At 39.1% G+C, this 144179-nt stretch overlaps 8 protein-coding genes and 1 long non-coding RNA gene across 15 annotated transcripts; 5 read left to right on the top strand and 4 right to left on the bottom strand.

The window, feature by feature from the left end:
• Window positions 1-3588: 3588 nt before the first annotated feature.
• On the top strand, window positions 3589-20492 carry LOC112556545. Of its 2 annotated transcripts, XR_003097759.1 has the most exons (4): window positions 3589-4817; window positions 17901-18307; window positions 18685-18863; window positions 20172-20492. It is a non-coding gene; the product is annotated as an uncharacterized LOC112556545 (long non-coding RNA). The 2 variants fall into 2 exon arrangements; XR_003097758.1 differs by lacking the exon at window positions 3589-4817 and having other exon boundaries at window positions 17387-18307.
• A 33359-nt stretch (window positions 20493-53851) lies between these two features.
• Window positions 53852-56669, top strand: LOC112556544. Its single transcript, XM_025225642.1, has 3 exons — window positions 53852-54205; window positions 54773-54931; window positions 55397-56669. Exons 1-3 carry the CDS (start codon window positions 54079-54081, stop codon window positions 55810-55812), a joined length of 702 nt encoding a protein of 233 aa, XP_025081427.1. The 5' UTR covers window positions 53852-54078; the 3' UTR covers window positions 55813-56669.
• A 318-nt stretch (window positions 56670-56987) lies between these two features.
• On the bottom strand, window positions 56988-67129 carry LOC112556543 (cyclin-L1-like). The gene is made up of 11 exons (XM_025225641.1): window positions 66898-67129; window positions 66243-66317; window positions 65579-65688; window positions 60125-60245; window positions 59921-59985; window positions 58720-58819; window positions 58425-58529; window positions 58163-58286; window positions 57880-57973; window positions 57666-57758; window positions 56988-57509 (listed from the first exon to the last, which is right to left on the bottom strand). The coding sequence occupies exons 1-11, from the start codon at window positions 67123-67125 to the stop codon at window positions 57152-57154; spliced, it is 1473 nt and encodes a 490-aa protein (XP_025081426.1). The 5' UTR covers window positions 67126-67129; the 3' UTR covers window positions 56988-57151.
• A 1512-nt stretch (window positions 67130-68641) lies between these two features.
• LOC112556208 (myeloid leukemia factor 1-like) lies at window positions 68642-76864 on the top strand. Its single transcript, XM_025224999.1, has 5 exons — window positions 68642-68799; window positions 70094-70295; window positions 71937-72222; window positions 72535-72705; window positions 73724-76864. The coding sequence occupies exons 1-4, from the start codon at window positions 68759-68761 to the stop codon at window positions 72687-72689; spliced, it is 684 nt and encodes a 227-aa protein (XP_025080784.1). The 5' UTR covers window positions 68642-68758; the 3' UTR covers window positions 72690-72705; window positions 73724-76864.
• A 1276-nt stretch (window positions 76865-78140) lies between these two features.
• LOC112556206 (dynamin-like 120 kDa protein, mitochondrial) lies at window positions 78141-98658 on the bottom strand. 4 transcript variants are annotated; one of them, XM_025224993.1, is made up of 31 exons: window positions 98304-98658; window positions 97327-97702; window positions 96420-96557; window positions 95681-95759; window positions 94495-94545; window positions 93934-93978; window positions 93155-93240; window positions 92592-92645; window positions 92374-92478; window positions 91259-91345; window positions 90918-90994; window positions 89502-89619; window positions 88804-88878; window positions 87972-88043; window positions 87513-87612; window positions 86912-87042; window positions 86552-86624; window positions 86173-86245; window positions 85819-85934; window positions 85303-85367; window positions 84345-84421; window positions 83811-83903; window positions 83607-83679; window positions 83000-83158; window positions 82548-82656; window positions 81979-82112; window positions 81783-81866; window positions 81390-81506; window positions 81082-81175; window positions 80457-80567; window positions 78141-80247 (listed from the first exon to the last, which is right to left on the bottom strand). In XM_025224993.1, the coding sequence occupies exons 1-31, from the start codon at window positions 98333-98335 to the stop codon at window positions 80183-80185; spliced, it is 3069 nt and encodes a 1022-aa protein (XP_025080778.1). In that variant the 5' UTR covers window positions 98336-98658; the 3' UTR covers window positions 78141-80182. The 4 variants fall into 4 exon arrangements, with proteins under 4 accessions (XP_025080778.1, XP_025080779.1, XP_025080780.1 ...); XM_025224994.1 differs by lacking the exon at window positions 93934-93978; XM_025224995.1 differs by lacking the exon at window positions 94495-94545.
• Window positions 98659-98779: 121 nt separating this feature from the next.
• On the top strand, window positions 98780-106092 carry LOC112556207 (general transcription factor IIH subunit 2-like). The gene is given in 16 exon segments (XM_025224998.1): window positions 98780-98847; window positions 99313-99399; window positions 99524-99638; window positions 100242-100328; window positions 100708-100813; window positions 100922-101027; window positions 101409-101428; window positions 101431-101498; window positions 101593-101680; window positions 102278-102354; window positions 102633-102663; window positions 103467-103530; window positions 104125-104228; window positions 105043-105151; window positions 105434-105473; window positions 105731-106092. Coding segments are annotated over 15 exon segments (1206 nt in total). The 5' UTR covers window positions 98780-98847; window positions 99313-99343; the 3' UTR covers window positions 105866-106092.
• Window positions 106093-108031: 1939 nt separating this feature from the next.
• LOC112557154 lies at window positions 108032-113379 on the top strand. The gene is made up of 9 exons (XM_025226811.1): window positions 108032-108135; window positions 108269-108361; window positions 109151-109325; window positions 109923-110008; window positions 110740-110837; window positions 111269-111345; window positions 111630-111716; window positions 111990-112064; window positions 112285-113379. Exons 2-9 carry the CDS (start codon window positions 108285-108287, stop codon window positions 112336-112338), a joined length of 729 nt encoding a protein of 242 aa, XP_025082596.1. The 5' UTR covers window positions 108032-108135; window positions 108269-108284; the 3' UTR covers window positions 112339-113379.
• Window positions 113380-113929: 550 nt separating this feature from the next.
• Window positions 113930-122732, bottom strand: LOC112557152 (D-2-hydroxyglutarate dehydrogenase, mitochondrial-like). Its single transcript, XM_025226810.1, has 7 exons — window positions 122366-122732; window positions 121736-121933; window positions 119922-120115; window positions 117664-117832; window positions 117132-117418; window positions 115000-115171; window positions 113930-114620 (listed from the first exon to the last, which is right to left on the bottom strand). The coding sequence occupies exons 1-7, from the start codon at window positions 122652-122654 to the stop codon at window positions 114370-114372; spliced, it is 1560 nt and encodes a 519-aa protein (XP_025082595.1). The 5' UTR covers window positions 122655-122732; the 3' UTR covers window positions 113930-114369.
• Window positions 122733-127470: 4738 nt separating this feature from the next.
• LOC112558101 (ceramide-1-phosphate transfer protein-like) lies at window positions 127471-132641 on the bottom strand. Of its 3 annotated transcripts, none has more exons than XM_025228305.1 (5): window positions 132521-132641; window positions 131475-131613; window positions 130743-130928; window positions 129632-129920; window positions 127471-128420 (listed from the first exon to the last, which is right to left on the bottom strand). In XM_025228305.1, exons 3-5 carry the CDS (start codon window positions 130919-130921, stop codon window positions 128022-128024), a joined length of 867 nt encoding a protein of 288 aa, XP_025084090.1. In that variant the 5' UTR covers window positions 130922-130928; window positions 131475-131613; window positions 132521-132641; the 3' UTR covers window positions 127471-128021. The 3 variants fall into 3 exon arrangements, with proteins under 3 accessions (XP_025084090.1, XP_025084092.1, XP_025084091.1); XM_025228307.1 differs by having other exon boundaries at window positions 130743-130901; XM_025228306.1 differs by having other exon boundaries at window positions 132544-132634.
• Window positions 132642-144179: the final 11538 nt, after the last annotated feature.

Below are 144179 nucleotides of genomic sequence, written 5' to 3'. Positions count from 1 at the left end.
TTCGTTGCAGACTGTGTGGGTTATGGTTTTGTTCGCCTTACAGCTGAGGTGAGTGAGTAGTGTTGAGTATGGAGATGAAAAACATGTTTAATTTTCTTCAGCTATCAGAAGAACAGCAACATTATCCTCACTGCGACATTAAAGCCCAGCATGACCCACTCATTCAATCACGTGAGTGTATTTGCATACATGCACAGGTATGCAGAGTGAGTCATTAATTTAAGGGCCATAACTTCGCAGAAGGGGAGACAACATACCAGCGGTGGGAAAAAAAAGTATGGCTGTAGACAATATCCACAATACACAATGACAGTGGACAGAGAGTAGAACGTGGAGATATTTTTAAAGCTTTAGAAGGTGGAGAGAGAGAAGGAGACAATTTATATGTAATGTCCAGCCAGCAATTACGACTTTCTCACGGAAAAGAAGCTAGTCTAGAAAGTAAGTCCCACATGCAGAAGGGGTAAAAAAAAAAACCCACACACACACCAAAAAACCTCAGCATTCCCAAAATATGAACAAACGACAGTGGATCCTCACTGAAATGGCCAAAAAAAGCTTAAACATCTCTCTTTCGGACCTGATGGGGGAAAGGGAAGGTGAGAGAGAGAAACGCGAAGGAAGAAGGGAGAAGTAATCCCAGAACACCGAATGCGCCTCTTTTATTTTTAAGTTTTGATTTAATGTATTATTACGAATGCAGAAATATCTTGAGAAACCGATTTCTCGCCTTTTACCTACCCGTTCAGGGTGCATTGGGTGACCATCCGGGTCTTCAAGGGCAGAAGGGTGGGAGTGATTGCAGGTGAGGATGTCAGCGCTTGCACTAGAGGCGTGTTATCCATTGCAAAATACGGCGTAGAAAGACGATAAATTTGAGGAAAAAGTACAACAATAAATAAAATTAAAAAAAAAAAAAAGAACTAGAGAAACCTTGAAGTTACCGCAGGACAGCGGACATCCGGTCTGAAACGGTGGAAATCTCAACAGCCATTCTGTCAGCAAGAAGATCACTCTGCTTCTTCAAAAAGTTCACACCGTTCTTACATTTGAACCTTGTAATTAAGTTTTTTTTCTCACGAATTTTCCTTTATTCTTGGGATAAGAGGTATGGGATGGGAGAGAAAGATGATCCACGGGACAGAAAGATGATCCTCTTCAAGTCGAGTCGTCCACGCCCGCAACTGCACTCTAACCACCAACCGAGGGAGACGACCTTACAGAGTTTTCCATCAAGCGCGTGAGCTTGCAAGCTTCGTGCTCATCACGTGCACAATTGGTGATTAAAAGCCATCGTCAGTATGGACTCCAACATGCACCTAATAAGGTCAAGGTGAGGATGAAACCACCTAGGCAAGCCAATTTATATGTACTGCTCTGCGCAACAAAAACCTACATAAGCACGTGATCCTTTTTCGATAATTTGACATTAAGTTTTTTTTCCCGCGTGAACAATTTTGCTGGGTGAAGGACTTTGGTAAGAAGTTCACGATATAAACCTTTTTTTTTTTTTTTTTTAGGAAGGGGGGAAGGTAGGAGGGTGGCGGTGGGCTTGTCACGTGGTCTTTCGTGTTGAGGTCAGGTAAAAGGATGAAGTCGTTTGCACGTGAGTGGTCCTCATCAATGACTGCTCTCATCTACACGGATGAGCGCCCTTCCTGGGACGAAGATGCAGACATAATTTGTTTTTTGCTTGTTTGTTTGTTTGTTTGTTTGTTTGTTTGTTTGCTTGTTTGTTTGTTTGTTTACTTGTTGTGTGGATTTTATGACAGGAAAGAAAAATCAGTCTTGGGCAAAGGGGGCCTCGTTTGATCTGTCGGCTTAGACAACAATTCAAGTGTTTGACATATGTTACCTACAAATTTTAAAGATAAATTTTTCTTTAGAAAGCGGTTCGTGAATTCCTTCTACCTCTGTCCGTCTTCTAAGTGGTCTGTTAAGTTTTAATTCATCTTAAAAGACCTTTTCCTTTGCTTTGTTTAATTTTTGTTTGTTTGTTTGTTTGTTTGTTCGTTCGGAAACGAATCAAATTTTATATTTCTCGCTTTAAAACTATTTTCAATTTTAATTCATTCGTTAATGAATAGCCTCGACATGAATTCTAGCCCTCACACACCACACATATCACACATACCATTAACCACACACACACAAAGACAGTCGCCATACTTTAGTTCAACCCTCCCAACTATACATCACCCAGCATTTCCTCTTGTAGTGCAGTGTGTGTGATGTATGATGGTCGCTCGACAAGGTGAGTCACCGACACATTGTTGTACACCTGTCTTCTGTGAGTACAGTCGTCATCTGTCTCATTGCACAGTTGACTGATGTGGAGGAAACATCATCAGCTCCTCTGGACAACACACCTTCATCCTCCAACCACAGACTTGCCAGGAATGAGTACAGAAAAGCTACGATACCTAAGTGTCCGCACCTCTCAGCTGTTTTTGAACAACTACTGGATGTACTTTTATCCCCTTCCCCTCTAAAACATTGTCATTGTACTTACTGACTAACACTTCAGGTTAACAATGAAAACAATGCTAAGGAGATTGGTATCAGTGCTCGGAGGTGAAGGAAGCAAGACGAGAATTTCAGAAGAAACAACAACAATGTCTGCAGCAGGCCATATGGTGTATCGAAAGTACATCTCATAAAAATCCTCCCGCTTTCCCGTCTGACAACTGCAAAGGAAGGTTTAGCATAAATTATACAGCATGCCAGGTCTGTTTGTCCCGAAAAACAATGCTTTGCTCCCAGAATCGTAAAAGAGAAACAAGTTATCGGGTGCAAAAAAGTATTTCTGGAGAAGCGGGTAGGAGCAGTCAGGAATGAGGTGGAAGGTTTGAACACTCAGGTGTATGTCTTGTCTACCTCCCGAGTACAATTATTTATTTTTGTACGTTTGTCTATTTTCAGAATAGAAGGTTTCTTTTGTTATTCTACCCACTCGTGGAGGTAAGCAATGAGCTGACACCGATACCACTGAAGCAGTTTCGTGACCCGACTTGGTGTTAAATGACTGCAAAAAAATTCTCAAAGAAAAATGGTGAAAGACACGAAGTGAACATTAAACAGTAGTGTCTGTCACTTGCCTTCAGCAGAGTGACAGAAAGGAGTTTATTTTAAGACCCACAACTAACAATGGGTATTAGCATCCCCAGGTATGTAACCACCTGTAACTTCAGAATTCATTGATTGATGACAGAGGAGATGACAGACACCCAGTGGTGTGTCCTCAGTGCTTGTAAAGTGGAGGCGGGTGTTAGAGAAGAAAAAGTTGAAGAAGGTGGAGTGGTAAACAAAAAAGCATTAGTAATACAAGTAGCAGAGAAATTATAGAGTAGTAGCAACAACAAAAACAGTAGAAAAAATTGTGGTAAAATACTCCATTTAAACTAGAAGACTTGTTGACACTAACTTAACAACGATGTTTGCTTATAATGAGGTCCTTCAGACACACTCTCCAGTCTAGAACAATTTTAATATTCATCCTGTGAGTGTGTATGTGTGTGTGTGTGTCCGGAAACTAGTCATCTTTACCACGTGGATACAAATGATTGTCGGGGTTAGAATGCCCCATGGTGGTGCCTGGGTTGTCTACAAGTGATACTTTGAAGTCAGCCACAAATACACTGCTGACGTCAGTGGACGGAAGGTTCAAAGGCGCTTGTGTCAAACGGGTGTCACCGGGTGGAAAGAGCCTCAAGATGAGCACAGGTCGTCAGATTAGAGCTACAGGGTCGAAAGGGGTCTGATCAGGACGAAGCAAAAATGAGACTTTGACAAGATAGATATTTTTTTTTCCTTTAATTTCGCACTATGGAGTAAAGAGTGATGAGGAAGCAAGTAATCAGTGTTACAGGAGATAACCCACCCATGTATGCCCCGAGAGGAGACACGAACCCAGACATTTCAATCATTACTGAAAAGCAAATGGTGTACCCAATGTGCTGCTGGACATCCCTCATCTGCCATCCACCCTTCTCCAGTTAAATAATGATTTTTTTTTTAATCCTGCGTGAGGTGTCATCTCGTGAGTCCTGATGGTTTTGGAGGATGTAGATAGCGGGGCATTGCTCCCACCTGTCTGACCTACAGCAGTCGATGGGAAAGCCATTGCATCATCCTCTCCCAGCACAGGCCCTCCCTCCCACCTGCTGATGGAGCCCTTCACGCGCTGAGTGTCGTTTAACCTTCGACCCTCCTCCCTCCCACCAGCCCTTCCTCCGCTCTCCTCGCGGGCAAAGAGACATCCTCCGTGCACGGCCTACCTTTGAACCCCTCCTTCCATCTTCCCTCCTCCTCCCACTCCTCCTGTCGCACTTCCGGTGACGCAGCTGCTATCTGCAGCAGATCGATCACAGGCTGCGCGCGTCACATAAATATAGTCCACCCCACTTCCACACCCCACCCCACACACACACCAACATCTACCCACTTTTTCTCTCTGCGCAGTGCTTGTCAAAGATAACCCTATGGACGACGACTGCCTACCCCGTCTACCCCACCTTGCCACCCAGGCCGACCTTTCTCTCCTTCGTCCATCTTTAATTAACATCGGGGGACGGTTCGTCCTGGGGGTAGGGTGAGCCGGGTGGGGGACGGAGGTGAGATGCAGCGCACGTTTCAACGAGTCTCTCACTTAGGATGTGACATGCGTGGCAAGTGGCCATAGGACTGAGCACACGACATGCAGCAGACAGAGAGAAAAAGGGAGGAGCAAGCCGCCCCACCCCGGTCCCACCCTACCCTACCCCAGCAGATCACCCAGCGATCCTATCAGCCAATGCCAAGATCAATAGAAGCAACGGGTGAGTGCAGGGCTGGCGGAGCGACTCTTGAAAGCTGTACTGTGCCAGCATTACAATGGGTTACAACTGCTTGCATTACATCATTACTTCTTCATTTTAAAGTAAACAGTGCGTTGAAAATAATTTCAAGAGTAACAAATCAACAATAATCAAAATTCAATGATAATATATCGATAGTAATAATTAACATTAGTCATTTAGAGGGTCTCTAGTAATAATTAACACTGATCACCTGTCCTTTCTTCAGTATTGTATATGTAATAATGTTGCGTATCCGTAGCAACCAACAAGTCAAAGAGAACTCCACCTTTTACTATTATACAGTAGTTGGCGAGGGGTGGGTTGCGGTACCCAGTAACTTTGTCTCCTTTTTGTGAAGGTGGTGGACATCTCCTCTCTCACTCACTTCCACTTACTCTCTAATGACTGAGGAAATCTGTTCTTACAAGAAATATATTCATACTTCTGTTCCATCAGCCTTTTGTTTGTCTTTAGTTATTAGCTAATATCATTAACATTACATCTTAAAGATTTAGAGGTTAGTGATTTTAATTAGTGGTTTGCTGGTTAACACAGTTTGCTTAATCTTTATTTTCCCTGATTATTTATGAACTGTTGTGTTAGTGAAGAAAATTCCATAGATTAAAAATTCCAAATTCTGTGGGTTTATTTTTTCTTTCTGTTCTCTTTGTCTTTCTCTTGTACACATGCACTCTTCCGTAAAATATTTTGATTCTCTGTACCATCCTCTTTTGTTTCGCTTTTCTCTCTTCCTGTTCCACCATCTATAAATTCTCTCGACTTCTTGTGTTCGTCTTGTCTTCACACACGCTTTGTCTCCAGAGAATACAGTCTGGACATGTCCGCCTTCCGGACTTTGGCGAACTGTGGACATCCTGTGGTCTCAATCACGATGATGAGTTCATCATGTCGGTTGGGCTTATAACCATTCTATTTTTACCTCATCACGCTTATAAAAGATCAAAAAGGAGAGAGGCCATTAACTTGCCCCTCCTACCAAAGGCCAGACATGACGTCCATTGTTATCTCAACCACTCCGCCCACCCCGCGCCTCCTCCACCACCAGTAACCGTGTACACAACCGTTGACGTAGGTACAGACCTATCGCTTGTCTTCTGTAGTTCGTGGGACAACGTGACCTGGCATCACAGGAAAGAAATGTTTGATGTTAGAATACAAGATGTCACACAATACAGTATGTGACGTATGGACAGGGTTAGGGTGTGACGTATGATCAGTTAACCGATAGTGGAGGTCTCAAGTCCGCTGAACTTTCTTTTCGCAATGAGTTTAGAAAAAAAAATTCCATATTGTTTTTATATCTTTTATTGTAGATAGTGTTGATAGTGTTGCCGTTTACTTGTCTATTTCCAGACAGTGGAAGATCACGTGTCCTAGGTTCAGATCTTGTCTCGGGCATGCTGTTCTTTAAGTGCATGTGGCACTTGGCGTGAGACACAAGTTCCCTCCATTCCTTCCCTCAAGGTAATATGGGATGGGAGGATCTGCACTTTCTGATTTCGATCGGACTGTTAAAATCAACTTATTACCTGACAGGTGTTTTGCCCGACAACCTGACAGACAGTAAATGTTTTCCGCTCAAACAGTCTTGTCTTGAGTTTTTAAAAAAAAAAAGCAACAGCCTTGGATAAGGTTGGAGGACGATGACCCATTCTGACCCTATCAGGACCTCTCCCATCTTGTTGTAGAAAGCCTCAGACACGACAAATGGACTTTTTATGTTCGTCACCGCGACCGTTAGTTAGTCCCGCCCTCTGTTGCAGCAGCCGCTGGCAGCGCGCCAAGGATTCGACCCGCGGACCCAGACACCTCACCACCCGCCATCGGTCCTCAGACTCCCAGACAAATCGAACAGGTGAGGGCATGGCAAGCACTTCGGGATTTCAATGCTTCCTGTCGGACCTTCCCTCGTCTGTCCTTGGAAGGTGTTAGGGAATTTGTTTTGGAGGGGAGGTAGAAAGTCCCTGAAGACCAGTTTATTCATCTGTCTCCACCGCGTCAGAGGAATCAACAATCAAGGGCATTTTATTTATTTTATTTTATCGCTGACACGATAGGATGACCATGAGAACTTAAGAAACGAAAAACCGATTTTAGGAAGTATAATCTCCCTCTAGTTTTTAATGTGAGAGAGATGTAGAGAGGGAGAGACCGATGGATTCCAGATCGCACGCCAAATATGTCTCCCAGCCGTCAGAACAGTCCGACCCGTTCGCCCGAAGATCGACCAGATGGAGGCTGAGGAGAGAGGAGGGAGAGAGGAGAAGGAATAAACTGTAGCTAATGTCTCCCCGCTCAGTCCTGCACCAGACGCCAGGCTGGACCATTGCCAGCCACCAAAAGTGCGGCCAAACATTTCGTAGGAGCCAGTGACTCAAGACAAACCTTTGTCGATGCCCTGGAGCTGCCCTCCACACCTCGGCTCCCCCTACCCTCCAGCTCTCTGATCGTCTGCTGAACTCATTAAACATTTGTCGTATTAAAAAAAGAAAAAAACAACAACTGCAGACCTTGCCTGCAAAAACAGCATCCCCTAGAAATTGTACACACCTTCCGCAACCCCCTCGTCTCCTCCCAAGGTGGTCTTTCTGCTTGTAGTCGGCGGTGGGGCAAGATAAAGATTTATCGATTGTGTCGGGAGTTTTTAAGCCCATTTCCCCTCCACTCCTCCTCCCGTCACACAGTTTCGGTCGCTGGGTGCACGCCATGCAGGTCGGAGACATATTGGTATCGACCACTGGAGGCAATTAATTTATTTGTAACAACGCCAAGACCCATTCCACCCCGCCCATGCCCTCTCCGTCCTGGCCTCGTGACCCAACAAGTTACTAGGGTGCAGAGGATCTCAAAGGTAAGGTGTACAGGTACACCAAGGAAAAAAGATGGCGTCTCGTGCTGTCTCGGCTACTGTTTACTTCCTAGTCTCGGTAAACAAACACTACGAGAGGATGAGGGTTTGGATGCTACACAACGCGAGCTACACAGTAGATAATCTTCACATGCCACATGGTGAATGTGTGAAAACCACGGTCATGTGATGTCATTGTTTGTACAGACATAATCCAGCAACTACGTACACGCGCGCACGCACACACACGTGACCAGCATGGCAGATGGCCAACATACTCTGAATTTCCTCCTCACCCACGCTTTCTCTTCTTTCTGCGCTTGCGTTGGCGTGCATGTACGGCTGAATCGGTGAAACACAAAACTCGGAGATCAGTTAGGGAACCATTCCACCCCCCGAGGTCTTCCGGTTCTCTTTTTATTTCTCAGCCTACTCGCATGCGCCCTTAATGATGATAAATCTGTCATCATCTGTGTCCGTCTGGTCCACACTTTGAGTCTCACCGCTCCTGTTGCTGCTGTTGTTGTTATGGTTGATGCCGATGTTAGTGGAGGTGGTGTCTGCACGTCTGCCTGTCCCCAAACATCCCCAAGGGAGGGCACAACATTGTTGCCAACACTCCCATCCCTTTTTTTGAGTCGTGGTCATCTGATGAAATGGGGGAGGGGTTGTCCCTCCCATAACGCCTTTCCCCACTCCTTGTCCTCCCTGCATCGTTTCCTCCTCAACTGCAACCGCCAGCCTCGCTTATCACACAATTCGTAGTCGATGTCACGGTCATCCTCGCCTACGCCGGCAGCTTGATGTGGCGATGGACCTCGTGACGCCAACGCCGCGCCCTCGGCTTCTGAAACCTGACGGCTGTTAGGAGCTCGATGGCTTTATTTTCTCTCCTTACAGCAAAACCATTGGCGGGAGGGAGCTATTTTCTCTGTGATGATAAGCACGCTGGCACGTCGTCTCCCTCTTTTCTAGTTTTTATTGCTTTGTTTTGTTTATTTGCTTTGTGTGTTGGGGGGTGTGTGTAGGGGTGTGTGTGATGAAGACGTTTAAAGGACAAGATTTATGGGCGTTATTCCCATCCTAGATAATGGTGAGCTGAAGACACTGCTGAAATTAGTGAAAAATATTTAAAGGTTACTGTAGTTCCTTTAAGAAACAAGCTCTGCATAGGTTGTAACTACTTGCTGAAAGACAACACGAACGAAAACACACACATACACAGAGGTGAGAGAGAGAATATGGAGCGCTGCACAATAAGATTTATAACAGGTTAGAGTGACACAGGTTTGAGAAGAGGTGTTAGGGGAAGTATTTTCGAGAACTCTTCCTCTGCATCAGATACCAGAGCACCATCTACCCTACATACGGACATGCGCCATTAGACAATCGTTAAGAATCCGCATCTTTGTTTTTGAACGAGATGGAAAAACATTCATGAAGGGAACGGTAGAAGGTAGAAGAAGAGGCAGACAAAAGAAGAAATGGACAAACAACTCCCATTTGTGAACCGGTCTGTCGGTCAGGTCGTCCCAGAGAAGGGCAGATAACCCACAGCTAAAGTTGTTTGTACTATCTCTCAAGTTTGTCCTCTCCACCCCTGTCTATCAGGAATAAAGGACTCGCGATGACTGATTGAATGTTAAGGACAATGTACTTTCCTTCATTTCAGACGGTTCACACAGCACATGCCTTTAAGTACAGTGGAATATGAGCAAGCGCGAAACCCAAACCAGAAAACTTTGAACGAAAGGAGTTCGTGACAACCTTCTTCCGTCAAGATTTAGTTTCGGTAGTGTCGTGTGCAAAAATAAAAATCTGAATGCCCTGTTTTCCCCGAAATTGAATTTGTGGTTCATTTCCGTACAATGATGCAATAACCTTTTTGCACCGATATTTCTTCCTTAAAAGTTTTGTTTTCAGATTTATCAAACGCATTACCCACCCACCTCTTTGGAGGAGTAGGGGACCCCCAGCCCACCCTTCCCAAAGAAATAAGTGAGGCGGAAAACACCAGTCCCCATCCTCCGATCCCTAAGCAAATAATTTATTTGTCCACAGGGCAGAGAAAAGCATGACCGACAGGTGGCGGTGCAAACTTTAATTTAGGACGAGCTGCGCATGTCCAGCAGAGGTCTGACCGGATGAGGATTGACTGAGGATTGATGGCGACTAACCTTCTCGACAGGTCGAGCTAACACCGACGCCTGCTCCGAAGACACCGATGTTGGTGGTGAGACTGGTGTGGTGGGTAACGGCGTCGGTCAATGACAGTCTCTCCTTCCTCGCCAAGCATCTCCACCAGCCAACCTGCATCCTATTGACCAACAGTTCACCAGCCAACCTGCCTCCTATTGACCAACAGTTCATCGACAGCGACAGGTGACCTGACCGGGTCCAGACGTACGGCAGACGTCCTTGCAGTCTTGTTGCCCCTCCCTCTCCAATCCCCTACCTGTGCAGCCAGCTATTTCTAACCTACGGATCGATGCTGCTCAGGTTCAAAAAAAGAAAAAAAAAAAAACCCAGTGTGTTCATGTCTTCCGTCATGTCCGCCTGGCTTTTCTCTGTCAACTCGTGGACGGCCCCTGCACAGTCGCCATCGCGTGGGAGGTTTACGGTGAAAAGGGACAATCTTCAGGCTCCTTTTTTTTGAATTCTTTTCCTGTCTCCCTTCCTCGAAGGCACAAGGAAAAGACGTGCGATCGAATCCTAAAATAATCCGGGGCTGTTTGAGCATGCAGTGACGTCACAGCGCCATCAGGTCTGAGGTTTGAAAACTGGTCGTTACCGCCAGGGGGCCGCCTGATCAATGATGAAAATATTCAGGCATCATGCAGCTGAGTGCGATCGTCTATAACTCTTTTTTTTTTTCTTTTTTTTTCTTTTTTTTTTTGAGATGGGAGTTTAGGAAGAAGACAATTCCTTAGACTGGACAGGAAATGAGTTTTACGTGGAGATTACGTGACGCTCGTAGTGTGCGGACTGCGGACAGCAAACAGGTTGACGTGGCGACAGTCAGGTAGTGGCAAGACCTGAGACACACGTGCCTTCTACCCTGCACATGTACCTGTCACATGACCGCTTATAATGTAATTATGAGATTATTATTTTTATTTATTTTTGTATTCCATCTTTTCTGATTTGGCGCCTGCGCTTGTGTTCAGTGACGTATCAAACTTCCGGAAGTTAAAGACGATAGATATTTCACTTATTTCTTTATTATTTTTAGATTGGAAAACAGTTTCTTGTTCTTCCTGTGTTCATGTATCCATCCGAAACATTTTAGTAGTGCGGGTGAGGTGTGCGTGTATGGGTGAGGGTCAGGAGGATGTAATTATGTTTACAAACAACCTCACGAGAGCACGTGACTACAACCACAGAGGAAATCCAAGCACAACACATTGTTGTTAATCACGCGCGGTGTATTTATTTCAGGGACCAGCTCACACACCACAATAACTTCCATCTTTACACCGACCCCCTCTCTCTGTGTTTCTATATCGAGAGCAGGAGGACCTAACGGGTCTTTCCCTTGTACGTCACAGCTGCGGCAAACAGCGCGTGCGACGGTTGTAATCAATGACCTGGTGTGTGACGATGTCATCACAGTGGCGACACACTTTTATCAAGGAAAAGATGAGTTCTAAATATATATTAATGGGATTTTTCAATTTTCTATTCATGATTAGAATGTTCCACAAAATTAGGAAATCGAGTTACATCATGTCGACATTGGGAGACGTTGACGATGCAGCAGAAGGAATAGCATCGGATGTATTACCTGATTAAAAAAAAAAGGTTGTGCGAAAAAAATTTTTTTGCTGTGGTAATGATCGACTGACTGACTGACTGACTTAGCACAAAGGATTTATGTTTCCTCTTGTTTCTGACGGTCGTATTGGGAGGCACTCTTCTTTCTTCTTCACGGTGTGTGTCGATCTGTCGATCTGCTTCGTCCTCCACCTTCCTCTGTGTGTGTATGCGTGTCTATGTGTGTGTGCGTGTATGTGTGTGTGTGTGAGAGAGAGAGATATTGTCCCATCTTATAGATAAGAATGACGCACAATCATGACACTTTTCTCAACCATAGCCATCCGTTAAGATTTTGTTCAAAATTCTATTTTTGGGCTGGGTTAGTAGGGTTAGGTTTTATAGCTAGTTAAAGTGAGGATGTTCACATACACGCACGCACACACACTAGGGCATGTACGCGAGCACACACACACACACATGCACGCACAAACGCACACTCACACACACATTTAGTATTTACTCAGTGAAAATAATGCAATTTTACACTTCAACAGAGATGGAAAAAATAAACTGCCAAACTTTCTGTTGTTATTATTAGTCTTTTCTTCTATTTTATTTACACCACTGGCAAAAATGACAATACATTATGAATGTTTCCTTCACAAAAAACTGCATTTTTCTAAAACTTAATTATTAACACTTTATTTCCCCAACAATAAATATAATGAATAACACTCGCTGGTATTTAAATACAGCATTTGATTACCACAGTTTGTGGTACTGACCGACCTTTGCAGACCTGCCACCCGGTTACAAGTCATTGTGTAGGAGTCCTGGAGTTCAGACTTCCCGTCTGTGGGCAATGGAGCATCAACGGGTAATTATAATTATGTCATCGTTTTGCCCGTTTCATGTTTAACTAACCCCAGAAATAACACAACACAGCATGCAGCTTGGTCATAAATGGCTTATCAAAATAGCCTTTTATTTTCTTTAATTTTTTAAAAATAACCAGTCTCCTTATCTGTGTAAAAACAAATAGCTTTAACTCCGTAATATTTTCATAACAGACTGTTTGAATTTCTCCTCGTCCTTCACTTTTTGCAACGGTTTTACCACGGACGTGTATAGGTGGACTGCTGTCTGCCGAGACCAACTTTAGTCTCGGTGAGCCTAAACAATAAATGTGACTAAACCGGAAGCTGTGTATACACCAGCCTCGTTTTAATAGTTAACTGGAAAAAAAAATCGTCTGCCACCAGTCCAGTGATACAAGTTGGTGGTTTTACTGACATCGTGTTACATCAACCACGTCACTCGAAGCAAGGAAGGGTGGACCTGGTAGATATGATGGCTTCATTTTAACGACATTTATTTTATTTTATATGCGCGTGCTTGATTGCAATGACTTAGAAAACAACGCTGTATCATCAAGCCAATGGTGTCATGGTGAGAGAGACGAAATTTTGTGTATTTAAATATATAAACGTATATCAAAGCTTAATTAAAAGAAAGGTTATAGAACGCCTCTCACTCTCTCTCACACAATAACAGTTACTAGGGAGGAGCTACTGGAACTACACTAGTGTTGGGGCCGTAGCCTTGAGATAAGCTGTCACATGACGACTTGACTTGCAGGCGATGACTAGTGGACCACTCCCAGTCTGTGGGACACATTGTCATGCGGCGGGTCTGGCAGTAAGCTGTGGGGGGATGATTCATTGGGTTGTTGTAAGAAAACCAAATGCCAGATCCAACGAAGTGGGTTGACACCCAGGTCAAAACGATGATCGCGAAGTCACGTCGATAACAACGACGACGACGATGATGATGATGGAGCAAATTCAAGATCAAAATCAAACGTGTGACCTGCCAGCCAGGACAATAATAATAATACATCGACCTGTACTGCTTCACCCTCTACTACGACACAAACTTATTATTATTGTTTTATTGATGATGTTGTTAATGTCGGAATAGAAGAAAAGCTCCTCAACGCCGATAGTTCGTGGAACTGTCGTCTCTTTAAACCGATTTAACGTGGAGGGGGAAGCAGCAGGGAGGGAGGGATGGAATAAATGAGGAAGGGAGGGAAGGGGTGGAGGCAACGGGGAGGTTAGATCGAATCAGGTGCAGTGCGCATGCGCAGGACGTGGTACAAGTCCGCCCACGCCTGAGTTGACAATGCGTCGCATGAATGAATGAACTGGTTGGGTGTTGAGTACTCGGGGTGGATGTGGGAGGTTCACGCCGCATGTGTTTGGCAACACAAGACGCAGAATGTGTGTGTGGGGGGGAGGGTAGAGACAGGGGCGGGAGGTTGACCTGAATGTAGAAGTGAAATGTGAAAGTGCATGTCGATTGTTTCGTCACATCTGGTTATCACAAGGAAGGGGTGGAGGAGCGGGTGGGAAAGATGACGACTTGGTGTATAACAGTAATAAGTAATCTACATCACGGACGCCAGTGTCTGGATTCCCTTGTGTTGTTGTTGTTTTGTTTTTTGTTTGTTTGTTTGTTGTTTTTTTTGTTGTTTGTTTTGCTGCTGTTTGTTTTTTTTTTGTTTTTTTTCTTGCTTTCCATCTCACTGATCCGTGCAGGCTCTAGCTCGACACACACTCAAGAGTAGGGAGAAATAGATACAGATAGATGCATAGACTGATAGATGAAGAGAATGGATGAGATGGCTGGAGAAAAAAAAAAGTCCAGGACGAATTGTCCTCGGAGAAAAGGACACAATCAATGATATTAATATCCGGTGAGATGAATAAATGCATGTGCCACGAACCTGATCCGTCGCTTTTCTTCGGGCTTATGCTGTGTTGAAAAGACAAATAGTTTATGTCTCTCTCACTCACTCACACCACACACATACACACTTCTCTTCCGTGACATCCCGCTTAGGTTCGTTGATCTGACTTTGTTACATGTGAAGGTGTGACGAACGTGTCCAATGTTCCAAGCGGCACATAGACTCGACATGCTTGCTGACGTCTTCGTCTCTAAGATCCAGGATATAATCAACCTTTTCTAAACGACCAAAGTCACCCCGTTGTCCTCCATTATATTTACCGGATACGTATGTCCCTCTCGAGACTAATGTGTGGGTATTGTGAAGTGTCCCGTCTATAGGGCTGTCAAAGACAGAACACAAACATGTCTGAGTGTGCCGGACAGACACTCAATCATATCTGACGCACACCTACCGCTCTGACGTCAGAAGCTCTAGTCACGAGTGGGAGGGTGTGGGGTGGATGGGTCGGGGTGCAAAGCTTTCATGCTTCAGTAAGCAAACAGTAAAGGTTGACCTCCGCCCTCCACACTGCAGTGAGTGGAGCTAAGTACAGTGGTACCTCGCCACTCGTGCCAGTCCGGGTTTGAACATTTCGCTCCTTTGTCAATATTTCTGAGAAAATTGTGTTTCAGTGCTCGACTACTTGCTCGCCACTGCCTGTCCTCCCCTCACCACCCCATCGTGCCTAGAATCTGCTCTGATAATGCCTTCACAATCTCACTTTTTTAAATACACACGCGGTTATCTTGACAACATTGACAATGAAACCACAGAAGGCCATTAAAAAGCTGATAAGAACAAAAAATAAAAGCAGTAAAAAATTTTAAATTTAAGATTAATGTATTTTACAATGAAACACAGTTAAAAAAATCCCTTTCTTTTACATATTCCGTACTTTATAAATCATCTGATTAAAATAAGTTGTTAGCTTTTGGTAGGGTGCTGGCACCAATTAAAAATATTTACATTATATTTCTTACTCAGGGGGTAAGGGTAGGGTGGTCAACACTCGAACTGATGGGGCTCGACTAGTCTTTCAGATTTGTGGTTGAGTGCCGAGGTACTCTTGTCAACCCTAATCTGTTGAAGCAATAATGTATCAGTTTACACACCTTTACAAAACAAAAACAATGCGTGACTGACATGATTTTTCAACGGGCACCATGGGATCTAACATAGGTCACAGGTCAAAGGTCTCAGGTCTACAGGCAGTGCGCTTTTTAACGTGGAGTGCATTTGCTTAGTTTGTACTCGAGCGCACACGCGAGCAGACCTTTCAATCCAATTCTTGATATTATATATCCGTTGAGAATAATGAACAGTGTTCACGACTGCCACCCCCTCCAAAAAAAAAAAAAAAAAAATAAAAAGGAATGCTTTCCACATGTGTCCTTAGAGGATCACGTGACGAAGTGAAGCACGATTTAAGTGCACAACTGATCAGTGTCCTCCCAGGGGCTGCGGCTTTGGATCAGAGTAGGGCTCAGAAGCTATTCTGAGCATCCCTACTTCCCTTCATCCCCTTTGTTAAAATAGCTGACATGGAGAGGATAGTTGTGTACTTCTAATCGCAACATTTTTTTTTGTATTTAATTTCTGTATTTGAAAATATCGTAAACAAGTCACGTTGGCTATTCAAAACTAAACAAAAAAAAGAAGGTACACACAAATTTATGTTACGTTTACGATTTCTTTGAGAGAAAATACTGTCGGAGACCGATTTTAAAACAGTTATTTTTGTCTAATGCCCAAGTACTACTCCCTGCGGGTTTGTTTTTGTTTTTGTTTTTCGGAGGGGGAGATAATTTAACACCCTCCACCTTCAGTATCTTCAGAGCGAACAAAGCAGAGGCAAAAAGCTATAGTCTGACCATCCGCATCAAGTTTCAGGTGAAAACTTTACAAGGCTGTCAGACTGGTTCTTGAACACCTGTTGTAGAATAACTTTATCGGATTGTGAGCAGCCGATCTCCATGATGTCCTACCGTGTGAAGACGGCCTTAGGATGTCGGGCCATGTGAAGCGGCTTTATCGTGTTCGGACCATGTGAAGTCAGTTTTAGAATTCTCCAAAATAGTTCCAGAAGGTCTAAGCAAGGTTTTGGATGTTTCAGTGTGCAGAAGAACTAAAGTACATGTGTTTTTGAACTCTCCCTGAGCCCAGCCCGAGTTTGGGGGAGTGAGTGTCGACACCGCGCGTGACGCCAAGGTACTCGCCGTGTTCCTCCACCTGCAGCTTACCTGTGTGTGAACTGACAGTTGCTGAATAGCCTCCTGACTACAACACCTACATGCGTGCCGTGGTTGTCAAGCTGACATTTAGAGACCTCTTAGCGAGGTCTGCTCGTGCCAAGTGCCTCAAGTCTGTGGGAGGAGCTACCTGTGGGAGGGAGCGGGCAGGAGGTGGTCAAACACAAGACACAACCTTCCACACGATAACCGACTTTCGCAAAGTGACTTTCATTACTTTTACTTCGTTAGTCTGTTCGTCTACGATGTTAGCGACGTCTGTCCCACATGATTTACAAACACAGAGGCTATTTTCGGTAATATTTAAACACACCCACCTACCTTGTATATGAGAGAGTACTTGGCAACGAGAGTTCTGTGACTTGTCATATATATATAATGTAATATACATCATCACAAACATTTAAATTCCGTCAGAGATATATATATATATATGTAATATACATCATCACAAACATCTATGTATTATGCAGTGTCCCTATTCCACTTTTCTATGCTATTATCCCAAGTTACACATCTATATAGTACAGAATGTTGTATACAATATTACAAGTCCACACCCTATGTCGGTACTCTCATTTATGAACTGAACCTAGTGTTTTCACATCCTGCCAAACCTCTCCCAGGCCATTTTTTGTTCCCTCCCTTTTTTCATTTCACCTGTTAGCCAGCTTTCTTTATTTTCATACAAAGCTATTCCCACGATCAAGGAGTGGTTTACCCTTTAGACTCCATTTTGGGTACTTCCCTTCCTTTTATACTCGTTTCTTTCTGACTTTTTCTTCCTCTTTAAAACACATCGTGACCTTACAGTGTCAAAAGCTTAGCAGAGGAGGTTCTCGAACGAGAAGGTAGGGTGCTACAGGTGTATCAAGGCTGTCACCTGAGATACAACATCTCCCCTGTGATGCAACTTGCCGAACCAGGGTTGGGGGGGTCAACAGGGAAGATAACGGGTACAAATGTCAGAAAATTTGCTGATTCACCGTTACGAGGGGACGACGAAGACCAGAAACAGACCCTCGACAACGTGAAGGACAACAACAGAATACTGCATTCTATTATATTGTAGACAGTGTTGTGTACAGATTTAAAAATAAACAAACAAACAAAACTAACTAGTGGTCATTGTTGAGGTTTGGCACTCAAAGGAAAGGTGAGGACAGATATAAGTTGTGTTTTACTCAGCATGGTACCCAGTGTTGATCTGGGCAGGACTCCATGGCTTCCAATTGTGCGACTGCCAGCCATTGTTGATAAAAGAATCGGTGGGGAAAAAAAAACTTGTGACTTATGTCTCGTGTCTAGGTGGTGTACACACCGTTCGGATAATAATAAAAAAAATGTCCAACCTCCTCGGATTATAGATTTGTGTTATCTTCTTATCTTGTCAGGTCCACCATGGCTCAATCTCCCAGCTCAGGAATTTCTCACAGTAAGGCGTGAATAGCACACATCCCAGGTCTCCATGGCCACGACGGGATGTGGGAGGCGGTGGGGGGAGGTGGAGGAGCGACCCTCACCGGGAGGTCAGACGCGGCTCTAAAGAAAACTTTCCATTGACCTTCAACCCCCAGGCTAGACAAGCCAGAGCAACCCCCCGGCGTCTGTGGTCGGTCCCAGGTTCACACAGGTACGTCGACCTCCTCCGACTGCAAACAGTGGCGGACCCTCGTCAAAGATTTCACCGTCTCGGTCACGCAGACAAGAGTGCAGACGCTGGGGAGGGAGGACAAGAGTTCGAGCCTTTGCGTGGGGCTGGATGGTGTGAAGGTGTCAGTGGGACAGGAGAGGCTGAGAGGTTTGTTTACTCACGGACATGGGGAGATGATGTAGACCATTTGTTTAGCAACACCAGGGAGGGCAGTAGTTGTGTGTGTAGGCAAGAGTCAAATAACCACCTGAAATCGTCTTCTTCAAGAGATTTCACTTTAAAGACCGAAAATAGAGACAGGGTGGGGCAATTTTTGAAAAAGAAGCAGATATGTGGGATTAGCAAATTGGACACCAACACCCACCCTACTCTCGCCACACTCATTCCTAAAGATTTGGTATAAATATGTGTGTGGACTCGTATATTGAAAACATTTTGTCTTGTATCTTCAGTTTTCGAGTCCTCAATTCCAATAGTACATCAGTAACACAAAATTCTACAAAATATATAATCATTGGTTGCAGGACGCATGTACTTTTCGTGTGAACAGGTAGCTGGGTCCCCACTTCACGACTGAACGGGTAGCGAGGTCAGAAGTCACGCCAACGTTGGCACTGATCTGAGCGCAAAAGTGCACACTACCTCGAGATGAACGAAGGAGGGTGATGGAGGATGAGATGAACGAGAACATCGTGAGGGAGATGTAAGTGTGGTCTCGATGAGTTTCGATGAATTATCGTCAGCTAGAGTTGTCTGTTGAAATCTGCGAAATGAAAATAAATATGAGAAGATAAGTTATAAAAGTAATAGCTATGAAATCTTTATTTATATAACAACAGCTACTCTAGCACTGTAGAATTCGGTTGTGAGGTTCACAAGAAATATTCCTGTGGGACTGTGCCAGTGGAGAAAAGGAAAAAAGTGGACATTTTTAGTGTTGGCAATTTGTTGACCTGTTGATGAACCCAGCATGAGCGAGAAAGCAAATAATGTAGAAAACACACGCGCGCAAACACACACACACACAAACAGTGTTACAAAGAATACAACCTTCAATATCTCAATAAGATGTCAGACGACCTAACGATTCTTACCAGGTTTCCCAGTGATCTATATACAGTATATCTACATATATTGTCTTGGTGCATTAAAGCCTTGGCAATAAAAACTCATCTGCAATTCTCTTCCTCATCTCTTTAACATTCACCGCGACTGCTTTGCATCCTACTCGCGGCTTTATCGTCCTTCTTCTCCAAAGAGCAGAAATAAAAACATTCAGTTTCTGTGGTTTGTAGCAAAACAAATCCTCGCGGTTCCCTTTGAAGCCAGTGATTATGGGAATTCCGTTTGAAGGCATCTGCAACAAAAATCCTAGCAGCAAAAAATAGGTGATATCACAGTTCAATCTTTTTAAGGAAGCTTGGTTTGAATAACATTAATATTTTTTTGCGCAAGAAAACAATTGTTGGGAAGAAAAGAATAAAGGACGAATGAAACTGAGGTCGGGTAGAAGCATGCAGACAGATTAAAGCAGAGGAATGAACAACAGTTTATCCCGAGAAGAAGGCCGATGTAATGACTTTAAGTTTATAAAATAAAAATGTGGTGGGTGGGATCCTCCGGGCACAAATAGCCCGCAGGTCGTTATATTTATCTGATCCTCCCTTTCAACCGTCTGTCGTCCGCGTTCTCCCTGAAGTGTCTGCGTTGCCGTGGCGACGGTCCTTTCTGCGGCCTTGGATGCTTCCTAGTCGTTAACATTAACGGCCTTTCATCGCCTCGACCAGCCTGAACATTACATGACTTGAAAGCACTTTATATATATATACACTCGTCGATGCGTATAGCGTATGTGTGCGCGTGTGTGTGAATACTTGTGAGCGCGTGAGTGTGTGTGAGTGAGAGAGGTTTGTGGTAGGTCACATGACTCATACATATGTATATAAAATAATATCGTTTCATCTACACACACATGTAGTCTGTCCTTGTTGTGGTGTGGGGCGTGTCCCAGGTGTCCCAGCGGGAGGGCCACCAGCCGCACCTGCAGTCACAGTCAAGCGCCTGCCTGTCCACGCTCGTGTGGCGTGCATGGCACGTGACCTGGCGAGGGCAAAGTCCTGGATTTCATCATCCTACCCGTTTCCTGACCGCCACGCTTCGATGACCTCGTGGTCGCGAAACGCGACATGGCCGGAAGTAGCCGAACAACGCGAGATGCTGACGTCACAACGATTGCCTTGGGTCAAAACAAAGGAAATCATCAATCAAACCATTTTTATTTAAAAAAAAAAATTCAAAAGGATGTGCCTTCATTCTATGAATAAACCTATTCCTCATCTTGATTCCTCCGGGTACAGACAAAGGAAACATAAGTACACAAAGCACGCACCTTGCAGGTACGACAAGTACAGTTCAGGTGTAGGGGCTGCAGGGTGCGCCCTAGTGGTTCATCCACCTCTGTCCTCACGATTTCTCTTCACTGCTGGGTAAAGGGTTTTATCTTCACTGCCCTAGGCGGTTTGAAAAACCTTTGTACTCCTCATTCATAATTGTATCCACACACACACACCATCGCACACCCGGTAACCTGTTTCCCTCTCTCTCTCTCCATCTTTCGTTCTTCTCTCACAAACTTTCACGTTCACTACTGTCTTCCATGTACTGGTAGAAAAATAGTAATTTTATCCACGGGGTTAATTAACTCATGCATACACACATCCATACTTACAGGGTGTACTTTCTTGGTACCACGTGCAACAAACACTTGGCTATTCATCCGTGAAAACTACAAACTATAAACCATGTAGATGTTAAGTATAATGAGGTCTGAGAGGCACCTCGAGGCAGCCATGTTAATGAAGGAAGAAGAATTTGTCACACAAACGTCTCGTCACGATGACAAGCGAGGCTTGAGGAATGCGAGTGCCAGGCGCGGTGAGTCACAGACGCCGGGGTGACTGACCTTTCATCCTCCGCCGTCACAGCCCCACGTGACGGTCGCGTACGGCGTGTGAGGAACCCCCTCTGTCTCGTTGCTATGACGATGACATCACCTGCCGGCGCGAGAAGCTGATGGAGTCCGTGGTGAATAAAGGTTCTGTGACTGGAGTCTAGCCACGCTGGAAGTTGGGCTTGGGCAAAGATAATTAGATAATTAATTAATGTTCATGCAAATTTGTAATTTTGTAATGCACTAATGAAATTATAATCAAGTGTAAAAGAAGATAATTAAAATAATTATTCAAATAGAGCATGAGTGTTAGCAGGACATTATTCTAACTGACATTGCACACGCACATAAGGTTGAGAGATTCTAGTTTATGTATCCAACATTTTGACACAGGCATGAGTGAGAGACGAAGTTTGCTTCCAAACTCATCATTTGCATAATGAAAATATTAATAAATAAGATTCATCATAAAAATATAGACGTTGGTCTGCATCTTGCTCGAAGGCCTGTCTCTATGTCTGTCCACTTGCCTGCTTGTCTTGTTAGTCTGCTAACCCTAACCCTCTTCGCAATTCATCAGCTAATGTCATATTAACTATATTTGCTTTCTCTCCGTCAAACATTCTCTCTCGAGTTTTTAATATCGAACCAGTCCATGGAATCAGTGACCTTTAACCCGGGAGACATTCATATTTGTATACATAACAACCACCCACTGCATCCTAGAGAAACAGACTAGGTATTAAAGAAAACAAACAAACCACCGTGAGGACAGATACATTCATTACTACATAATTCTTCAGGACGTGAATAAAAGACCGCTTGGTGGTAAAATGTACAGAGAGTGAGTGTTGATAAAAAACATCGTGATGTTTGTTTGTAAATACATAGAGACATACACAAAAATTCTTATTCTCTCTCGGTGTTACTCGGCTTGTATGAACACTACACATATTTAGCGCCAGTCATTATGAACACATCAACACTACAACATTTAGCAGCAATTTCAGGGATATTAGCTTAGTTTTCTTCACATCAAGACATCGATAATAGAGGAAGAAACAGAGAGAAGAGATGCAAGCAAACATCTACTTAATTAACAGCTTAATTAGTTTAACCTTTCATCGTGTGACACACTACCCTCATTCTCACAGGCTCGCACGACACGTACCCCACTTCCTTCACCCGTTGCCGACTAATAGTTTCAGAAATTTATAGAGAGGAAAGGGCTTGTGACTATAATTATTGTCAACTTTTCTGCAGTAGTACAGAGAAAAGTTTATTGAAGTTTCGTTTGAGATACGACAGTATAATCACTTTCTCTCCCACAAAGAGACCTACCCGACATAGATAAGCTAGTGTGTTATCTGTGTACACACCCGTAACCAGGAGTCGTGGAGGGCGCAAAGCCAAGGGAGAGCAAAGTCCTTTACTGTGGCGACACCCGGTTTGTAAACAAACAACAAAAACAATCTGTTTGGGAATGTGGGGTTGTCACTACTGCGTGCTAATCACAGGATGTTTGAGTTGTGAGAAATGTGTTTGGAAACTGTCGGACACGTGTTAATGAGTGGAATTTCCTTTAACGTATATCACATGATCATGTGTCACAAGCTGTATGAGACATCCGTTGTGGCGACGAAAGGGGTGATGATGGTGGTTGAGGGTAGGTGGGTGATGTCATGTGGTCTCCTCAATGAGTCGGCGTTTCTTCTAATGATTCTAGCCTCGCTACCCGTGACTGTCTAAAACTGTAAATGATTTAAACAAAAATCCTGCGTATCACAGCAGTGTGTTTGTTTACACAAGATAAACTCCTTCATGATCCGCTTTCAGGGTATTGAGAAATCGTCCTCATTTATTCTGTCTGTGGTGGACCCTGTAGGTGTACGTGAACCTAAGGCTCACTCTTAAAGATTACAGAAGAAACACCCACACAGTTTGTCACACACTGTGACACACACATATATTTGAAGATGTGTACATAGCAATATTGACAATAACACTATTCTGAAAGTATTGTCAGCCAACCATCATGTCACTCAAGTCAGTGATTGAGACAACGTCGAACGGGAGAACTGATTTGAGGGTTTCAGTTTGTGTACATCCGGCCCTCGACAATGCTCCCCTCCCACCTAGCTTGACCTGTTAACCCGAGAGTCGTGCACTGAAGTCACGGTGTACATCTATGGCACCCCACTACTGACAGGATCTCAGAGACCGCGACACTATGGTGTCCCATCCTGACTGGATTTTTAAATACAAATTGCGCAACTTTCTATGACATTATTTTAGTGAGAACGAAGCTGAGCTGTCAGACATAGAATGAAAGGTGTAGTGGGATGCAATTCTTTTCCAACGACTGGGTGAGTCACAGAGCTAGATACAATATCCCCAAAACTTGGCTCCGCCATCAGAGAGACGGCATTGAAAAACCTCCCTAAGCATATTTCTGATGTTTGTATACAAGAGTGACGTCACAAGAAGTTAAATAGGCAAATTTATGTACAAACGTGACGTCACGATAGTTACCTTTGTCTGTTCATGATGATTTTTTTGTAAGTTCATTTTTCGAGAACGGAAGGGAACACTCAACCCAAATTTCGAAATAGTGTCTTGCAGTGAGCTTTATACGTTCACTGGTTCTTTGAGGAGACCACGCAACTGTTTGGTACCCGTTCTATGGAAGAATAGTAGAGACCGCAAAACGTATTCATGAAAAGATCCTAGCGATGAAGAAAACCTGTGGTAGCCCTTCCATGAAAGCCACTCCTTTGTCAGGGAGACCCCGGGTGAGCGTCTGCCGCGCGGAGCGTCGAGCGTCAAATATCTGAAAAATGTCGATGCCGCACCCGAAGACACTTCTCGGAGGTCAGGTGCTCCCTCCAAAATTCAAATACAGATACTGAAGACCTTTTGAAGTTCTTGATAATGCGCAGGGATTTCTGGGAAATTTGCAACAAAGCGAGCGCGCAGGGGAAGGTAAGTAAGGTACTGGAGATGGGAGGGACGTGAGAGGCGGGTGGGTTGAAGCGGGTAGGGTTTCTTCTTTGCACACTGACTTCTTCCTTTTTTTGTCATTTGTTTGTGTCCCTTTCACCCTCTTGTAGTGGGAGCAGAACAACTTGATGTGAGAGTTGTGAGCCCCTATATGAGATGAATACCCATTCCAACTGGTTTGCAATTCAGACAGAAGAGCGTTCATCAGCGAGGAAACCAGGGTGATGAGTACGGAAATTCTAATGGGCAATATGATTGGCTAATAAACATTAATTTTTTTTTTAAAAAAAGGAGGAAGATTTGAACGCGGAAGACTAACTGGGACACAATGGGAACTGGGGACCTTTCCATGGGGGTGCAGGAGGTCAAAAAGTCAAACAGGAAGTGTGTAGCAGAGGAAGAGGAAGTCGGCCTGGTGCCAGTGCAGTCCTTGCACCCTATTGAACGCCAGTGTGTTGGGATAAGACGATAAGAGGATGAGAGGAGGTAGGAGAGGAGGAAGAAGAGGAATCCCTGATCTACTGACCTACTCAGCGCACGAGGAAGTTGATATCCATCCATCATGTCATGTGCGATGCAATCAATCAAGTCTTCGGCGACAGCGAAATGTTTCAGCTCCATCATCCTCCCGCCAGTGCAGTCGAGAGAATGGAGCAGTCACAAGCACATCTTATTGTCAAGGTGGTTGATTCACTTTCAAGTTAATCGTGGTGATGGAGAAGATGGTGGCCAGGTGGTTAGTACGGTCGATGGTTCGAGTCCTGGTCGAGATAAACTTATCTTTCAACCACCTTCTGCAGGATTGAGTATATATATATAGAGAGAAAGAAGGTAAAAGACTCATGTTGGTAGGCGTGTAAGTCGAGAGATGTATGTACACAGATTGGCAGGGGGAAAAAACGTCTTGTACTACATCATTAGGAATAAATTTACCACACTACATCTCACTTTATTTACCCTGACATGTATCCTGCTGGGCTTGTATCATGTGGATACAATAACTGTCATTTCTGCTCTTTTCACTTTACCCGCTTTAGTTCCTTGTTTGTGTGTGTGTTTCTGCATTCTGAGATGTTACTAGTGGCTCGAAATGAAAATTTTAAAAAGAAATGTCGACGTATGGCGATCACGCATGGAAAAAAAAAACCCGAATCATGAAAGTCGTTATACGAGTTGTGCCAGGATTGAGGTTCAGTAGACAAATAATCTGAATAACCTAATCTGCTGACGGTGGCAATATAACCAAAAAAAAAAAACAAAAAAAAAATTCTGACCAACTGACGACAGTAAGTATTGGATCACATCATCAGTCTTCTCTAACTGTCTCTCACTAAAACTTTTTAAACAGTTTAAATAAATTGATACAGGTGTCTAGAGAAATCAATTTTCCTTCTTGTTCGTTGAAGTTCTAGTCAAACGCAGGTGGATGTCAGCACATTTTAATGTAGGTAAATCGTCTGGAAAAGGAAGAAAATGTGTAAAACTATTCAGAAATTTAAAAAAATTATATATGACAGAAGTAACAAGATTCCGAGGAGTAGGCTTAAAAAACCCCAAACCAACAAAGTAAAATGAAGATTAAGAGAACTTTAAATGTCTACTATAGTGTAAAAATTATTTAAAGACGGGACAAAGATCATTACAAGACACCAATTCCCCAAGTCTAGGTGAGTTCCGCCTCCCGAGATACAGGCAAACATTACCATATACAGAAAAAAAGTCAGCAGTATACGTCACGATTGTACATTGATACATCTACATTGCTAATCCCATAGCTGGGACCATCTGTTGAATGGAATATTCTTGTACAATCGTGACATAAAGCCTTTGGCATCGTTGTATGCATGGTGCACCTCGAGGACAGTCAGGAGTTAGTTCACTCACCTTAGAGAAAAAGTCCCTTTGTGCTGAGTTCAATCCAGTGATTACAAAACGTTTGACACCTTACTAGGTCTTTAAAGATTTTTTAAAACTGAACATTCTAGAAAAAAGCTTGTTTGAAGAAATTCGAAACTGCAGCTGGAGGACATTGGAGTTTGAAATGATGCTGGTACAGTCTGAAGACCGCGATACCTGAGCTGTCAGCTGCAAAACCATCTTTAGAAGTAATAAAGGTTTTTGGAAACAACACACAGTCACCAGTTGCAAGGGATGTTTCTGGAGCAAAAGTGAGTCTGACAACAGGTAAGTGAAATGACTGAGAATGTCAGTTTGTTAAGATGATCTTGGTCACTTTTCAGTGATTGACTCACTAGTTCATTTACTCTTCTTTGAAGAAAAGAAAGAAATAGGAGAAAAGCCACAATGACCTAGAGAAACGTGCAATGATGATAAAGCATTTTGCAACTTGACAGATTGTTAATTAAATACAGGAAATCTTTAGCTAGTATAAAGGAGTCTTCCTTCCTACTCAGCATGTGAGGTTAGCACACAGCTTTAACTTTTCTGCAAACCAACAGTTTTCTGATGTTTGAAAGCTTTTAGTCTAGAGGTTTTTTTTTTCAACCAGAAATATTCATCCTAAAAATATTTGCGAATGCATGAAAGCATCGTGTTTAAGGGACTAAAAGTGAGATTGCATGCTAACACAGAAGTGACGATTATGTGCTTGCAGATAGTGAACCATGGGTGGTTAGTCACGTGACTGTTATCATGGCCTGATAAGGCGTGTTACATATGCGACACACGTGTGTGCTCACTACAGTGCTCACTGCTCGGGTTGAGGCCATCATCACAACCCTGCAACTCGCCTCCAGATATCTGATGCAAGGGACAAGGCCGATTGTAGTTCTCAGTGTTCCAGAAACTTCTCTCAATCTTTTTCAACTTTTAAATGCAGGAAGAAATGCAGGACAAGGTTGATATGCAATCCTCCGTTGACCTCGGTCACAGGGATGTTGCACAGAACAAAAATAACTCGTGAGACCACCACCAGCATCCACTTTCTCCTCCATCCATCCTCTGTTGTCCTCTGCTTCCTCATCTAGCGAAAGTTCTCTTGCTCTTGCGAGACCCAGGCAGGGTAATAGAAGACATATCAAACCTAACATGTCATTAAGAAGGATTTATACAGGAAATGGGGATTGATGTGCTGGATAAACTATTTTAGCTTTGCTGTTTTTTAATAACTTTTTTATATGCAAGTGTAATGTGGTGGAAATATCAAATTTAAAAGCTTACATTAAACATCTAAATGAAATATATATTCAGTCAGATTTAATGCAGCTAGAAGTATGAAACTGAACATTTTTATAACTCAAGGGATCACTACATGTCCTCATATCAATATAAAAACCTTTAAACGTTCAGGATTTATTCACCTTGACACCATTTAAAATTCTCTATCTTGTTTCCTTTTAACCTACTTGAAATTGTGTATGTTTCCCCTTTATTTAACATTGCTATATAGTATTCTAGAAGATATGTAGGTGTATGCCTATGACTATTGACATTATACGTTATAAACTAGTATATGTCAAGCACATGTTTGAAATGTGCAAAGTGCCTGAAATAAGTTTTTTTTTTATTAATTGCCATATGCTTAAAGCTTTCTCTGCTTGTTTAAGTTACAACTATAAGGTTAGGGACAAACCACTTGGTCTGGTGCTTCTTACTGCATAGGTAGGGTTTGATGAGAGGATGATAACAGTTTTGTGTACACTTCCAGGGATGTGCTTTTTCGGTGTACATGTTGTTTTTATGTAAATTGTTTTATGTGGTAGTATTTTATGTTTTGTGTATGTGTTGTTTAATAAAAAAAAACCAAGTCCTTGGCCAGTGCAGTTTGACCAGATGTTTTCAAATAATGTACTTCTATAGAAAGTATAAGGTTATTTGATTAAAACAATTGTTGAAAGACACTTTGCCCTTCAAACTAATAACACCTGCACCAGTCTCTCCAAATGTTGATACATTGAAAATGTGATTAGAGGCAAAGTCTTGTCTCTTTTATTTGCTGACATCAAGCGGGGAAAAAATATATGTCAAAATGGAAATGTCCTTAGTTGGTAAATGCCTGAAAGTATTTTGTTTTAGTCATTTAAAATTAAATGTTCAATCCATTGGGGCAAATTCCTCCTCCCCTCTCAACAATTTTTTTTTTATTTCTCAAACTTTACAGCTTTCACCCATACATATTTGTCACCATTGCTGGCATGGCTTAAAACAATAATAAACACCCAAGCACATAGCTTTATATCTAGTATACTAGATATATCAATGCTTGCATAGAGTATGTTACAGAGGAATGTTAGTGTGATGTTGCTCAAAGATGTAATCTCTCCTGTAAAGTGTAACTGTTGTTTGTGTGCATAATTGTGGTGAAATAAAAGATTAACAAGATATTGGGATGATTGTTACAAAAACTAAAAGGCGCTTCACTCTCAGGAAGATATCTATATATCTATAGACTAGACTCACTAGAGTAATGCAAAGAGAGATCAGGGACATGAAAGATGAGAAAGTGTCCCTGGGATGTAGCATCAGTTGCTAACACAGCAGTAATCTCTGTTTTGTTGAAGTCAGGAGCTGTTAGCTGTGGGCAGGACCCGGTGTGTCCCTGACAGACATATTTTGCTTGATAAACACTTGTACTGCTAGAGATAAGTGGTCATATCTATATCTTGTCACTTGTCGTGGACACAGAAGCTTTTGGAGGAAGCCACGTGGGAGCTAAAGCACGTGTGTGTGTGAATGTTGATTCTTGTGTACATGTGTGTCTGTGCCTCCTGGAGCTGGAAGAGCTATCACTGAACCTATAGGTATTAGGACAATTGGAATCTGGAAAGTGAAGATGGATTAAAGAAAATGTTAGCACATTTTGAGAAGTATGATAGATAAGAGAACATTAAAATTCTGAAGTTCAATGACACTTACTGGTCTTGGTTCATCTGCTACTAGACTGTCTCGTTGAACAAGGACCAGATATTTACATTTGGCTAATAAATATTTACACTGGGGTTCTAAATATTTACACGATTGCCACATATTTATCCATGAATACCATACCCTTAACTTGATTAATTACCTTCAGTCATAAAAAGTTAATTTACGTGAAGGTTGAATCCAATCTTCCATAGATGTGTCCATTCTCCATTGTTTTCGTCTAAACCTTAAACTTCCTCCTGTACTACTTTGTCTGAGGTACCGTGTTATCTAAGTTCACAGACGATGATGATGATGATGATGATTAAATAAGGGGTAAAAGATGGAATGAAAGAACAGGTGAATTAGAATGTAGCTGTGCTTTTCTGCGCAAAACTAACGAACAGCGGGCCACACCGGACGGGCAAAAGTTCAGAAGCGAAGGTCAGGATGGCTGTGTCCTGTATTTACAGAAAATTGCAACATTTCCCACGCCATGCCGATCACTCACTGTCCTTTCCCGAGATGTGTCGCCACCTGTAATTCTCAGCCTTTTATTTTTCTTTCCTTTGTTTTTTTCTTTGCTGCAGTCTGAATTCGGTGGGAAAGTTGGCCATTCTAGACCCGAGCGTGGGTACTAACTATATGCGTATATGCGAATTTACCTACATGCAAGTGTGAAGATTGTGAATTCGATTGATTAAGAGAAAGATTTTAATTTTTCTTTTGTGGTGTCTTCGACAGAATTTCCGACATTATGTTTTGTATATATATATACAAGACCTCTTTCTTTGCCGGTATAGTGACACATGTACTGGAAGTAATGCAGGCAAGGAACAGTACAGGGATAATTCACTAACATAAACGTCGATGTCAACATCTTCTCTCTCTCTCTGTCTTGGGACGAAGTTAGACATTGGTGGGAAAAGGCGATAAGTGACAGAAGTTCAGACCGACCATACTGGCTACAGCTTAGCATCTCAAAGGGTTTATTTTTTTTAAGGTATTTATTTTATTTGTTGATTTATTGGTGGGGGTTGTAATTATCACCCCTACAAAGGCAATGCTGCCATCTGATATAGGTGATGCTTTCTTATAAATTTTTTTTTAAGGTACAGCATCCTCTTCAGGCATTTTAGGTTACATTTCCCAGGCATGTTCTGTAAATTCGGACTCACATTCGAAGTAGATATAAGGCTGAGGTCCACATTCGATCAAGGGTACAGGTGACGACGACGACAACGAACAGGCCTACCATGAACAGGGTATTTGAAAAGGTCGGACAGACATCTGTCCATGAACGTGTAAAGATGCGTCATGACGTTTCCACAGTGTGTCGCGCGCTCAGTACGTTAAGTACATCGATTAACCCTTTGCCTTCCGGCCCACGCGCAGAGAGCGAGCTCTCCCTCCCCTTCCCCCCAACGGAACCGCTGGAAGGATCGAGAAGGCGCCGATAAGAGCGAGGTGGCCGACAATGGAGCGGAGTAGCAGTGTGGGTCAGTGTGTCACTAGGCCATGTAGGCGGCGGTGGCACTGTGACCCTGGGGTAGGAGGGATTCGTTTCTTTGGCGGGACTGGCCCCCGCCACTCTTTTCCTTGTATCTCCTCCTTCACCTGCCAACACCCCTCTTCACTCTTTCCTTCTCATTCTGTGAAGCGAGGGCGCGAAACTCCAACGTCTGTTCTATAGAATTATGTTCAAACTCCTTCTTTCATCAACCCACGATTTGATGAAAGGTGTGTGTCAGTAAGAGAGAGTGAGTAATGAATATAAAGAAATGAATGGCCAGAAAACAGTGTTGGAGATGGAACAGATTTAAATGTATAGCTTCCGGCAATAAATTTTATTTTATTTTAAATGCATGGGGAGGAGGGTCAGGCAGGAGAAGGAGAAAGAGTGTACCTGCTTACATAGGCGCAGGAATGCTTTGGTATCACCGCCTACACAGTGGAGATGTTCAGCCATTAAACACTGCATCCTGCCAGGGGAAGAAGGGTTTGTGGGTCCCACTGATGTGGAGGTTAAGTAATCTGATTACCGGCGGTTAAAGGGCTAAGACCTGCTGCGTATGCGCCGCACGGAAACTGGCGGATCAGAGCCGATCGTTCAACGAGATTCGATTCCTCACACTTCACACAGCTTCCAAAAATTAGAACATTTATTTGACTTTTTGTTTTTTGCTTGCTTTGGTGGCAGATGATTTGTTTGAAATCGGTCGTGCTTGGCATAAAAGCTCTACAATGTTTCATGACCTTTAACCTCTTCTGGGAAAGCAGGAAGGAGTTTGGGGAGGAATGAACGTAGAAAAGGGAGGGAGGAGATCAGAGCAAATCCTAAGTATAGTAAGGGAAGAAATCGCTGTCCTCGTTATTGACAACTCTTCACTCCTGGGGTTGGTTTCATGTGAGGTTTTAAGTCGGACTTGACATTAAACCCGACTTGTAACGGCTTTAAAATTTATTCCTAAGTCTTAGTGTGGTCTGAAAGGTCAACCTGCCGCTTAAGACCGGCGACTTATGACTCATTTTCAAGATTTGAAATGCTAACGGAGATTTTTGGAAGTTAAGCTGACAAACCTGGACTTAACGGCTAAGCCGACTTAAGACTTCACACGAATCCAACCTCTGATGCTAACATCGTGCAAGTGAAATGGACTCACTGAAGAATCCTCTGTATCTTAATGAAAAGACCCTCAAACACTTGACAACGCTGAACATAAAAGCGCAGAAAAGTGACTGGCAGTTACATCTACCTGTCCAATGACGTCATTAGACGTTGTGACGTCACATTAGCGTTCCCAAGATGTCGGTTTAACTCGCGCACGGTCACGCAACGATGGCACCACGCGAGCTCACGTGGTCCGTGTTATTGTCTGATAAAAATGAACACATGATTCCTCGACAACCTACCTGCATGTGTGGCTGTCAGCGTGACTGCTCTCACCGTTAGACAGGTGTGGGGGGAGGAGTTGGGTGGAGGGGAGTGCGAGGAACCTAGAGAGGTGATGATGATATGAAGGAGTCAATGAGGCTGGCGTGAGATGGAACGGTCCTGTGTGGAACAACTTGGCGTTCAGGAGACTTTCTTCTCCTTGCTTGTTCGTTTGTTTGTTTGTTTTTCCCTTATTTGTTTGGTTACTTGCTCTCTTGTTTGTTTGTTTGTTTCTTTTGTCATTTATTGCTTACTTGTTCTCTTGTTTGTTTGATGATTTGTTTGTACAGTCTTTTTGTTTTTGTTTTTCTTTGTTTGTTACCTTTCTTCTTCTACACGAGGAACCCGTTTATAAATAATATGTGTGTGTATATTATATATATGTATATTATAGAATATATAATGTAGACCCTTATATCACAAACAATTATGTGTCGCATGTGTTGTCTACTGTGTCAGCAGGTGCAGCGCTCTTGACAAACTGTGGGGCTTCTACGAGACAGACATTTATGTGACTGTAGCCCCTCGGGAATAATTTTTTTAAATTATTATTTTGTCTGCATTTATTCTGTATATACAGCATTATAAATAATTCTTCATATAATCGTTCCATTTCTTTATTTTGTTTGTTTCAAAATGTCTTCATGGGATTATGAATTATGAATAAACGTTTTTGACTTTGAAAACCAGAAATGTATACGCTACAGTGACTTTATCATTTAGACATAAAATCATTCGATTTTAACCATCACTGACATCAGACACGCGCCTTCTTATCAGCCATAAGAAGTAAGGTAAACCAAAGAAAGATAGACTAAAATACAATAATAAATTATTTTGGTTCAAAAGTCTTGTAATATTCACTCGTTCCTTGGCAACTCTCACTACCTGCCTACGACCCTTAAAATATCAGTTTATTCCCTGACTATATAAATATTCTGGGTTGACTGTCTTGCAACGGTCATGCACGTTCAAACCAAAAAAAATGAAGGCAAGCGATTCCGTCCATGACCCAGGCCCGAAATAGTCTCTAATTGTCCATATGAGCCTGAAGGCAGTGATGTTAAAAGGCAATCTGATCAATCATTCCTTGCATGAAGCAACTGTATTTAAATCAATCAGTTGTCACAGAGTTTATCTTGAATGTCTGGTCATGTCCGCTTTGTAGTTCAAACCTAAGCACTCGCAAAAAAAAAAAAAAAAAAAAAGGAAAAGAAAAAAAAGCAAAAACGCAGAAGCAGATATGTTTACATAAGCACTCACGCTTCTGAACACACTGAATGGATTAGAATACCATAGAATAGTGTTCTCTCTCACACACATACCAGAAATACAGAGAGAGAGAGAAAGAGGAAAAGAAAGATGAGAGGCAAGCTCAAGGAGAAGACTCCAACATTTTCCTTTTTATTCGCGCGTGGAGAACTCCGACTTTGGTCTGCTACATATACACATCAACAATGTTTTTAAAAGTAATTTCAATATAAAGATCAACAATGGATTTGGCGGTATCATTATATAATTTAAATAGAAAGATCAACAACGTGCGAGGGTGGCGACATAAAGAGGGCATAAGGTCCAGAACTAGGGCTAACTTTTGGGGAGATAATCCACTGCAGGATAATCCGCGTTAAGAGGTGAGATTGGCGAGCAGCAGACGATTTCACTAATTGATCACTAGTCTACTCATTGCTGTTTGTTGCTATCTATACCCTCCACAAACATTTCCAGAATGTCCTGCTTTCGTTTTCTGCTTTATTTACAAACAAACAAGTCACACGCAGTTGTTCAATGTATGACATTAAAAAAAATTGAAGTAAAGAAACAATATTTTTTATATTTTTATATTATTACAGATGCTGATGACACATACTAGTTTAGAGATAAATATTTCATTAATCTATGTATCGTATACAGTTAATATTATATTTTATTTAAATATTGCAACTGTTCACCTGTGTACCTGTTCTGTATACCGGTTTCTATTTGTGTTACTGTCTCCTGTTCCCACGCCTCCATGGTCACGAGGCTGTCCAAACAAACAAACAAAATGTCGTTAAACACTTGGTTGTTTCAGTCTCTAAAGAGCTCCAACCCCACTTCACGAGATCGATGTCATCGACCTTCTCCTCCCTCAAGTGTTGAAATCATCTTTGTAATGGCGCTGGTCCTGCCCCAGCTCGCTTACTCACCACGTGTACTTTTAGTCCCAAAGATGTGACAGCCAGGCTCATCACACACACTCAGTGTTCGTCGATTGTGTGGAAAGTGTGTAGGCACGTGCACAGTACACGATGGCTAACATATGGCGCGTGTCCATGACAGGGGAATTAATTAGGTTACTAAGTGGAGGTAATGATCAATATAAGCTTTAGCAGGGTTACCATAGTAATGAAATTTTGGGTCAAAACCGCCTGTTTCATGGATGCCAGCAAAGACGCCCAAAATGGTCTTTTTTAGGACAGAAATTTTTTAAAAAACTATCACATGATGTGCACACAGAGACTGAAAACATAAAGTTGATTGTAGACGATTGAGTTGCAAGATGAAAGGTTGGAAGCAGACGAGCAGGGGATTGGTTGTAGGGAGGAGGATGTGGAGGAGGAGGAGGGATGAAGTGCTGGCTGTCGCATCATCGATTGTTGGCTGGCGGCGCAGTACGCATGCGCGAGGTGCAGAAACGTTCGGCCATTGCATGACCTGCCCGTCAGCGCGCCTGACCTTTAACCTCCTGCCCTTCTGCCCCCAACTGTCGGCGTGTGATGACGTGGCGGGCGTCTCTCTAACAGTGCAGAGTGGCAGCTGCGTTTATGGGTGCAGGCAGGATCCAGGTTTTTATGTGTCTCTTATTAAGTCCTGAAACACGCTTTTGATGAACATTAACCCCCCCTGGCGGGATATGTAGGTCATTGGGTCAGCAGACTCCCCACTCTCCTCCTGAAGGTTCATGAATGGGCTACAGAAATAAAGACGGAGGGATGGAGTGTGTCGGGGGAGGGGAGTGCAAGAGGAACATGTGTTCATCATCAAAGCGCGTCATGGCAACGGCAGTGTGTGTGCGCGCGCGAGGGCGCATTCCTCTGTGACTGCACTTACGTCAGTGACTGCAGCCAGGGATGTTGCCCTCACAACCAGATACAGCCCTGCGTCTGGCCAAGATGAGAAGATAAAAAACACAGCAAGAAATAGAATCCTCCTTCTCCCTCCCCGCTCTCTCTCTCTTACCTTCTCGGTTTCAAGAAAATGATACACGTGTATGAGCGCTGGAATGTCTTAAAACAAAACTAAACAACGTATAGTCCGTTCACCTATTAAAATTTAAAAATAAGGCAAGAACTCGTATGTAAAGCAACCCAACTCGGCCATCTGAGCAATGATCTCCCAGGGATTGTGATTTCTACCAGACACAGCGAGGTTGTTAGTGTACCTGTCATCCTACCTGCCAGGTGAAAATAAATACATGTAGGCCATGTGTTCCTCACAACACGAACATTGTAATCCAGCAACACAGACTTTGTCTTCACTACAGAATAAATTTATCTTTTTTTCCCTAGAATACAGATTTTTCTCTCATAGGTTTTAAAATACTTGAAAAAAAGTCCCAGAAGGAACCTACCCTTTACTCTTACTGCAGCATTGTAATTGATGGCATGGCACTTCAACACACCTGGACTGGGATCCAAAAAATCAAAAGATGGTTATGTTTTGCTAGATAATGAATCACCTGTTACAGAGGTTATAGATGTAATGGCTGTAGGTGGTACAGGGCATTTGAAGGTGTCATTGGCTTATTTTTTAGTTAATGTATATCTGGTGAGGTACAAGCACAGTTGTTGCTATCATGTATGTGTGTGATGATAGGAACTGTATCATTATCAGCCTTGTTGAAGAAAGGATGAGATACAAATTACTTTAGACTGTATTATTTAAACACCAGCAATGGATGTTATTTATTGTATTTATTGTTCTGGGAATAGACTGTCAATAATTAAATTTTAGCAAAAAGCAGCTTCTTTGTGGACGAAACATTCATAATGTATAATCAATTTTTCCAATGGTGTGAATAAAATAGAAGATAGAGGTAAAGATGACAATGCAAAGCTCGACCGTTTGTTTTATTTTGTTTTACTTGGCTTTGTAAAATTTCATTAACTTCATTCACATTTCCTCTTTTTTTTTCATTGATGAAGAAGATTTAAGTTTGAAAGAACGTTTTGGAAGGACCTCTTTGGATCAGTATGATGAACATGCTTTTAAAATATAAAACTTGATACCTTCTGTCTGAGTGATTATGACATGCATGGTAGAAACGCCACATATTAAGGAAATATATGAAAACATAAGCAAAGTTTAATATTTGCAAGTTTCTGTTTCCGTTTATCAAACAAGGTGGAGGAACCAGAAATGTCCAAGTCTGTGCGAACGTGTGGTGTGTGGGTGTGTTAAAAAAGAACTAAGCTGAAAAGAACTTTTTGTTCAGACCATTGGTCGGCATAAAAGTACAGCAAAGTAAAACATAATATCAACAGTATTTATAATATAAAATAAATGTTTCTTTGCCGTCAGTCTAAAGCAGAAATAATTTGAGAGTGGGAGAAAGAATGCATGAACATTCATAGTTCAGACGACTGGTTTGTTGCTGACATACGAACATAAGACCAAACTTATGGACTGGCTTTCTGGCTGGACCGATGTCTGGGAGCGTGTGCACGTGTAACGGAGGGGCGAACGGATGGAAAGCCAGCGACTGTTCTGTCAACTCCTAACTCACTATGCCTTGTAACACCTGCACTAAAATAACTGACATTTGAAATTGTTTCATGTTTTTGCAGGTGCTGTCCTACTGTTCTCGTGCCGCCAAAGTGACATACATACACTGAATATAGACTCGATTGTAACCTTTCAAGGTAAACAAATTCTCGACCGCGTACAAGTGCAGTGTGGCCTACATCGTTGACAATATGCCGACAGATGTCCTGCCATTATTTTCACAGTCCTACGCATCTAATTTGTTTTGTCTTTTTATTTTACAAGTGATGCTATTCCTCCATTTTTTTTTTTTTTTTTTTTTTTTTTTGTTGGTACCTACTCAATAGTTGGGTCAAATTCTGTGATAATGGTTGCGGGGGGAGGGAGAAGTACGCTGGGTCACTAGGGTATCAGACCACCCTAACTGGGGCTCCTTGGGTTTGGACGTCACTAGGCTCCCCCACATCTCAAAGGACCGAGGAACTGAACTATCAATGTCCACACCTGCACACACCTTGTCTTCATTGCCTTCAGAACGGAACTATTGATTATCGGGATTTTGTCTTTGAAGTCACCGCCATTCATCTGCGTCTCTGTGGAAACAACAACAACAAAAAAAAACTATTACCACACTACTAGAGAGTGACTGAGCTTGCGTAAGTGGGACAGAGAGAGAGAACGACTGAGAGATGTGCCACTCCAGACAAGCAAATTCATCAAAGATGCAGTTCTTCAAGCAAGAAAAATCACAGCTGTGAAAGTGTTGTACAAACCTGCATTGGCAGTAACCTGCTGCTTAAATACAGACAGAAGAAATTAAGGAAGAAAGAAAAAAAAAACGAAAGAGAGAGAGAAAGGGAAAATGTTTCTTAGTCTTGAAGGCAAGAAGAACACAAAACCGAAAAAATGGCTTCCTGCCCTACTATTAAGGTCAAAATTGGATGAGGGGGGACAGTCTGAGAAACAGGCGGTGGTAGGATCCAGAAAGACCCTTTGTGACCCAGAGCGAGGCTGAGAGATGGAGCCTGACTTCTTGGGGAGCGGGGCAACACATCAGCCACCTCTGCTCTCCTCGTTATCATATTACCCAACACAATATTTAATCTCCCTCGAAGTGTCCGCCTTCAAAAATCTAATTAAAATGTTTCTCTTTATCTCATTCCTTATCATTTATTTTTTGTTTACATTTTCTGTATGTCTTGGATGTTTGTTGTTGATCAGATTCATTGTGTGCTAGGCTGTTATGTAAACACTACGTTGCACGTGCACACGGCATCATGACCCCAAGTACAAACATATTCAAGATAGAAGTATTGTCGTAGAAAGGCTGAACCCCTTTTCTTTGTTTGTTTGTTGTTTTTTTTTCTCAGAGTCTGTATTGTTCTAACCCTGTTTCGCATTTCCACACCTGCTGTCGATGTGTGGCTGCGATGAAAGCCACATTTTGTGTTGGGGTCGGACGAACATCATCTCGCTAAGCTAGGTGGCTAACTGTCAGCAGTCTACATGCTTCATTTTTAACTTCATTTTAACCTGGAGGCTTCGTACTAGCCAACATCTTAGCCAACAAACTAGCGATTTAAAACGATTTGTGCAGCTGGTACAGTCCTCGACAACCAAAGGCTCTTCTTGTCCTGCCCCCCTGTGACGTCACACTACGGTGAACGTGTGTCACGTGACTCATGATCACGTGTGGCGCATAGGGTTGTGTGCATCGTGTATAGCAAAAATACCTAAAAGTCGACTACTTCGTCCTCTAAAGTTACTTCGGGAGAAAGGGACGAGGAAGGTCATCAAAACTTTCTCTGATTTTGCTGTGGGATGTAGAGTAGGATTTTATTTTCCTAAGAATGCCACAAAAAGAAAGAAAAAAAATACTGAGCCACTAGTATAGAAAATACCAAGGTTAATCAAATATTCACACAAACGTTCCTTAAATACTAAGTTTATCAATAAACAAGTTTATCAATTATTGTTTCATCTTGGCGGAACAGGCAAAACACACGGGCATGAGTGTGTACGTGTTTTCGAGAAAGGAGAGGATAGGTGAATATGTAGAGAGAGAGAGAGAAAGAAAAAGGGTGGAGAGAAGTTTGGGAGGGATACAGAATAATATGTCCGCATTCCTTTCTGCGTCTTGAGGCGGTCTAATGGCGCACAATCCAGTCCCATTCATACTTTCAACGAATGACACACACGCACAACACCCGGGTACCCACCTATCAACATGTTCCATCAAGAACAATTGTCCCGAATGCATGGTACGCACATGATAACATCATCAACAACCTCCTAATAATAATAATAATACAATAATTCTACTACAACAATAGCAGCCTGCTGGTGATGGTGCTCAGTGTCAGGGTCAAAACCTACGTCATATCGTCACGGGGTCGATGTCCCCTCCTTCTGTGTCACGTGGTGTGTCAATGGCGAAAGTATGGCGAAAAAAATTGTTTGTAATACTTTCTATTAGATAAACACAGTGTAATCTATCCTTTAATGGATGCACTCCTGTAAAATGCTGATTGCGTACTATCAGATATCTGTCAATAACGCTTTAGTTGCAATATATATATATGTGTAGATATCTTGCAAATATTTATATATATATAGGAGCAGAACATAAGAAATGACGATAATAGACATTTGAAATAAGGTTCTTTCTCGTTGAAATGACTTCATCGACCACAAAGGATATATGCCATCTGACAAAGCCTCATTCTGAGATTTTGTTGTTTTAAAGGAAGATGTTATTGTCCTGTTATTGTCGAGATATGTAGAATGGGATGTCACAGATGTGGTAGCGCTTACGTAAATAGAAATGTGAAGGTCTGACTGTATTTATTTGTTTCACCCATTGATGACGTGTGTGTCACATGTTACAGGACATGATGTGTGAAGACCATGTGTGGGGTAGGAGGTGGATTGGCTGAGCGTCTGATGGATGGGTGAACAGTCACGACCCTCGAACACAGGGGCGATGACATGCTCCCCTACTACCCTGGGAATACTGGGAAATTTGGCAAAAGAAAACAGAGAGGAAAAACTGTGACGTAGTGGAGAGATAAGTTGGGGTGTAGGTCGTTGCCCCTCTGCCTTATCCTTTCTGTCTCTCTACATGTGGCGCCTGTTTACAAGCCTGTGTGCTTTCCAAGGAAATAGCTGGTGTAGCAAATAAATCTTTCTCTCTCAATCTGTGTGTGTGGCTGAGGGTGGTGGGTGAGCTCAGTCGAGAATGTCTAATCAGAGGAGACCTTGTCTGGAACTTCTAGTTCGTGAATCCTAGTCTGGAACTAATAGTTTAAGCTTATTATTATTACTGGAACTCTTCCTCGGTTATTAGTGCTGGTACCGGTGTACACTAAGAAATGTACTTTCTTGACGCACATGACATCTGGCACAACACAAATCCTCTTCCTCCTCCTCTTCATCGACATCTATGAACGAGACATTGCGCAACCATCATTGTCCTCTGCACCTGACCCTCCATGTCCTCAAACATATCATTCAAATCATTCAGCAACAAATCTTAAGAACCCTGCAACTGCTTGATTCCAAACAGGGTAAATCGGTCAGACGCCTTACGTGCGAAGTCTTGCAGGAGCTTAGCAAGGTGGCATTGGCGGGGAAGGGAGTGGGTGCTCATTGTTTTGCTGGCAGGTCTTCAGCCCTCCTCTGGTCGACATGCAGCCCATGTGCTTTAGCTTGGGTTTGCAGTCTCGTCTCAATCACACACACACAACGAATCCACAAAAAGAAAAAAAAAATCGGCTAGAAGGGCAGACAGGCGGCGTGTGGGCGTGAAGACAGAAAGAAGGAAAACGAGCAACAGGTTGCCTGCCCCTGCTTCTTGTTTCCGATCAACAGCGGGGTCGCGGTGTTGTGTCTGGGACGTGGACTATGCACCATGGCGTGAGTGCACCTCACTGACTGCTGGGTTATAGGACCAGTAGTCATCAGCACCATGTGACGACCACGTGCTGCGTGTGTCAGACCTCACAGACGTTCAGTGGGTGGTTCACTGGTGCAGCGAGGTTTTGTATTGGCACGGGATGGAGGGACAAGGCATGTTCTTGCTCGGGATGATAAACACTTTGCGGGGTCTTACCATTTTTCTTTCTTTTCTGTTAACAGCTCCGTCCTGCAGTTTAGAAACAAAATCCTTGGTAGTGGGCGGGGTTGGACATTTGCAAAATGTAATGTCGTTGGCGAAGGCGTGGTCGGCTGATGGCTATCTGTAGATTATTTGCGCACTGTTCTAGGTACATCGGGTAAACAACTACTTGAGATTTTTATTTTTTTTTCCCCAGCTATTATATTAGCAGTTAGACTGCCTTCAAATAAATTAATCCTTGGCTGATGGTGGCCTGCATACCTTACTACTATTTACGTACTAACAAAGACAAAGAACGTGCTACATATTTTTACCACACAGAAACAGTTTCAGTCTAAAGAGCAGTATCAAAACCCCTCCCTTTCTTCTCCTTCTCATCATGACACATTGTATCAAAAAAGCAAAAAACAAAAAAAAAAAAAAACAAACACACAAAAAAAACAACCAGCAAACAAACAAAAAACAAACAGAAACAAAACTAGTGGTAGTTTTTTTCCGGAGAATAAATTTTGCTTTCAAACGTCTTGTTATTATTATGCGAAGATTCATTACAAAAGATACAAAAAAGTACACATGTAATAAATAAACATACAAATATCTAGTAACAGCGTCACAAGATAATGAAATAATTTTAAGCTGTAGCTTGTAGGGCCTGACTAATTTTTAGTTCGTGATTAATGCGTCTGTAGGGGATGTTACTTGAGGGAAGAAAAGTCAAGGTACAGGGCTTAACAGCTGCGCATGTTGAAGTCTCACCAGTGGGTTAGGTTAAGTTATTCAAAATTATTCACAAGAATTAATCACAGAACTTTATTACAAGAAAATAGTACTTTTTCCTATCAAGAACTGCTGTTTTCTGATTTTCTTTCGAACTTATTGCCGTGTGGTCTTGAACCTTTCGTCACCCTTGTGCCTATGATGAGCCATGGCACGTGCATACGGAGGGAAAGATTTCTCGCGGTTTGTGGGCAAGTTGACAGAGAGTTGGAAGCACAAGGAACACGCAGACATTGCCTGTGCGACGGAGAAGGAGTGAGGGAGGGAGAAAAACATGTAGGGCAAGTGGTGTCCCTTTTTCACACCCTGACACCACAGCTAATTGCCCTCTTCCCAGTTTTTACCTGATGCTGACAAGAACATCACCAACATGTGGTTCATGGTTTGTACCTGACATCGTTCCCAGTTGCGGTCCTCGTTCTCCTGAGTGGGAGGAGGTGAGGATATGGGAAGTGAGGGGAGAGAACAGTTTTGAACCTCCGTCCAGTGTAATACGTGCAGCACTGCATCAGTCTGTGATTATGTGTGAGTCATGCAGTCAGCTGGGTGGTATCAGGTCAGGAAGTAGTTGGAGATTACATAGCATCTCTCTCTCTTACACAAAGAAAACACTTAAAGAACACACACACACATATTGCTCACATATACAGAGACAATACGCACACACACACACATGCAAGCATACACATACAGACGTGCACGCACTCACGTTCGTTCTCAAATACATTCCACCCCCACACAATGTTCTTTGACTCCAAAAAAATAAAAAATACAGAAACTGCACATAATGAAACATTTTCTTCTGTATAGATATGTGATTTTCATGTACTAGTGGAAATTAAATTGCAATTTCTTCTCTAAGCTCTTCAATTTTGTCTACTGCCTAATATTGAGTGCAAATTAAAGAAGCATTGCATTTGATTTCATAATCTGTTTGAATTAACAGAACTGGTGGTGCTATGGGTTACATGGATATAGTTATAGGAAGTTGAGATATAGCTAACATGTAGGGAGGGAGAGGGACACATTCACATACTGTGTGCATTGCATTTCTCATCAGCTCATCACTTTACATGAATACCTGTCACATCACATCAATTTGTATCACATCACACGTATAAAAAAGACACGCATAATCACTGGCTTTCTCCTCTTCCTGTCTGTCTTTATCCCTCCCTCTCTTCTATCTTTCTTTCTCTCCTTGTCCCTCAACCACCGACTGTTTATGGGTTTTTTAAAATTATCGCGATACCTCACAGTTACCCCTCCTCCCGTTTAGGTGCTGCACCCAAGATCAGCTGAAACTGTGGAAACTGATAAAATATTTCTCTGATAATCGTGCAGGGCCATGCCCGGACATTTCCTCACGAAATCTCGTGATGCGTTTCTGTGCCTTGCGTCATCGTCTAAAAATTGAACCTGACCTCTGCCCTCTACTTCCCGCCTTACAGCACGCCTTCACCACACGGGGGTCCAAATGTATCTCACATTTAACAGATAAGGAATGGTTGTTACAAAAAGAAAACATGCCGGTTGTCGGTGAGCTTAGAGTCTGATAAGATACGGGTACATCTTTATTCTTCCTACCTTCCCTACCTTCTTTCCTTTCTCTATTTGTTTGTCTGGCTGGCTGGGTCTTCCGGTGCCAGCTCTCATCACCCACAATATTTTTGTTTTTATGATGGCTAGCAGCAATACATTTTATCCTTTTTTAATGTAATGATAAGCTGTTAATCAGTGGTACAATTTTTCACCTTGCAGCATGTAGACGAGTGTTTCTTGTGATGGGCCGATAACCTCAGAATAAAGTTTAGCTCAGTTCAGTCCCCTCCCTAAAATCTCTGCTCTCTCTCTACAAGACGTCTCAAATACAAAACTTAAACCTATTCTCAAATACTCTAAGAGCGCTTTTCTCCCTATATGCAGCAAAGGAAATTCATCTCGACATTTCTTGAAAGTATGTGATCATTTGCCAGTGTTTGCTAAAACAAGTTGGAATGGTGCCGTCTGTGGAAGACACATGTCAGGTGCATATCTCTGCCCATTCCTGTTTGTTTGTTTTTTGGTTTTTTTTTACCACCACAGTAGGAGGAAAGGTAAGTGAAAAGTTGTATGCAATATCATTGCATGAAGTAACCATCTTTTGATAGGTTTATCCAAATTTTTTTTTAAAAAAAGGAACCCCGATCGCGGATCAACACGAAGCCAGTTGGTGGAGGATCAGCATCATGTGAGAAGGAACATTTGACTGAGTGAACCAGGCTCAGATTTTGCAGGATCGCCGAATTAAGACAAAGCTGTGTAGTTATCAAAATCTTCTTGTGGGCTGGATTTAACAAACACACTGGTTTGCTTACTTCATCATCCTTGTAAAATAAAGAATTTTCATTTTTAACTCTCTTTCTAAAAAGAAAAATTGTCATTAGCTTGAAAAATTCACAAGGAACTTCACGTGGCTGGTTTTTGGTAACCCAAAGTATACCCCATCTCATATTATTTCCGAATTTGTTTTTTGGAAATACTTTGATGATTGACGTAAAACGTTAATGTAAAGTAAATTCCTCTTTTTCACAACGGAAAACATATAACAACCGCCTACAACCTCTAGCCTCATACGATTGTCTTAATATTTAAAAAAATTAATTTACAGGTTTCGTGAGAGCATGGAGTGACAGCTGACACAATTCCCTTTATATTCAGCTGGAAAGAAAGGCACAGGTCACAGTCAGCCACTCTTCCGTCTTGTGAAGCCTGGGAAACTGACACACCTTAGACATTGAAACTGACATGGGAAACTGACACACCTTAGGCACTGAAACTGACATGGGAAACTGACACACCTTAGACATTGAAACTGACATGGGAAACTGACACACCTTAAGCACTGAAACTGACAAGACCACTTCTAGAGAGGGAGAGAGAGAGAGAAAAACAAGACAACGAGTTATTGTTTATGCGCTGCATTCCGGGCCAGAATGAAAGGACATCAATGCCAAAGGTTACGAGAACAAAGAAAAAAAAAATCATCAAAATTTAGGAATGGACACAAATGAGGGAAAAAAGTGAGAAAGCGATGATGATGATGATGACATGACGACCGCCACCAGCAACAACAATAACAACAGTCTTACACATTTCCCACTGACGTAAATAGAAGTTGAAAAAAAAATAAATAAATACAAATAGAATTAAAATTTAACACAAGTACATGTATGCTACAAGGGCTGCACCTCAAAGATGAAGACGCAAAGAATATGTTCGAGTAAAAGGTAGTCTCCAAATTTTTCTTGTCAAAAGGTTTGTTTCCTAATTTAGTCGGCAGTGAAGTATTGTAACAGCTGCAAAACCGATAAAATAGCAAGTTTCCAGAATGATGTTTGTTAGGTAAAGAACTGTAGGTAACTGTTATCTGATCGGTCTTACAGTTGGAGAAAACAGATGAGGCCAACGACCTTGTGGAGTCGTGCAAAACAGCATCTGCAGTTCCACAAGTAGAGAAAAAAAAAAATAAAACAATATGTGGTATGACTGAAGGAATTTCTAGTGCTGATAGCAATTTGCTGACTTTGCTTGGTGTTTACTTGTGTTCTCCGTGTTATTGTGCTACTGTTATTTCTCTCTCACAGTCTCAAGTACTTTTACTTCCTGTGTAGGCTCTATTTTCACTGTTTAAAACTTTACAAAACGGACTTTTAGAAGCTGGATGGACATACAGAAGCTACGGCAAGAAATATGCAAGTCAGGAGCAAAATTAAACACTGGACTTAAAGCTATGAATAAAGTTTAAAAGAGCGTTTAAGCAAGGAAAATAACTTGAGGAGGTGCAGATGTCGGGTGGGGGAAGGTCCGGGTATTCATATCGTCGAGCATCTTGTGCCGCCGACGGAGCGGACAGGCTATTTTTAGCTACGTGTATCTAAATTTGGCACACCTGCAAGACACACCAAAGAGTGATGCTCCCTTACCCAAAACAGACTTGTTCACCAAGTTTATGTGTGTCAGGTATGGCAGCAACAGCTTAGTTTTGGGAAGTTTTTTTTTAAATATCATCATCTGCCAGACTTCATATGTAAGCCTACTTGCTCTCTGCAGGAATGTGTAAAAAAAAAAAAAAAAGGAGAAGAAAGAAGCATAAATAAACCCTGGCAGTGCCTCCAGTGAGGGAGTCTTAGGATTCCATCGACCAAAGGCTTCACGCGCGTGCAGCGAGACCGCCGCGGAGATAAAACACGTGCTGACGCGCGGGGTGTACAGCATGACGTCAGAGCACAAGGTATGCAACTCGCTAGTGAAGCAGCAGCGCTTGACTCACCCTCGTTTCTGGCGCATATACCCAGTTTCAGAGTGGAATGCCTGGGTGAGCAGTGCTTGGCGTGCGAGCCCTCGTTTGATATTGTCAGATATTGTCCCCTTCCCTCTCTCTCTCTGAGATTGAGATCGCCAGGTGTTTTGGTCTCAATTATGTCGCTGGGCTCAAGATTTCGGAAACGAGACTTAACAGGTACCACATCTGGTTTGATGAGGATGTAAAGGGCACAGAGGTCGGGGTAAATAAATGATTCACCGAACACTACTTTTGTACACTGTGAAGTAACTCAAGCTTCCCCACTTGGGTGTGGAATGGAGCACGACGCAGATGATGATATGATGATGTTGTTGTTGTTGTTGTTGTTGTTGTTGTTGTTGTTGTTGTTTGCCTTGGTTGGAAAGAAGATAACCCTAGCAGTTATTTGCAGAGGTCCGATTCCTTCACATCAAGAAACTTACCTTATCCGTATCAGGAATGAAAAAATGAATCAGGCTTATGAAGAATAACTACAATAATTACAACCTTTGTCTTTCAGAATGAATTTTGTATCTCAATAACAATTAAAATAGTTTGAACTGAGAAAAAGATTATCAGAAATTTTGGAAGCTATGTGAATGTTATTTGTTTAAAAGAAAAACAAAATAATTTTAAGTGTCTGAGAATTTCTGTCGTCCTCAACTTACCCTACACCATAACACAGACATTTAGCAATCTTAGTGTAAACAGACTTCTTGTTAATCTTATTGTTAGAATTCGTATTGCTAATTTTTTCCAGTACAAGCCACCGTCTAGAACGATCGAAGTAACATAAGTAACCTAAGTAAGGGAGGGAAGGAGGCAGAGTGAGGAAACACTAGTGAATGCAATGTTAAATGAATGAAGTAATCTTATCTTTAAAATAGGATACAGGGGAGGCCACTGGGCTTTTATATGATGTGGAAAATGATAAGACACAAGTGGTCCTAGTGCTAAGTTTTTCTTCCGAACAGAACATGCAGACAGAGCTGAAAGAGTCTACGAGTGCGACATCTTATACAAGTTATAAGAACAAAGCTACCGGTGCTACATCCAGACGAGTCCCTTCTGTCTAAAGCGTTGTTTGTTATTGTTATTATTATTGCTACTGGTGAAGGTGGTAGTTGACAGCCAATGACCTTGACTGTTGAAGTCTGCGTGGAAAACTACTGTACATGTACTATCAATGTAAGTCATCGCTTATCTCGACACGTGACGTCAAGAGAATAAAATACACTCGGCATAAATCAGCGCTTATCGCATTAACAAACACTGCATGCCTGCCTTGTCACGCTCAACAGCTACTTCATTCTTCTGCTATCTGGGTGCTTTACTCTGATATAGGCACTGACTGTAATAATATAATTATTTATAAAGTTGCTAAAATAGTAACCAAACGGCATTTGAGTGTTCTCACACTCTTCATCCACTAGTTATCCTATTTTGTTGTGCTATTCTTATTAAGTATTTCCTTTTTTAACTTTTAATACGTCAGTTAATATGGTTATACATTATTTATTCGCAGTTTACTATGTGTGTTTGAAAATATATTATTAAATATAAGCAGCCGTTCTTTTTCGTGGTGTTTGCAAAGGGCAGTAACTATGTTTAACTCTACATTACGCGATGGAGAGTTGTAGGACGTGCGGAGCATTATATATTACATGCTCTAGTCTAGCATGTCACTGCTGTACAGATGTAATTGGTACATTAACTTATTCTTAGATGCAAGATGTGCTAAAACCTTTGTGTTGAAATAAGTCCGAAACGTTGCACGAATCCCTTGGCTTTTACTACACCGTAATTGATGAAAATTACCAACAGAAGTATTTCAGATTTTTGAAGAAAATATTTTTTAATTTTTAAACAAAGCGCAGTCCTGCCAGTAAAGTACATATAAAGAAGGGAGAAATCGCTATAAAATGCATAATTAATTGTAAAAGTATTAAAGGGAATCGGTAAGAATAAGTGTTAAACTCAAGAAAAAAATATTGCATTTGAAATAATGGCATAACCTTGTTCTTGTCATATGCAGCTGTCACCAGTTCGCAGTAAAATGATTGCAATACGAACAACCGAACTATGAATTGTTGAACTGAGGTCGAACCCTGGTGTGGCTGGCTGCAATTTAGTTGAGGGTGACCAGGGTAACTCTCTACCTGCCTGCTTACGACCTTTGCACTCACCCACCCCTCCACGCCTCTCTCTGGTCCCCCCACACAGAGAGATAGATTCATCATATCCACTACTGTGCGTTCACATAAGCCTATTTCTGAGAAGCTTCTGGAAAGCGTTAACCCTGCAAGTGAATGTACGAGCGTAATGTAGCGTGTCCTCGATATGAGCAAAGTCCGGATAATAGCTCTTGATAACTGACGCATGCGCAGAGGCCTTGGTCTAGGCATGCAGTCTGTTGATTAATTGTTTGCATTCTCATAAACCGCTGTGCATGCAAACATCGTGAGATCACGGTAAGGACTTTGCCCCAGTTAAAAAAAAAATCTTCGAGGTGTACTGAGCAAACAGCGTCCAGAAAGAGTTGTGACAGTGAATACAAAGGTTATTAATGAGATTAATTGTTAATTGCCAGAATTTTCTTACGAGATCATTAAGAAATAAGTCCATCTCGTGTGTTTGGCAGACAGAGATAGATCACTTTCAAAAACCAGCCTAAACATTTCAGAAAATCATCTGTTTTGTGTATGTGGTGTCATGGGGCAGACAACCGCCTTGACACCTTCTATGTTACCGTGGGTGAAAGCCATCGCTTGCAAGTGCTGTATCAAGAGTTGTCTACCCAGCACGTGCACACAGCTCAGAGGCTCGCTGTTGACATGCCTTCGATCAGCCTCGATGTATCTTTTATTAAAACAGTTCTTATAAGAACCTTTCTGACAGCACGACCTGGGTACCTGGGTTACCGTTCTTTGAGGCGCCTTCAGTCAACGACTTGAGCACTTGTATCGATTAATCGATTTCCACGCGAAGGTCGCGATCCGGATCGAAGCGCGTTTTGAGACAGATCAACAAATAGACACAAGATAACTTGGCACAATGTCCGTGTCTTCCTGTTCTTGTCACACATTTTATCAGGCAAAGATCGAGATATGAAATCTCTTTGGGGGTTAGTTGACTTAACGTCCATGTTTACTTACATGTCACAACGTGCTCGTCAGAAAAAAAGCAATTACAGTGCTCATGCAGGGTAGCAGCTGCTTTCTTACTGAGGGATATGCATGTTTCAGTAAGTAATTTTATTAAATACACATTGTTGTTTCCCCTGTGTGCGTGTGTGGTGGTGGTGGCGGTTGGGGGGCGAGATGGTCACCCTAACCCTGACAAAGAAAGACGGTTTCCGGGATGCGTGATTTAAGCTTAAAATAGGTTTATTTCTGACACAAAAAAAATTGCAACCTTTCTCAATTTAAAGAATCGATTAATAAATAGCTTGATCATGCACTGCACGTGTTCGGAGGTGAATGTGAAGGGGGGGGGGGAAGGAAAGCAATAAAACACCAGAAGCAAAAATAGAAATGGTTAATTTTACCGATGCTTGTCATTCGTTTCTCGCTTGTCACTCCACTGGGATTTTGTGAGCAGCTTTCATTATCCCTTACGCTCTCTTCAATAGCAGATTTATAAATGGCTCATTTGGTATCTAAATATTGCTTTTCCTCTCGTTTTACACCTGGTGCAAACTGACAGAACCAATTACTGATGATTACATTATCTAATCGGTGCATGCCAACCTCTTATCCTCATGTGAACTTGACAGTTATAGGCGACATTCGAAGGCGAATCTATTGATAATGTAGGCTGGACAGGCAGGACTTCCTTCTGCTGACGTCACTGTTGCCACGTGACGAGCTGCAACCGTTGCCGAACAAAGTTTCTTTGGTGAGGTCCACGATTAATAACAATAACCAGAGAGAGAGAGAGAGCAGGGAAAGGGTTATTAAGTACATCTTTTTAAAAAGAAAATATTATTGCATTAGTTTTTATTTTATCTTTTCCTCCTACATGCTCTGTATATTAATTCTCGTTTCCCGGGTCAGAAATACCTTTAAGCCACTGGGAGATTATCTGCTGAAGCCATTTCTACAGGCTAAAAAACAATTATAGCTGACCTAAGTATTTGTAAAACGCAGAGAGAAAGGAGAAAACAGGGGAGAGAGATAGGTGGGAGGTTGTGAGTTAAAAGGTATGAAGCAAAAGTCATTAAATTTGGCTTAAAAGAATTAAACAGCATCTTAGTTACAAGACAAGCCACGGAAAACCTAGTTCACCATCATGTATCAGATGACTTTTGTCTGCCAGCGTCACCTGTGGAGTCAAGCAATCGCCGTCCATCATCCCGAGCGGATTAACGGTTGCGCTCTGCCTCCTACTCTTCCTCACAATGCTCCTATCATCCTTTCCAAGGCCGAAAAAATGTCGGCCCTGAAACGAACAGCTCATAGTTCCCTTCCAAGGAGCTCGAGTTTCGACGACCTGTGACAACAACTTGTTGACAGCCTTCTCGAAGGACAGACCTGCAGGTAAAAAAACCCACAGAGCGTGGAGACCAATGGAACCCGAGAGAAACTCGGCTTGTACTCGTGTCCGATACCCCAGTAATAGCAGAAAAAAAAACTTCTCATAGCAACAGCTTTCACACATTCCCTGTGTTATTACATCCCACTTTGCCTCCCTTTTCCCCGTTAATTATTTTATTTATTTATTTTCTTTCAATTGTTTCTTCTTCATCAATCATTAAACACTAAACAAAAGACCAACTTTTTTTTTCGGGACACTTACTACAGTTCTAACACTTCGCGATCCCCAGTTAATAAATTCTATGCATCACGAAAGAAGATTGTTGTAAATACATAAACTGAAAGCTGCTCACACATCGTTCTACTTCTCTACCGTCACGGATCTGGGGCAGCACCTTCACGTGGAACAGTTCCGGTGTAGCTTTGATGTCAGTCACATATGTTTTTCGTACATTCCAGTTGAGCAACCTGACCTCTTGTGGGTTCGGACACCTGTCCTTGAGTTCGTGCCTACTTCCTTGACGCCCGGGAGGACATCTCTGCCCTTAGTCATTGTCACGTCGTAATGTGATACCCCGGGTATGTTCCCTCGTGCTGCGAAGAACACTCTTTCCCAACCTTAAATGTGTTAATTATGATGTTGGTGTCAAAAGACTCGATGGATGTTTGTCAGTTTGTTTCAGAGGTGTGCGATATCCACCCAGGTTTGGGTTGTTTTTTTTCTGTACCAAAGGCTGTTGGTGTCCTCTATCAGAGGCAACGAAATTCAGACAAGGAACGATGGCAACACCTTGCAACCGATTCGAGAGATGGGTACGTGAGTGAAACGTTTCTACGTTGTGGCGACGTCTCACGTCAATCTTTAAAAAAAAAAAACATTAATAGTATTGTTATTGAATCCATTAAATGGATTTATTCATCATAAAATCAAACATCCAGTAGATGTTTCAGTGAAGAAGAAGAAAAAAAAAAAAAGCAACACCCAATGGATCGGTCTGGATTGATAAAGGATTGATATGAATACCTGTGTTGAAATGTTAGAAAACTTAAGCCATGCTGCAAGTGCACATATTCAGATGGCATCTTTCTGGAAGTTTAATCATGTTACTGAGGGAAAAGCCGTCCACAGTCAGTTGCTGTGTTTGAATATTGTCCTAAAGTCATGACAAACCGAAAAAAAGCGACGACGATTTCTCGATTGCTTGTCTTCCTTCTTTCTTGTTCTTCTCGTGGTACGTGCTCAGCTGTCGTCTCTGAAGTTGTGACATGAATTCTCGGTCAGCGCATGGAAACCTAACCCATCGCAACCGTCGTAAAACAAACACACCCGCTATACCAAACACTAAAGTGTTTCGCAAGTCACGCTACGCACAGCTGAAGGTTAAAGCAGACGGCATTGTGACCATATACCTGTGAAAGCTCCTCTCAGATTGCAAACATTTTGAATGTGTCGAGTATTCCCACCCCCCTCCTCTCTCTTGTACCCGAACTAGCTCACCTTTTGTACCTGAACTGGATCAGTTTGGTAAAAATGGGTTAAAAACTGACTAGCGGTTTCAAAACAACAAAGTAAACTCAGATCTGGTAAGGTTTCTTTTACAAGCCTTCACATTGCCTTATTTGTTTTGGTTTTTTTTTTCTCCTGGTTGCTAATGCTGACTTGATTAATTCCGGTTTGAACATTTTTTTTCTTTTACGACACAATACTCTACACTTTTTAATGATGATGTTTTTTTTAAAAAAAGCTGTCTTCTCTCGATTGTTTTCCCAAAATTAGCTCCAGCTCACTAACTGCCTCTAGGACCACTTGACTGTTGAACTCTTCTCCTTCTCAGGCCCCACTGTTTGGAATTTTCTTACCCTTTGTCTTCGAACTGTGTCTGCGTTCGAAACTTTCAAATTTGGCTTCAAAATCCGTTTATTCAAGAAATATCTAGCGTAATCAAGAGTACTGTTCCACTCAGTCCTTAGTTCTTCAGCTTCTTCCATGCATGTTTAGCTCATGTTTACCATGGTGTTTTCCTTGCTCGCGTTTATATTTTTTTCACTCAGGAAAATGCACATTGTAAACTTTATTATAATTATTATTAAGAAAGTCGAGAAAAATGCACGATAATTCTTTTCAATCTGGAATAATTCTATGTCTGTCATTTTCCCTTTCGCACTTATAGCCACCACCTACTGACACCCACGTAGACGGGTGCCCTGCAGTGTACCTATTGACAGCTCATACCTGTACTTGCCTTTCACAGCGACCTATGAATACTGGGTGTGCACTAACTAGCAACGAAACAGGCAGAATGCCGAGCTGTCTTTGGTGCTTGGTAACAAACACTTTCCACATGGCCTTTTGAACTTGGTTGCTCTTACGCGACTCCCTGTCTTATGATATATAATATACACCATGTCTGTGAGTATAGGTATGCGTGTATAAAGGACAATTTAAATTGTATTTATAGCGAAAGTGTCTGCTTCTGAATAGACTCTGTGTGTGTGTGTGTGTGCGCGCGCGCTCTTGCTTTTTGGCGTGCATGCGTGTGTATATATTATAGTAAAACCTTTTCCTGTTTAGAAGTATCGCAAATAAATAATGTATATATACTCCTTATAATTAGAAGTTTAAAAATTCGACTTTGGATTTCTTTGGTGGGTTTTTTTTAATTATTCATATTAGACCTTTGAATTTTACACTACATTTTATCCATTCCTGGAACTACTACACAAAAGGCTTATGAAGCGGGACAAATGGTGCAAGACTAGGACTAGTAAAAAGTGTTTAGTCGCTGATAAAGACAGGTACAGTAGGACGCCGGTGCCATCGCCTTTCTTCTATTTTCTTACTTCAGCAACAGGTAAATTGCGATACTTCTGCTTTATATTTTGCAGTGTTGTGTCGGTTTCGCTAGTAGTCCCAGTCGTTGTCTACTGTTTCGCTTCCTACATTATTAGGCCTTACATAACCCTGATCAATCAGCCAGTTCCAGTAAAAGGGAGACAATTCATTTTGGGTAAGGGACGCATATTATCTCCCCGAGAAAAGGCCTGTCTGAAAGACATCAGGATATTGTTTCCTATAAAAATATGATTATCGTAGGAGGAGGATAAAAGATATCCACCAGCACAATTTATGACCTCATTTGTATTGAGGAAAAATTATGCAAAAGATTATTCTGATATTCGTGAGCCTTCTCTCCAACAATAAATACTGGCTTCAAAGTGGATAAATAAATTATGCAGATTCTGTCTGCTCATAAACATTGCCATTAGAGGTAAAACACAATGAATGGTGAAACAAAGATTGGATTAGGGGGGAGAGAGAGAGAGATACCTTTGACCTTTGGGAGAGAGAGAGAGAGGAGGGAAGAGTGTATATGTTTCATTCTTTGATGCTGGTAGTCGCAGAAGGATTTCTTGTTGATATTTTCCCCGAAAAAAAATGTGTTTCCTAGCCAGCCTGAACATCCATAAGACTTTGTAGTAGCAGCTTGCGCGAAGGAGGCAGACATCTCTTCATCTGTCGTCTACACGACATCACAGATATCATCAGGTGACGCAAATCCACTTGACGTCACGCACACACGCAGGATGAGGAACGTTGCCCGAACTGCTCACCTGGCAGAGTTGAAAACCTGCTGCTTTTTCACGTGGTCTCAGTTGTACTGGCCACCAGCATGGCCTTACAGTTAAGTAACGACGATATCTCAGTCATGGAAGACGAAGGCCAGTGCGGAAAATGCGATGAAGTTTTCCCGTTTGTGAACATTCTTCGCTGCAGACAGTTTCCTCGCATTACTCAAGGTGAGGCACCGTGCTCCTTAAATGAATGTATATGTTGGAAGAGGTTAACGAGAAAGAGATTACAATTTTTATATACAAGTACACAAAATGTACTAAGAGAAACGCTCCAGAAACCTGTATTTCGCAAGATATAAGTATGTAAGAACTTGTAGAAGTAACGCTTGGCTGATCAAGTGAATAATGCCAAGTCAGTAGAGCGTCCTAATTTTCAAACTTCTTGTCCCATGTCTGCAGAACTCCTGACCTATGATCTGTACACCTTTACCTGTCCTATCCCATTATGAAAAATGAAATGAATTAGCTCACCAAAACTAGCTATTAATGATCCGCTATTTTTCGTTTTTAAAAGCTTAAAATGGATATACACTGTGTTCTTGTCTTTATTGATGTTACGAAACACTTAGCAAATACCAAATATGTGCAGTAAATTTTATTTTATAAAAAGAAATAAAACAGAATCATCCCGCTGAATTATCATCAGCAAGTGATTAGTGTCGAGATTTTTTTGAACAATATTTATAACATGCACGGTGGTGAGCTTATGAGTCTGCGATTTTTTTTTTTCAGATGATTTACCGCTTTGTTCCAAGTGTCACCAACGTCTCCATCCTACATGCAGAATGGGGCAATCAGTTTTGCGCCCCCCACATTTCGTTTGCTCGTTGTGCCAGCTACACCGGGGTACAGTCATCTGTGCCATGTGCACATTAGATGACGAGCCTACAGGTTGGTCCTTTTCCTAACACCAGTTGCACAATCGGTCTCTCAAAGTTTACTCAACCCGACTATAACCTCGCAGTAACTTTCTCTAAAACCACGATTGTCCTTTTCGTACCTGTATGTTGCCAGAACGAGGAGCTATAGCATACATGCAGGTGGGTCAGTGAAAGTTATTTCCTAAGACTGCGCCTCTCCAAGCCGCAAATTTTTCGTTTTTGATGCCGTGCTCACAAGCCTGTACATTTTAAAATCAAAGTGATGTTAGTTCTTTTGGTCAGACAAATTTTTCATTATATTAAAATCTTATAAAATGTAGTCTCAATGATGCTACGTGTCTCAGCTGTCCACAAACTTTCTCAACATTATCCATTTCCTAACTATACCGAACTGGTTGTATGTGACCCTTGTAGTTTTGTTGTTACGGCGTCGGTGTACTTGTCTTTACTGTCACATGCATTCTTGCTCTTGCAGATGAAATTCTTGAAGGGGTATTGATGTGCACAGCCTGCAGCGACTCCATCCACAGCCTGAAACAGTACCACAGCGATCATTTTTACCCTGTGGCTGGACAACAACTTATCCCGGTCATGGGGGCGGTGCGCTGGGAAAATCCCTCCTATCACTTAAGTAACATAACAAGACAGGAAGGAGGGCCAGCCAGCCACAAGTGCTCCCAGCCTACACTAGCTTCACACCATCACACAGCCTCCGCCAGGCACGTCCACACGCGCAAAATTGAAGTTGAGCGCAGAAGAGAAGAGTTTCCGTGTCACAAAAAGCTGTTAATGAATAACCGGCATTGTCATAAGGACTTTGATACTCAAACTGCTGATAAGCATGATGATAAAATAAGCAATGAACAGTGGGCTAAATATTACAATCCCTGAATGGCGCCGACTCAAGTTCTTTCTTTTGCGTTCCAGGGATAATGCTGTCAGACTTCGTTTTTCTGTGGTTATGAAAAGGGATGTTTTCACTTCACGTTTTTGATGTCCCCAGAGTTCTTTCAGCGCAGCTTCCGGAGGCCACAGCTCTGTGGATGTCTGTGTAGTGGGCCGAGCTGCAGGACATGCTAAGGGGTCTGTAGGCCCCAGGCAATCCATACGTGCACGCAGTCGGAAATGTCCAATGCACAGGCAGAAGGTCTGCTGGAGGCTTTTCAGACCACCTGGTTGTCAGATCGCTGGGTCGTGTTTGTTTGCCTACTGGCTTTTGAACGGTTCGTAACAAGAACTTTTGACTTCCTTCGACAGCCTTATGGTGATGTGTGATACATCACGATAGTGTACGAAGATCTCCCTCCCCATTTACTGCAGATAGCAGTATTAAGGGATCCTTTTTGAGCAGACGGGTTACACCATTTCCAGGGTGAGGGTACAAGACGAGTTTGGTCTATTATTGAACTTCTGTAGCTTGTCCGGCAGCTGGGCATTCCTTTGCTCACCATCCTGGTCTCTCTCTTGAATGGGGCATTTGAAAAAATGTTCTCGGCTTAGGCCGTTAGGAAGAAGCTAAGTTTCAGACCATGCAAGAAACAAAAATGGACACACACAAATTTCTTAGAGTAATTGTGACCGTGATATGACCATGCTGGGCATGCTATATTGTCTTTGTCCGTCATGGATGAAAAAAAAGAGAGGGGTGAGATGTTTATCCAAATACCCAATGAACACAGCAGTGCCATGCAATAGCTTTATTCACACAATCACTTTACTTTTTGAAATACATGTAATGCACAAATGTTCCCTGAGATTACTTTGTTTTTCTTATATATCTATGAACCTTACAAGGAATGTACTTGCACTCACGATGGACCTCTTACAAAACATTTCTTTAAAATGAGTAGCAGTTTCATGAAGCAGTTTGAAGTCAACACTTGTCACAGCCCAATATAACCATTAAGGAAAGGTTCATGGTTTGTCCAGCAGGTTCATAGTTTGTTTACTATACATAAAAGCTTTCCTGTTCACTTGTCCTATTTTTTTTTTTATTACATTAACCCCTGAGGAAAAATCAACATTCCTGATGCTTTTTCAAAAGACTGTAGTTAAAAAGAAAAAAATGGCAGCAAACTGCATTTATTTCAAAAACTTTTTTTTAATTAACAATGCTAATGAAAGCCTGTGGATACTAGTCTGAAAGGCTTGTCAAAATTATCAAAACTGGTGTCATTTTATTTTTTCGTTCATTCACACAAGTTCACATTTACACTATCACATCCTGCCATCATCTTCTGTGTTTGTCATATCTTTCACGAATGGGACTGTCTCTGTTGCCATTGCGGTGTTTACGGGAGTGATGTGTCTTCTCTGGTGTGTACGATCGCCTTTTTTCTTTGTAATACTTCTTGTTGCTAGCTGATTTTGAACCTGAGTGCCGCTGTGGTGATCGTGAACGAGAGAGACTGCGTGAACGCATGTGTCGCTTGCGCTTGTGACTACGTTTCTCTTTGGTTAAGGCAGAGTGGTGCTCATCGAGATCACGATACTTCTCCTTCTTGTACTTGCGTGAAGGCGAGTTAAATTTGCTGCGTTTTCTAGGTGGGCTTCGGCTTATGCTGCGGCTTGAACCAGACGTTCTTGATCTGGAAAGCAAAAATTTCATCAGGAATGAACACAAACTATCATAATCAAATGACATTCAAAATTAGTAAAGACTAAAATAATTTCAAGTTTTCTGGGGCTTCATTATGTAAATGATTAAGCACTTGTGACATGGATAATTTGCAAGCTGCACTCACCTTGACTTACTACGACTGCGATCAAATGACCCACTGCCATCGCTGTCATCATGGCTGAGCTTGCGTCGGTTGTGATTCTGTTTATCACTAAAACTGCAAACAGAATTCCTAATGTTTACTTTTATCTTATCAAGTCAATAACAACTAAGCTTGTGTGACTGGCACAATTTCTAGTTCAAATTTACAGAACTGTAGAATTACGTTTGAAACTTACCTGCTTCCATTCTCTGATCGATTGTCATCCTCAGTTTTAATTTTCTTTAAAGCAGGAAGCATACCTGGGTTAGGGCTGATATTTTTTGGGGAATCTGCAGATAAAGATTTATATCGTAAAATCAATCTTTGTTACAAAAGAATGTCAAAACTGCAAGAACATGTGCCAGTAATATATTTAAAAAAATATCCAAACAGCTAATTTACATATGCACATAACATTTACATTCCGTACAATATTTCGACATTTCTCCATTTAAGAAACAAAACTATTAAAGGCTCACTGGCTCGAGAATTTGAGTTTGGAGTTCCATTTGCAGAAACAGCTCCAGTCTTGGCTCGAAGCTTAGCCTCTACCTGCCGCTTCTTAGCTTCTTCCACAAGCCGTTCCAGATGTTCATAGCAAGGCTGCAAAGACATTTTTCGCAACTAAAAAAGTCACATTTGCAATAACTTGTACTGCCTTTCTACTTTCAAAACGATGGATAAGACTTGAATATTTATGGACATAAAAGACAATAAAAAAGGTAAACAAATTAGGCAAACCTTTGAGCGAGCATAAAGATGAAGCAAGGACATGCAGATGATTTCGATCGATTCCCGATCTGCACCAAACAACTCATACCATGGAGGACTCAGTGGTAAAGGAATCTGTAGCAGAATGTTAATTGGACAATGCTGATTATCACAAAATTTACGCCTTAAAATATAATTAAGACCAACGATGTGTTCTTAATGCTCAAATTCAATTCTAAAACCTGAAAGTAAAACTCTACAGACCTGTTTAAATATTTGGGTTTATCTGTGCACGCAAGGAAGTATTATGCATCTAAAAGATTACCTGTAGACGGCGAGCTGCAAGGAAGATGCAGGCACAAGCAATGGTTTCTGGATGATATCTGACGAAGGCATCAGTACGCAGACTATCATTCATGTAATTCCTGCAATGTCAAAAATATGCTAAAAATTGCTTGCTTGTTAACTTTCCAGTAATGCTGAGCAACAGTTTCAACAAGTTTCAATGTCATAATTTTTCAACCATGGTTATTTTAATAACTAAAGCATCTTAACATTCTGCTAACACGTTGGACTCACTACGATAAAGGTGACAACACAAACAGTAAGCAATAAATTATCAACATTAACAGCCTTATCAATTAAGAAGAACACTGATAAAGACTGCTGATGATAGTGGCATTATCAAAAGAAGATTCCCGCAAGAGAGGCGGAGACACCAGCTTCCACTTCAATAAGTCCAAACTTCAGCAGCGTGCAGCCAAGGCCTACCCAGGGTAGTTGAAAGACAGAGCCGTGATATGCCAATCCTTCCATCCCGCCCGGCTGGGTAAGGTAGAAGACAAGGACCAAGGATGGCTTCTACCCTCCACAGCTGGGGTAGGCAAAAACAAACAAAAATGTACATCAATACCAAGTATTTTATGACACCGTAACAAGTGGAAATTGGGCAGAACAAAGAAATTAAACTCACCGCTTATGGAATGTAGGTGAACTGCAACAAGCTTTTGGCATAAAAAGGACATAAGCAATGACACACTTAAAATAACCATGGTTGAACAAGCAGAATAAAAGAGCTTCACAAGGACTGATGGTGGTGCCAGAAGACAAATACTGCTTCTTAGCGCAGTCAAAGCATTAGCAATGATGACCTTGCAGTCTCAATTCAACGTAGTTAGGAGAAGATGGCAGATGCCTTCCATTACCTTGCCCACAAACTTTTTAAAACTTTCTAGCATAATAAAGCAAAACTACATAGCTGAGTAAGCAATTAAAAGCTTTTAAATAAACCTTAATGGTGCAGCTATCTAGGCTTCTGAGAGGTGTCAAAATGAAATGCATCTCCCAGTAACGTGGGAATACACTTTATGGAAGACTTCATGACATTAATTACACGGTATGATCGCTTTGATAATACCTCCTACCATATTGCCAAAACACCTGTGCGCAAGTGGACAGCATGCATCACCACCATTTCCAAAGTCATTCTAAAGCTCTTTTTTATAACATTTACACACTCAACTTACCATGAAGACTGTACCAGCTTGTGGTTATCGATGTGTTCGAGAACTTGCAAGTAGGTCACAATAATCTGTAAATTGAAACCCAAACCATAACATTAATCTTTATTGAACTGGAAAATACCAACCCAGATTATACTTTCTACAAAGAGGCAAACGGGGCAGTAAATATGTTATGCATGCAAAAAGAAATAATTTCTACAGCATTACCTTATGAGGATGCTTGACGTGCACACAAAACCCTAATTCCTTTAGAACACGACGCTCAGCTTTTATTACTTGATTCTTCAAGTTGATGTAGTTTTGATCAAGGACCAGTGGATGAATGTTCCTACAAAACAAACAAAAAAAAAGTTATATCGTCATTTTGCATCATGCTAGCAAGTGCCACTGAAATCCCATAAGAGATGTGATTAAGCTATGTGTTATGCTGGATACGAGAAACGACCTTGTGGCAAAGCAAACTGGTGGGTCAGGTTTCGATTTCAGGACTGGAGGAGCAAACACATAGCTTATTTGATAATACGTATTCAGGCAAGTTACCATTCATGACCACAGGTTCTTCCTGAACCAATATGATGAGTTTGCTTGCTACAATTATTTCTTTAGTAGTGCCAGTTTCATAAAACACAAATGTAATCAGCAATACAGACTATCTTGAGATGCATAAGCACTAGTCTATTGTTTCACAACGTGCTTTAAAACCTGTGAATTAACACTTAAGCAGCTCTAAAAGTTTGCCAACAGCAAATGAACAATGACAGTAATGCAACAAGACCATCCAAGTTGCATAAAGAACGTTTCAGAGGATCAATGTGGCCATTCACAGATAAGGGAAGGAAAAAAAACCCCCAAGGAAATGAATCACTAGACTGGCAGAAGGAAATGTGCAAAGATAGAAGTGAAAAGGAAAAGTTACTAATGAATGTATTCTCAAGCACTTAAAATATGTTTACAACCTACAATACCTACACTAGTTTGAAGTTATTACAAATACAAGAGCCACGTGGACATAAACTGACATCACTGCACTTTCTAAATTTTAACAATAGTAAAAAGCTATCCTGAAATAATGGAAGCTCTGTTGGTCACACGTGTTAACATAAATAGTAAAAATATACCAGGTCCTGTAAATTAAGTGTACTTGTCTGAATCCAAAGAACTCAATAACTCAACACAGACCCTTTAATAACTTCTATGACAGGTGGTGTCAGAGCCATTCTTGGCTCTTCAAACCTTGTTGGTAATCAGCCACCACAGCTATACAAACTTCAAGCCCACAACCAATGAAATTTGTCTTTCCAAAAACAACAGTGATGTGACTTTATCATAACATTGTACAAATGTCCAAAATGTTATGAAAAAAAAACAAACCGCAAGCAAACGAGGCAGAACTCTTATTTCGGCTGCAACATTGAAGACAGGCAAAACTGTTTGATGAGAAAAATATCACTTTCTATAATAAACAGTTTCTCTAAGCATATGATAAGCAGATAGTAACGTGGTTAAAAACCTTTGGAGGAAAAAGGTATGTCTGGGCATTAATGTGAGCAAAACCAAAAACCCAGACCTTGCAGACAACTGTAAATGTTCTTCGCAATCCTACAAGACACCAAACCAAGCAGACTGTGGATAAGCAACGAAAACTTGTTCAATACGGGTGCATCAATCCACCGAGCTATATCTATGAAGATGTTTGCCTTCACAGACATAATTTATATAGGAAGAATTTTTTTTCCTCCCTGTTTGAGAATTAGCATGACCCATAGCTATATTTAAAAAAAACAAAAAAAAAACAAACAAAAAAAAAAAAAAAAAAAGGCAAAGAATGTCACCTAAACTTTTCTGGTTGCTTGGGGCCAGCTTTACGTAAAGGCTGTGTCTACCTTCTCCCCTTGCCGGCTTACCTTTCCCGCCAGCTGGGTCAACTGGAGGATGTTTGCTGCACTACTTGGGTATCAAACTAGGGCACCTCTCAGTACTCTAACCACTATCTGCTTCCCCAAGTTAGACTAGATCTGTCATAGCTGCAAGATCAGGTTCACTACCAAGTACAAATCCCTTGTGGTACTGATCCTGCTCTACGAATGCAACATGCGGATTCAACTTGCCAAAACAAAAAGGACAATCCAGGTATTCAAGAGCAGATGCCTGAGGAGGCTGCTCTGGATCTCATAAAGAGAGCATGGAACCAATGACTTTGTACGAAACAAGATTGGCACATTTGTAGGACACTAGCCAAAATCCTCTACTTTTAACAAAGCAATGCAAGTTGGTCTTCTTTGGCCATGTGACCTTGCAAGACACCTTAAGACTTTCCTTCAAGGTATCTGGCAGGGTAGTCTATGGCATGGTGGCAAAAGGAAGAAATGGCGTACTAATGTCAAACACTGGACTAGTCATCCTGTTTACTATCATCCAAAAATGGCAAGTTCGGAGGGTTGACAGCTACCGTGTCTATCCATGTGGGGAAGCACCCCCCCCCAAAAAAAAAACGAAAAAAGAAAAAAAAACAACAACAAAACAAAACCGTATGAAAGATCAGCTGTGAACTTTACACAAACAATTTAATGCCTTTACAAGCGTGTAACAGGACTACTAGTATGTAAAAGGCATGAATGTACCACAGAGCCTCAAAAAATGCCACTTTTTCCGACAGCTTTGCCTTGATTGGTCACGTTAAACATTAACACTAAGTAAATTTGCTCATAAACAAGTATAAACTTAATACATATCAAAATTAATATGGAATCAATTTTTTTTTTTTTGGGGGGGGGGGGAGGGGGGAGAGAAATCACAGAGCCTCACACTAGTCTACCTGTGGATAGCAGTAGTGACCAACGACCACACTTTCCTCAAAAATGATTTACATTGAAACATCCCATCAGTAAAAATAAGAAATTTTACTAAAATTTAGACTACAAAATTGGCAGAGTTCTGCGGCATCCAGCAGAGTCCGGAGGCATTGCTCCACTTGTGGTCTGTTATTGACAAATCCTGAGCAAGTACCCCACACCTTTAAGTGAAAATTTATCAGCCAACACTATACTATCTCAAATAAAATCAGTAAATAAACTTTTATTCTCAAATTCATGCCAATCTTTAAATCGCCATGTTATTAGGAAGTAGTAGATGTCTTAAATTGTTTCTCTAACCTGCAATCATTTCTGCATAACATGAATTAATTTACCAAATAACCCCTCCCACAAAAAATAAAAATGTAAAAAAATTGTTAGTAAGCCATACAAGAGCATTTTAAATGAAACCCATGTACTGCTTGTTTTTAAGTAAATTAATAACAAAAGATCAGAAATTATAAAATCTACATAAAATTGTAGAAAAACTTCTACCGAATTTGTCAACCTCGTTATATCCTAAATCATTTGATAAAAAGGGGGGTGCAATATCTCTCACAACACAGATTCTTAACTACAGAACTATTGTTGTGTGTAAAAGCACTATGGAATTTTGGTAATCAAAAGTGATAGTACCTCATTAAAGATAGGCTTAAAATTAAAAAAAAAACAAAACAAAAAACCCTCAATATGTTTTCAATAAACCCAGTGAAAAAATCTGTTTCATATTTCTGACAAGGATTAAAAAACTGATAAAGGCAGAAGTAATCTAGAAAATTTCTAGTAAATGGGCAATATGCTAGAATACATTGGGAACCCATCTATTTAAAAACCCATACTCTATAAATGTACTATAAACTTAACCCTTAATGGCAAACTTTAATTCACCTGTAACCCACCCACCGCTCAACAGGAATGTTAATGAGGTGAACATCAGGAGTATTGTGGTAAGAAGATTTTACTTTTTTCTGATAATCTCTTAATTTCAAAGGGAAAACTACTTTAAATATAGTACGCCGAGTTAATTACAACCATTGAGAAGCTACAGGCAGTATCAACAGAAATGTTGCTGCAGTTTACCTTACTGCAACACTGTCACACCCTCATTAAGGTTTATTTCCTCTTCAAGACTGTGCCGCTCCTTTAAGTGGCAGTTTAATAACTAAAAAATTGCTTTCATAAAAATTTCCCATATGGTCATTTATAAAATTTATAGGAAAGTTCTTGTATCTTGAACGAAGTCCTGATGCACCAAACAGCAATCCTCACTTGGCCATTGTCCATCACAGGCAGGCGCTGTCACACAGACTGAAACCACTTGCAGGCATAAACACCACTGATAACTGAATACAAATTTAAGTGCTCCATACTTTTTTTTTTAACTGTTCTCAACTTTTCGAGCTTTCCAAATCAGATTAAATACAACAAAACCACTTATCATCAGATTATTTCTGACAAAGCAGCATTATGGAGAACAGAGACAATTCCTTAGTCATACATTTTAAGGAAATTGGGTGCCATACTGCACCCCACTCATAAAACATATCAGCATTGCAATTCATCTTTGCAACATAAAACTTGCAGACGTGGAAGTGCATATTGTGCAAAAATGTTCAAATTTTAATATTTTATTCGTGGTTTAACACCATCTTTTCACAGAATAGGATTTCCAACACAAGCCCTTGTGCTGGTTTGTAACCATGATTATTAATATGAAGTATACACCGGAATAACAGTACCGTTTAAGCACCCACAGAAAACTGTTGCAGGAATCACTAACCGACTAAAGCATGGTTTATGTGTAGTATTAAAAAAAAAAAAAAATGTATTACTGTTTTCAACATTAACACTCTTAAAACAACCATTAAGAGCATAGCAAACCCATCATACTAGATGCAGGCAAAACCTCAGTGCATCCGTCCTTTCACATTAACTCCATACAAACCATTTCCTGCAGGAACACATATAGGTGGTTAAGGCGGCAGGAAGGGCACAGAAGCATCTGTGAAGTGCTTCAGATGTGCTATGTGCTTAATGATGCCAGATTTAGGAGGGAGTCTCCACCATCTGTGCAGGCCGGCAAGAGAAAGAGAAAAAATACCATCCAGTTATAACTATCAACACACATTCTTGCCTGAATACGTATCTAAAGAGAATCATACCAAAACAATCGCGTCGATTGTAAGGTGGTTCTATTTATAAAAAAAAAAAAACACTGACTAGCACCCTTTTAGGCTAGTTCTTGGGCCAGTTTAAAATATATATCAAAAATACTTTCATTTATTGGGGGAATTAACAAGTTAATGACTTTGCTTACCGAAATCCCTGTATGAATTCCTGGAAGTATGCCAAACTCAAACAATAACCTGAGTTTCTGGATTCCTTTTGAAACAGTTTTCTATAAAGCAACTGCTCACATGGTAATGCTTACCATGGAAGATTTTAGAAAAGCTGTTTTGAAGATAGCATGCCCTGGGATAGTTACTTATTTTCATCTTAAATGATGCTTGGAAAAGGAATGAGGCATAAGGACTCTGCAGGGTGAAGACTTAAAGCCTTTGATATAATCTTACTCATTACTCACCATGTACGCATGGTACAAAAATGGACAGGGGAATGAGCACATTATTTGGAAGGCCTTCAAAATGATAATAAAAAAGACCGGAAGAGGCCCAAATATGTTTCTCTGTAGTCACTATTAATGCACCCAAGCTGAAATACCAATAGCTCTAACATCAAAAGATTTCACTTTTTTAAATTGATGTCAAATAAGTGATGTCCCATATAACAGAAATTAATATCCACTCACCTCTTGTTACGCACTTGCTTGATATGATGGAATACATTGATTACATCACGCACCCTTCGAGGGCTTTCCTCAATTTTGGAGGCCAGATTGACGCAGGCCATCGCAAGAACCTGCACAGATATCATTTTACTGTTAAACATTTGTATTTCTGTTGCGATGGTTTCCCTGTCTGCCATTGTCCGGAATGTCCAGATGACTTCAAAACTTCCACTGTTCTGCTGCATGACACTGTTGGATGCAAAGCAGTGTACTTATCGTGAACCATGTACAGCAGGAATAAGAAATGGCCATGAAAAAATGGTTGAAATTGACGATTTTGCAACAGGTGGTCAGTTTGGTCATCAATATTGTTTAAACATTGCACTGGTAATATTTGATGTTAATAGGTACTTGTGTCATCGGTGGTCAATTTGTTTTTTGGGACAATCACACTTTTAGTGTTGGAATGAAATGGACATAGCTGGGACAATCTGACTCAGGCTGTGGAACAATATGGCCTTTGGGTGAAATTAAACACCCCCCCCCCCATTTTTTGGAGATTTCCGTTTTTGCCTGAAAAGTTTATGGTTTTGGTTAAAAATCACAAACAATTCTCATGCTTAATAAAATTATTATTATAAGGTGCATCCAAAAGCAAGTATTGGAATTTCAAAATTGGGCTTACCTCCATGTTGTGTTTCACGAAGGACTTAGAATAGTAGAACCTTTGAAAAACAACTTGTCCTGTAGCCATAGCCGTCTGTGGAGGGAAAAGTGAACTATGGAATAATACATTCATTCAGTGGCTTTCTTGAAATACAGCGAGCGTAAACCTATTTAAAGCATCGTATTCAAAGGTAGAAAGGCGCCATAGTCTTGTGGTTTGTATACCTGACCTGAGATTAGGAATAGAAAACTCAGATTAAGAACAGTAACTTCTACGTTTCCCTCTAATTATTCGACTTTCACGCGTGTACCACGTGATATGTGAACATCCTGTTTAGCTATATGCACGTTGGACATAACTGCTTTTTACTTCGCAAAGTAAAACTGCACAATATTTTGATTAATACAATTCGTTGATGAACTATAGGTATTTAGAAATATAAGGATTTAAGTAGTGACCTACTTTATCTCGTGCATTTTGACTGCACCAATACACTCAATATATACACCATTACAATTCAGCCTGAAGCTCTCGCTTGATACAATATTTTGGTACAAATCAAACTAACAATACTGTACCGCCAATACTCAATAAATATTTGAAATACAAGCAATAGAAAACACTAAACATTAGAGGATACGAACTGTTGTCCGCCATTTTGATATTGACTCACCTGAGGCAATTTTAACAAAATTCCTGCAGTCTGGATAAGTTCACAACCGAGAATTCTCAAATCCGTTTCCGTTTCTTTCTCGAGACCATCTGCCATAGAGGGAGTAAACTGCAACTTTTCATCAGGAATTAGAACATTTTCGAGGGTTAATATAACCCTGCTGAAATCACGAGGAAGAGTACCCATCTCCGCCATTCTTTCTGCAGCTACAACGATATTGCTACGCATCCACTTCCCATCATGCTTCACTTCCTTTATAAGTAGATATCGTTAAAAAAATAATTTCAAATACATTTTTAAAATCCTGAATAATTGGTGAGAAACGCCGATTTTGTTTCTTGATTTTATTCTCTTACATGTACTATATTATTTTATGAAATTGAGTAATGTGTAACTATATTGCACAGCGCGATGTAATCGGTGTGATATGGCTATACGCTCTTCTGCGCAGATAGAACTAAAAGCTGGCAGCGAACTTTTTTCTTATTCAAAATCGCTAGGAATACTGCGTTACTCAATATGGTAGATAAAACACTCGCTTGTCACCGTTGTAGTGAGATTTCTGACCTTGTATCGGGACATTCTTTGTATGTGACATAGTAGGGCTGGCAGTCGATGGATGTATTTTTTCGGGTACTCCTCCCTCTCCCTTCACAGGACCAAAATAATCACCGTTAGGTGGAAATGTTAATCAGCTATTACGATAAAAATTAAGTGCTTACGAGAATATTTACTTACAAATCCGGAAAACGTATTCTTCAAATCAATTAATTTGCATTAAAATTGCCTTGGCCAATGCACACGTAGTCGAAACAATAAAGAGGTTTTAAATTCGAAGTGTTCGGTCATATATATTATTAGATCGAGTTAGCACTATAATTATTGCAATTCATAGAATAAAAAGTCAAATTTTTATTGAAGATGTTTTTACGTAGATCCCAGTTGGGAGACCAAACCAGACTTGGAGAAGAACAGAGAGCGAGGCAAAGGACGTCGGAACCACGTATACATGCTCATAGTTGCAAAACGTTTCACTTCAGCTTCCACTCTCCACCATCACCTCACCAACCACGTTCCGCAAAAAAACTGAAAACCCATCTGTTTCATTCAAAACAGTCTTAAACTACCAAGAAACACTTCTGTCTATATTTTTTACTTTTCCTGGTGTTTTATATATTTGTTCACTTTATTTGTTCTCGATCGTTTGTTCTTTTTTCTGCTCAATGAGCATTCTTCGAAATGGATACCTGCGCATTACAAATCAACATCATCATCAGCTTTCTAAAAGCCAACAGCAATTAAGTACTCGGCTGAGAAAGACGTTTTATTGCTCGGGTTATCCACCCTTCCTCAGGGCTGGGGTAGCAATTAGGGAAAACTGACCGCTTTTAACAGTCTGTGTACTTCTACCTTCGCTCACACGGCGAAACCATTAAAAAAAAAAAAAAACTTCCACAAGAAGTTCGGCATAAGTGGGTTTAGCGAGCTGCAGTTAGAAATCAAATAAAACCTATTGACTATTTAGCCAGTCGTGTTATAGATGATTACCCTTCTTAGACTTTTGTGCGGCCTAATCACAATACATTTTATAGAAATAAGAAATGCACACAGTGCGGTCAGTCTTTGACGGAGATAAACGAAAACTGCCATATATGGAAATATCCGTACAATGACGAAGAACGCTAAAACAAATTTCCCGAAGGAACGAGAAAAGGCATTAGAACGCAACTGCTGATTGGCGCTGCTACATGACGTGTACACATCGCTTGGTGACGGAGTCGACACCTTGCAAGTACACTATTGTGTCATATCCCAAAACGTAGACGAAGGACCGAAGAACAAGTGCACCAAGAAAAGCAGGATGTTGAGTGGTTCATTCTTCGATAATGATCCTTTTTTTGCGTAAGTACTTTTTGTGAAATTGTAGATGTTGTCTAAATGGTTTATCTAATGTCAGGTTTGTTCCTGACTTAGAAACAAATTTTCTGGAAGCGACAACTGGGGTAATGGGTAGGAAGAAAAATCCAGAATATAAAATGGGGGAAAATGGCAGGTGTGTATTTTAACCTCTGATATTTTGTATTACAAAATTGTATAGGAACATAGCCTCAGAAATAGTTATTTTTCCGTAGCAGCAGCAGATAGCTGGATCTCATTGATATTTGATATGCATTAGAATAACAAGAGTGGAATTGCTTAATTTCGATCTGTAAAGCCCAGACCGTAGTAAACACCATATTGACAGTTTGACGGTTGACATTTCGGAAAAAAACAGATACAGCTCTTTGACTGAAATTATAAACGGTGAAATGTCGAAAAAGACATTACTTAATCCATTTTTTTCAAAATCAATTTGGTAAATTTGTTCTAGTCTGTAAAAAAACGCGATTGTTAACTGAATCTGATGGCGGAAATTCTTAGTAACACACACGCAAGAGACAGTTGTCTGCGGATTTCCACATTTGTAAAATAATTTCTGCCTTTTTTTCTGCCTAAGAAAGTGGGAAGGGATGGATATCATGAACAGGGTCTGTATGGGTTTTGACGGTCTACCGACTATGCAAGGGTGTCCCGCTTTCAACCTAAGTGAGATCAAAGCGAATTGACAGGTGAAAAGAGGTGGACTGGTGGTGATTTGGGTTGGGAGGTGCGAAGGAAATGGGACGTTTCTTCACTCCCACCAATATAAAAGGTCTACATTCTGGACATCTATCATGTCTCACTACGAACCAGGACATTAGTTTTAAAAGACAGGAAAAACTGAGAAACCAATAAGGAACAAGAAGTATTTGTCAATCAAATTTTATGTAATGAAGTTAAATAATGTTTTGATAAGAGTAATCATATCTACTTTGTTGTAAAAAAAAACAACCACAGTGTGCGATCTCTACACTCGTACAATGTAATTTAAAAAAAACAATAGAAGCTGTGATATGTAATTAACCACCTGCCCATTACAGTTCATTGAACATAGAGGGAATTTCAGAAATGTGTTGATTAGTCAAAGAATAGTGGAGTGAGACTTCAACAAAAATAATGGGCTGCAAATTTACTTTTGGTGCCAAGTTAACTGGAGATCTGGTAATAAAGAAGGATGATGTCATTATAATAATGATAATCATGAGAAGAAGATTATTGATTGCTGATCCCTGATACTAACCAAGTGAACTTTCTAATTATCAAAACTTTTTTGCAGTGACCATCGGCAGCACATGAACACAATGTTCCGTGACTTCGGATTCCCATCGGGTGGTCTGTTAGGCATCACCGATGGTCACCGGCAGCAACGCCATCAGCAGCCATTTAACCAGTTGGCACCAACCAGCATGTTTGACTTCGGATTTAGCAACATGTTCCAAAATATGCGGCGCATGATGGATGACATGCACAATACTTTTGTGAGTTGCATGATTTTACATTCCTTTAAGATTTGTATATTTTTAATGGCCAAAAATAAAAGCCGCTAAGAAATGTAGATCTTTGAATTATTTTTCCAATTGATTTCTTATAAAAAGCCGCGAAAGGTGAGGTGTGAAGTGGTGAGGGATTACTGTATATAGCTAAACAGATTTTGAAAACCTTTTAATTTTGATACTATTCAAAATTTGGTAAGCATTTAGAGCAGGGGTGGGCAATTAATTTTCCCAAGGGGCCGGATGAGAAACTGGAATGGTTCTAGAGGGCCGGATGAGAAACTGGGATGGTTCTAGAGGGCCGGACTAATATAGTTAACTCAGTTTTACCCAATACTGTATATATAGTATATTTACTGGTGGGCGGCCAGCGGGCGAGCCGGTCAGAGACAGGAGGCGGGCCGGATCCGGCTCGCGGGCCGGCGTTTGCCCAGGTCTGATTTAGAGCCTGGTGATGCACAAACTAACTGGTTCAGTATCTGGGTTGTGCAATTTCTCCAATTCACCCAGCTGTGAATTGAGTACATGACTCAAATGTCAGATTAATGAAATAACAGTTTTATTACAATAGTTTAAACCAGCATCATTTAACAAAGTGACCAGGAGAATGTCAAACCGATTCACTTTTTTGTGTGATGAAGGAATGCATATAACTCCTCTACACCCATTTTTAACTGCCTGATTGACTTTAAAACAAAAGAAAGTTTCAGATGGCCTGATTTGTCAGAACTAGGCAAAACATTTAGCACAGGTACTTAAAACAATGTATTGTAGTTTAAAATAATAATAATGGGTATTTGTAATGTGCATCACCACAACCAAGATAGATCGCACGTGCTGCGCATACCAATAAAAGAAGCCACATCTATAATGACTATGGTAATAGCTGAGAAAGTAGCATGAACAATTGAACAACAGTAGCAGATGATGTTTTGATTTGTGAACAGGTGACTAGAGAAAATGTTTCTTCACAACAGTTACTTTTACCTACATAATTGCATCCAAGAAAATGCACCTGATTATATTTGTGGATTGATTTAGGCTACCATATCAATTTAAAAACATGAATTATGACGAACTTGATTGCAGCAGTATGTTAAACATGTACAAATGATGTTTGCAATTTCAGCCTGATATTCTGAAAAACTGATTCATTAGTCTACTGATAGAAGTTGCCAGAAGTCGTCTTCGGGATTGTAGTAGACTTTTCAAAATATTTTGCTCAAAGGCAGATTTGAATTGATCCTCCACTTTCAAATGACACCATTATATGACTAGGGTTGACAAAGCTTTATGAAAGCTAAAAAGAATTCAGATAGTTTTGAAATTATTTTAGTATTACAGATTTATAAGATCATGACTTTTCAAACAATATTTCAGAGCTCAGAATTATAGACTCAAATTTTTTTTAATGAAATTAAAACCACTTTTACTCAGCAATAACAATAAATTTGACATTTTTGACAGGAGCAAGAGTAGTTTTCCTTAATTCATTCCTCAAAGCACATTCAAAATGCATTCCATAACCCACTTAATGAGTTTGCCATAAGAGATATAATAACAGTATGATACATGCAAATAATAAGCATGAGACTGAGATCTGAAAAAGACCTCTTTCCCTTCCAGGAGGCTGCCAACAAAACCCCAAATGGTCATGTGTACACCCAGTCTTCTTTCATGTCTTACTCCAATGTTGATGGCACTCCTAAAGTTTACCAAGCTTCATCATCCACTACTCAAGCACCAGGAGGGATAAAGGAGACTCGTAAAGTTGTCAGAGATTCAGAATCTGGTGTGGAGAAGATGGCTGTTGGGCATCATATTGGTGAGAGAGGGCATGTAGTAGAGCGCCGACGCAATCGCCGAACTGGGGATCATGAGGAAAATCAAGAGTACATTAATCTCGATGAAGGTAAACAGCAAGTTTAGAATCGAGAGGGATCAATTTTATGTCTTAGCAGGTGCAGTTATGCATATATGGATCACATTTAACACTTTTTCTTGAGAGGTTGGAGGTTAGGTACATTCTTTTCCGAGATCAGGCTTAGCTACAAAGAACAAAGAAATCAAAGTTAATTTTTGAAGTCATTTGAGGAATTGAGTACAAACTTCTGTTACCTATTAAAGATTTGTAAAGTTTGTTCATTTTCTTAAGTGATATAACACTTGGTTGCTTGCATTTGTTTTTAAGATACATAAGAGGTAAATATGTTTCTGTCTTCAGAAGAAGGACAGCATTTTGACCGTGAATGGCAGGAACGATCAAAACAAACCATGCGAGGTTTAGAGTACAGGCGGAGAAGAGAGCGGTCAGATCGTGGACGTCAGCTTAGCTTGCCAGCACCCAGCACAAAGCGCAGCTACCGTGAACGTGAATGAACATGTCTGTCAGAAGGTTTGAGAACTCTTGTTTCAGAATAAAAGCCCTTATTCCCTTCCTGTTGTTCTCCATAAATGCTTAGCTTGAGCTTGCTGTGTCAGTGGCAGTTTTTAAATGTTTTTTGCAACAGTTTAACTAGAAGCATTTCCTCTGGATATTATATTTATAGTAAATCTGATTAGCTGATATGAATGAATGGGAACGAAAATTTTATAGGTAGGAAAGATGGTTTATGTTTGTAGTTTAGACCAGAGCAACAACAAATACCATAAATTTTGGACTGTAAGCTGCAGCTTTTTTCCCCAGCTTTAAACCATGGGCTAGTTTGCAAATTTTTCGGATTTTGATTAATTTTTCAATGAGCTCCATGTTAAAGTGTTAACTGTTTATGTTGTCACAGTTTTAACTGTTTACATTTTAAAATCAAAGCCACATGAAATTGAAGGATTCAGATCGGTTACTGAAGCACAGACCCTCATCATGCTGAAAGTGAGACAAAAGGCCTACAATGCAGCTTTCAAGTTGTATATATTTGCAGCTTATAAACAAGTGCAGCTTATTTGTGAAAAAAAAAATAAAGATTTAAAAAATGTAGTGGGTGCAGCTTATATACAAGTGCACTCAGTAGACCGAAATTTAGGGTAAGCTTTTTCTCATTCACTGGTGTTGATGCTTAAAGCTGTCGCTCATGATGGCTTGACAAGGAAGCAGCATTAAACTAGTACGGTCCAAAGCTGGCATTCTACAGTATAATTGACAAAAGTAAACAGCAAACCTTTAACATATTAAGAGGATACACATTTTGCTTATGAAAGAGACTGGTGTCTGTGCAGAGGGATAATATTGCTGGAAAATCCATTCCGCCAGTAGGGGCAAATGTTGGGAGGAAGGTGTAGTGAGAGTATTTATGGTTGTTGGTGATAACGTTTGCAGCTGGTTAAGAAGGCTCTTATATACTTTTGGCATTGACAGTGGTGTTTTGTATTTGCATTCATGTTATTGCTTAACTGAGTTGTGCTTGTTTATTTTGCAGGAGTATCCCAGTTTGGATTAGTTTGGATGACTAGTTACCAACAGACGTGTACACTTGTGCCAATCAACTCTTGAAGATTTCGTCTTATTAAGTGTTTTAATTAAAAAAAAAAGCCCACAGATCCTAACTCCTGGGTATGATCTGATGCAATGAAGGATAAATGCTGACTGCAGAAGTGCTCAAACCCCATTTCATTTGTTGCTGAGTGGATGTAAACCTAAAAATGTGGCTGGAAAACAATCACCGGAACATTATAGACAGAACTTTGTTGAATTCATTTAGTTGATATTGCAAGGACGAACTCATGGTGATAGTACTATTGCAAAGCTGATAAAAAAGAAAGTGGGTAAAAGGCAGCTTTTTTCTATCCATTGTTGCATAGTCAAACGTGGAATTTTTTTAAAACACATTCTCTATTTTAAGGCCTAAAAGGAGGAGGTGAAGGAAGGGATGCCTTATTTCTTGCAAGCATGAATCTGGTATTACCTCTAATGAGAATTTCTTACCTGTATAAGGCATATTACCATCTGTAATCATATTTCAGTATTATAGGTTCACTATTGCTTTAAAATAGAAATAATTTCACTGCACAAAGTTTCCATTTCCAGGATTTTATAAGTTTTTGGAGTGTATTCAATGGAGTAACTATGCACCAATTGAAAATAAACCTGCTCATCTCTGCACCCTAATTTCATTTATAGATCAGAACTGATATTTTATACACATAGATTATATTAACTGTCTCTATGGGTATTTTAAAATGCCTCTTTTTCTATTGTACAATTTTAAAAAGAACTTAGATGTTCAATAAGTATTTAGATCATATGTCATATGTGCAGCTGTCAATAAAGGTTAAGATTAAAAAAAAAAGTTTTTGTAATCAGAAGTCTACAGTCAACAACTAAAAATTAAATTAAGATTAAAGTAGATTATCTACCTCTCTTTCATCCACCAGTTCCTAGTTTTGATAGCTAGTTATGCTAGGAGTCGAGTAAGGTTATAAACGTTTCTCAAACTAAAGCTGACATGTAAACCATTCAGCAACTGAACAAATCCAGATGTTGGGAAACTGTTGAAGTATTTGCAAGATTACATGAAATCTTGACTTTTGTGCATGATAGATTCTTTAGCTTATGTGAATTCCATAAGAGTACTTGAGATCATTACATGGATGTGAACTGTCCCTGGATGTTATGCTGTATGCAGTTTCATGTAATGTTCAAGAATATTTATGCTAAAGCTGCTTACCAACTTGGAGGCAGATTTCGGAGTTTTAATAGGGTTAACTCTTGAGTTTCTTGCTCATTTGCCAAGGAGAGGTTTTCGACTACATGTGTTTGAGCAAACTGTAGAGAGTTAACACAGAGAAAATATTAAGATATCACCCTTATTAATTTTGAAAACTTTATTGTCATTTAATTTACTGTTAAGTAAAGTCCGCACATTGCAGCACTGACACCATTTCCAGCAAGTTAAAACATGCTAATGTGTGCTGGCCATGATGTAACTGCATTCAGTTTTATGTGGCAGTTTTCCTTTCATATTAATAGTGTTTAAAAAGATTTTTTCAATACTCGTTATCAGTCACTTTAAGCACAAAATTGACTCCCAACCATATATTTTTAAGAATAACCTGTTCCCCTTCCCCCCTCCTACAAAAAGAAAATTTCATGACAATATAAATTCCCAGTAGTTAAGACTCCACTGACTCGCTGCCTCCAAGGTATCTGTGTAATAGAGGCTGCAATAGCTATGGCAGAAAATGACATTGCATTATGTCCATTATATTAGACGTCCAGGTTTAGAGTGCTATTATTCCTTTGGTTTTTTTTTTACCTGTTCCATCACATGCAGGTATATGAGCTAAGAGTAACAATAAGTGAATGGCGCCTTTTTTACAGCAACCCAACGGTTAATGTACCTGCAGAGTAGGCAATTTAGTTTTGGCTGTAACAGCTGAGCAACATGCTTTTTTCCTCTGTATTTTCAAATGATGAGCTCTGTAATTAGCAGTGTTGTGCAGTTAAATTTTGTCAATAGGTTTAGTTTGCATAAATTGGGCTTTTACTAACGGAGATATTTGTTCAGGGAAGGGATAAACATTCCCGGAACATCGGCATGGTATCCATGCAGGGATAAGTATTTTCTGACATTCCATGATACTGCTGTTGTTAAAACTGCATCCAGTTGATGCAAGCTAGCAAATTAAGCTAACAAGCAAGTAAAGCATAGGAAAAATTTGCATGCTCTGTAAAACATTTTTCCTGTAAGACTTCATGGACTATTTTATGTAATTTTAGAGTAAAAATATTTTATTGGAACAGTAAACACCAGGCACTAAAGCTCGATTTTGCCTGAATCTCGGATTTTTATTTTGGGAAATCTTAGAAGCTTGAGTATTATAGAATCTGTGTCTACTGGCGAAGGAGGGATTGCTTGCCCACAGTTCATGCTTTACCGGTCTGAACGACATGCAGCCATTCCATGCTTACAGCAGATAATTGAGTCCTTGACAAATTTATTTTTCTATTTAATGGTGTAAATCTAAACCTTTAAAGTCTTGATAATTATGAAATTTTAGACTTGCCAACATCACAAGTGAAGTAGGGAATAATGGTTGCAAGAAATGAAACCATTGTTGATGTGAAAAGAAACTTTTTATTGGAAATGCTGTTTTAAGTGTCTGTAAAGACCAAAAACAAAAACAAAAAAAAAGTCTGTAGTATCTTTCATTCAATAAACTACAGAAATTAATTCTGAGCTCTTCGAAGTAATTTTAGATCATGTGTAGCAGAGTTCATTCTTCATTTGAAAAGATATATTTTGTTGTTGCTTTTGTTAAAACCTCATTTCAGCATATGTTGAAATTAAAAGGTGTATGTAATTAAGACATTTTGCCACAGTAGAATCTTTTAGTTCTGTTTCACAGGTGATTAGAAATGTGCAGCAAATTTTACTTTTTCTTTTTAGATTTAGTTTGTAGTAATGGATGTAGTGTTGCATTTCAGTTAGAATGCTTAGCAATTGTCATGTTTGTATGTGTAGCTTTTTATGTATATATGCAGTATCCCCATTTTGACATTGGGCTTGATTTGGAATTTGAGTTTTGAGTATCCCATTAAAACGTTGCTCACAAATGAAGATTAAGCTTGTGTGTAGGTGTTTGCATGTTCTTTAAATAGAATGTGTAGTTTGTATACTGTATGTTTACAGATAATATATATTGATATTGCCATTATAATTTTTTTGGACATTTCTAATCAAGTACAAAAATGGATATGTGGCCTTTTTCCTGCATCTATAGAAAAATTAATGGTAAAATTAAGTAATAAATTCAAATATCATACTATAAGAAAAAAATCTTTAAAAAAATAGTGGATTGCTGCCACCAGAAATGTCATCAAAAATCTCAAGCTTAATGATGATGAACCTTAATGACCCACCAAAGACCAATGTAAGCAAAAATATATGCTATGATATAACATATTAATTAGGGGGAAATGCCATAGAGTGGATAAACAAAGGAGGAACACCATAAGATCAATAGAGTAAGAGAATGCAGAGTGAAGGGTCCACTAGTTATGAGAGATGCTGGCAGAAAATTTTGAAACCTGACACAAAGGAAAAAATAGCGAAGAAAATGAGTGATGCCACATTTCTCAAATCGAGGTTTTTGGTAATTAGGACAAGTGAGACTAACACTACAATGCCATTGGTAACATGATCCAGTCGGTTCTTCTTCCCTTAAAATATGAGAGGTGTGTGGAGGTTGCATAAAAACATAAGTGGAATCATGTAGCATGTTGTCATAAAATATTGGGTGGTCATAATATGCCGTGAATGTAAAGCTTTTAATGCTTGAATTGTAATGAACACACAAATCAACCAACCAGTGGAACTTTCAGCAGCCATCCCATCCTACCAATGAAAAGTAATCAACTTAAACTCATGTGTTGTATGTGTAGAAATTCCTACCCAGAATGAAATATTGCAGTAAGCATAGGAAGATGTTAGAATTCCTGCTCTGTAAATGCTTGTCAGGAAAGTTCTTTTATATCATTTCCCATCCCTAACATCGATGCATGTGCAAGTACGCATATTGGCACAAATCTTTACTGAAAATTTGATGAAAAATGTAGGACCTCTACATTTGCACCTGATAACGTGTCTTCACATATGGGTACTTCTTTGATTCAAATTTCTCAGTGAAGTGCCAAGCAAAGAAAGCTTCACAAAATGTGACTTCCACTGAATCCACTGACCAGATATTCTAAAAGGGATTGAGAAGCTTTCTGTTTGTACATGTCAGAAATATACCTCCTCTATGTATAAACTGTTCTCAGCCTGGAGTTACTTTCTCTTCCTTAAGAAAACAAAAAAAGCCATCGTAAACAAATTTAAGCAAAAAGTCACAAAATTACCAGTAAAAACTGGCAACAAAGCAAATTTTCTTTATTCAAGCAATTATGATCACATTCAGAAAGATAGTCAATGGCAGCCTAAGTTAATGTAAACAAAAAAGTAAATAATTAAACAATTTTATTCTGAGTCCTGCTTGAAAGTTAATTTGTTCTCACAAAATACAAAGCTCTATAATTTCACCTGATGAATGTCGATTGTATTCAGCCAAAAGTATATCATCTAACTCTGGCCCATTGACATAAGCTCTACAAATATTTATGTAAGTTCTTTGTACATCACAGATGGGTGGGTGGGGGAAAGGAGATATGATACAATTTTTTTTTTTGCTAGGAGACTTGCATGCATGTGCAAGCTCTAAATAATTCTCAGAAATCATACAGCTGCAAAAATTGTTAAGAGCGGTGCTGTCTATGCCATATCTACTGCATGCCAGCCATACTGGGTCTCTTTCTCGCAAAAACAGAATTATCAAATGCGAAAGCAGACTAGTCTTTGTTAAAATCTGTCTACAAAGCAAAAGGGATGTCAACATGTAACATCACAATGTCACACTATCATAGGCGTCTATCTCAAGCCCCTTGCAATAACAAACCTGCTGATTTGTGTTTTGAATGGACAACCAAGCATACACACCCACAGCTTATTTTACGAAGCAATACGAAGGTATACCTTAATTTAATAACACAATGGTACACAAACACTTAGCTTTTAATTCTTATTTGCAAACATGCTGGAAATGATTACTGCAGTTAAGCAGCATCTTTGCAAGAATGCAACTGAGTCACCAACAAAGCATGTCACTGTGTAATGAGAAATTTTGTCTATAAAAGAATCTTTTACTGAAGACAGCGAATCATTAGTAAGTTCTCATTTGCAAATTGCTGCATTATCTTGCTCACTTTAAAACAGCAGGCACATTGCGTCATGGATCCAGTTGGTACATAAATGGAATCTGAATATCGTTTTTATAGACTATAACAGTTAGAACAATTCTGTGTGTAAGCTGCGAATTCTGCTGTAGTGAAGAGATTTTTTAACAAACAAAAGGAATACCAACTTTATTTTGATGGCTTCAGTGTGTAGTCTGTCCATATATTACTAATCCGTCTACAAATGAGACCACCTTTTCGTCACAACAATAGCAGCTTTTGATGTTCTTGTCAACAACCTGTTAAGAGGTTACTAATTGGTCACTGACTTAATCTTGCCAATGTCTGAGGTCTGCATATCACGACTCTGACATGAACACCATGAAGATAAGCTGTTCATGCAAGTCAGCTACCTCTAAAACGAATAAACCTCTGCTACTGAAAAGGCACTGCTACTAAAACAGGTGTTTAAGAGTCTTGAAATAGTATTAAAAAAAGTGTTGCATGAAGGTAATAAACATCAGTGTACACTTACCAGAATAACAGAACAGAGATGTGAATATAATTAAAAAAGAGGGTGAATTTATAAGTTACAGAGGACTTCTGTAAGGACTGCAGTCTTGTTCAAAAAGACAGATATGGCACCAAATAATAGGTCTCACAATTCTTAGGAATGGTATTCAAAATTCTAGATTTTATTAAGGAAGAATAAAGTTAGCAAGTCTAAAATATACTTGTCACAGTAAAATACAAGTTGTGTAAAGTCATTCAATCTTGTAGCAACACACAGTCTGAAACTACCATTTCAATATAAACACAAGAGTTCTTTTTCTCCCACTGCCCCTCCCTGGAACAAATTACTATCAAACTGTCCAGAATTCTCTGTGTTGAAATATGTCATTGTCTATTTCCCTCTTCTCACAGTCAGCTGACATGGAACAAATTACAGTATTATCAAACTGTCCAGTGTCCTCTGTGTTGAAATATATGTCATTATCTATTTCCCTGTTCTCACATTCTGCTGATATGGAAAAAGGTTTCCCATGTCTCCTTTTCCCTCCTCTCGTCAAGGTATTTTTGTGCTGCTTACCATTCCTGCAAGGAAAGGTCACCTACTAAAAAAGTATCTTGCCAACATGAACATGTAACCCTGGCATACTACACACAATCATTTTTCCTTGTTCAGAGCTTGAATAAACTCCTCAAGTTTGTCTTGTATCTGTCGAACTTTTTCTGAAATAGAAGCAAATTTACAAACTGGTATTAGTAAGGGATAAAGAAAAAGGAATAATATTAGGCAATAAACAAGCACAAAACCCATAGAGCACATCTCAGTTGTTTCTTGCTACTGCCTACATTGTACACTACATAAATTGCAGATATTTTTCAGCTCACATGCTTCACTACTTTGTTACATTCAAAAGAAAGTGTAAATGACATACTCAATTCTTCTGCCAGCTGAACACGACGACCCATCAGCAGCTTACTCAACTGTGCCTTGTCCTCCCCCATATCATCAAGAACATCTTTGATAATGCGCTCCAGTCGTCTAGCTGTAGTTTACAGAGTCAATGTGTTCATGTAAGCCATCTCTAACAAATCAAATAATCTTCACACAGAGAATCTTTACGAGAGGAAAATTTTATAAAATATCATTAAAACTTCCTTGAGGAAATTAAATGATGTTGAAAGGGTTGGTCAGAAATTCCTCTAAATCAATGCTTGACTGCTTGAATCAGAAGCAATCGTTCTCATTTTTTTTCTCTCATAATCTTTTGATCTCATAAAACCATTCTAACATCCAGGTTACAATGGAGGGGGTTAAGGGAGGTGGTGTTTTATATGGAGCCAGCAACCAAAGCTCTATCATGGCAAGCCGGCTAGCCGTGTAAACAGATGCCACATGCAGAGAGAGAACAGCATGCACGAGACAAGATCTGAACCCAGGGCAACCCTCAATGTATTGGTGACAGGTAAAGAGTGAAACCTCACAAAGACCTGCAGACTGAAGCTGTTTGGAAAGATAAGCTAAAACTCAACAACAAAACGAAAATAAACTGTGCTTACCTTCATTATTAACAACCTGTTGACGTAAAGCATTGCTAGTGACGTTTAGCATGCGCTGCAGCCTCCAGAACAGCACCACATCATGGCAGTCTAACTACAAATATCACCAGAATAGTGTCGTCAGAAAGTGTCTACAAATATCACCAGAATAGTGTTATCAAAAAGGGACTTCCAATATGTTTAACATATACATTATATATGAGAGATGCTTAAGGAACCTCTTTATCATGGTACAACTGAACACTCTCACTCCACAGCCCTGCAACTATCATTATTTCTTATCATAGGTAGTGATATTTTGTACTCACTCCAGTGTCTTGAAAGCCTCGTTGATAGTAATAGAACCCTTTCTTACACTGCTGAGCCTGCTGAAGAGCATGCTTGAAGAAGTTGTGTCGGAAGACATAGTACCAAGTCTCACGTATCTGGCATTACAGATTATAAATCTTTTGAAGATAATAACTCTAGCAAGGATGAAAAGAAGAAGTAGGGAGACACTGTTTACTTATAGTAAAATCTCAAATTAACACTGAGCAAATTGTATAAACAGATCTTTTAATATAGGTTAAAAATAAAGAAGCTCTGTATTAAGTTAAGCAAAAAGCACAAAAAACGAGACCATCAACCTTTAACAAGAAGCATTTCAAAATTGTTGACATTTGATTTTTCCCCCACCCTAAAATTGATATAGAAGCACCTACATATTCAGCATCCACTTCAATGCCCTGAGTCTGAAGGTTTTTCCTCACAGCTGTTAGCTCATCAGCGCCTAAGTGAACTTTGTTCTGGAAATATTTCACAAGTCAATCAAAATCTCAGTAAAGCTAAAAGCATGGTATGAAATGTCTAGCATATCTACTGTTAAACATAAGATCATAATAAAGTGCCAAATTTCACCTGAGATGACCCCAACATCTTCTCCAGCTCTGTCTTAACAGCACGACGGTTATGATGGTCATCTGTACAGCCCTTCCAGAGCATCCACTGGTCCCATGCACTTGGTCCAGTCATTTGCTGCAACTTGTCTTCAGCTGAAAACAGAAAATATTTGCTGAAATTTATTAGCTGAACAGACGTGAAGACATAAAACAGAAAGGAAAGGAGAGAATGAGAGCAAAACAACCAATATCACCATAATGCAAATCATCAATAGTTTCAACAATATGCAAGATAAGAGGCTCTTTTGAGTTACACAGATTTACATGCTAAGCCACAATATGTATCTATCACTTCTTGTAGGTAATGTCAAGGCTCTTCTGTTTTAAAAAATCACGTTTTTGATATGGCATGGCTAAGATTCTTATAGCACTCATTTGCTATGCATTTGTGAAAATGCTGAAAAATACAACTCACAAGAGCAAGACAATATAGAGACTACTGTGTTGCTTACAACTTTAAACAACACACTCCAAAGGCATTTTATGACTAAAGAAAACAAGCATTTCTATACCATTATGGATTCTTACTTTGCTTTAGTCTCTCTTTGAGGGTGTCTTCCATGAACTTGATGGCTGCATCCCATTGTGATTTGTCTGTTACGGATCTGTCCTCAAGGATATTAAGCTGAATCACACGCTATAGTATAGAAGCACACAAATTACAAAATTTATATCCTTTATGGAATCAAACATCTAAAATTACAAACTACATCAAGAGTTTACATTTTGCATATTCTGATATGATATGGGGTTTAGTAACACAATGACCATCCCCCTCAACTCTCACACACACTTGTCAGTTCCAGGTTTCCAATCAGAGAACAGTAACACTGCTTAGCAATCTAGCCCCAGGAATGCTTGGGAACAATTAACATCTATTAATAAATAAACAAATGCAAAACAGTTGATTAGGAAACATGTGACATTGTATGTATCTATCAGCATATGCAAGCCTAAGCCTGTAACAGGGTCAGTTTTACCAGACTGTCCTCTGCCTTGTTCTCCCACTGGTGTCTGGTCTTGCAGGTTTCAATGACAGCCATCTTCAGTTTGTCAAAGATCTCATCATCTTCACCTAGCTTCTTCTTCCCTTTTAACAGCAGCTGGGAAAACTCTTCATGAAGCGTGTCCCAGCCCACCTGCCAAAAGGGTAAAAAAAAAAAAGTAAATATATCATTAACCAGCTTATGCAAATATTGACAGTTTAGCGAATGTATTCAAACAATGCAGGTTTTCCAAAATATTAAAGGTATGATGCCCATATACATGCACCCAAATATTTTTGTCTGAAATATGACATAAAGTGAAAACAAACTACAAGTACTGTCAAGGCAGGCTACTATAGAGAAAAGAGGATTACTAGGCTGGTGGTTAGCATGTGTGATTGTGCAGCAGAATGTTATTGGCTCAAGAGCGGTTCAGGCCTCTGGATGGAAAACTCCACTTGCCCACCCAGCAGCTGCCCAGCAGGAATGGATCAGTATCAGGGAAAGTAAACATGCAGGAAGGAGAACCCTGTCTTTTACATGCTAAGCCTAACACATAGTGCATTATATAAATTCAGTGCCTCAAGACTATAAGGTTTACCTCAACACATTTCTTTGGAAGCTGAACATCTGCCCATTGCTTCAACTTTATGTCTACAGTTGTATTGAATGTCCTGAAATCATTATAGGGAATTATACACTTTCACAAATAATCATGGACTACAGTTTAGCACTCTATAAGAATACTGACATCTAACATATAAACTCTCTTTTTTGTCCTCTCAAATTAGTAGAAAACAGTTACCCAGAATTCTCAGCTTGGGCAGCAGGCAAGTAGATGTTCTCTATGACATATGCTGCATTTTTTTCCCACAGCTTCTTGATGAATGCCTCCTCCCTAACAATAAGTAAACAGATATATAAAGCTGAGCAATTTGTTCCTGTTTTAATCTGAAGAAAAATATCTTCACAAAGAAAGGATTTATTCACAGTCACACAAAGAGCAATGATTGCAAATTCAGCTGCTGGTAATGGAGATGATTAGTCTCCTCTACTAAAATTCCCTTGTGTCCTGTTACTGCTTGATATCCACACTACAGTGACCACAACTGACAATTTTGTAGTTAAGTGCAACTATACAAGGGTAGGTGTTTTGAGTTTGATTCCTTTGCTGACACATTTAGATAAGTGAATCACAACTATTACTTTTGGACTTCAGAGACAAGATACTATAAAAACTTTATGAAACTGCTTGAAATATTGGATCTGAATAAATCAGGTATAAAATATACCTGAAAGCTTTACCTTGAGGGCAGAACTACAAAAAAAATGTTCTTACCACTGTTTGGGTGTAACCTGACTGAGATTGACCACTTCATCCAATATCTCTCCCCTTGCTTTCTCGAACAGTTCATCCTGTCCAGTGACAATGATATTGACAATATTGTTTATTTTGACAGGCCTGTACCCACAAGCAGCATCAGAGGCAATGGGGATGAGAAACAGTAGTATAAACAGAAATAAGGATCGAGAACAAGTAAATAAGCTTTGTCAACTTACACAGTGTGAGCAATCACACAGACAGAAATGCAATATGTAAATAAAAAACCTGTATTATTATGTAATAATAATAATTGTATCTTGTAGGTGGATGCGACCTCAACACACCAAAACCGGGAGAGGTGTTGTTGCGGCCCTATGCTCCTCAAGGAGTAACAAGGACTAAACTAACATGTGATCCATTTCACAAGCACATACTGTCATTCATCACCTGCTGTAGTGCTGTCTTAGTCAAATGATTCTCACAACAGGCTGACTGAAATTATTCAAGTAGATTTTGTCTAGAGAAATGGTTCAAAAGCTGGAACACCACAACGTGTTTAAGTACTTTGGACACAAAAGGCAGATTGCGAAAAGGGTGATAGTTTTTGAGGTTATAAGTGTTGAGAGTTGGCCTCTTAAGAAGCGAAGTGACAACAGCAATTTGATCCACAATCCAAAATAAATCCCTGCTTAATGAACAAATTCAATTGGTGACCCCAACACATCTATGGCAGCATAATAAAAACTGCAGCCATTAAAAAAAGAAACAAAAAAACGCAATTCACAAATCTGGTGCACGTATGTATGAGATCAGCAGTTTTCAATGCTTTATACAGAAAACATGCAACACTACGCATAGTAGTGAACAAACCAGGTAACACAATGACTGCAATCAAAAGCAGTTGACTCCTCTCTCACGTAACAACTACCCTCCTTACAAACAGATCAGAGGAGACAAAAGAGTTAGTGCTTACCCGGTCAAGTTCCCGAACATGGGGAAAAGTATTCTTCCATTCGGTTTCCAAGTTGAATCTAGTGGCTGAAAAAGTAAATTCAAAAAGAACATGCTACTGATAATCTTAATATGATTTGTTTTGGTAATTTCTTTCACTTAGAAGAAGAAACGATCATGTTAGCTATTTAAATTAGCAAACATGATGTTACAAGAGTTATGTCATCAAAAGGGGACAAACAAGAGAGGTAGCCCAAGGATTATGACTACTTAACAAGGCATGCCAGAAATTCTACCACATAACTTAGTACTTCCTGATTTAGCATAGTGATGACATGCAGAATGATTCCTAGGGACCAAGGCTCAATGAAGCACATCTAAAATGGTGTTAAGGTCTATCCAACATATGAATGTTTTAACAGGCACCATAATATCTAGTTGGTGTGCATATAATTGGCTCATATAAACTCACATCACATGCACCTAACCATACATGCATCCCTATTCTTCTCAAAATAGGGAAGCCCAGACTGGATACCTTTAAAAGCATCAGCTTGCTGTTCCACAGACTCCCGCACCATTTTCCAAAATGTTTCCGAAACAGCCATGCTCAAGTTTTGAGTCGTCATTTGTGTGGGTTTTAAAACACCATCCCTGCACCATCCATAGACCACCTACTGTAAGTTACTCAAGAAGAAAATCTATGGCATACAGTAAAACAGTTGTCCCTCCTTGCTGATGATTCTATGCCTACTAATTCTTTGTTGAAAAAGAGACAAAATATTGACAGGACAACTTTTTAACCACTTGGCTTAATAAAAACTCACAAGGGACTAGAATCTAATTATCGTACAGAGGACAAAGAGACAAAAGTATAACCCCAAACACTTACTTGAAAAGGCGTGATTTTCTGAAAAAACTATCTTCATATTCTTTTATGCTTTGGATGCTGTCATTGGTGTTTCCTATTTCAAAATAAAAAAAAAATCCATAGACATCTTCTGTCCAGGAATTCTTACCCACAACCTGTTTATTCTTAGTATTACTCACTAATGTAACAGCATAAGACTGGCTACTGTTTATAGCAGATTTGTTTGCGCAAGAGGAAAAGAGAGTGTCTGTGGAGATGATGAGGGAAGTGGGGGGGGGAGGTGGAGGAATTCTTGCTGCAGTCAATAAGTTTTTATCATTTATAGATGCTCCTGGCAGACAGCAGTATTGTTAGTAGGAAAAAAGTTTAAAACAACTCAGAACATGAAAAAACAGATTACCTCGACCTGTGACAACAGCAAAATAACCTAGAGCTTTCATTGGGAATAGCTGGCCCTCCAATATAGATTTTATCTGAAAATGGGAAGAAGAGAATTCAGGATTTCTAGTGGATTCCTAAACTGCAATAAATAATCAGAACATTTATAAGCACATCAAACGAACACATACATATGCAGAGATTTGTAAAATCTGTAAATGCAATCAAGCTGGAGACTTTCTCTCAAACATACTTTCACAATGAATGGGCTCAGGAATGAGATGGCCAAAATATTTAGAGAGAAAAAGAGGGGGGAAAAAAGGGCTAAGAGACTGTGATGCAAGGAAAATAATAACACAGGCTGGAAGGCAAGAGCATGTACCCTGTCAGGATTGTAAAGGTTGCTCTCAGCTAAATCCACTTTGGTTAAGACAAAGATGGTGCGCTTGCCACTTGGGTCCATCTGACTGACCAGGTCTGTTACATTGCTGCGCTCTGCATCCAGAGATCCATCTGCACCATGAAAAAACACTCCTTTAAGTTCTCCAAGAATACATTTACCACCAAGGCTCTAAAAGAAAGTAAAATTGTTAAAGTTAACAGTAGTATACATATTAAGAGCCTCAGATAGCCTTATGCAGCTGGTACTTGTGACAATGCATATGCAAAGAATTTTCACCATCATAAACTTTTGAAGACCACATAAAAAGCAATATAGCTGGGGAATATACCATGGAACATAAAGAATTATCCCCCTGAGAATTATCAACACAAAATGGCCTTCTGGTGCCTTACTAATCCATCTCACAAAGTAAGCAATACCAAAGAAGACAGCCATGAGGTCAAAAGCTCCTAGAACCGAATCATTATCCCCTGGCCTGCATTAACTATAGGGCATTTGTGGTTGCGGTTTTACAGTCCATATTTGTGTTGAAAATCTACTCATTTTCTCCTTAAATACCTCAAAAGATCAGAACACAGACCCTGAATACAAAGGATAATGGCATTAGGATTCTCCATGTACGTAGAGAGGATGTTCTTGATTGATTCCTTTGTGTCTGGAGCCATAGTATTTGTCACTGTCTATACGACATTAAGAAAACATTGAGTTATACCATGTACTTATATGCTTTATTATCTTTATTAATGTGCAACATTATCTGAAGTTTTCAATATTTGAGAAATTCGAAAAGAAGATCTAATACATGAAACATTTAAAAATAAACAACAATAAAAAAGAGTAATACCAATTATAAGTAACCTTGTAAGACTATAAAAACATTGCATTAAAATTTGCAGAAATCACCAAAATTGGCATTCTAGAGAAGTTAGATTAATAACACTTTTAAATACAGCTCATTCTGTTAAGTAACTATTAACAAAGGATTAAAAATAACTTAACATAGGGGCTCTTATACTTTAATAACTTTATCAACTATTACCGAAATGACACCAGGGAGGTCCACCAGCACCATTCTCTGCAAGCCTGGGCCCTTCACCGACATGGAAATACACTGCAAAACACACACACATATATATATATTCACACATACAAACAGCACAAATAATGCACTCTGCGAAACACACCACACGTCCTGGAAAGTGAAATATATTGCAGCACAGAAAAAGACTGAAATTTTTGCACACTTCCCCCAAAAAACAAAGACTAACAGGGTTAAACACCTAGCTGCACAGCCTCAATGGTGTAACTTTTACTCTACATCTTGATAATGTAATTTGTCAGATTCAGTGCAAATATGCAAATATTAATAGCTAAAAAATTATGATTACACACAAAAAAATAATCCCATGAATCTGTTTCAAATGACAAGAGTAATGAGTGCTAGACTGAAAAAGGATCAAATAAGCCTGCTTATTGTACAAGTCTTATGTGTTCTCAGTTAATTTCATTATCAATTTGGCATTTGATATACCAGGCTCTACAGAGGATAAAGGCCTATGCGATGAACCAATAAACCAATTTTTAATATTGTTTTTACACTTATTATTAAATGGGAAATTATGCCACTGCACATACATCTACACTGTCTTTTCCTTTTTTACATACAACCACAGTTTGCCTTTCTGAGTCATTTATACAGATCTGCACAAGCACATGCCGTAAATAACTTCACCTCTCAAATTATTCTCTATCCAAAATATAAAATCATTTTTTTACGGTAAAGGTTATGGGAATTACTGTTGGAGTGTCTGAGTGATCATAATGAAAGGATCAGAGATAACAACAGGAATAGAATATGTTTATCTTTTCACCTCAGAACTGACAGTCTGCCCTTCCTGCACGCTAGCTTTCATGCGCAACTCCACTTCTCGGCGCAAAGCTGCAAGCTGCAAAAGGTTCACAACTCAGTACAGCATGTTTCATGCAGGTGTATCGACTTTATAAGCTGACTAACATGTGCACTCGTTCTACAAGATAGAAGTCAAAAAGTCATTGCGCACAAGGTGCTCATCGTGCAAAGACCCGAACATTTTACTCCTTTTTCTTGTCATATTCTTTTATCCTTATTCTGCCCCCTCCCCACACCTTACCCCCACCAAAAAAAAAAAAAAAGTAGGAATGACCAATCTTAAATACATGTTCAGATGCATTCATTTGAACAAGAAATCAAAGTATGAAAACGTTTTGCAACCTCAATATTTATAGCTGGTTTTTAGTTTTAAGTCAGGAACTGAAACCATATCATGGCAAACTAGTCAGGCCCACTAACAAACGCACTGTTCTAAAACAATTTGCAAAAGCAAGAACGGAATATGAACTCCCCAACTCGCAATCTTTATTGTCTAGTTGACATGCAATTTACTACTGCACCACCAAACCGCCATCACTATAGATGATGTATGACAGACGAAGGAAAATAATGAAGAAGATAACAAATTATGGTAAAATCATAAAGGAAAGAAAATGAACAAAACCGATGATTAAAGACAATCAAAAAGTAAATCCTTACATCTGAATCCTTGGTAAGATCAAACTCTCGGTTACTATCCCGAAAACTGGCAATATGATATGGACCCTCACTCAGAGTCACCATTACAGGGGATCTTGTCATCATTTCCCCTGAACCTCTGTCAACATGGTAAAAATCACATACACTTAAGAAGTATATTCTCACCAAGTCCAAAATCTCTCAAATGCTCATTTGGCATTTCAGGATTTACATTCAAATTGCATTTTTACTAAAATGGCTCAGTCCAACAAGATGAGTGAAACATTTGTGGTGAGAAAAGGAAAAGTAGAGTGAAGTCAGAGTAAGTAAAATGAGCTGCTTATAAAGATCAAGTGGAAAAAAAAGTGAAGGCTTGATGAATATTATGATGACAGTGACAAGGACAATGATTAAGTTTGATTGATTAATGATTAATTCCAGCAGGCAATTGTGCTCGGGAAGTATGATCAGTTACAAAAAAGTTTATTAATTCCAGTGGGCAATTATATTCAGGAAGTGTGATCAGTTACAAATATAGGCAAAGCAAGTGCTAATTACAGGGTAAAGAAAGGACAAGATGAGGATAAGGTTGTTCACCATAGGAAACTTAAAAATATGCAGTCCCACATCTAAAACTTTTTTAAGACACATCTACATCATCACATACCCATGCACCCATACACAACTGATAATTCATCTCTGGTTGAGCAGCTGGGATGCTATGAGAACATGCTGTTTATCTGAGCTCAATAAAACTCAGTCTCCTGCTCAGTCTCAAAATGCAGGATGACTTTCTGAAAATTTGTAATCACAAACAGAAGCTAAATCCTGCTGCCTGACACCGATTACCTTAAAACATATACTGACAATGCTGTTCATACTGTCTTATTATGGAAAGACAGATTATAGAACCAGCATACAAAAAATGAGGAAAGACTTACAATGAATGTGATAAAAATGGTTCAAAACTACTTTGCTGACTGAAAAACAGTTCAGCTCTTTGCTGGCCATGTTTAACAATGTGGTCAGTGTTTACATCCCATTTAAGCTGGCAATCAGAAATGTATAACTGCCTAGGTACCTGAACAGAAGGTGTCAACAGCCTCAACAGGTTTATTGTGCATTACACTGAAAACAAGGGCACCATTTTTTATTTTTCTGAAGTCTATGCTCATTACTTTTGTCTTATCTACATTTATTTCCAGAAAGTTCACACCAATGTACAAAATTTGGTAATGCTATGATCTTGCTTATCCCCCTGCAACAAGGTTAACAATGTGGTATCATCTGAGAACTTACAATATAGCTATTCTTCTCAGTACTTCTGCAGCTGTCTGTGTACACAATATACAACAGGTGTGACAGACAACAGCCATGGGGGGATCCAGTGTTTGTAATAACAATATCAGAATATCAAAAATTCCTTTGCATACTGACCTTGGGAATATCCTAGCTTGGGCGATCATCTCCAGCACACTGGTTTTTCCTGAGCTTTGGTCTCCCACCACCACAACCTTTAATTTCAATTACAAACTTCTGGTGAGAAATCGCAGATGATCATGTAAGTCCAATTTCAGAATTGTCAGAATGTAAAAAATTAAAAAATCAAGAGTAATTTACAAATGCTATATGACCAAAACACCCACTAACTATAAATGTAAGTTTATGTTGGATTCTAAGTTATAACAGAGAATTCCCACCATGAACAAATAAAATAAAAATAATTACTAGAGAAACTGATTTCGAGAAGCAGCCAAGCTATGGCAGCAGGAACTTACTCTTGGCAAGTTGTCCTGCGTGTTGTAACTTGAATCGAAATGAGCCAGCTCATCAAGCACCTCAGAGTACATGTCAATTAAACTCTTCTAAAAACAAACAAGAGTTATCACCTGATGTGATGCATTTTCATACTAATGAAAAGTAATTAAAAAATAAAAAAACAAGGTGCATAACACTGTTAGCTAATACTGTCTATTTCAGAAAATATTTTTGTTGCTAACAAATATAAAAATATAACTATACAAGAAAACATCCAAGAAAGCAGCAAAATTCAGTTCTTTACCCTTTTTATTCATTTAGCTTATTTCTTAATATTCCTTTCACAACTGTTTCTCATTTCTTATAGGTTTTTTAAATCTTCTTTTCTTGCAAAAAGAGCTTAAAAAAAATTTACAACTCTAAAGACTGGCCCATCTAAACTACTGCATTTAACCCCCAATTCTGCTCAGTTTTAAATCCTGCACTGATATTACAGACACCACATTTTATCTAACAATTGTTAGGATCATGACGACAAGATCAGCTCATCCTGTGCAACTTTGTGAGTACCATTCATTGTTTATTGGTATTATTGCTATTAATGTAATGCATTGCAAGGTCTGTATCTTCTAACATCCTTTCCTGCTTCTGTGGACGTAAGTGCATTAACACAATTAAATCATGTTATGACTTCCTTCCATAAACAAATAAATGTTTGACAGCAAGTGGACTGCATGAGCACTTTTATGCTTGTAAAGGGAGGACTAAATCATTTGTAACGAAGCCTTGATTTCAGGGTTAAGCAAACTGAGATGGGCATGGTAAATAAAAGACTCCAGGCATTCATTTTTACTTTAAGCACATATTAAAAATAAGAAAATCATGGTTTTTAGAATGAACAGGCAATCAAGCTGCTCAATCAAGGAAATCTTCACCAAAAGATTTGTCATTAGTGTAGATGTCTAATGACAAACTTTGTCTTAGATATAAGACATCCAGCATTACCATGAACTAAACACTGGCAATACCAAAGATACCACTAAGCCCAAAAGAAGCCAGCCAAAGAAGGGAAGGTTCTTTAATAACAGCTAAAGCAAAATTAAATAACTGACATGAACAGACTGAGCCACTATACCTTCATGACCCGACGTTTTCCTGTTCTTTGTTCTCGCAGGATGAGCTGTTTTCGTAGTTCTCTGTTATCCTTCTCCAGTCTTTCTATTTCTTTCTGGTAGCGCATCTGCAATGGAAAACACCAGTTCAAGGTCACATTAACTGCTTGTTTTTATGCAACATGCGTGACCACAGCAAAAATACAAACACCAATAACAGAAATATAAATGTAGTGCATACCTGAATTTCCATCATTTCCTGTTGCACCTGCTCCAGTCTTCTTTTGTCATCAGACTGAAAAAGGCCCATAAGTTAAAATCAACAGCAGATCAGAACAAGCTCCTCAATTTCAGTTAAACTCTCCAGCATTTCAACCCTAATATCGCTGACAAAAACAAAGATCAATCAACTGTCAGATTCCCCAGAACATCTACACCGTCAAGAATGTCAACAATAAGAATCCACTACCATTTTTGTTTTGTATGTAAAATTCTTGATGAAACCTAAATGAAGAATTATGTTGAATATTTAAATGCATTTTAGTTTGCAGATATCAAACAGGAATCAAAATAGACATATGACCTAAGAAGTATGATCATTCTGGTTGAACTAAAGATTAATACTAACAGTTATGGTGAATGTGCTTTAAAACATTTTCTTTTGTTTATGCTTAAGATAGCACATCAAACACAATAAAATCCATTTAAAAAGTTACTTTTAAAAAAGGAAAGTTGTTCTAGAAAAGCATCTGGCTGCAAGTAACAGAGGATCTTGACGGCAAAGAGAGAGCAAAGAACACACACCGGCTTCTTATTGTTAGGTTTTTCATCGGGACTTGTCATGGCAATCCCCACTTCAGGGGCTGTAAAACCCATAGTCAGGTCTGCATCTACAGTGAAGAAACACTCCAGACTGTTATATGAAAGGAAACACTTTCCTGTTTTCTGTTACTTGAAGAATCAATATACATATGGACTAATGTTCCACATTAACAAAGCAATACTGAAACCTTTAAATTTTAACTTTTATGATAAAATAGCATGTCACAAAAAGACCACAAATTTTGGCAAACACTGTAGGACAGGAAAATAAGCAAAACTGCTTTTCAACTCAATCTCCAATTCTCCAGACAAGGATCTCATGGTTCATTCAGACACTATGTTCCTCTATAACCTTCACAGCCAGCTAGTTATTTGCTGCCGCCTGCATCATCTCCCCACCCTTCAGAGGGCAAAGATCAGCCACTTGAACATCCTCATCTCAGAAAACAAATGGTAGCCAAGATTTGTAAAGCCAGCAGCACATGAGCTAAACACAACAAGCTACCATAAATCTAATTGAGTGCTAAATTCTCATGATTTTAAAACAGAATAGAATGTATTTAAAAAGAATGAAAGTTTGATGGAAAAAATTCTAAAAACATAAATATAAGTCATGAGATTTCAACAGCATAGTTAAAAATGCCTGCCATGTTTCTCGAATTTCTTTTATAAGCAAACAGTAAAATAGGATAAAACTAATATAGTGGTATAGGACACTTAGGGGAAGGAGAGTCTACAAGAAACCACAAATTTTGAAATACCTTTACTACTCTCCTTCTCATATTTCTGATAAGACTTCTCCTTCACTGCAATTAAAAAATAAAATGGAAATCGAACATGGAATGAAATGAAAATTAACATCTCAGCTGCCCAGGCCAGGAATTTCACTGAAAAGCGATGAGATAAAGAAGAAAATATCGAATTGCTTGCAAGAAATATTAAACAAAACCCACCACTATATCAAACAACTCATACAATATATAAACAGAAACAAACACAAGCTCAAACTTCTAAAAGAAATTATGTCTTCATAGGATTTTGCTTCTTAAATGATTTTTATAACTTTTTGGTAAATCTTCATATTGATGTTCTATCTTACTTTCATAACAGAACAGTTTTTAAAGCTTCATAATTTTAATGCTGATTTTTTGTCCCACAAAAAAAGACAAACTTCATTCACCTCAGGTGTATATTCACAAGCAAAGAGTCTAATGCCAAAAAGAGTAAAAATGCGAACAAAAACAAAAAGAAATGAAAGTGAACATAAAAAAAAACTCAAAGAAACACCATGTTGTCCTGAATCCAGCAACAGGTCTACACACCTTGGATGGGAATACTGGCTGTGCGATGAAGCATCGCAGGTTGACCCATTCCTGTTTGCGAAGGAAAGGAAAGCACAATACCAAGCAGTAGGTGAGTTTTTTGGAAAGCTTGATTTCATACAGTGTGTAATGTCCTAGCACAAGCATAGAAAGTTCTGTGCACAACTACCAGACTGAACAGCAACTACCCATGAGCAAAAGACCACCATAAACAGTAACAAACAAGTAATGTAAATCAGTATGATGACCATCATCACATAAAAATATACAAACAGCTGAAAACAAATCCTGATGCCAATGAAAACCTTTAGAACTCATCTACATTATGAGATTTCACTAGAGATGTTACTTCTGTACTTTTTGGGGTGAGGGGAAGGGATAGGTAGCAAATATGTGGTGCTTGCAAAGTGCCTGATTAAGTACTGAATGTTAACTCACATACTTTTTCTCTCACACAACATTGCATATAATTTATAAAAGTTAGTATTATATATGTTACTGAGGTGTAACACAGAAGACATTAATAACAACCAAGTTAAGCATATGCAATGCAGTCTCCAAAAAAGATAAAGTATAGCACACAGTGATGTGATAAGAACATGTTACGATATTTTAGTTGTAACCAAAAAACAGTTCATGCTATGCAGCTGGTAATGGAAATTTTCTGCTCTTGCTAGAAACTTTTTTTAATGACTATGCAGACCTTATCGTTTGATATATATATATATAAATCACTTAAACTACTTGCAAAATCAGATAGAGTATACGACAAAGAAAGTTTAGAGAAATAAGCATGTCAAAAAATAATTCCACAAAGTGGATATTTATCCACACATAAAAACAAGCTAACCAAAGGATACCAGACATCAAAGGCAATGTTAAACAAGGGAAGCAATTTACCAGGAAACAATGCCTTTAACACTTCTTGACCCTTTGTTTTTTAAAACAACTTTCAACTCTGTGCATTATACTACATGCAAGATGATTGGATATTGTGCAAAATCAATGCTTCAGTCTTAAGAAATCCTTCATTAAAACAAAGGAAATTTTCTGGAGGGTTATTAACCCCACCATTTTCAGCACATTTTCCTGTCACACTACTAAAATAGGAAATAAAGTAAGTATCACTACACCATAATGTCTGGTTGCCATTGGTTAGGTTGCAATCTATCTTGGGAAAACAAACCTTCTGTCAACATGGAAAAACTGCCACGAGTATCTGCAAGCCATGTGTTCATATCTTGCAAGTGACTTTTCAACCATCCCTGAAAAATATTATGGGTTAAAAATTGATTTGTCAGAGAACAATGGGCTTTATGAAGAAATAACAGCTTGAAAACAAAAGACAGGAAAAGCTCCTATAATGTAGATAAATCTTTTCCAAAGGATTCTACTGTCTAACCAACAACCAAAGAAAAAAAAAAAAAGAAAACACTCTGCCTTCTGTAGAAATTACTTTTCTATCTTTGTGATAATAATACAATTTTAATGCACTGTATCAAAACAAAGGCTCAAAGCAAACTGAATCTGAAGTTGTTCAAGACACAACCAAAACAATCTGAAGCATTTAATAATAATGAATAATAATAATAAACACACAACTTAGATAGTGAATGATCATGCTCATGAAGGAACATTCTCTTAGCACTTGCATACAATGAACAGAAGGATGAACAGCAGCACCTTAACTGTACTTGAGCACTAATGTGTCTCTTGAGCACATTAATAAACAAATCAAAATAAAATCAGCAATGATATCGCCTTTAAAAAAAAAATTGGCAAAACATATTTATCTCCAATTATTAAACACATAAATTATCAAGCAAAAACAATGAAAAATCAAATAAAAGAAAAATAATTGAAACTAGTGAAAGGAAGATTTACAAAAGCAATGAAGGAAATGGACAGACTATTTACCAACACACCTTCTGAGGCATGCTTTCTTGTACTCTGGACATCAGCTTGCCAAAGGAAGCTGATACTTTTCCCAGAGTATCAGACTCTGGCAAGTACTCATTTAGCCACCCAAGGTCTGGGATATACTGTTTTAACTCATCAATTTTCTGAAACAAGGGTATGGTTATATATATATATAACATGCAATTTGTGAAGGAAGGTAACAGAATTTTCTGTGTTGTGTATTTTGCAGACAGTTAATATTCTTTGTGTGTTTCCTTGTAAATTAGATAAAGTTCATATACACAAGCAAGAATAATGACGATAATGATTTTGTTAATAGTATTAATGTGGATTTCAATAGCACCTTTTCCCATCATCAAGGAAGGATCAAAGCTTTAAAAACATACATAACAATAACAACATAATAAAAATGTGCAAGTTTTAATGGAGAACAAATTAAACTTTAATGAAGATTTTTGCAGATATCTCAACAGCATAGTAATGTCATTAAAGTTCGATAAAAGTAAACTACAGGTCTCTTTCATAAGATACATTGTAAAACATGCCAGTTTTAAGACAACAAAAATAAGACTAACAAATTTTGTACAGTGGTGCAAAAAGATTTTTTGTAAGAAATAATTATCCTTCCTATTAAATTAATGAAAAACATCTAAAGTTTGTTATTTTAATACATTTTTTCCATATTTAGGGTAACAATTTTAATATTCTCTCGTGAAAGGAGTTAGTAGATTTTAATTAAGATGAGTTGTTAGGCCTGTGACAGTTCTACAGCTAGAAGATTTTATCTATTTACACATTCAGAACTGAAATCTTCAAAGATGTCCTTTAAAATAAGAGTTACATTAATGTCTGCTACAGGAACAGAAAACTTAATTTCTTCTAAACTCAACACACACATTTATAACCAATTACCTGACTTGCCGCCATACCACCTCCAACTGCTCCACCCAAAAGTAGATAACGTATTTTCAGCAATCGTCGTAAACCACTCAATATTCGAACTCCCGAGAGCTGTCGGCCTTTGACTGGTACTAGTAAAGCACATTTTAGTAGGTGTTTGTTTCCAGCTGATGGGGTTCGGATGCGAAAAATAGTGTAATATCTTGCACTTTGTATATTACTTAAATGAAGTCGCATCAGCTGTGACTGAGACAGTCTATTTTGTGAGATAAGAACAGCATACTCTCCAACACCTTGTCTTGATGATACAGATAAATGTCTTTCTGAGTTGGCCAACCGACTTCCCACAATCAAAGTTGTCTTTCGTAAGCAATTGCCACAGTATGGGCTGCAAAATAAACATTAAAAATATATAACTCCACAAATAAAGAACTATGGTGTATCTCACTGAGGAACATAAATTAAACATTCATGCAGATCCTTCTGATTTATGCATCTCAACTGACTGCATACCAATGTGTCACTAAAATTTGATATAAGAAACAGGTTCCCTTTAACAGGTCACATTGTCAAATATGTGAGTTTGGTGACAAAAATGTAATAAAGCTATCTAAATATGTAGTCACTGTAAACTCAGTCTTCTAATACGTATAGAAGATGGATGATAACAGAACTAAGTACTAGCCAGTGATAATTGTGTTATCTGTTAATAAATTATACAGTGCTAACATCTTGATCCCATTTCATCTCATTATTCTGCTATTAGAATAATGAATATTTACATTGTAATTTTTTTATAAGGTGTATGCTTCCCAAACATGTCTGTGCATTGCAAGCTAAGCTTGAGAACAGTCATAGGAATAAAGATGATGATAATAAAATAGCAGAAGTTCAATGTCAGCCGGCATGACCCGTTTAACTTTCATTTCTGCAACCCCGTGAAAGATAAAATGTAATCGATCGTGTCGAAAATGAAAATTGGTATTTACCCAAATCGTCCGTTTGCTAAAGTTTTCAGCATTTTGTTTTACTTCTTCATCACTACAGTTTTAAGTCTCATGCTGCAGTGTGTAGTCAATCAAGTCTCTCCGGAGCTGCTTTGGCGTCTGACGAAAGTCTCCTGCGTAGATATAGAAATACTAGCCAGAGTTTCGTATTGTTATTTATTTTATTATTACTTTCAAATATGTCAGTTTAGCAACAACATATATATATTTCACACTGAAAGATTCTCAGATCTGTGGATATTTAATGATTATTTTTTTAAACATCGACTAGGGGTTGAGGACTTGCGAGGAATTATTTGAGCGAGTTTAGGTTCTCAGTGATTCCAGACAGTAAATTAAGGTACTGAAGTACGAATTTTTTTTTATTTTATTAATAATACGACATCTGCCATGTCCACAATGACATAGTCCAAGTTTTGCGAAACCGATAGACTAGACCTGAAAAACAAACACTGTGAACAGTGCCACGGCATGAATTAGTTTTTGGTTCGTTTTTTGCATTTCTTTTAAATCACAGAGACACAAAGTGAGAAGAATTTGTTTCCACGCTAAAATCTAAAACACTTGAGGCTTAAGGGTGTACAGTAATATCTCACTTCTCAACATGAATAGTACTAATAAACCAAGATTTTTCTCTGATACTGCTCGCCACAGACTTCCTAAATGTTTCTTTCACTGATTAATCCCTTGAAGCTCATGCTGTAAACATTAGTTGATAAGTAATAAATTATTATTTATCTTTTGCAGAAGATCCTAAAGTTAATAAAAATGATGGTTCTGAAAACTCACAAATAATGAATTTTAATTTGTGAAATAGTATTTTTCAAGAAAAATAATAAAAACAGCAAGGTATTTGGCTGGAGCAAAGTGTATGCTTTTTAATGAGAAACTGATATTCCTTTTAAATTAAACTGCTATTGCCATGAAAAAAATGTGGTTTGTTTTGCTTACAATATAACAAGTACATGTGTGTCAATATCTACATTTACAGGTTGAAAGTAAATTACCAGGGTTTTGAAATCATGGCAGATGAAGAGCAAATTGGCTACCGCTGGGAAACTGAATATGAGAAGACATGGTAAGCAGATCTAGAAATCATTGCAGCATTTTGTAACTTTCAGCTTATTTTAAACTATTTTTATTTGAAATTTTTTTTATAAATTTTGTGTCTTTAAAAAAATTAAGCCAATTTTATCCTGCAGGGAAGCACTTGTTGAAGATGAGTCTGGATCATTGCAAGCAAGTGTTAATGATCTAGTGCATCGTTCCAAACGACGACATCTCTTAGAAAAAATAGGCAACATTCGTCTTGGAATGGTGAGAATTCATAAATTTTATTTTCCAGTAGCATGTTTCCTTATTAAACAATCATTTCAACTGAAAATAATCCTAAAAATTCTGTATGCATATGAAAGCCTGCACATTACATGACTCTAATAAATGAAAGCAAAAATTAAAATAGATCCTTGATTTTATTTTGTATTATAAAGTCATTAAAAAAAAGAAAAATCATCTACATTTAATGAAGATGATCCTAATACAAAAAGTGTGATATGCCTGTGCCTAAAAGCAACAATAGCAGTGCTCTCCAGAACCTTGATAGAGATAATCAGACACCTTCAATTTTAAATAATTTGGTGTAATGTTTAACCACTGAACCATTCTGATTGTTAAATAATTAAGAAAGTACTGATACATTAATTATATATGTATATATAATAAGGCTTCTAAATGAATATCTGTATTTATGCAAATGTCCTTGTTGCATCATGAGAAATGAATGTGTCCAGATATTGCCAATTTCCTAAGGGAAGTATGTCATAATGTGTCATTATAAACAGTATATCATTTAAAATGTTTGTAATGTAGGAAGCAAGTGCTTCTCTTAGAACATAAAAATGTCCTCTTTATTTTATGTAGATGCGCCATTTGTTCCTTATCATTGATATGTCATCTTCTATGAATGATCAAGACTTGAAACCCTCACGCATTATCACCACTTTGAAGGTACATTGTTATTATTTTCATGATGATTATTACCACTTTAAAGTACATTTGTTATGATCTCTATGAGTATTTAAACAGGATTTCATACAGTTGGTTTCTTTTTAGATGTTAGTGGCAAACAGCTGTCTTTTATATTTAGCATTTGTATTTTTGCTGACTTTTTTTTTCTAGAATATCTCAAGCTTGTGATCTTTCAGGGATTGTAGAGGATGGCCAAAAGAGAGGGCAGAGTTTCATTTTTTGAACCACTTTACATGATAATGTACTCAAACACAGTGACCACAGAACACCACAACATTACGAACATTTTGTTACTATTCGTTTCTATAAATGAAATAAAATTAAACACATGCTTCAATTTTGCTTCTTTTTTTGTAAGCTGTTAGAACAATTTGTAGAAGAGTATTTTGACCAGAACCCTATCAGCCAGCTTGGAATACTTGTCACCCGAAACAAACGAGCTGAAAAAGTCACAGAACTAGGTGGTAAGTGGACAGTTTCAGTAATTTTGTCTAGGTTAATTGGTAAAAGTGTTATGTCAATAGCACAAGATACATTTTCATGTATCTGACATGTCACACATTATTGTACAGGCAACCCCAGACGTCATATCATCGCTCTTCAAAATTTGGCTGGCAAGCCATGCCAAGGAGAACTATCCTTGCAAAATTCCCTTGAGATGGCTTTGCAGACCCTTAGGTTAGATCTTCATTGTAAACTTCTTTAGTTTTGTTATGAGCTTTCAATAGTGAGTGTCTAAAAAGTGTCTCTTGTGATGATCAACTGGGAAACCTTAAAGATTAAAAAAAAAATTGAAAGGCAGATTATTTTCTTTTTCATCAGTTGGCTCATTATAAAACTATAAGCAGAATGATTACCATCGATTACAAATTTTTGTAAATGAACCACTTGTCAGATGCCAGAATAATGATAACAAGTATATGTTCTGGGTAATGAATAGTAAACTAAACAGGTTGTTTCTAATAATGACTCGTATTATTTAATATGATGTCTTACAGTTGTTTGATATAGACTTCTTCACTAACTATTCTTCAATGCATATTTTTTTGCCATTTTCAGACACATGCCTAGTCACGTGAGCCGGAAGTGCTTTTGCTCACTGGCAGTCTGACTACTTGTGACCCAGGCGACATTCACACCACAGTCAAGGTAACTGACATGCCCGTCTTTAATCAGAGAAAAAGAGTAGACTGGCTTAGTTTAGAGTGTTTACCTCCAAAGACAATAATCTTTAATGTTTCAGACACTTGCAGAAAATAATATACGCTGTTCTGTGATTGGCCTCTCAGCTGAAATCAGAGTGTACAAAAAGCTGTGTCAGATGACCTGTGGTAGGTACCTGCATGTGATTATGAAATTTTTAAACCAAAGTCAAACATTAAACTATAAAAGTGAAACCAAGTATCTTTACCAGGCAGTGTGATAAAAGAAAGATCATTCCTATGAATCTGTTAAGCACAGAATCATTCCAAATGAATTCCTGATCTCTTGGATGGTTCATTGTCATGGTTGATACTTTTGTCAGTTTGTCCATGACAGTGTTTTTCACAGTGTTATTAATAATACCCTTTATTTGATGACATTTTTTTATTATTATTTTGAGGGAGAGGGAGAATGGCTTTTTCAACAAAGCTAAGAGTACAACAATTTTAGCCTCTGCCCACAATTTATTTTTTTTATAAACATTAACATAACATTTAAACCCCTCGATGACATTTAGATGAAGGTTAAATTATAGTCTATTTTAGGTGAGAACTTTTATATGTAAAATGTTATAGAATTTTTGGACTAGGGAAATATTTATTTTATGATGGTTTTGAGAAACTCGTACATAAAATCAGACCAGTCTGCATTCATGTTATCACTGAACTTTCTAAGAATTTATTTTGAGAAAGGGCTACATAACAAGAATTGTACACAATTTTCAGGCCAGTACAATGTTATCCTTGATGAATGTCATTTTAAAGACCTATTGAAGCAGCATGTGACACCACCTCCCGCCACAGTAAGTATTTTTACACATACACATGTTCAAGGGCATGTGTGCACACTCACTCATTCACATTCATGCTCCCATGTGGGCTGATGAAACAGGTTAGGGATAAACTGATAAGGGTGGAGGAGGGGAATGAAGAGTAGGGAGCAGGTATAAATTATAAAAAAGGAATCAGCTTATTTATTCAATTACATAGAAGTCCTTTTGTGACACCCATGACCATGCAAACATTTATATATCTCAATGCTTATAATATTGTAACTGATGTCTATACTTGATCTGTGCAGGCTAATACAGAATCATCTTTAATCAAAATGGGTATGTTTTCTCATTCTTTCTTACCAGGTGACATAGTTACTTTGGAGGATCACATTTCAATTCCTTAATTGCTTATGGGATAATTTCTCAACAGTGAATATTTTATTTCATGCTTTTCCTGAAAGAAGTGAATTAGTTGATTAATTAATAAAACAGATGATTTGACCATGTTTGCACTTGTGTATGCTTATTTTTTCAGCTATATGTAGTTATTGTTGATCTTTGAAAGAACCATGGGTTAACCTACCTGACTACAGGTAATGGGGTGACCATCCCCAACCCTGCTGGTCACAGGTGGCAGATAACGAATAACCTTTAGACATATACATTATCTCTGATTTAAGCCAGGCCAGCCAAGAAAGATAAGAAGTTCCATTCCAGTGGTCAAGGAATCTAATAAAACTGGGGCAAAGTAACAGATGGCACTTTTCTTTTCATCTAATGAAATAGCCCAAGTGTCCAATGACAGATGTTGTCACTAAATCTGAATGATTTCCATTTTTTCAAGAGATGGACTCATTGATATGCACAGAAGGTTAAAACTGTGACATCAAAGGACATTAACAGCTAGTGGGAGATCCGAGATCATATCCATGTACTTGAGTGGGATGAAAATTTTGACCTTTATTCTGAGCAAGTCAAGGTTGAAAGCTCATATCTTAATAACAGAAATAGATTATGCACTCCGGTTTGGAAAACTTACTACCTAATTATGAAAGCCCAATTATTAGGGAATATGGTAGTGGTAAAACATTTTATACTCTGATTAGTCTGTTTTGAAATGGATCATTATTTTGCTAAAGGTTTTCCGCATCATTCACTCTCTTCTGGGAAAGGAACAGAGGAAATAGCATCCATGTGTATGTGGTGAGAGTCCTTTAATATGGTTTCTTTCTTCATAACCTGTATCAGTTGAGTATCACATTTCATTTTTTATACGCAGGTGTATTAGTAATGAGAAGTCTGTAGTCTCTTACTGCTAAATTATCACTAGCTTCTGAATGTTCTAGAGTTTTTTGTTTTTTTTTTTTTTTGCTTGCTCCTCCCTAGCTGTCCATTGTGTGACATTGTAATAAGTTTGTACTATTACATTGTAATATGTAATATTAATGCATGTAATATTGTCTGTCATATTAGTATTTTGTATATTTGGGTGTTATAGGTCCCGTAGTGTGCAGCCTATTTTTACATTTAAGTTTTTTGTTTCAAGCCTGAATTATTAGCATTTTGATATAGCAGTGGGATTAGGATAAGTGTTATTAGTTTATATCTAAGTGTATATCACTATCATCTTTGATAATAAAGAAGCAAGCTTTGGCAGTTTTTATTACATTACTGTTATTAATTGTGAACAAACTACTACCCACTTTTTTTTCTTTGATAAGTTTGGAAAATATTGTACAAGGAAGACCTTATAAAGTAAACATTATTGTGCATTCTGTTCAACTTGAATGTTTTCAGCCACCTGGACAGCAAAACATTACAAGGATTTGGTAGCAGTGGGTACTTTTGTCCTCAGTGCAAGAGTAAATATTGCGAGTTGCCCATAGAGTGCAATGTCTGTGGTAAGTAATGATTGATAGAGTAGTGTGTTATTGTTTGTTTCACAATTTTTTGAAGATGATTCTATCTGCACATGGAATTTTTAGGCCCCTATGGTTATGTTTGCTGTAATTAATGGGTTTTTTCCTTTCAGTTATATAGAGTGCACCTCTCCCTTTCTGGCAGGTTTAATGCACTTTACATAAACAACAGCACATAATTGGATACAATATACTAATATTCAATTCAATTCAATTCAATTTAACTTTATTATCTCACGAGGAGAAACCTCAAAATGGATAAGAAAACAAAATGGATAAGATGATTGAAGTCATTTTGCAACACTTTTGACCTATGTGAGTTACTGTGGAGGCCATACAAACAACTATTAATCTAAGCTGGGCTGTCCTTGCTAGTTCTGTCTTCACTCTCACCCTCTCCACATTTTTTTTTTCTTACCACCGTATCTGCTCTTGTTTCTCCTTTTTTACTGATTGAATGTGTTTTAAGAATGAACAATGTCTGAATGATATGTCTGTGGTAATGTCATGTACATGTTAAATATTGTGCTTAATAATAATAATAACAGTTGGCTTGTGTAGTGCCTTATCCTCCCCTGTGGACAAGCTCAAGGTGCTCCGCAGCTAACCCTGCTTATTGAATTTTAAAAAAAAAACTATTTTATATTGACAGAGAAAATTTGTTTTTTTAAGCCAGAAAGAGTGAGTTTTAAGATGCTGATTGTCAGAAATGAGGAAACTAATTACAATTGCTTTGCAGTTATTCTGAAGAAATCAAATGTTACATATTTTCATTTTGTTTATATTTTCTTTTCAGGATTGACTTTAGTTTCAGCACCCCATCTTGCACGATCTTACCACCATCTGTTCCCTCCTGAGCCATTCAGAGAACTGCTTACAGCAGACATCATGACTGATGGAAATGTGTAAGGAATTTTCTTTCTTTCTTTCTTTCTTTCTTTTTTTTTTAAAAAAAGATTGCTACTGATTTGCAACTTGGATCAGTTAATTCTGAGGTCCTCTTAGCCATGGCTAGAATTGTAAAATAGACAATTGAATACTGACATCTTCATATGCCTCCCCACCATTTTCTTTCTGCTCATTTCTTTTCACATCATTTACTTACATTTGCATAACCATTACAATAATTTTCAAAATGGATTTAGCAATTTAAAATGATTCACCTGCTTTCTTGATACTTATTATAGGTACTGTTATGCATGCCAGATCCAGATCCTTGATCCACAGGTAACTTCTTAATACTTTTTTATGTTTACTATACATAAATTCAGCTTTTGTACAATTCCTTTTTTTAAGTGTCAATATTAGATAAGCACCAATTTAATCAGTTCCAACAAAGTATATTTTTTCATTTCAAGGCAAAAGTTATGCCTAAGCAAATTCATTGCTTGCATGTAATTATTTACACGGTGGTAAAAGAATATTTTGCTGTAACTCATAACACACATTATCAGATTAATTAGTGATTTCTTTTCTCTTTTCAGGTTTATCAGTGCGAACATTGTCAACAGCTATTTTGTCTGGATTGTGACCTTTTCACACATGAAACGCTTCACTCTTGTCCTGGGTGTGCAAGCCTACGAAGTCTGCAAGCAGCACCTAGACTTAACATTTCTTAGCCCCCATTTCCCTGAAAGATCAGTAAACAGACTTTTAGCCCTTTGATTTTGTTTTTTGTTTTTTGCTTTTTTAAGAGGATCGTTTTCATGAAACATGAAATATATCCTGTTTATGTTGATATGAGCACATATCTTTGTTACACAAACTGAGAAAAGCATGTTCATTGAATTTACACTAGCACATTTTTTTCTGGTAATATTTGAAAGAAAAGAAAAATGCACATGAACACACTGCTTTTATCTTTTTGTGGTACAGCATAAAAAGGTATGGTCTGACAGTGTATTACAAAATGTAACTTTTCAATATGCTTAATAAAAGAAGTGAGAAGATTATGACCATCAGCTGCAAGTTAGCTGACGACTTTCAGAAATTGTCCATGGGGCGCCCAGTAGTGTAGTGGTTAAAACACTCACTTGTCACCATTGCAGTGAAAAAATCAGCAATCAGATCTTGTCTCTTGTCTCAAGATCACGTGAACCAAGTGTACAGACAGGCCCAGCAAAGTCAGTACCTTTTGAGAAAACTCCACAGCTTCAACGTCATGTCTAGAGGGCTGGAGACTGTTTACAGGTCTCTTGTTGAGAGCATCCTCACATTTAACATCGCCGCCTCGTATGGTCACCTCCTCGTCAAAGACAAGGCAAGGCTGACCAGAGCCATCCACCAGGCAAATAAAATTACTGGTACACCATTGCTGTCACTTTCTGACCTGTATCTCCATGCTGTCAGAAGGATGGCATACAACACCTGAGACCAAACACACCCTCTCCATCCCAACTTTCAGCTGTTGCTCGCAACCGGGCGCTACATAGTGCCACATGCGCGAGAAACTGCCTACCAGAGGTCCTTCGTGCCAGTAGCCATCACCATCCTAAATAAAAAACACAAAGAGTCGTATAGGTCTGCCATACTGCCTGGCGCATCCTCCGTTGGAGATTCCCATGCATGTGTGAGAAGGTGTAGGTATGGGTGTGTGATGAATGTCTTGGTATGCATGTCTGTCATTGTGTTGTGAAAAGAAAAATTTCTGTCTGGAACTTCCTCAGACAGACAAAGTTTTATTTTATTTTGCATTTATGCTCAGACCTCGAGGAGTCGTCGATTCTTGCTAGGTCGTTGGGTCTGGTTACAGTTAAGTTTAGGCTGACTGGCCTTGGTCCGGGCAATAGTTGTTCTGGGGGAGGGGGAAAGTATAGTTGCAAACGCTAAACCAGACGCCTGTCGCTTAAATCTCGATCTTTACACGGACGTATAAAGAGATATTCGCGATCTTTCGATGTGAACACTGAGAAGAAGACGGCACATTCATTACCACATATCATTACTAAAGGATATGTCACTATAGTGAATCACACCACGGACGTGTATATACGAGGTTCGTGATCTCACACTGTTTTGTAGAAAAGTATTATGCGCATACACATAAAACAAGGATACATTCAAGCAAGATTTACGCCGCTGTTAATTCTTCTCTGTATGGTAATTGCATGTTTGGCTTTTTTCTTTCTCTCTCTTAAACTATAAATTGAAAGAAGGGAGAGTACAGATAATTTAAGGTATAATTAAGGCATGTAGATCCTATATTAACTTCCATAGGGCAAGATTAACAGCAGAGATCATAGAAGTCTTCCTGTGATCAACAGATTGAGGATGGATTTGATAGAAGTCGATATGTGGATAGAGGCTGTCCTTACTTGTTTACGCCATGCGACTTATGAACGCAAATGTGTGATAGTGCATGTACATCACAGAGTCCGAATTATAAATTATATATGGTAAGTGTTTGGTGGCTTAATGGGTATGAATGTGTTATGGTATTGTTGCTGTTGTGCTGTGCAGTTAGAGCTCTATTATTAAATTGTCATCTGAGATAAACTCCTATCTTAAGGAAAAGAACGCAAAAAAACAAAGAAAATAATAATAAAAATTAAATGTTTGGAATTCGGTCACTTCTCCCCGTTTTTACCAAAATTAACTTTTCAATTGTAGACTAAAGAAGGTCAGTTATTGAAGATACGTAAATTTTCGTTAGTAATTTATAGCAGTAGACAAAAAAAAACCCCAAAACTTCTTGAGCAGGAAGTTAATAATTTTTTTTTAAAAATGGGACTCTAGATCTAGAAGATGCAGCGTGAATATCCATTAACAGAAAAGAATAAAGGGAAGGCAGTCGGTACTCCCGCAAAAGAATTAAAAGTAGCTTCCCTTATGTACGCATATGTATCAACGATGTAAAACTTCGTATCTGCTTTTTCGAAGAGATCTTATGGTATAAATCATCTCAAATGTTAATGCACTTAAAATTCATTAAAACCTTTGAAGAAATTAATTCAAAACTTTATGTTGTACCAGTGATCAGGAAATGTTTCTAGAATACGTTTTTTCCCCTTGTCTTTCGCTAGTAAGATACCAGACAAGATGTCGGGGAACAACAAACGGGTGACGTTTGCGCCTACAGTTATTTTGGCCTACACAGACATCACTGCAGCAGCAAGGTCTTTCACCCTTTATTTTTTAAACGCTTGTTTAGGTATAGCATGCTGTCCTTGAAAACAAATTCACATATTATCTACTAAGAATGAATAGCGATGGAAAAAAAAAAGGGAGCAGAGGTGAGCGTGCATAGCATGGTGCACATATATGACAAAAGCTTGTGCATGCACATACTTTTCATGTTTCCACGGATTGTGTGTTTTGCATGTGCATGCGCGCGCTTATGTGTGTATGTGAGAATAGATTTATCACTTAGCTGTTGCTACCTCACCCCCACCCGACTCCACTATCTTCCACATGCATGCACTTTCTCCGGTGCATCCCCCCCCCCTTCACCACACACACAAAGAGCGAGCACGCAGATGGAAGAGATAAATTGATAATCACACAATATTGGGAAAATATAGATGGTTGTGACAAAAGTATAATCAATGAATAGTGTTTACTTCTGATGTGTCATGTTCATTAGAGGGACCTATACAAAAGATATAAAAGTCTCTGATTTGGGCATTTCTGTCTCAAAACGTTTTTCTGGACATTCAAAAGCAAAGAACGTTTATGAGAAGAATACACATATCCATACATGCTTATAGTAAACAATATTACAGAGTCATTTAGTGAATTTCATGTACACATACACCAATAATTATGTATTTGAGCAGATAATTACATCTATATAGCCACATGTTTGCGTGCAGTTTTATAATTATCTTTTTATTTAGGCATATCTGCAGACATTTATGAATCAGTCTTTTCATCCCCTGTGTTTGCATGCACTTTCTTATTTGCAGTAGAGCTGTCTTTGGTTTGGAAGAAAAAGATGTTGTTTATGAAACAATTGATCTGCCTACACTAGAAGGTGCACCACCAGCTTGCATTCATGGGGCAGAGGCCAAACCTGAAAATGCTCCAATGGATCCCATACAAATCATCAACTGCAAATTTGATCAGAGCAAAATGCCAAAGGTGAGGATGCTTGCACATTGTTATTTAATAACCTATTAAAATATTTTTGTCAAATTATATCACTTGGCTGCTAAGAAGCATAAAAAAATATTTATAGTGATATGCTGAAAAGTGGGTTGAAGTAGCAAAACATTAAGTCCCCATAATGGATAAACATCTTCAAATTTCCTTGGGAACTTGGAAGAGGTGCTGCTTTTTATTTTGGAGAAAGGTTGGTAGTGTAGTAGGTTGGATATAACAAGGAAAAGAAAGGGCACATAGGAATGGAAAGTAATGGTCAGAAGCCCAACAGGACTTTACAAGAACAGAGATGAAGACGTTGATTTAGGTTATTTAGAGAAATTAAAACTTTTTCCCCAGTTTGTTCATCTGCTGTATGATTAGTCACCAGACTGAAAAAATACACATTGACCCAATTTATCTAGATGATGTTTTGTCAGACATGAGATAATGCTATGATCTGAGGGCAGTTCATCTTCAAATTCACATGCTTAACAATATTAATTTATAAATTTTTTTCTGTTTGCAAAGTCCTGTTGTGTTATCAAAATGTATCAAAGCCCCATTTGATTGATATCAATTCTTTTGTATCACTAGTTCACCTTTATCATCATCAACACCTACATGGTTGATGAGAAGAGCCATTTTGTTGCCAGACGGATTGTGGAGCTGTGTGCAGACAGGTACTGCATAATTCCATTTTTCAATGCAGTTAACACTCAGCATGTGACCAGTGCTTGGCTGCTGGGCCAAAAATTCTTGATCTCTGGCATGAGGGGTTTAAGATTTCGGATTTTTAAAACTTCTTAGCATTTGCTCATTGTGTTCTTTTGTTTTTAGTTTGAAGAATATATTATTTTCGATTAAGACAAACAAATGTTGCAATTGTTAACCAAATTAAGACAGTTTTACCCACGAATGAATTGCCGATGCCAATGAATAGAGTAGAGTTTACTGATGAACTTGCAATTTGTTAGAAATGGGGGGAGAAAAAGCATAACATAGGTAAATTAATAAACATAAAATTTGAAGAATAGAAAGGCTAGAGTTCCAACTGTAATAAGCTTGCCTTGTTACAATGCGTGTTATAGTACATTTAAAATTATTACTCCACAAGGTTTTTAATATGATGGTTAATATTACTCAACTGCATCCTACTCCACAACATTTTTCTAAATGTTAGGGGCTGCCATATGAATGTTGTAGAGGAGAACATTATGGATTAAAAAAAAAATTATTTGGTTTGTGGAACAGTGTTAAATCCTTAGTTTTGAAGCATGTAAGTGAAAACGTCAATAAAGCTGCGTATTGAATTAAAGACTGTTGTCTTTTCAAATTATAGGATATATAAGTCGATAAGCTGGCAAGGAAGAAAACTTTCACTAGACATGTTAATTAAAGTGTTTATTTTCAGTGGTGTGCTTAACCTCGTGGTGCTGAGCAGTCAGAGACTTGACATCAAAGGGCCAGTTCACAGGTTGTATGAAAATGTCTTCTGTGGAATGACCCCAGGTCAGTAGCATCATTAGCTGGGCCACATTAAATTGTTAAATGTAAAAGATTTTGTGTATTTGAAGTACGTGTTTGCATGTGAGTGTGTGTTTTTAACAGAAAAGTGGGAACTATAGAGATCAAGTGATGATTACAATGTTAAAAGGCAGCAAATTGCCTGTTCCATAACAGGTAAGATCCTTCCTGTCTTGGATCTTTTACCTTTTTGCATTCTGCTTTTACTGTAATTGCAAGATAATAAATGTAATTGCTTCTGATAACTTTTACATCTTACCATATGTTCAGTTATCTTTGACATAGTCTTGTTTAAAAACTAAATTTAAAAATGGTGTTATTGGTGTTGCCTTTAGAAATAACTTGCTATAGTTGTTTCATTTTGTTTCTCATAGTGTTAAAAAAAAACATTAGACTGGCCATAATTCTTGTTTCAGTAACACAGAGACCTGCTTTACCAGGTGACATCTTGATCTCAGATGCTTTTCTCAACAATCTTATTCAAATTTGCAGCGTAAGTAAACATTCCCATTTTTGCAGGGTTTTTTTGTGTGTGTGTGTGCTGGCACAGTTTTGATGACATCTCTTCATTCAGATTTATACTTCCAAATATTATTCTTTAAGTATGCCATTTCAGGATTACTTATTAAGTACATCATTTTTTGAAACCACAATGGATATAACTGTCATAATTCTGAAAACTGTACGACAAGAATGTCTGCATATCTGATGAGTAGACAAATTGACATTTCCTCCTTTATGTTTTTGTGGTGAAAACAACATCTTTCATGAATGAAGGTGGAATGGCAGCCATTTACCTGTCTGACAGCACCAGCTCACAGAATAGGTCCTGGACAAGCCAACAATGAAGATGGATCTCTTCAGGTATGGCATTACTCATGAAATACTGTGTCTGACAATTTTTCATTCTTGAGATTCAGCATCAGGCTATGATTAACTTAGATACAACTTAAGTTTGAACTGATTTTTCCCTTCTGGTGCTCTTCACCTGCATTAGTCTGTCACACACAGCATGCACTTGAAGCAAATGTATTTTTTGACATCATCATTGCCAAGCACAACGGATTAAGATTTGTACTTATTTAGGTTTGATAACTGGTCCTTATTTGTGTCAAATGGGACTTTTCGTGTTTTCAGCTGGTACAGCTCTTTCAGAGCACCATTGCAGACTTCAGTGGCCTGCAATTTTCTGACAAACTGAGCAGTTCTTTGGTATGTTTCAGCAGATTTTTTGAAAGCTATACAGAATTGTGACTGGATTTACATTTCAAATATTTTCTTCATGGATTATTGCAACACATTTTTTTGTCGTTGTTTTAGTATTCTGGACTAGGATAGGATTATGCCATGTAGTTATAGAGTTTTGAACACTTAAGTGCTTCTCTCCACCGTTTGTTTGTGCTCGTGTGCATGTTTGTCTTTCTGCTTGCAGATGTACAAAGGTCCTCTTGAGGATGTCGTTCCAGCATCATTGATGTATGCCTAAATCTGAATTGCACTATAATGAGGTTTCTCAGATAAGTGCAGTAACATGTAGCCAGTAATAAGACAAAGCAATCCAACGTCTTGTTTGGCAGGTAACTCACTAGTATTGACATTTACCTGTCCAAAACGTTTAGGAGTGGCCTTCAGCTGTTTTGTCTTAATCTCCTTGTATATACTGTTATTGATGGTTGCCTTTCTGCACCATATAGACTTGTACTGGCTGTCCTGTAGTGTGTGGAACACAGCAGCTTAATCCCAGTTTTTGTTGAAGATATATTACTTTATCATTTTTTTTTATTTATTTATTTTTTTTTTTGCATTGTTGTTTACGAAGGTTTGAGATTCAAAACAACCTGGTTTATGGTGAATCAGACTTTTGCAAAGCAATCACTGTCTTGGAACAAAGCCTTCAGCTTTGTTGACAGGAAGGATGAATTATTTAGTGCTGTATAAGATGCATTTTGTCTTGATACAGGAGCAGTATCAAGTGATGAAAACAATGAAATAAATATTGATTTACATACAAATATTATTTGAAGCTGCATGACTTAAGTGGAGTAGGGAGCAGAGTGGAGTTTGCTTGTTTTACTTTTGGAAACATTGTGTACCTAAATCTAAACATTGTTTGAGTGCTTTGCTGGTTTTTATTTCTTACGCCAAGTACAAGAGCTTACTGATGATACATATTCTTGAAATACTAACATGTAAACTAGACATTTTAGAAGTATCAAAAGCGTAAATACATTTTGCACACAATACAGATACAATTGCATTTATGCTCACCAAAAGTTTTACACAAGCATCTTTTTTAATGTATAAATTATTTCTATGTCAATTCTGTGACAAATATGACTGAAAACTTGTAATAATCTGGTGCTCTATGAAACTAAAATTATGTTTAAATAAGTTTTAGAAAAGGGGAAAAATTATTATACACATGTATAAATATTCTCTGTCTTGCATTTTCACCTCAGCAAAGTATTTTTAGCTGTAATGTAAACATCTCCAGATTACAAAAATAAACACATTTTAACTCACAAAATATTGTCTATATGTGCTCTTGCGTTTGTATATGAAAGGGAATTAAAGTATTGTTTTGTGAATATCACAGTACATGGCAGCATTGTGGAAGTGACAGTAAACCACTTCATTCTTCCTAATCACAATATACATATGTAGAACACTCCTCCACTGTATCAAATTAACAACGTTGTATGGTGGATCTCAGAAACGCAGGGCGGTCCGGTGGCACAACGCTTGGTGCCTGTCACCAATACAGTGAGGGTTGTCCTGGGTTCAGCATTTGACTTGGCCAGGCTGTTCTTTTTCTGCTTGTGGCATCTGTTTACAGTACTGGCTGCCTTGCCACGATATAGCTTTAGTTGCTGGCTTGGCATAAAACACCAATTTCCCCTCTCCCCTCCACTCAGAACTGTAACCTGGCAGCCATCCAAATGGTATCCTGGTGACTGTCATACCACTGCCAGCATATTAGAATCAAGACTGACAACAATAAACTAAGCCTGCTTCTGCCAGCAGCAGGGTGTTGTCCTTATCAAAATCTAAACCTAACTGGTTGATCTCAAAATAACTTGTCTGTCCTAATCTTCACTTTGACAAGGTCTTTCTCATGCTAGATGATGCCAGTGACACCCCTGGCAATCCCTGGATCTCTCTACCCACCACAAAATGATACAAGTCCTAGAACCTAATAGATGTCAAGGGTGGATGTTTGAAATGTTATTGGCTGTGTCTAGCACAAAGCACTGAAAGGGGAAACACACCCCTCTTTTGTCATTATTTACCTTCCCTGATGAATCTTGTACCCACTGCTGCTGGATGGGTAGAGAGAGTTTTCCAGGTAGCAACCTGCTCTAAAACTGAGCACACTAACCACTAGGGTACAGAAGCAGAATAAACTTTGGGTCATTCTATATAGATTTGATTCTATTATTTTTTAATTTTTATTTCTTATTGTTATCTTCCTAGGGCAGTACATTAATTTTAATATACTAATGATGGAAGACCCTAGTTATTTTGTTGGCAATAGTTTGTAAGGGTTCATGATTCCCTTGGGATCTATTAGGTTTTTGACCATCTTCATCAGGGAAACAGCAGATGTAGATTTGCTGTGGTATATGAAATCCTTTTTTCTAAAGCCCAAACCGTGTTCTGCACTGACACAACCTTTGTACTTGGCCACCAAGTCATAAAAGTATGGTTCAATAAGATCCATCGTTTCCTGGCTGTATACAGGGGATGTGACATTGAAATGAAGGTTTCCTGTAAAAGCCACAAGTGATGCTAAAAATGCATCATAAACACACTTCATTTAAAAATTATAAGGGCATTAGTCAAAACAGTGTTAGGGGAAAATTACTCAAGAAAAACATACTGCCCATAGTGAAATCTTCAATAGTTTAAACAAGATCCATCAATATTATAAAAGTGCTGAGCTGAAATGACTTTGTTTCTTTAATCTTTCTTTATATAAAATCACACGTTTTCTCTTTTTTAATATTTAATGATAAGTTTTTCTCATGCTTGAAACATACTCTTTCTTTTACATGAAACCACTTTAACAGCATGTAGATGTATGCAAAAGCAGAGATACAAAAGAGTGGATTAATAATATTTTCAAACAAAGAATCATGGTTCTTACCATCACCAACATGGCCATATGCAACTACATGTGTTGCAGCCCCCTCCAAACGTTTTCTCATCTCCTCTACAACGTCATACCAAACTGACAGCGGAAGTGACACATCATATTTATAGCAATAGCCATCACAAAGCAAGCCTTCTGCTAGTCTTTCTCGTAGCGACCATACTGCCTAAAACAAAATGGAAAAGACCCCCAATGGCTAAGGTTTTGAAAGTGATCTTCACATTTAAATAAAATACTGCTTCATTGATAAAATTGTTTGCCCAAACAAACTAGTGTTCTCTTCAGTGGAGTAGTTATGAAGCAAGAGTAAAATATTTCCCCAGTGGAAAATGGGAAATTCATGAAAAAAGCATCTGGTTTTTAAAGTTATAAAGCGATATCTAGACCCTGTAGATACTACTCCATGTTTACCACAGAGCACCTTGGCTACTGCTTTATAACTACAGCTCCAGGGATAAAACAAAGCAATTTTGAAAACAAGATGCTTGTGGCACATGTTGCCCCAGGGCAAAGATTTACCCTCATTTCATAACTGCTGCTGCAGGTGAATGTTAAACTGGGGTGAACAGGTGATCTGTCTTCCCATACAGGTGACTCACCTAGCATGATGTCATAAATATTACCATAGACAAGATAACCTATGACAAGTTAAAACTAAATGACGAAAAAAACAGCTTTTATTTTTTTTTCAGTGAGGAGAGCCAGAGTTTACCCTTTATTACCTGTGTCTGTTCAGGTAGGCGATGCCAATGTTCCTTTTGTTACTCTACATGTAACTAAGGTTACATAATGTTTGCTGACATGTCTCTTGTTAAGCATGCTTCTTACATCTGTCATTCTGCATTCTATGAGCTCCGGAAGATCAGCTCCATTTACCATATTCTGTCCATCTCAACCATCTAAATTCTCACCTGCTCATTTGTTTGACTACTGCAACTCTTCTTGCTGGCTGTCCCCAATACCTCATTGACAAGCTTCAGAAAGTCCAGAACACAGCTGCTTGTCTCGTTTTCCAGACTCACAATCTGAACATGTCACACCACTTCTTCACTCTCTTCATTAGCTACCAGTTAAAGCGAGAATAGACCACAAGCTCTCAGCTCCATGCTATGAATTCTTTGAAGGCTCCTCCTCCTCTACTTTACTGAAATCTTGTCTGTTCACACTCCTGTCTGAAACCTTTGCTCCCCATCAGACTCCTGCATTCTATCCCTCCCTCCCACAAAGACAGTCACATGTGGACAACGGACATTCTTCCTGTGTGCTGTTAACCAGTGGAACTCTCTTCCACATCACATTAGCCAAGACTCCAAGGCTAAATTCAAAAGGTCTATGAAAACATATCTGTTTACAAAGTACTATCCCTAAATTACTATTCTTAACTCCCTTGCAATAATGTCGGTTATGTTGTTTATAGCATCTATATCCCATCCATACCTTTATCCACTGCTTTACGTTCTGCTCCTGTACTTCATCTCTTTGTTGTTCAGTGTCTCTATACGTACCTCACCATCCACTGTCTGTTATCTTTCATTTATCATGACTGATCTGCGCAGAGAGTGCAATATCTTGGTTGTAATGCTCTGTGTTATCTTTTTCTTGTTCCTATTCCCGCCTAGTGGCGCATAGGGCTGCAACTACACCACGCCATCGGATCCGGTTCTCGCGTCCCTGTCCAGTTAGGACCATGTCATGCCAGCTGCAAGGTGTCTGATCCAGCCCCACTCCCACTTCTTGATGTCTTGGCTGGCAGGTTTTTGGTTGGTTCTCTCCCACAAGTCTGTATTGGAGATCTTCTTGGGCCATCTGATGTTGAGGATGTGGCGCAGACATCTGTTGATGAATGTCTGAATCTTGTTGATGATGGTGTTAGTCACACGCCATGTCTCAGATCCATATAGAAGAAGTGACTTTAATCTTAGTGTGTAGAGATAATGCCTTGGAGTTCTAGATAGGTCGCAGGGTGTGGAATGCAAGCCTGGCTTTATTTCTTTGGGTTCTTTCATCTTACATCTGTGTGTATTATTATTGTTATAACCGAGCCCCTCTGTGATGCCACCAAGGTCATATTACCATGAAAAGGGAATATATATCTTTTCTGTAGGACGAGGACTAAATCAACTCACCTGGATTTTGGATTCGTCTGTAGCCAGTGTCCCATCTGTTATTTGCCCACTATTCAGCAGGGTTTCAAGTAAAGATGATATCTTTTCTTCATCATGGTCCTTGTTGGAGCCTGAAGTTTCAATAAGGGCATAGAAGCGACTAGATGTTATTGGATTTGAAAGCTTTAGGTTTTCTGTCACCATTTCCATTGATTCCCTGTCCATCAATTCAAAGGCTGACAGAATTTCTCCAAGGTGAACTTTGGCTTTTTTGAATATATTCATCACACCTTTAAAAGTTGGAACACCTGGGAAAAATTAAAAGCATAAATAATGAATAGCTAACTAAATGCTCTTTGTATTTGTGTAAAGTATAAAAAATAGTAAAATATATGCAACATCTATATTTTTTCTGCGTAACACAGAGGAGTCATGCACATGTGCCAAGACATGAACAACTTATGATCTACAGAATAAAATCCATTCTTTTGCAAACATAATGTAACCAATTATATAAATTAAAAAAAAAGCAACCCTAGATGCAGCAGCCTACCAAGCAAGGCAACATTGACAGCATTGGGCTGCTGAGGACATAATATGGAGGCAGCAGTGATGATTCCCAGGGTACCTTCTGACCCTACGAAAAGCTGTTTTAGATCATATCCTGTGTTGTCTTTGCGAAGAGTTGACAAACAATCCAGTATTTCCCCATTTGGAAGCACCTTTAGAAATAAATGTTAAATGACTCTATAAGTCTTCAAGCAAAAAATAGACACATGCCCTCTTGCAGTTTGTGACCTCCAACTCTCACAAGAAACTTGAAACAAGTGAAACTTTGTAACTATTTCTCACAAATATACATGTATCCACATGGTATAAATTTGTTCATTACATCACAGGCTGATGATAACTGTGACATTCACATGCATGCACACAAATTAAGAGATTAGTGTCAGTGGTTTGGAGGTGTCTGGTGAAGACAACTGGGCTCAGAACAAAGCATATGAAGAATACTTGAGAGAATGGAGTAGGAAGATGATGGGGTGGACATTCTAGATTTGCCGGCTGCATGTATCTGTTTTGCTGCCATGAAGCTTCTGGCCTCAGCTACATTGGGTCCCTGGGTAAAGGCACTATGCCAGGATGGGCAGCTGATGGTGAGGGCCTCTAAGTTGGCCATATTGATGCCAAGATATTTAGGTGGCTTTGAGGTTGTCTTTAAGTGCTTTTTTTGCCCTCTGCGCACTTGACCTGACACAGCTCTCTACAGAACAGCTGCCTTAGGCATATGGATGATATGTTCAGTCCATCTAATGTGCAATCTCAGAAAAAGGGTGTAGATGCTGCAAATTCAGACACACCGCTAGACTTCAGTACTGGGATTTCTATTCTGAACTTAACAATGGCCATAGATTGAACAGTTTGCCATCCATTCAATATCTAATTGCCAGCCCCTTCTCTGCAGTCGTGGAAAGCATCCATCATCAAATGGCTGGGAAGTTCATACAGAAAAGTGTTAAGAGAAGCATTCAACCCTGCTTGACACCAGTGGTGATCGAAAGGTCTTGGATTCTTCTCCATTGTTGAGGACTGTGACCATCATCCTGTGATGCAACTACCAGATGGACAGAGAACTTGTGTGGGCATCAAAACCTCTCTATTATCTTCCAGAACTTTTCTGCATTTATAGTCTGGAGACATTGAACCTCCTTGCATTCTTCTGTTCCTGTGGTCAGTCCAATATTCTTTGCTGCTGCTGTTTCAAAAGATGTAGTTAACTGCAAACATGTTAGTTGCCCCGTGTTTCCCTCAGAGCAGTGATACTCACGCTGTTGTGTACTAGCTCTCTGTAATTACAGTGCTGTCCTACTTTCTGGCCTATTTGCTGTGGTGTTGTGAAACAAGGTTGGGACATTTCAACTTCCAAGGGTCATTGTTGTTTCTTATTTTGTTTAGGCTGCTGTTGGGAATCCCCACCAGCCATGGCATATGAAGGAAGCAAAGTATGTTCAGGGTACTTTTCTAGCCCCTAACTCAGCCAACCTTTTTTTTAAAGATGTTGCTCAACAGATGTTATGTTTGTTTTCATTTAATAGTCAGCTAAGTCAGCTGCAGCTGGCAAAATTTGGTGCACATCGATTTGTGCTTGCCATAACAGTGTGAAGTCGTTCTTTATCATCTGCTTAGTCAGCTACCTCGACATCTGGTATTTGGGCAGCTGAACCCTACATCTCTCAGGCTCAAACATGTAATTAGTACTTCAAGACCAAGCAAACTTTAATATTCTTCCCTGCTGGAGCAAAATATATTAAGATCTTCTAAGGAATCTGATACACTGGTTCAACCACTGGACGTCCTTTACATGTGTAGCATGGATTAGAAACAGCTATGATGTAGCACATTATTCACACACAGGAGTGAGAATTTGCAAGACTTGCTGATTGCATGTGCAAATAACTTACTTTAAAATTGGATAATAAATAATCAGTTGTGTTTCAGGTGCTCAAATTTACAAAATATACTGTCTCTTACCTACCAGAATCTGTTATAACTCAGACCACTAAAAGGGGGTCTTTAATAAGAAAACAACCACAGTTAGGTATCTTGTCAGTTTTCCTGAGACCACAATTCTCTCCCAATTCTCCATTCTGACCAATTTTATCACAATAAAGAAAGTTACCATTATTGCTATAAAAGAGCAAGTGTAGGATGAAATCTACAGAAAGTAAACAGACAAAAAATTTCCATCAAAAGCATGTTTGTTTTATTTTAAAACGGCAGTTCAGATTTGGTTGATTTGTGAGAACTCACCACTTCAAGGCCAAGCACATTTCCATGCAATGACCCATATCGAAGGAGCCGCAGTCCCCCAGCATTGGTTGCAAGATTGCCCCCGATGTGACAGCTACCTTTAGCACCAAGATCCAACGGCATAGTGAACCCATACTCTTTAACATAGTCATCAAGTTTTCCAAGCACACAGCCAGCTTGACATACCAATATTCCTGGAAAAATGTAAATACATGTTTCAGGCATGACATTGTACAGCCATTTTTTATTTGCTGAACAGGAGTAGTCTGAATATAAAGAAATAGCAAAATGTTTAAGTCAGGCATCTATAACAAGCATACAACAATTTCCTCAGTCTTCCTACCAACGACAAGCAGAAAGACAAATATTTCAGCAAACATGTACATAAAAATTGCAATAAACAACAAACTATAATAAATATGTAAAAATACTAGGAAGAATATAAATAATTAGTAAAGACACTACAGTAAAGAAGATAATACAACATAAGTCTGATTGACCTAGGTTAATTTTTTAACAATAAAATAAGGAAATTGTGACCTAAGATCATGAAAACAAACTTGTGGATGAACATTGACATACACATCCTGCTCACCATTGTGTTCATGCATCTTAAGTCCTGTCATTACTGAAAACCAAAAATGTTATACAGCTGTGTATTGGTAATCGCACATGACAGCCAAATAGAGCTCCCTGGTTTACCTGAAATCCTTGGTGCCCAACCAAAATTCCCCTGAAGACATTCAAGTTTCCAGCTCCCTCCATAAAACCACAATTAAAAAGGATTTTAACTCAACATCCCTCCCCACTTCCTAACCACTATATCACTTTAACCCTAACACCAAATCCTTATCTCCCCACCGCTTTATTACTCTAATTCTAACACCTAATTCTTATTTCCTGACTATCCTTCAGTTTCCCAATAACAATAAGCACACACAGGCATGCACACATGTGCAAACATGCATGCAAGCAGCCACACACACAGAAAGAGTAAGGAAAAGAAAGGGAAGGAATGATGAAATAATCTGGAATGAAAAAGCAAAATGTTATGAATAAAACAATGAAAGAACTGCTTGATTAAAAGTATAGAAAAGAGTGGTAAAATGTTATAAATGTTAGCTGTGTACTAGAAGAATACATGAAGTCTTGGAAATGTGTGCAAACTTGATAGCGTGGTTGTTAGTGCCCCTTGCTTTGGAGCAGAAGGTAGATGCAAAGTGCACATGGGCTTCTGATTCAAAAATTGCCCCTGCTCACTTAGTAAACCTCATTTATGCGGGAGAGTAGAAAGTGGCAGGAAGAAAAGGCTATAGATTTTTGTCTTCCACATGACTTGGCTTTTGCATGCCCAGCCCTAGACATGGTGAAATGTTCACTATATCTCTATGTCCAATAGGTTGTGATCTTTGATTAAAAAAAATTGCTAAAGTGTGAATGAATACTTATGTTACATGCACTTCCATGCATATTCATATATTTATCTTATGACATTATAGAGATCATAGACATCCATAAATTTCTACAAATTGTTTTACATATTATTTTATTTCATGCTTTCTCTCAAATAAATGTCAAATAATTGAGCACCATGTCTCATGCAGCTATTCTTGTCATCTCTTCATATAAATGATGAAAGTAATATTTTTTCCCATAATATATCTATATAAATAATATATTTATATACTTAACAACACAGCGTTCTGGCTCTTTTTTACAGTCCAAGCATATTAATAGATAGAAATAGTCAAAACGAGGAGATGAAATAAATTCATCTGCATCAACAGCAGTAGAAAGGGAAAGCATAATCTCACCAGAAACATCATCCATGTTGATGATATTATTCATAAGCTGTGTAGAGATAATGATTTCATCAAAGACTGGTATGCTGCCGCCAACTAGGCCTGTGTTCCCTCCCTGTGGAACCACTGCCAAACGTCTGTCATTGCAGTATCGCAAAACCGCAGCAACTTCCTCTGTTGATTTTGGTCGGACAACCAATTTGCTCGACCCTGTCATTGAAGCATCAGCAAACATACTAGTAAACTTTGCTTCAGTAGTTCAGTATGAAGCAGGACATAAGGTATATCTTGAGGCACGACTAGAGAAGAGAGCGTCCTCCCCATCGATTTACAAAAAAACAACAAAATAACAGATACTGTCGAACAGCGTGAGTTATGAAAATGACACTAAAAATAATTGCTGTAAATTTCGAAGTTATTTAAAAGAGGAAAATTTAATGCTGCATTTTTAGACATTGTTTTGATGCTGTATGCTGTCACTGCGCACGAGAAGATGCGAATCACAGCATACGGCATAAAGCATAAACCGCGAAAAGTAACGCTCAAGCAGACGACACAAGCTCTCGAGTTGACGGAGGTGCAAATGGTTGACTCTGGCTGTGTGCCTAAGCGTTTGTATACGCTCGCGCAAGTGTGTTTTACCTCTAAGAGTTTTCATCCAGTCCATGTTATAGCCCTCTAATTCTGAAAGATCGGTAAGAACTCTTCCAGACACCAATCGCTCGATGTTTGCTGCATCTGCGTCTGTCAAAGATGCGAAGTGGCCCCTCTGGAGTCCAGGGTACCGCCTGCTAGTCAACTCTACAAATGCTGCTGAAGAACCAACGGTACGAATAGTCTCTGTTCTCCCAAATCCAGCCATAACACTTGTTCGTCGCAGCAGACATCTGGACAGCTCCATCGCACTGTCTCGAAATACGTATGTTAACATGGTGTTGAAAGTTGGTGCCGAGTAGAATTTGACCTCTTGGGCCAGTCGTCAGAAGAGTGCGCTCCCTTGACTTTTTTGTTATTTTAAAAATAAAAACCCTGGCATTAGTTGTTTTGTTTTTTTTTTAAAAAAGGTAATCAGTAATACGATAATAACTTCCATTTAACACTGTGCTCATAAAAGTACAAACTGAGATAAAATTATCTGTTCATACTAGAAAGGAGCAAGGGGTGAACAAGAGGAACGATAGACAGCGTCAGGTATGAAATATAACAAGGTCGATCCCTCCTCAATATCCATTTATCTATTTCACATTATCTGGCGAGCATTTGAGTGCAGGTGTACAGTATAAACATGTCTTTGCTGGTCCCCGCTCTCTCTCTCACAATCTTTTTCTTTGGTATAATGCATGAATAACATTATATAAGCCTGGATGATATATGTTTCCTCTATTTAGATCGAGGACTCGATGTAAAAAATAAAAATCATAACTGTTGCTTATTCTGTTACTTTTGTAGATAAAGATTTGTCATTTCTCTCTCTCACACACACTAAATTATCATCACTCGATCTTGTCATGCTTGTACAGTAAGGTACAGCTGTAATAGAAGACGCAATGTATATATGGTCGCATTCGATTCAGAGTACACTTTAAGTAACTTTAAGAAGACAGAAGTTAATGATAGGCTGATAAATAAGTGTAAATAAAAACGTCACTCCTAAACATCAAGTCGTTTTAAGCCGAGCCAGGAATTAACTAATACGGCGCATCAATCAATGCAGTCGACCGTGTAAAGGATTCAGAGATCTTTTATTGAGAGCTATATTTCGAAGTTTGAATTAAATATTTTTGAAGTCCTTTTCTCCCGGATGGTGCGTGCAGCTAGCAGATGTGTTAGCTGTGACCTGACCCCAGTGGGCACAATCTACGCCCAGCACAGTTTGTGCAGAGCTCGCAAGATTGTGGCTGATGCATCTCACCCGGCCAATGTTCTGTCTCGTGCCCTCTGGGGTCAGGCATAGACACGTCCAGCAGGCCACAACTTCCCAGTCGAGAAATATTAATTCTTTGGTGCAGCAAAAGCCTTCCTGCACTCCGCCGTAGCTCGTGTCAGGACCAATAATAGCTGAATGTGTCCCTTTGCAGTGTGTGAGGGTCATGCATAGTGCAACGTGAGAGAGCAGACATACATATATGTTTTGGTGTGTATGGTGACTCTGAAATGTGTGGGTAATGTCTAGTCAATGTGGACACTGTATGTGTATCTGAAAGAAAGGGAGTGAAGAAGAATGAGCAAGCGAGAAAATATATCTATAGTGTGGGTGTTCGGCCAGACCATATGTATGTATATGTGGAGGAGATTTAAGGGGATGTATAAACAACAGTGCAAGTGCGATTGTGATTGGTATTTTTTGAATAAGTGGCAACCATCATCAAAGCCAAATTCCTGGTGCAATGTCACTTGGCGAAAAATTCTTTTGCTTCAAGATGTTTTTGTAACTCATTTACAATTCCAAACATTTGATACTTTAAGATTCTGCGAGTACTGTTCTTAGGTCGAACCTTACAAACAAACAAACAAACAAACAAACAAACAAACAAACAAACAAACAAACAAACGAGTTCAGGTATGGTCATGAATCGCAGTGTACATATTTGAGGTAATTTCTTTCTTTAAAGGGTAGAAATGCTGGATTATATACCTGTGTGTGTGTGTGTGTGTGTGAACTTCTGAACTCTCTTATCATCTCCTAGATATGGGACACGAGGATTCTTACACCAAACATTTAGGAGTGCATTATTTTCCTTCACCCACTTCGATAAAAATATTTAGGTTAAGATTAGTTTTATCTGGCAACATCCAATCAGTATATAACAAATTTTGCAGTGCATTTCCTAAAGCGGAATCTTGGGTCTTGACAGAGGCAATGAAGTTGCTCGATCGTGTCCATCCCAAAACATTCATTCAGCAAACGAACCTCTCTGTGTTGCTTCCCTGCGCACGTGCAGAGCTGGCTGTCTCTATCTCTTGTAATTTTTCATTTCTTGGCCGTCTACACCCATCGAAAGGAACAATAGTTGTAAATATCGCCATAAGTACCATTTGGTCACCGAAGCATGTCATCTTCCATTCTCAGACTTTAGAATGATAAATTATGGATTTTCCATCACAAATTTGAACAAGTCTTGTATCACAACGTGTCCAGGAAACTGGGTTAGAAGCAACTAGAATGTTTTCAAAAGGCGGTCAACGAAATTACAAGCCAGACAGATGACTGGTGCGTGTCTTCCTAATTTTCAGCTTTGGCCTCGTTAATTAATCGTGGTCACGAGGTCACCACTATACCCCTCGATATGCGTGCTTAAAGCTGTCTTTGAAGTTGAGTGTCTTCTAAGAGCTACATGATTTCAGCTAAATCCTTTATAGGAGATTTGTAGCAGCCTTCTAAAGAACTTGGTCTCGAATGTCCGTCTTCTCCTGTCTGTAAAAGCAAAGAGACTACGCTTCGCATTAGTGCAGTTGGATTGGAACTACGAGAGACTTATACAGCTTATACTTGGTAGTAGACCAACAGAGTAATTCCAGATTCATAAAAGGTAAAGGCGAAGGTCATCCCCTAATCTTTTCTGGCCGTTGGGGGGGGGGGGGTGAGTTTTAAAAAAAATATTTAAACAAATGATTCTACATCAATTATAAAAATTTCAGCAACCAGGTGTATGAAGAGCGCCGCATGATGTAAAATATACAGATACAATGATCTTTTGAATAATTATTAACACACGATTTTACATCAGTTATAAAATTGCCGGCAGCTAAGTGCATAGAAATCGCTGCATGGTGTTACGTATACAGACCAAAACAAAACAAAAGTTTAGGAAGAGACCATGTTCCTGATTAATCTCGGCTCAAGTTGCACATATCAGAGGGGTTCCAGCGGGGTAAGAAGAAAAGGGTTCTGAATTTGAGTTCGTTATACAACAGAATATGTCAAATAAATTTGATTAACTCCACTTACATATGTCAGTAAGACTTATTTCTAAAGAATTTATTTTCGGGTAATAAATATTTCATTGCTAGTTGAAGAAAAACTGACCGACTTCTTGGGAGATGAAATCGGTTGCACAGCTGCTGACTGAAATGAACTGGCAGCATGGGAACTTACGCAGTGACCCCCATGCAAGCTTTATTCAAATACAAGTTCAGTTTACCTTAACCGACAGACGCATAAAATAAGTTTATTCAAAAAATCACCAAGGGGTTGCCCTTTTTTGGCGCTAAGGGAAAAATTGCATTCAGGCATTCGTGTTACAAAGTTATTTTGCCAGCATCGAAACGAGGGAGGCTTTCCTTTCTATCCTCCCTTCCTATAGAAATAGGGAAAAGAAATCGTTCCTTGAACTCAGCTGAAGGACTCAAGGGAATGATTTAGCAAAGAGAAGAGGGTGGTTCGAAGTCATACTCCTTCTTCTTAGATTGTAAACATTAGATAATGGTGCAACTGCATCTGAAGTTGGTACTTGTTTGGTCTAGCACAGCATCTTTCGAGATACGGTCTCAAGCATTAAAAATGTACATCTTTGTCCTTTTTGAGAGTAGCTGCGTTCGCTCAGACAGGTTCCGTTCCGCATTTTCCCATTTGAATACATTGCAGTAAATCAGGAAACTTGACTTCTGAGATAAATCTAGGGAAACTTTATTTGACACCTTCTCCGGTTGTGAGGACTTTTGCCAAGAAACTTATGATGCGTATGTCGTAGGATCCTGTGAAGTGGATAGCAGCATAATAGGATGTAAATCAGCATAATAACGCGTGTGTCTCTTCATATTCTCTTTGTCTCCACAGGCGGTCTGGGAACACAAAGAATGGACCCAGTCACTGGTGAGTCACACACTCTTCCAGAAAATAAAAAATCAGTAAAAAGTGCCAGAACTACAGACCCTCAGCCTAATAAGCCTCCAAGCAAAATCATGCTGAAGGTAATACAGAATCGCATCAGCACTCCCGACACACAGACAGCACTGACAGACAGTTCGAACACACATGAAACTGAAACAGGCACTGACAAAAGTAAATTCGTGGTTATTGTGAACGGCAAAACAGATATATCTTCTTGAACCGAATACCACTCAAAGAGGTAGAAGGCATTAAATCACGGAGAGCCACTCTCTTCAAAGATGGAAAAATCGTGAAAAGCGGAATGGTCAATAGAGTCTGCTGCGAAAATATCAGGTTTACTACGAAATATAATCTGTACAAGTCCCTTGTAGACTCTGCTCGCCAATACAAAGATGAAAGTCCAACCATTCGAGAGAAGTGTCTAAGGACGGTGCTCCAAATGCCTTACAGAAACACCAAACCAGCGACTTTGAACGAAAAATGGTTGCCACACCAGGTACCCCTACTTGCTGCACTCAAGCGATGTAAGCTTTTCTGGTTTGGCTACGGGATCCGGCACGACACTCTTTTGAAGACCTTCCTTCAAAGTACCTCGGAGGGTGGTCAGAAAAAAAAAACTGGATTACAAACTTAAAGGACTGGACTGACCGTTTCATGCAAGGCCTGCTCAGTATTGCCAAACACATGTGTGATGAATCGGGTCAGCTGCCTCGTCTGGCCATGTGCTCCTCCCTAACAACCGGCACCAGTCAAAGGATGGTTGATAATGATGATGATAAAGGAAATCTTCGGGCTGAGTGAATTTTTTGCCTAAGACTGTAGTTAAGTCGATTTTCTACGTACGTCTCATTATTACCACCATTTGCTCTTACACTTTACCTTTCTGTATCCACAAATGCCAGAAACAGTTCTCAAATGCCATGCAACATTTTAATCACAATAATAATAGCTGTACAAAGTAGTTTCCGCGTTTGATACTACAAATCTGTAAAATTGCATTTTTTAACAAAAATTTATAGACCTCGTGGCAACTTACTAACATGTACAAATGCCAGTTATAACGGGGACTGACTGCATTTCTCCTTACTCGGTTTTCTCTCTCTGTTTCATGCTCACAAACACAGTGGACAAAGCAATGTTCCTTCATGTTTATCATCAAAAATAAACACACGGCACGCGGGTATTAAAATATGACTTTTATAATTGAGCATAACTTTCTTATTGTCTCCTTAGTTCAGTTTGTGATACTTTTGAAAAAAGTTTTCCCATACTCCTCTTCCAAAGAAGTGAAAGATTTCAATGCTTCCTCCATGAATTTTTTTCCCGTCATTATCTGGTTCTCAGTGACTATTAAAGTTTAAGCAGTCTAATCTATTAAGATATTCTTCCAAATCTGATAATTACATTTTTTAACAAGACATTCATTGATAATGTTTATGTATGTTTCATTGATAATGTTTATGTATGTTATTGGAGTGTACAGAATGACAATTGGAAACGAGTTAACCAGTAAAAAGAGCGAAGGACATCTAACCTGCAATTTAACATCTGGGGGACATAAAAAATATCACATATATGACGATGATGGAGAGCATAGTGATGATGATTGTTCAGATGATTTGATAGAATGAATGAAATAATGGTCACGGAATATGCTAGATTATTGTTTTCGTAAGCCCTCTGGGCAATGTCGTAAATCCGATTTCCTTCCGCTGTAACATCATCGATGAGCGTCTGAACGCTGTTGTAATCATGTTTGCACATGACATCAATGAGGTGCTTCTTGGAGGGCAGCATGTGGACTGCGAGTGCTGCCAGCTTCCTGGTTATCCACGGGTGATGCTTGGACAGAGTCCTGCTGTACACCTGATCAGACATGAAAACACGAGAGAAAAGGAGCAAGAAATAAAATTAAGCACAGACCGTTTCTTGAAGCTTTCTGGTGTGGCAATGAGAAGTAAGATTCACTCCTTTATATATATTTACAGACAAACCATACAGTTATCCATAATACGTACACGTATAATTTATTCATAGAGATAAATATCATGTATTTGTTCATAATACTTACATAGATGAACATACATTCATTCACAATACGCATATATGTCCCGACTCATCACCTCGGCCTTTCCGAGCAAAACACAAATGTTAGGAGGCGATATACAAGGGTGCACGATCTATTATTTAGGGAAACCACTTTTTCCACAAAGTGTGGTGAGAGGCAAGTTAGTGAGAAAATTATTGGAGACTTTATACATATAGATACAAGATAGATACCATGCATAAATAAATGCATGCACAAATATCTAAATGTATTCTTGCATTCATTGAACCATTATCGTTATTTTGGGTGGGGTTAAAGAAAGGTGATGTTTGTGGGAGTGGGAGTAGTTTTCTAGTTTCTGGAAGAGACAGATCATGATTTCTATTTCTGTGGTGAAACTGATTTTACTAGAAGGGTAGAACATAAAAAAGCTGCGGACAATAAGAGCTACTCTGTGATGTACCGAAATGTCATGTTCATTAGGGCCTGAACGTTTGACTGATGAAAAACAACTGCATTGCAGATATATTGAACATTTAATACTAATAGTAACAATAATAAAATAATATATATATAATAAAATAATAACAACAGGTGATTAACAAAGTGCATCTCCCATTTGACAAGTAGCCTTATGCATTATCACACAATGATAAAGTCAGGAGCACAAGATCATACTTCAGTGTCTCAGCAAAGTGTTCCTTGAGAGTGCATTTTGTACTCACGAATTATTTATTGTTCTGGCTAAAGAAACCGCTGAATTCAAAAGCGGGATAAATTCTATGTAGCGTTACTACTACTACTAATTTTATATAGTTCTATTCCCATGTAGGCTCAACACTCTTCACAACTTTACAAGAGTGATACCAATCCGACAAGCATGCAACACACACATTTCAATGCACATATTCAGTCCCACCTGGCGTTATACACCTTTAATTTTATTTCTTATTGTGTTGTCGCGGCTGAGTTAATAGAGTCATAGAGAGAAAAAAAGAGATGCGTGCATAAGAATGCCCCCTGTGCTTACCTCTGATGCAATGTGGGAAGTCCTGGCGTGCTCGTCACTGCACCGCAATTGTCGCATGAACTCCAGGATGAACTCCAGGGCGTAGTGCAGACGTAAGAACTGTCTGGTGCCGGAAGCGTGCTGCCCCCTGGCGCGGACCATGCCTTCTCTAATTTCGTACTGCATCATGGACTGGAGGGTGATGTAGTGAGACTCCATGTCTGCTGCCTTTCGGGCTTCGATGGCTTTCATTTTTCCTTCGAGGTCCTTGGCCACGAATCCAAACAGTCTCCCTGTCAAGTGGAAAAATCTGAAAGCAAGCATTTCTTTATTTATCTATGATCAACACTGAGATCATTGTGAGACTGAAAATAACCGCAGTTTAGTTGGTGAGATGTGTTTTTCTCCTTGGTTGCCTTGACAACATGTACGTAAGCACATCCATGCACCACAGTTTGACCTCAAGTGTTTGGAGGGAAAGAGATGTGGCGTTTACCTGTCTATCTGCCTCTTTTTCTCATCTCTCTCTCTTTCACACACACACGCACACGCACACGCACACGCACACGCACACGCACACTAACAAACAAACAAAGAACAAAAAGGTGATGACTGTATAAATCTCTACATACTTATCCTGTTTCACAAGGAGTGAGTTAAACTTCTTACGAAAATTCATTTCCGCTGGCTATTAAGATAGTTGCATACAAGTAACGCTAATTTGTCTTGTAATCTGATTCGCTGCATTCATTCCAACACCTGTTACACCTGGTATTGGCTCTCAAATTAAGGAGTTGACCTTTATCCCTTCGTGTTAACGAAAACGCATCAAAAGGCTTTCTTTAAAGAGGAGATTACTGAATATTACAAACAGGATGTTTTGTTAACGACTGTAATCTCATGTTTTCTGTATCTATAATTTCTTTATCAAGATAAAGGGTTCTGGAATCTACGACCTTTCCGATATTACTTAAGAATGAAAAGAGAGAAAAGAGGAAAGTAGAAAATACATCGACGGACAGGAAAGCAGACTGAGTGGCGCAAGAAGGGGAAAAACTGAGGAAATCGTTTGACTTAGACACACCGAGACATTTGTATCCATCAAGTACATGATGAGATTTATAAACATCACCTGCAAAGTTCGTGGAAAGCTCTCAAATATTCGTCTAGAGAGAGAGACCCGTCCGGCAGAATGCATTTCCTAAAGGCGTCCAGGACTACTTCCAGGTCAAAGTCGTGCTTTTTGTCTGATCTGAACTCGGCCATGTTGGTCGAAATCGTCGATAACGGGCTGACGTCACGAAGAGACATTTAAAACCTTTAGCAGCCAGAAAATAATGGAAAGTATAGCCACACACACACAAACACACGCGCGCATGAACACAATGGACTCTCTCTTTCTCTGAGATCATGCATTTTATTATTTTATTCTATTCCTAAGAAGACTGGAGTTTTCGAGAAAAGAATAACTTCCATGCTAAACTGATCAAAAGAACAATTCATTACTTTAATATTTCTTTCACAAAGTCTACTCTGGCAGCCTTCATCCCTCGCCAATCAACATGTCACCTGAAGACAACACGTCCACAGCAGGTGGTGGGCACTTAACTGTCACACTAAACAAACCGCGTGGTGAAGTCAAAGTACCCGAACTGGAAAATATTCTTGCAAGTGTAAAACTGAGTAATATAACCCTCTTCTCGCTTAAATAAAAGACTTAAATAAAAGTCTGCCCCCTTCACTACGTGCGCCCCAGGAGACTGTTTAGAATGGTAGAATCTGGTCTGGGTCCGAAAGAAGAAGTGAGACAGAGACTGAGAACGGGGGCAGATTACACCGAGTCAAAAATGAGGATATATCTTACCAAGAAGCTTTTAAGCAGGTGTCACTCGCAGAGAAAGGACAGCTTGGCCCCAAATGAAGATCTGGACTCAGCACGGCCAATCTTCACTGTAGCCAATACACTCTTCACACTAACGCCCCATAACCGCAAAGACAGAGACCTAAAGAGCAGAGACAGAAAGATTTTAAACAGAGGCATAAACAAGACCGAAGTAAACATCATAAAATATGGGAAGTTGTGAAGATTTGTTTGGTCATTGGGCCATGACCACTCGCAGAGACGCACCCAATGCCTGTCCTATCAACAGTGCTGCAAACTTCAGGTTCACTCGAGCACGAAGTGACAGCCATTGCTGGCAGTCAATGATTAGTAATAAAGTACAAAACATGTGGGAATTTTAATGTGTCGGTGTCGATTCAACATAGATTCATTCGTATAGCAGTTTACATCGTTCTGATACTCTGACACTGTGGAGAAGCATCAGCCAAGCGGACAAGATGTCCGATTATTGGGTGCAGTCATTCCCGACATGCAGCATTACAAGACACCCCGTGTGAGATTTTAATCCACAAACATGAGCCGAAGCTTTGTAAGCAGGCATTTAAGTCGACTAAAAGATTCTGGTTTCGAAAAACACAGAAAGTTCTTTACAAAGATGAAACGGAGCTACTGCTCTGGAATTAGCTGGTGCACCGCGGCCATGAAGATCGTAAAGTTCAAATCGAGTCTCGGTCTCTGGATTGGGACAACTGACCACAGGTCTGGCATCTTGTGGGAATGCTTTGATTTCTTACTCCTTCAGTCTTCTTTCCACACCTACCCACGGTATCCACCCCCACCTATCGCTAGAGAGAGGTACTCTCCTCTCAAATCAGCTTGCCGGCCTTAAACTTCCAGTGAGTTCGGTTATCATTTTTCATCAGAAAATATGTCGACACAAAGAAAAACACGATTTGAGAGAATATGTCTCATCTGCACTGAAATAAAAAAAGTATCAGGGCGAGGAATCTATATTTGTTGTTCAGTGACGCGCCATGTAAATACCATGTAAACAAACCCTGACATACCTGCACAGGAGTCATGAACGAACCTGTAAAATCTGAATCGTTGCGACCTGTCCCATGGTTGAGTAATCTGATGTCCACAACAAGTGTAGGTATTGGTTATTAGGTTACTATTGAGTCCCACTGACAATCACACAGCAAGAAGATTGCGCATGAGCATCAAAGAAGGTTGCCACATCGCTATCTTGCACGATCCTGTTCTGATAGGCTGGTCCTTGTTCATAGGGTATCTGATAAGGGTCACAACAATGACATTTTTTTGTGTGTTGTTGTTAGGAAAATAGTACTGACAGCTGTGATGACATGCTGAAAACGCAAGCGAGCATCATGATAAGTTATATTCAGTGCTTGTGGTTTGGAAAGAGTGAAGAGATAGCGAGCTACTTTTTTGTGTCGTTGGTCAGATGAAAGACGAGTATTTAAATGACGAAAAAATAGTCGCTAAAATTTTGTTTAATTTTTTTAACCCCTTTGAATGGAGAGAGGGTAAAATTACCCCAAGAATAAAAATCATTTCTTTGATATTCGCATAAAATACAAACATTTAAAAAACACTCACATATTTACACAAAGAGAGAGATAGGTAAAAAAGTGCACACATATTTATATATAAAATACAAAAAGAACATAAAAAGGGAAACAGAGACATAGGTAGAAATGTATGAACATGCCCACAGAGAGAGAGAGAAAAGAGAGTTCTTTCCCTTAGAATACTTTCACAGAATTATTGGTTGGACAACTGATGGGTTTTGGAATGAAAACTTTATTTTTGCTTGCATAAAAGCATAAAAACCAAGTCAGAGTACTATAAACACTATATTTTTTATAACACATATTTTAGATTGATGTATTTTGTCGAGGTAACCAATGCCGGCGCTTATATGCTTGCTCATATATTACAAACAAAATTAAACAAACATACACTCATCCCCATCTCTCTCTCTCTCACACATGCGCTCTTTCATTGCAAGGTCCTTCAGATGCCTCGTAGAATGTTGAAGCTATAGTTTCCATAAAAATTACACATTAATGTCTTCTGTATTATTGTCAATGTATACTAGTGAACACAAGTGCTACAAAGGGGCTACACATCAGCTCGCATAATTCATAAGCACAACATTTATCAGTTTTGAACAAACATGTCATTAGATAGGGAATACTCAGCACAGATACGAGTGTGTACTTCGTAAAATGTGGCGAAGATGGTGCAGATACTCACGCACAACATAAGAGATAGGAGAAGTCTCGACAATCTCAACATTGATTACAGCTGACAGTGACTGAAGTTGCGACTGCCGGTCATGTGACACACCTTTCCACTACCGATTGTCACAGACATTTCTGTATGACCGGCATGTAAACAGTTTCCAGAAAATGTCTACAAAATATGCCCAGAACCGTGATTGGAAAGCCTCTGCCCATGTCCATGCGTGATTTAGGAAATGAAATAAGAACCTGATTTGTTTTGCTGAGGTAAAAGTCTAGTTAAGGAGAAGGTGTGATTCCATCTTTTACATGCCGTGGTTTAGAAACTATGAACCACTTACTGCTCGCCTTCCAGGGGCACTGGTCTGTAGACACTTTACTTTTATCCGTGAAGGTCCTTCTTATCAGGACAAATGTAGGCGATTGTTTGACCAAGTTTTTATCACAAGATATGCTATAAATTTTCGTCCGTATGTTTTTTGGTTAGGTTTCGGATGGACAGTGGAGATTACGTGAGGTCACTTGATTTCCATAACTTCGCTCCCTACTCCACCATTTGTGTGATGGAGAGACAACCTTGTAAAGCAAAGTTGTTCAGAAGATTACATTTGAGTGTAGTTATTTTATAGGCATGTAGATCTTGATATTTTCAATCAACAGTACAATGTTTTACATAAAAGAAAAACAAAAAGGGCAGCCCCCTTAAGAAACTAGCCAACGAACGCAAGAACGAACGAACACAAGAACGGACGAACGCACGAACGAACGCACCAACAAACGAACCAACGCTCAAACGCAACAACCAAAGAACCAACAAAGCAACGCACCAACGAACCAACCTACCAACGAACGAAAGAACGAACGAACGAACGAACGAACCAACCAACCAACCAACCAACCAACCAACCAACCAACCAACCAACCAACCAACCAACCAACCAACCAACCAACCAACCAACCAACCAACCAACCAACCAACCAACCAACCAACCAACCAACCAACCAAACCAACCAAACCAAACCAAAACAAACCACTCCAACAGTGAGAGAAAATTATGAAATAACATTCAATCATACCGACCCATGGAGTTCGTGGCTTGAAGGAAAGATATTTTTTTTGGACCGGGTTCATACAGACACACAAATAAAGAACCAGACAAACAAACCATTAGATCAGTCCAGGGGGAAAAACTCTGAAGACAAAATAACAAGCACGCCAGCATTTATCAAGCCTGATACTGTACAGAAGTCAATGGTAAGTATGCGCATCTCATGATCACCAGCATCTCAAGGGAGCGAATGTTTTCCGCCTCCACTTTTCCTCCCGTGAGGCGTCCGACCGTAATCAAAACGGCATGTGATCGAAGTCCTTGATGTAGGTCGATGATGCAGCTGTTTAACCACAATCAACATTCTGCCACGAAATGAAATCTTAGAGCTTAGAAAAGTTGACAAAGAACATCTGGCCTTTCTGGCGATTTCTATTTTAACAGCAGTAGAAAAACTCTGGTATCAGCGAATATGAATCTCTTTTAATGCCAAGGAAACACTTTTTTGTGGAAATTTATTCGATAAAGGTCAGATAGGAAACGACAGCAAAACAAAAACATGTGAATAAAGTGAAAGAAAACATAAACACATCCATTTGTACTGTCTTTTCGTCTAAAATATACGGTCACCTTTAGCACGAACCAGGTTCTGCAGTGTCCAGCAGCCGGCACAAAGCCATTGTGATCTCTGGATATTTTTTCGTTCATTCTTCACCATCTTCCTGTCTTTCAAGGCTGCGACCTGTTAATGAAATGCACGGCACGACTGACTCCTGCTGATCACATCAGCCGGACGGTGATAAGGCTACATGGCACTAGTGGATTTTGTAATTGTGTGTGTTGAACGGTCTCGGAGGGATGACTGTACTCACTGGGTCTGATCGACACAGAATGGAAAGCAGAGCTTGTTCGAATTACGACCAACATTTGCAAAACTGCAATACAATGGTAAAGGAATAGTTTTACTCCTCTTTCTGGACACTCCTATTTGCTTCATTTTTCTCCTCTTTCTCTCTCTCTTTTTTTTAATCATTTGATTGAACTCATCTCACACCAGTCTGCACTTTCATAGTTCTTATAAACAACAATAATCAAATGTATTCACAAACCTCGTTGATTTTTGTCATCGTTTTTTTCAATCATGACACGGATTATCGTGATAGCAAAGCGATTTTAAAAGGGATTTAGTCAGCTAAAAACTTTATTGTCTTCAGTTTTACTGTCAAAACAATTGCCTGCTCAGTGGCATACAAATTGCTGTAATTATCGACACAAAAGTTATTGTGGACAGTGCTTCCCTTGTGGAATCAAACATGAAAACGAAACTAAAACTGTTCTATCCGTTCTCGATTTCACTGATTGAGGATGTTTGCTGTCACATTTTTCACAAGCTATGCTAACTCTGTTTGTCACGCTTTCATCAAAAAATAAACTGTATTTACATAGGTCAATTCGCCCTTTGCAAGATCTTTTCCTGGCACAATCATCCCACCACGGAATTTATTTTTGTTGGCTAAATGGATTTCGTTGGCGGAAACAATGAAAATAATAGAACACGATCACAATTGAAGGGTTACAGAAACAGCCTCCAAAGCGTAATTTAAATGCCTGCTTAAAAGAAATTCAAGCACTTTTACCAACAAGTATGGGATCAAGCAGACAAATTAAGCGGCTAACCAGATATCCAACTCCTGGCTAAGTAGTAAAGCAAGAGAATTATTCAGTTTGCATGTTTCATTGATTCTTTCCGTCCTTGCGTTTCTAGCTTCCCCAACAAAACGAATTTTAAAAAATCTTGCTTCGCACAAAATCGAAGCTAAAACCAACGTACAGGGGCAAACTTGCATGCAAGATGCAGATCGACACACACACCGACACATGCATGTACTCACGCAAGCATCACACACAATGGCAAGAGAGAGAGCGAAAGATGGGTGAGAGATAATACACAAAATACATTCTAACAAGCATAGTATGGAGAGTTTTAGTATTTTTGTTCTTTCATCATCGTCGTCGTCGTCGTCGTCATCGTCATCATCATCATCATCATCATCACTCTTTCTTTCGGCGGGTCTCTTTCAGAACGAAGGAAAGAAGTTTTTTTGCAAAAAGAAGTTTCAAAGACATTTGCGTATCCCGCTCCCTTTTACTGGCCATTGTGTGCTCAGTCCTATTTTTTTTTCCAAAAAGAATTTTTCTCGTCGCAGAAGTCTAGTGAGGTGCAGAAGACCGGAAGAGCTTGGTACAAGAAGCTTAAAAGAAAATAAATCCGTTATACAAGCCTATAAATAACCATGCGCGAAGAAGATGAAATGTCGTTGAAGCTCCAGGCAACGGAAGATCTGAGACCTTGTGGATGATAGTTACTCGAGTATTTAATTATTTTATATGGTGTTTGCTCGTGCACTTTGTGTTTGTATTTAAATAAAGCATATTGAGCTCTGTCTGGTGGTGAAGGCTCTCTAATAATACTGATAACATCAATAATAATATTAATGTTATAATTATTAGTGTTTACGGTTTAAAATATGGTGTGCATCAAGAGGGGAATTCATCATATACCAAAACCTAAAAACTGTTAAACATCAGGGTTATTCATCCATGAGTGAAACTCTTTGCTTCACCAAGAGGACAAATATGCATGGAAAAGCGACTGAAAACTTTTGACAAAATTTCATTTCTTTCTAAAGATACCTAACTCTATACGTTATTCAATACTTAATCTTTTCTGCATTCTTTTATTTGCCATTTACATTTTCATCCAAATGATTTGTTCTTTTGACACTGGAGCCCTGAATGGGTGTAAATTCTCCTCTTGGCGCCATATGGTTGAGTGCATTTTGGATAAAATAGAATCATTAGTAAGCAATGAAAAAGTGTAATTATCCTCATGAAATATGTAGAAGGAATTTTTAGAAAGACATTTCAAAATATAGTTTGCATTACATAATTCTGAAGAACTTGTTCACTGGTGCCAGCGTCTTACTAAGCAATAACAGAGCCATGTAAAAGACCGATAGTTATATGACATTGAAGTGGAAGAAAGTAAAACAACAGAAATACTAATAGTATTCTCATTGTTTGACATCAAAATTTTAAAAAACATAACCTAATATTTATAAAAAAAAAATACTGCAGTTATATAACATAACCTTTCTAATTAGAATATTGTATGTGTGTGGGTGGGTGTGGGTTGCCTAAGGGGGGATAAGGCAGGTTGGGAAAAAGCGACAGGTTATTTTCTCATCAACGGTTAGAAAATCCAGCGCCGGAGTTGTGCACTCCGGTCTTTCCGAGGAGTAAAACAGACTTTTGGACGTGTTCTTGACTTGATTGACAGAAATTATGGGTAAATGTGCTCCTCACATCGGGTACATCATTGCATCTAAGTACACAGTTTTTAGTGCCGGCGTTAAAAGCATTCAGAGTGGTCTCCCTTGATGTGAAAAGCGCGCAGCACATGGCCGCCATTTTATTTCACTGTCGCGAAATGTGAAAGTGGGCGCCGGCAAGAAATCTTATTTCCGAAAGCCGTCAGAAGTGTTTGTGAATGAAGAACACTTGCTGGCGTGCTTTTGTGCCCTCGTCTCCTTCTTGTTAAATGCATTTTTGCTGCTTGATTATAATAATAAGGTTGGCGAGTTTTTTAAAATGAAACTGTCAGAAATAAAGTAGCAGCAGTTTTGTGTACTTTTCATGCATTACTGAAAAAATAACTTTTTTGTTTGGTGTAAGCAAGTTTAGCATCTGAGTAAAGTAACTGTAATAGCTTTGGTTTTCCTTCTAAATATAATAGAAATAGTTTGGTGTGACTTTTACTCAATGCAAGCTAGAAATAACAGCATAGCTCGGTGTACCTTTAGTTAATACCTGCTACAACGGACAACAGTTATTTGGCATTTTGAATAGAAAAAAAGCCAACAATAGTTTAATGAATTTTGAAATAAACGCCTTTCACAAATATCAGCGATGGTTGAAAGGCAATGCTTTCTCATGCTTATCTGGTGTCTGGGTCTAGTATACCGGAATTCTTTAGTTTTTTGCTTATTCATGTCGGGGCATTTGTCAAAGGTCAAGGCTTTTTTCCCTTTCCCCCCTTGTCTGTGCCGGTAATGGCTGTACATTTTTTTCAATTGAGTCTATTTAATGATGTGTTTAGCGGCTAGGAATTTATCTCGATTTAGCCCTCCACTAGACAGCGTGTTTGATTCTTAAGGGACTAAATTTCAAAAAGGGAGTTAAAATTTAAGGCATAGCTTCTAGACATCTTCTGACAAGTACTTGAATTTCCATCAGTGTGTACAGTACAGATCCCTGATTCACGCACTACCTTTCATCCATTTCCATTTTCAGTGACAAGGAAATTAAACACTGGCCTGCCATCGCGTTCTTCTTCTCAAGGGAATGCATGATCAAAAGACTGTAATTGTAGTAGACTGGATTTTTTCCCCAAAATTTCATATATTCTTGTGACAGGACTAGAAAAAATAACAGGAAAGGAATAGAAATTTTTTTTGCGTGCCTACTATTCTTGTTACATCCATTCTATAAACAGTATAAGCTTCATCTAGCACTTAGGTTGATGAATAAGTAAGGTAGATGAGTGCCCGCATGTGGCTGTATTCGTGGGTGTACCTGTGTACATAATAGGTGTTTATAATAGGTATGCACTTTTATATGTGTGAGACGGTTTAGTGTGCGTGTGTGTGTACGTTAAAGGGAAGTATAGGTTACTGTGGTTAGTTTGTATTATAAGCGCAGAAGTCTGTTCACATAAACTCACTATCCAAGAAAAATGGTTACATATATCAGGCAAGGATGACCATATATGGCAGGGGACACAAGAGAGAGAGCGGCTGCAGCAGATGTTTGAACAGGCTTCCCGGCTATAGCTCTCCATGTCTGATGTGTGTATTCTGAACACCATCATGGGGTATCGGGTAGATGTTTGCCTTTGCTGTCCTCGTTGCATGATGCCTCCCAGCTGATGGGTAATATTGTATAGTTATGTTTTCTTTGCACCGAAAGCCCTTTTAAGACACACTGCCTTAAAGTGAGCTGTTTGACCTTTGAGGTTATAACTGCACTTTATCGTCGGAACAAAGTTCGAACGCATTTGACATCGTCACACATGCAGCACAGACTCTGAGCATTTACTCATGAACGTATATTTATGCAGAGGCCAGAACACAAACTTCCGGTTTAACTATGAACATCAAGAAGAGGAGCAGACGACGCGAACTCTCGTGTTGAAGGAGATACAAAAGCTCAAGCTTTATGGTCTGTCGTGTTTTCAGTTTATTCAGGGATTTCAGTGAAAAGTAGAGGTTGAGGACGTTTGCCAAAAATGAAAGAAAAGTAACTAAGTAACAAATTTATTGTAAGTCGATTGCTGACTTTATGGATTTTATCGCGGTTCAGGATATTAATTAAACTGCTGAACGGTTCGCCGAGACCTGACAGACTCCAACACTGCGAGAGGTTAAAGGTTGTCCGTGCTTTACTTGAAAGCTAAAGCAGAATCCAATAGTTTCTGGGTTTTAATAATAGCAAATAAAATGTGTTGTAAAGTTTTGATTGATTGATTTTTAATTATTCTATCATTTATTTAAAATCTGTCCTTATTTCTTCTTGCGTTAGTCTGTAGTTCGCAAACTGTGCTTGTAATTTATTCATTGATTTTTAAGTATGCTTAATTTCTCGTTTATTTAAAATCAATCCTCACCTCTTCCTTTCCGGTAAGTCTATTATTTATTAAACCGTTAGATGACAGCATGGAAGTCTCTCAATGATCTATCTGCCTTCGTTAGAAATACATCACTACACTGCAATCGGAAAACGCACTAAAACATGCTTTTCTTCATTATCTTCTCATAAAAGTGCAGCTCAAAGCTAACCGCCATCCCACATTCATGGGTCAGTCAGCAAGGGCTCCACCCATACCCATGCCCACCCACCATGATCCCGGAAGCCAGAATATGAAATGGAGAGCGCTGTTTGATGACCGCGCATGGAAAGGATCTCATTTGTCCAAAGGATAGACTACAGGCAACCAAGGTCCATGCCCCTGGACCCGAATATCCGTGTGACGCCTTGTTTGATTTGCCAGATGACACCCTCCTGTTTGTTAGAAATACGAGCAGGAAGTCCATTTCCTGCTAGACTGAAGCGGGTATTTCGAGAGAGTGGATGTTAGGCAAAGGGTGGAAATATGGAAGCTTGAGACCATCGTTCATGGATTGCCATGCAGTGTTTCTTTAGCACTTAAATATCGAACTCTGCGTACACAGAGGCTGGAAGAGTCCTTAATGAATTCATTTCTTCTCCCTTTTTTAGTTTTTAAATTCATGTTGGTTTAGACATTAGACCATGTCATCTGCATTTAGTATAAAAAGGACATTGACCTCATGGGCGACTTTAGTCATGGGCAACAATGCGAACACCCACTCAGTAAAGCCTTAGAAGGCTTTGCTCGAAACAAAATATATTTTAAACAAATATTTTTAAAAAGGAGACCTCAAACTGATTTTTATGTTAGAAAGCATATCCCTATTAGCACAAGGGAGGAAAAATACAAGTTCGACGAGAGCTCATGAGTTATCTTTTCTGCTTATCTCACATTTTAAAAATACCCTTAATTGCAGTCTTCTTCTTCGGTTAATGGAGGAGATATAATTAAAGCCATTTTCTAAGCAAAAGGGATGGAATTCTTTAGCCTTGTGAACAACAATAGGGGAAATTTATTTTTTGAAAGGATTACATTCTCGCACTGAAGGAAAGGGCGAAAATGTTAGGATTACAGTCTATAAACTAAAAAGAAAATTTGTTCCTAGTGAGCGTGTTTACAAATTTCAAAGCTAGTATTATCTAGACTCATTTTTATCGCTCAATTTCATCATTTTGAATGCATCTTTTCTTTACAATGCAATACCACACCAGAAAAGCTGGGACATTGCAGTAGCTTAGACGCGTACAAAAATAACAGGAAAAGTAACATGGACCACAAGCACCAATATAAAGCTATTGTATTCGGTGTTTTAAGCCATGAAAATCGTTTTATCATAGAATAATACAAAATTTTTGAACAAGAAATATCTTTCATCATTATGTTTGTTTTGGGGATGTTTTCGGGTTGCATGATTATGAAGTTGTGTAACCATAGCGATTTTAACTGTAGCAATAAAGGTAGAAAAAACCCACTTATATTTTCTATAATATGATGAATTTACAGTATAAAGCATTTAAAACTTTTTTAAATATCGGAGATCCTTAAACACATCAGTTGGTCACGTGATCAGTCGCGCCAAGCACCATCTGATGTACCCTTAAGCTTTGTATAAAAAAAAAAAAAAAGAAAGCAAAAGAAATTCTTTTGAAAAACGGATTCAAAAGAAGAAAATCACAAAGATTTATACCAGTATTGACAAGCAAAGAAAGGTTAAAACAGCTTTAAAAAAATTCAAGCTGAAGAGGGGACAGCTGTCTTCTGTCAACTTGAAGTTAAAAACATTTGGGCTAACAAAGGATAAGAATACGTGATTGATAGAGAGGGCAAGCAGGGGACAGAGAGAGAGAGAGAAAGAAGAGGAGTACAAGGAGGGCAAGAATGAGGACGGAGACAAAGTGAGTTACAGTCAGGAAATATTGCAGCAATTAAAACTCTTCATACATTAATGATGCACGGCGCCATTTAGTAGGAAAGCAATATTTTTTAACAGGCATTGTATCAATATGCACTCCTTAATGGATGTTTTATTATCTTTCCCGAAATTAAAAATATATTATAATAGTTTACAAAATTTAAACTTTAATGTTAACTACACATACACGAATTTGGTTGATTGTAACCTTGACAAAATGTTTTGCTCTTTTAAACTTCTTTTAAATAATTTTTAATATTAGTTGTAACCGTTTTTCTCTAAATTAGTCCTTAAGTAAAGTTTAAGACACATTTTGGAGAAGACGTCTACCATTGAGGACTCATCAGTCCTAACTTTACTACGGATGGACTGGTCATGAGCTGCTTAAGACAATTTTGCAGAGAAATACCAGCGCATTTTCATCCTGACTAGTGTGCTTTCTATAAAACATACCCAACAGCTCACCACCATTTGGGATGTCTCACCAGTACAAGCAGAGTTTTACCAATTATTTTTCCTGATGTCTCTCAACAGTTTGGGTCAGTCTGACGATAATTGAATCATTCATCTACTGCTGCGTGTGAGATTATCAGTCTGGTTTCCGACGACCCAGAGTTTTGCTAGTTGTGAGAAGCTGACTGGGAGGAATTCTGGGGCGGTAGACATCGTTTGTAGGTGTCTGCCTGTACTTTGTTTTCTTTTCACTCAATGTGTGAAAAGGTCTTTCAATTTTATTTTCATTTCATGATCAGGTAAGTATTTGTTTCTTTGACTCCTTGTGATCTTGCCACCTCTTCTCTCGCCTGTAGCGGACACTGCGTTATTGGTATGGATTTTATTTCCCAGAGAAGGCTTAATTTTCTTTTTTACTGGCTCCATTCTTTGTCCATTCATCTTCAGTGTGCTTCAGCACGGTCTTCAGCATCCTCGAGGAGCTGTCTCGTTCCTTTCTCCTGCGTCAATATTCAAGCGTCAAAAAAGTCTTTATTCAACCTTTGATGGGACATTCCATTCTGGACCTAAATAACCCTCGACTAATCTTAGAAAAAAAGACGTTTGATATCTGGCTACGCTGCTGCCACGTAGATCATCAAATAAGTATTCTTCACTACTTTTTTTCGTTTTTCATAAATGAGGTTTTAAAAAGGCATAAACAAACTTTAAGAACATTTATGCTTTAACACTCGTGAGAACAAAAACATGTACACAAACAAGGCACGAAAAATGTCTGAATGTATGTCTGTTTTTCTTTGTGTCTGTATCTGTATGTATTGTTCTGTCTGCGGGTCTTGCCTGATTTTTGTCCGATTGTCTAATTGTCCACTTTTAAGTTTTGAGTTATTTTCGGTTTTGCTTGATCTTCCACATTCTTCAGCACTTGTTGAAAATAAATGGGGACTCATAAGAATAAAGCTTACTTTTTTAGGTCCTAAAAGTGACCCAACCATCTTGAAAATAAATAGCAAAGGATCAGATCATAGTGAGTAGCTTTCTCTGGAGCTGTTCTCGAACCTTGATTTTTCCGACCTGCCCCTCAGATTCACGAAGAACTTCAGCTTGCTTTTATCTCTCGTTTCCACAATAGAAAGTTTCCCGCCAGGTATGGACCGAATTTAATTCCACCTCACACGGTTTTCCTTCTCAGTGTCGTGTTCAACTTCCAGACAGAGAATTAGGGTTTGTTATATGTGTTCAGGTCCAACATCACCCCGTGTCTATATTCAGAGCTAGCGTCACTTCATCTTCTCCTCATTCAGAGATAACACT

This window comes from Pomacea canaliculata, linkage group LG2 (genome assembly GCF_003073045.1).
Source record: "Pomacea canaliculata isolate SZHN2017 linkage group LG2, ASM307304v1, whole genome shotgun sequence".
Lineage (NCBI taxonomy): Eukaryota > Metazoa > Mollusca > Gastropoda > Architaenioglossa > Ampullariidae > Pomacea > Pomacea canaliculata.
The sequence above is the reverse complement of the archived record's forward strand: the minus strand, read 5'-3'. Positions and strand labels throughout refer to the sequence as shown.

What these genes read in the sequence shown, in the direction of transcription:
- LOC112556544 (XM_025225642.1), top strand. Translation starts at nt 54,079, where the DNA reads ATGGCCTTACAGTTAAGTAACGACGATATCTCAGTCATGGAAGACGAA. An exon ending in GTTTCCTCGCATTACTCAAG is followed by an intron (nt 54,206 to 54,772) that starts GTGAGGCACCGT and finishes TTTTTTTTTCAG; the next exon opens with ATGATTTACCGCTTTGTTCC. An exon ending in ATTAGATGACGAGCCTACAG is followed by an intron (nt 54,932 to 55,396) that starts GTTGGTCCTTTT and finishes TTGCTCTTGCAG; the next exon opens with ATGAAATTCTTGAAGGGGTA.
- LOC112556543 (XM_025225641.1), bottom strand. Translation starts at nt 67,125, where the DNA reads ATGCGTAGCAATATCGTTGTAGCTGCAGAAAGAATGGCGGAGATGGGT. An exon ending in TCGTGAAACACAACATGGAG is followed by an intron (nt 65,689 to 66,242) that starts GTAAGCCCAATT and finishes ATATCTGTGCAG; the next exon opens with GTTCTTGCGATGGCCTGCGT. An exon ending in TTGCAGCTCGCCGTCTACAG is followed by an intron (nt 58,530 to 58,719) that starts GTAATCTTTTAG and finishes ATTCTGCTACAG; the next exon opens with ATTCCTTTACCACTGAGTCC.
- LOC112556208 (XM_025224999.1), top strand. Translation starts at nt 68,759, where the DNA reads ATGTTGAGTGGTTCATTCTTCGATAATGATCCTTTTTTTGC. An exon ending in GATAATGATCCTTTTTTTGC is followed by an intron (nt 68,800 to 70,093) that starts GTAAGTACTTTT and finishes ACTTTTTTGCAG; the next exon opens with TGACCATCGGCAGCACATGA. An exon ending in GTACATTAATCTCGATGAAG is followed by an intron (nt 72,223 to 72,534) that starts GTAAACAGCAAG and finishes TTCTGTCTTCAG; the next exon opens with AAGAAGGACAGCATTTTGAC.
- LOC112556206 (XM_025224993.1), bottom strand. Translation starts at nt 98,335, where the DNA reads ATGCTGAAAACTTTAGCAAACGGACGATTTGG. An exon ending in ATCTTACCAAGGATTCAGAT is followed by an intron (nt 88,879 to 89,501) that starts GTAAGGATTTAC and finishes AACCTTTTGCAG; the next exon opens with CTTGCAGCTTTGCGCCGAGA. An exon ending in ATGTTCGGGAACTTGACCGG is followed by an intron (nt 84,422 to 85,302) that starts GTAAGCACTAAC and finishes GTCACTGGACAG; the next exon opens with GATGAACTGTTCGAGAAAGC.
- LOC112557154 (XM_025226811.1), top strand. Translation starts at nt 108,285, where the DNA reads ATGTCGGGGAACAACAAACGGGTGACGTTTGCGCCTACAGTTATTTTG. An exon ending in GTGGAGCTGTGTGCAGACAG is followed by an intron (nt 110,009 to 110,739) that starts GTACTGCATAAT and finishes GTTTATTTTCAG; the next exon opens with TGGTGTGCTTAACCTCGTGG. An exon ending in ACAAACTGAGCAGTTCTTTG is followed by an intron (nt 112,065 to 112,284) that starts GTATGTTTCAGC and finishes TTCTGCTTGCAG; the next exon opens with ATGTACAAAGGTCCTCTTGA.
- LOC112557152 (XM_025226810.1), bottom strand. Translation starts at nt 122,654, where the DNA reads ATGTTAACATACGTATTTCGAGACAGTGCGATGGAGCTGTCCAGATGT. An exon ending in CTGGATGAAAACTCTTAGAG is followed by an intron (nt 121,934 to 122,365) that starts GTAAAACACACT and finishes CTTCAATGACAG; the next exon opens with GGTCGAGCAAATTGGTTGTC. An exon ending in CAACATGGATGATGTTTCTG is followed by an intron (nt 120,116 to 121,735) that starts GTGAGATTATGC and finishes ACATTTTTCCAG; the next exon opens with GAATATTGGTATGTCAAGCT.
- LOC112558101 (XM_025228305.1), bottom strand. Translation starts at nt 130,921, where the DNA reads ATGTCTCTTCGTGACGTCAGCCCGTTATCGACGATTTCGACCAACATG. An exon ending in GCTTTCCACGAACTTTGCAG is followed by an intron (nt 129,921 to 130,742) that starts GTGATGTTTATA and finishes GCTTGCTTTCAG; the next exon opens with ATTTTTCCACTTGACAGGGA. An exon ending in CTTCCCACATTGCATCAGAG is followed by an intron (nt 128,421 to 129,631) that starts GTAAGCACAGGG and finishes ATGTCTGATCAG; the next exon opens with GTGTACAGCAGGACTCTGTC.